Source organism: Protopterus annectens, chromosome 9.part0, assembly GCF_019279795.1.
Source record: "Protopterus annectens isolate FY-2018-M chromosome 9.part0, PAN1.0, whole genome shotgun sequence".
NCBI classification, from domain to species: domain Eukaryota; kingdom Metazoa; phylum Chordata; order Ceratodontiformes; family Protopteridae; genus Protopterus; species Protopterus annectens.
In genome coordinates this window covers 1854771723-1854915901 of record NC_056743.1, presented here as the reverse complement: position 1 = coordinate 1854915901, position 144179 = coordinate 1854771723, and positions in this window count along the sequence as shown.

Sequence of the window (144179 nt, the reverse complement as noted above, 5' to 3'; positions counted from 1 at the left end):
GGATGCCTTCTGTCCAGAGGTTGCATGTCCTCCCTGCATTCGTGTGAGTTTTCTCCGGGTACTCCAGTTTCCTCCCACATTACAAAGACATGCATCTGGACTGTTTCTCCCAGAGTGCCCACTGAAAATTGGCTTTGTTCCAAGTCAGACTTTCCCGGGAAACAAATATTAAATAAATATGATTGTAAGTGATGTTGGTCAGGATGGCAATGGCAATTTTTATTGCATTAACAGTTGCCAGTTAGTTGCAAATGAAGTCAAATAGAGTCAATGCTTGTGATCACTTTCTATGCACAATGCCCTACTCAGTAGGTCATGTGTGTAGTATTTAGCATGTGGCAAATGACTTCTTTACTCATGCACATGGCATGAGCACTCATGTAGCATAATGGTTCAGGTCTTCATTATCCAATACATGATTCATAGATGTGTCTATGCACACAGGATTAACATATTGCACCTGTAGTGGACTTACTGAATGGCCATGGCTGCTTCTGGGAATAAGGTTTGCCAGGGAGTGCAGAATTTTCCTATTCTTCCTGCAGAGGGATATTAAGCAGTACCTGCGGACCATTATGGTGACTATATGAAGAAGACTGACACATGGTATGAGCTGTTGTAGCTAGTAAGTGATGCTACTGAACTTGCTAATTCTATGGAACAGTGTCATCTTTATTATGGTGACCTGAGGTGGCAAGGAGCACCCTGACTGCTCTGTCAGGGTGAGACAGAAATTCAGTAAGCCAGAGATGTAGTAAGCATTTCCATTTGGTTACTACTACTGTTTTGCATTATGTTCACTGTTCTACATATACACTTAATAGAACGTGCTGTGTTTTACAGCTGTGGAGTACACTGCCTTAACATGGCTGTGTGCTGCATAAGGCAGAAGCAGCTCTCTCGCTTAGCAGCAGGGTCTGTGTGCATGTGAGTGTGTGTGTGTGTGTGTGTGTGTGTGTGTGTGTGTGTGTGTGTGTGTGTGTGTGTGTGTGTGTGTGTGTGTGTGTGTGTGTGTGTGTGTGTGTGCGTGTGTGTGCGTGTGTGTGTGTGTGTGTGTGTGTGTGTGTGTTTGTGTTCTTTATCAGTCCACTGTACACTTACAATTGTGTTTTTATCATGTCTGCTCATGTGTATGTGTCTGACAGATTTTTTTTTGCATTGTGTCATCCTTCTGCATATCCAGTTGTATAAGAGGAGGATGAGGAGGAGTGTTTACATTCATGCTGAGCTCCACTGTTCAATTCTGGATCTCCAGTGCCCACCAGATCTTTTTCACAAAGTGAGAGAGATGGCTTCTCTGTTGGAGTTGATCTGGAGGAATCAATGGCACCGTCTATGTCTGTCTCTCAGAATGGTGAGGCTCCTCTCATGAAGATGGAGTGGAGAATTCTCGGGTTTATATTAGAACATTGAATATTTAACAGTTCAAATTACTAAAGGTCGACCTTTAGTGATTAAACTGTTAAAAAATTGAATATTCAGAAAAAAAAAAAACAACAAAAAAACTAAATGGTGTAGGCAGGGGGGCAAGCCCTTACAGAGATTTCTGTTTACTTGTTCAATGTTCTGCAGTTTCGCTATTCTCGTGTCGACAATGTCAGATTCAAGAATTTAATATAGACCTAGAGTTCTCCAGTGATATTAAGGCATGATGCAGAGATGTTGGTTAGTGCTAAGGTGTGTTAGCAACTAGATGCTCCCTTGGGACCATGGAGTACCTTTTGCCAGGACTGGCAATATCATGCAAACAGAAGCCACCCATCATATTTCCAGGGTGAAAAAACAGCTCATAAGGTCAGCCACCCAGGAGAGTGATGACTAGTTTTGATTTCCTCTGCCCCAGCTTGGCAGCTAACCATGCCATATGCTGCCTTGTCCTCCCTTTGGATGTTCCCTCCAACATATGCCATTCTTCATATCGATTTCATTGTCTAACTCCCATCATCAACTGCCCATATTTGTCCATCCATTGCCTTCCTCATCTTTTGCTTGTATACCGAACCTAAATAACAGTCTCGGTTCCATGTTTTCTGTCTGACTCTCCTATCTGCCTTTCTCATCCTATTACACCCACAATCATCCCTTCATATGATCCCCATCTAATGTTCTGCTGTTCAAAAAACCTTCCCCCCATTAATACATTATGTGTTTACCTCAGCTTGATATTTTCCCTTTTCCTTCTTTCTTCTCTACCCAGTTTCTTGCTCATTTATATTATGAAGAGGGTTGCCACTCTTCTGTACAGGCTCAATTAGTCTGCTTGTTGGCCAGTGAGCTCTACTGGCCTTCTCATGGCTGCATGGTACTAACTGTAGCTATATGCTGCTGCATTGCATGCAGGGATACACACTGCCTCAGGTATGTTAGCACATCATAGTCCTGACATCATCATGTCACCCGCGCATGCTTTGGGAGTGCTGACCCTGCCGTATTCTACTGCTGTGCTACTCTTTATGTTATCACTGCAGGCCTGCTTTATTATGAGGCCCTTAGTTCATACAGGAGCTGTCAACAGTCTGTTGCATCTCTAAATTAGCTCCCTGGTACATCATGCAGGCAGCTCCTAGAACATTGATGTGCACAGGAATGCAACACTTGTCCAAGACTCCCAGCCATAGTGTGTATCCACAGCATAAATTTGTTAACTGGGTGGTATTCACACATTTCTTTCATGGGTTAATCAGAACCCATTCAGCTTAGACAAACAGAATGAACTGTCCTGAGTGTCAAATGTTTTCTGACTTTTGAGATTTGAAAACATCAGAGTTAGTTATAGTGGCTATAATAGTTAGGGATAAAGGTCATGCATGGGGTGGGCTTTGACCCCAGAGTCAAGCAAGTGTCAGTTTCAGTCAAAAGAGCTTAAATTAGTTTGTCTTTGTTGAGCTAGCAAGGACAGTTGGTTCTTAGAGCAACAGCATCATTTGCTACTCCCAAAATCTGAGGACAAAATGAAAAAAAAATGCTGTAAAAGTTGAGGACTTGAGATGAGCAAAAAGCATTTTGCATACATATAATAGCTGCTCTTTGATATATGCATAATCTGCACAGAGTGCATCTATTCTTTTATTAGGTAAACTCTTTGGCAAAGCCTTATTATAGAGCTACACTACAGTTCATGCTCTACAAAATCAAACCTAGAATTTTTCAGGCTAAAATGAGGAGATATCATTATGGAGAGTCATAATTTCTCTTTACTAAACTGTTTCAAGCAGCTTTATTAAATGGTTGCAAAGAGCTATACTAGCCGATTGCTATGGCTATTAACACACAAACACTGACTAACTGTTGTTTAAGCTGCTGCAATCATGCTTGTGGTTAAATGATTACCGATACTGATTGTTGGGACTGATCAGCACCATTCATCTTTCTTCTCATCACACACCCTAATAACTTGCAGTTAGGAATCCTACACCTTGTCCTTGTAACAGCTCTATGTCTGAGATACTGGCTGGATTTTAACAGTCAGATGCATATTAGGAACATCAAGGTCATGCTTTTGAACATGATTTTGCCTTACCTACACTGACAAAATAGTGCAGCTCCTTGAAAATGAAAGTAACATTACTGAGAGGGGATCCTAGGCCTTAAACACTCGCCCTATATGGAAGACTCCTTGAAAATGAAAACATTACTGAGAGGGGGATCCTAGGGCTTAACACTTGTTCTATATGGACAGACTAAAAAAACTCCAACTATTCTCTGTCTCATATCACCTACTTAGAGGCGATCTCTGCTTGACATACAAAGCCATGTCTGATCCAGCTCTGTTAGAAATGCTACATCTAATGAAATCCCAATCCCTCCACACTACATGCTCCAGTGACCTCAGCCTCATTACCACAATCAGCAGAACGTGCTGGAGGGACAGGTTCATAACCCAGAGACTGCCCTTGCTATGGAATAGACTTCCCCTACATGTCAAACAGAGCACCTCACTGGCCCTCTTCAAGAAAAACCTTGATGAGTGGATGGGAAATAGAAAATTCACCCCAGGGATCACTCCAGTTGATCTACTCGACAGAGGTACTGGGAACTAAGGTCAGGTGGCACAATGTCAGGGTAATCCTATGGGCTAAGTTTCTAAAGGCTCCAGGGCCATTTGCCTAATACACACCTATGAACCTATGAACCTATAAGAGCTGTGCCACAAGGCCCTAAAAAGTTTACTGAGAATTTTGTCAGTATTCATTAGACTGTTGTCGCTACATCTGTCTTTGATATTGCAGGAGTTCTGCCCCAAGGCTCTACATCTTTAGGTTTACTGAGAATTTTTTCAGTGTTTAATAGACTGTGGTCACTACATATGATTGTGATACTGCAGGAGCTCTGCCACATAGCCCTACACCTACAGTTTTACTGAGAATTTTGTCTGTGTTATTAGGCTGTGGGCACTACATCTGACCTCCACATTGCAGGAGTTCTGTCACAAGACCCTACACCTTGAAGTCTACTGAGCATTTTGACAGTGTGTAATAGCCTGCAGTCACTAGATCTGACTTCAGTATTGCAGGAGATCTGCCACAAGGCTCTACACCTACATGTTTCCTCAGAATTATTTCAGCATAAAAATAGTATGGTCACTACATCTCACACCGATATTGCAGGAGCTCTGCCACAAAGATCTACACCTACAAGTTTACTCAGAGATTCTTCAGTGTTTAATACCTGTGGTCACTACATCTGACCTTGATATTGCTGGAGCTCTGCCAAAAGGCTCCTCTCCTGCAAGTTTACTGAGAATTTTGTCAGTATTTAATAGATGGTGGACACTAGATCTGATCTTGATATTGCAGGAGTTCTGTCATCCCATCTATGGAACAGGCTCCCCATCCATGTGAAACAGAGTTCCTCCATAACCCAGTTCAAGTGCAACCTGAACAATTGGATAAGAAACTGGAGCTTCATTCTTGGTTTGGCACCTGTGTCTCTAATGGAAATAGGAAACCTGTAAATGATTCATCTCATAGGCCCATGCTTACACTTATCAATGGTATCCAAACTTGTCAGAGATTTGAGATGCATGGCTACACTTAAAAAGGACCTTGTGGTCATTAGCCTAGTAAACACCTATGAACCTATGAACCTATGAGAGCAATACTGCTTTCACAAAAATAAAAACAAAATGTTTAGCTGTATGTGACAAAGCCCACAACATCCCTACATGCACAGGGACATTTTTGGCTCTCCTCCAGCTAATATAATCAGCTTTGAGATCATTAGCCCTTGGAGTGGACTTACTGCTTAAAATGGTCTTTAGAAACTCACATAATTTAACAAGTACCACAGAATATTTGTTGAATTTCAGTCAGCAAAGCACATCACAATGAATAACAAGTTTCACTACTCAGCCTTAGATAACAGCAGACATGTAATCTGTAGTCTGGCAGATCACACCCATATTAGTAAGCATGACACTTGGTCATAAAATAAGCCCTTTCTATTAGTTCCTTTATGTGTTTGCAGGCATTGGATAAAACAAAGACCAACTTCATATTTTCCAAGAACAGGTTTTTCAATAATTATAAAATCTGTTAACCACACGTTGATACTGCATTTGTTTATGAGATGCACTGACTGTATTAACAGGTTTCTATCCAACTATGCATGTTTTACCAGTCTGGTAGAGTCTGCTCCTGGAGTACGGCTGTTGGCAACTACAAATGAGACAAAGTCTTGTGCAGAAGTTGTCACTGGGGTATGTAAGCAGTTTCAAAAGTGTAGCTTCTATGCTGTTCAGAAAACGCAGACATGCCAGACCACAGAGCAACACAGCCACCCCCTCATTTCTCTGAATAATGGTAAACATTAATGAAACCTTCCATAGCTGTGTTTATTAATATCAGAAAAGTACACTTTATGTACTAACTATAGGCTTGTAATTTTGGACATTCCCAGTTTCTTCTGAGCAATTTATGGATAGAAATTATATGCATTAATTTGGAAAACCATTTGAAGCTTATCACAAAATGAAGGTACCAATCTCTCTGATACAGACAATGTAGGTAAAAATACTTCTACAGGTGAAAGGGCTGGTGTTAGCTGGTGAATGGGAATTCAGCAATGTATGATTTGTATTCTTTAGGGTAAGTGTGTGCATTCTTGTGCTACTTGTTGATGTTTCAGTAGAGGCTGAGGAGTAATATTGTTGGGACCCCAAGAAATGTCTGTTTTGGATGCATGAAAGTAAGTTGTGATGCCATTCTGCATAAGTTCATAGGTTCATAGGCAATTACTAGGCTAATGGTGCAAAAGCCTTTACAAGAAAACTTCACCCTTGTGTCACCCCATCAGTAAATTGGACATCCCTAGCACCTGACCCGCTCTCCTCATCACCAAGGAGAAGTTCTTTAATTCCCGCTCAAAGGCAATACAGTCTGCATGGGACACAATAACATCCCTGGCTGTATCCTACATGAACTCAGGCATGAGCTATCAGCTCCATTAGGCACCCTATTCAAGCAAAGCCTGAGCAGCAGCTTTATCCCAGCTGTATGGAAGATAGCCACTGTCATCCTTCTACACAAAGGTGGACGTCCATTGACCCAGACAGTTATAGGCCCATCAGCCTAACCAGCCTGATCTGCAAGGCCATATAATGCATTATAATGGACCTTATAAACAAAGACATTGGCAACCTCCAAACACTTGACCACACACAGTTTGGTTTTGTCAAAGGGAGATGATGCCTGTTAAACTTGGTTGACTTCTTTGAAACAGTCACCAAAGTCATGGATGAGGGGAAGAAGGTGCACACCACCTACGCTGACCTAGCCAAAGCCTTTGACATTATACACCACTTAGGCATAATAGATAAACTCTCCCAGCTAGGCATCAACCAGTATGTTACCAGATGGGTAGCTAAATGGCTCACTTTTAGAACCCACTCAGTCAAACTAGTGGAAGCCACCTCTAGTAGTAGACCCATAATGAGCGGTGTACCCCAAGGATCAGTCTTGGGGCCTCTTCTGTTTGGGATATACTTTTCTGAGGTGCAAGCCAAAACCAGTGGTCTGTGGCTGACCAAGTTTCCAGATGACTGCAAGCTGGGCACCGTCTTAAATTCCTCTAGTGATGTGAACATCCTTTAAGAGACCCTTACCCAAACTAATGCCTGGTGCCAGAAGCATTGCCTCAAACTGAATGCCAAGAAATGCATTATTATCCCCTTTGGGGGAAAATGGCATCCCCACTAATTATCACATTAATAACAAAGTACTAAGCAGGCAATTAGTTGTGAGGGACTTGGGCACCCAGGTTGAAAGCAACCTGACTTTTGACCACCACGTTGTCTCCATTGTATGGAAGGTTTTCTACATGGCCCACCTCATAAAGAAGGGTATTTCATCAAGGAACAAGGAGGTCATAACAGCCCTGTACTCCTCCCTTATCAGACCCATTATCCATTACAATGCCCCCTTCAGCATGTATCTTACCAAGCACATGCAGCAGCTGGAGAGACCATAGTGGTTAATGACCAGGAAATTCCAGGGTCTCAAACACCTGTCCTATACTGATAGGCTAAAAGCCTTGTCCCTCTTCTCAGTCTCATACAGACTGCTTAGAGGTGACCTGTGTCTGGCATACAAGGCCATTTCAGACCCAGCCTTGATGAAGTTGCTGCATGTCCATAAGTCAAACTCCACTCCTGCAACCCACACACAAAGCCTTAACCTGGCCTGTGACATTAATAGAACTTACTGGCAGCATAGATTTGTGTCCCAAAGACAACTGAGTCTGTGGAATAGACTCCCTCTCCATGTCAAGCAGAGTACCTCTCTAACCCTCTATGATGTCCCTGCACCAGCCCAGTAATCAAGGAGCCTTAATCCTCACCACTAACAGCAGTGAGGGATGTTCACATTGGGAGGATAACAAGTACACTCACAATAAAGTAAAATTTCCCTTAAGAGCACACAGAGATCACAGTCAGTCTGGGGCTGGTTTCTTCCTCTCTCTCCAGATCCCCAGTAAGACTCCCCACTTGCACAGCTATAGCATTTAAGATCTCAGTCGAGTGGTGAAGCAAAAACCTACAGCACCCTTTCTGTCCCACCAGTGCTTCTTGTTCCTGCCCAAGTTGCTGACACATACACACACTTTGAGATTTGGTTTATATACAAACACACAGATACTCCTGGGGAAGGCTGGCACAGGTTTACTAGCTATGCTCCTTTCTGCCTAGACTAACAGTTAGTTATCACTGCCACTAACCAGCTCTTTATCAGCTATTATAAGTCCATTCAAAGGGTGACCAATTCTACTGTGTAATATTACTATTATCCAAATGGTAAGTGTAACCAACAGCTAGGTTATTTAAAAGTGGCCTGTACAGTGTCACCAAATACATATGCAAGTACTCTAAGAGCTTAAATATCTCTAACCAAACCAGCCATAATTAAAAGGTTTAAATATATTTAATAATGAATAATAAAAGCACAAGACAATACTCATTAACTCAACACAGTAACTACAGAGTTCAGATTCACATGAAATATTTTAAAACAACATTGCAGGACAATCTCAAATAAATACAGAAAACATCTAAACTAATCTTTACTGTATTCTGATCTATATCTAAGAGATACTACACCCTAAATGACTTACTTACAGAACCAGGCAAATACAGATGAGAAGTGCTGAAGATGGATGTGTTCAGATCCAGGACAAGATACCAAATGCACAGACTCACTCTCTGAGAAAGTTCTTAAATTACTAACAAACATTTCTGCTGGGTTATTTCAGATTACAGCATTCTTGTCACATCTGCTTTAGTTCCCAAGCTAACAGGAACTTAACATATAACACCTCTGTGTTAAAAATACTTATCTCTCAGAAGTTTTGCCTAGAACTGGAAGTCGTAAAACTGTTAAACACTTTTACCTTTGAAACCTGTAATTATTTCTGTTTCCAGACAATAGAAGGAATTTCTAGCTGCATTCATTTTGTCTCCTAGCTGAGATTAACACCATTGTAAACAATTCAACTTATTTTATTAGAGTTTTGCTCTTTTCCAGTAGGATGCACTGTGGTTAAATTTTTGAAGCTCAGCACATAACATAATTTTCTTACATTTGTAAGACAAGCCTATGGACCATATTAATATTTACAAATCACATAGGATTATTTAAAAAATTCTAGCTAGCTGGGCTGGATGTCTCACAGTCCCCCCACCACGAGAACTCAAGCAGGTTTTTCAAATGATCCTTGAGAAATGTTGCTTGAGAGGGTTAAGCCTATCTGGGAATACCTTACCCCATTTCCTGTCTTGCAAGCCCATCTGCGTTGGCATTGCTAACCCCACTGCAGTGCTGCACTGTCATATCATATGCTTGCAATCCTAAGCTCCACCTTAGTAACTTTGCATTTTGCTGGCTGGCTCTGTGTAGCCATGTTAAGGGATTGTGGTCTGTAGCTACAGTGAATTTCCTTCCATATAGATAAGGCTGAAGTTTCTGCAGTGCCCACACTATAGCAAGACATTCCTTTTCTACAGCTGCATAGCATTCCTCCCTAGGTTGGACCCAAGACTGAGATAAACCACTGGGTGCTGTTGTCCCTCTGAAGAAATCTGGCTAAGTACAGCCCCCACCCCATGGTTTGAAGAACCACCTGCACAACAAAGTCTTTGCTGTAATCTGGTCTGGCTAACACAGGGAGTCCTACCAAAGCTCTTTTAAATTTCTGGAATGCCTGCTCACATGCTTGGGTCCACACTACCTCATCTGGCTTGTTTTTCGTTTTCAGATCTGTGAGGGGAGTAGCTATGGTACTATAACTGGGGATGAACTTTCTTTTGTACCCTGCTGTCCCTAAAAATGCCTTTGCCTGCTTTTTGGTAACAGATGCAGGCCATGCCTGAATGGCTTCCACTTTGTCATGTTCTGGCCTGATCTTACCACTCCCCACTCTATGTCCTAGGTAGGAGACTTCTGCCAAACCCACCTGACATTTGCTGGGCTTAATGGTCAACCCTACCCTCTGTAGTCTGCCCAGCACCTCCCTGACATGCTGAAGGTGCTCTTGCCAGGAATGGCTGTAAATGGCAATATCATCTAGGTAAGCAAGGGAAAAATCTCCTGTTCCTCATAGGACATGATCTACCAGCCTCTGTAATGACACTGGGGCAGTTTTCATCCCAAACAGCATCTTTGTGAACTCATACAAGCCAAAAGGAGTCACAAATGCTAACCTCTCTCTAGCACTGGGAGTCAAGGAACCTGCCAGTAACTCTTGACAAGATCAATGGTGGCAAGATACTTAGCCCCACCCAGCTGCTCTAGGGCTTCATCTGTCCTAGGCATGGGGTAAGCATTTGACTCTGTGTGACTATTTAATTTCCTGTAGCCCACACAGAACCTAGTGCTGCCATTGTTCTTTGGTACCAGCACCACTGGGGAGGCCCAGGGAGTGCTGGACTCCTGAATTACCCCTAGTTCCAACATTTCCTGCATCTCCTCCCTCAGAGTCTGTTTGATACTCTCAGACACCCTATAACAGGTCTGCCTAATAGGCCTTTGCGGTCCTGTATTCACATGATGAAGCACCGGGTGGGTGCACCTTGGTTTCACACTGAACATGTACCCAAACTCCTGTAACACAGCTCAGATTTCTCAAACCTGGGTAGGAGATAGCGGCTGGGACATTGCTACTCCTTCAACTGAGGTATCACTCTGAGCCTCACTTAGAATATAAGTCACTATATCTCCCTCAGACACCTCCTGCAATCCACTGCAAATAATAAGCACAAGGGCCTCCCTATCACAGTAAGGTTTTATCATCTTAACATAGTACAGTTTTTGCCCCTGCCTCCTGTCTAGCAGTTCTACCATATAGTTAACATCACTGACCTTCCTTACCACCTTGTAGGGTCCCTACCACGCTGCCTGCAGCTTGTTGTGTCTGACAGGAATGAGGATCTTTACCTGCTGTCCTACAGCATACTCTCTTGCTTGAGAATTCCTGTCATACCAGACCTTTTTGTGCCATTGGGCAATTGCCAGGTTCCCCTGGGCTAAGCCCATGAGTTCCCTGACCCTTGTCCTAAGGTTTCGGACATATACCACAACAGACTCCTTGTGGGATTCACACTTACCCTCCCACTCATCTCAAATTAAATCCAGAGGTCCCCTCACCCTATGCCCATACAACTCAATGGGTGAAAAACCTGCGGATTCCTGGGGAACCTCTCTGTGAGTAAACAACAGATGGGGCAAATATTTGTCCCAGTTCCTCTTAAACTGATCTGCAAATGCCCATAGCATGGTCTTGAGTATAGAGCTTAACCTCTCAACAAGACCATTAGTCTGGGGATGGTAGGGGGTGGTCTTTAGGTATTTCATACCACAGTACTTATACAGACAAGCCAGCAGGTCTGACATGAAATTAGCACCTCTGTCAGTCAGTATTTCTTTTGGGAAACCTACCCTGGTGAAAATCTCTAACAAAGCATTTGCCACCTTTTCTGCCTGGATGGAGGACAGAGTCACTGCCTCAGGGTATCTGGTAGCATAATCTACTACCAGTAGGATATACTTTTTCCCTGTGGAACTTGGGGTACTCAGACACCCCACAATATCCATAGCTACCCTCTGAAATGGCTCGTCAATCACAGGCAAAGGTATCAAAGGAGCTTTTACCTACCTTTTGGCACTGCTCACAGGTCCTACAGCAGCCTGTTACATCTCTGGAAATCCCAGACCAATAGATCTTCTGCATAATACGTTTCTTCATACATTTTATGCCCATATGACCTGCAAAGGGAATATCATGGGCTATGGCTAGAAGTGCCAGATGGTAGGCTCTGGGCACTGCCAAATGTTATATTCTATCACCTTCTAGCCATCCCTCAGGGGTCCACTCTCATACAGTACCCTTTGTCCCAGTATACAGATTCCCCTTTCCCTTGAAAATCAGATGCCTCACTAGCTACCTCTCTCAGGCCTTGTAAAGTAGGGTCTGACAGCTGACCTTGTCTCAACTCTCTCTTTGTAACCCATCCCAGCTCCCCTTCCGCAAGAAGTCTGGTATTCTCTGACAGTGGCACCTCACTTTCAGCCCCGGTACTACTACTCACCTCTGCCCTTGCAGTCACTCTGTCCAAGGGACATCAGTACCCACAAGAAACTGTGACTCACCTTCAGTCTTACTGCTACAAGTTAGCTCCCTCCCTGAAGTAACCACCTTACCAGTCCTGGCTGCAAGTTTGCAGTCTTTCTGGGTCTCAACCAGGCTACCAGACCCACATGCTTGTCTTTAAGCCTGACTGCATGTAACTGCATGAACACATGGTACATCACTATCAAAATAATTCCCTATCAGGACATCTGCAGGGATATCCTCAAACACACCTACTTGCTGACCTTCTTTTCCACTCTCCAAGTCAAGGTGAACCCTAGCCAAAGGTATTTGGAATGGGGTCCCTCCTAAAGCTCTGACTGGAGTAAACTTCCCAGGGAAATAGACAATGGTTATGTCAGAGGCTGTTTCTGTCTTAGCAATGGTCTTTTTGCCATTCACAAGATAGGATATAACCTCTTGTGGTAGTTTGGTACCCTTGTTGTCTCGAGACAACTTACTGTGGGCATTTTGTCATTCCCAGTTACTGGCTCTCCCACCTTTTGTTTCCCACCTTGCATCTGTGGACATCTGTATGCTACATGGCCCTACTGGTTGCATTTAAAACATTTAACCCTAGATCCTGGATGTGTACCTGGACTAGTGGCTTCCCCTGCTACTGGCAGATTCTATTGTGGCAGTCTGTGCTGCCCACCATGGGTTCCCTTAGATCCATGACCAGTGCTGGATGTCCCTTTCCTGTGCAGAGATGCCCTGCTTACTAGGTATAGGTCTCCCTTCTTCCCCAACTTATCTACAGTAAGGCCTTGTCTATCAGCTAACCAGATTCTCATGTCCCCAGACAAAGTGCTAAGGGCTTATTCCCTTACCAAATGGTCTGCCAGCCCTTCAAAAGTGGTGACCTGACATCCACTCACCCATCTATGAAAATAAGTGCTTAGTTCAGCAACATATTCACACACACTTTCATCTGCCTTGTGTCTATGCTCACAAAACTTTTTCCTATAAACTTCAGGAGTTAACTTAAAAAATTCTAGTAAGCAGTTCTTTACAATATTATAATTTAAAAAGTCATGGTCAGACAGTTTGGAAAGAAAAATTACAGCTTTACCATGGAGTAAGGGGGTCAGGAACCATATCCAGAGTCCTTGTTCAACATCATACTGTTTACATATCCTGTCAAACATATGAATGAAACTATCAAAATGATTGCCCTCTGTAAATTGTAGATAAAAATACTGACCTTTATTGCTTCTGGGGTTCAGTTACTCCCTTCCCCATTACCTCCATGACTCTGGCGAAGAGTCAGCATCTCCTTTTCATGTTGCCTCTGCCTCTCCTTCTCCTCAGCATCCAGACATTTCATTTTCTCATTTTCTGCAGTCTCTAGATGCCTCAGTCCCTTTGCTGCTTCTATTTCCAAACACTTGGCATCCAACTCAAGTCTATTTAACTCCAGATGGATTTTTAAGTCCTCTGTGGAAAGGTTAAACTGTCCATTTCCTGAGAGCTGTACATCTCCACGGCCAGTCTAATTGTCCTCCTAGTTGCTATCCTCTGATGCAGCTGTGACTAAAGCTGCAATCATGTCTGTTTTAGTCAGGGTGGCATACACCAGTACTTTAGTCTGGCACATCTCTGCCAACTGGCTCCTTGTCACCTTGCCATACTCCTCTGCTCACATGCTTGCCTGCTCTCCCTGACTAACTAAGCTAACAAAGGAAATAAAACAATTGTGATATGAACTCTGAATGTTCACTATGTGGCTGATTAAGAGTACAAAAATACCTTCAGTGATCACTGTACACAAGCTACAGGAATTCAGTATCCACACCACTACAAGCCAATTAATATGTGATGTGGCTAATGCACCACTATCAACCAACTAATATTTGATGTGGATATTCCACCACTGCCAAACAATTAATATGTGATGAATCTGCACTGGCCCAATAATCAAGGAGCCTCAATCCTCACAACTAACACCAGTGAGGGATGTGCACATTGGGCGGATGACAAGTGCACACACAGTAAAGTACAATTTTCCTTAAAAGCACACAGAGATCACAGTCAGTCTGCGACTGGTTTCTCCCTCTCTCTCCAGCTCCCCAGTAAGACTCCCCACTGGCACAGTTATAGGGTTAAGATCTCAGCTGACTGGTCTAGCCCAAACCTCCAACACCCTCTCTGTCAAACCAGTGCTTCATGTCCCTGCTCAAGTAACTTACACACATACACTTTGAGATTTGATTTATATAAAAACACACAGACACTCCTGGGGAATGCTGGCACAGGTTTACTCGCTATGCCCCCTCCTGCCCAGACTAAAAGGGGGTTATCACTGCCACCAACCAGCTCTTTATCAGCTACTATAAGGCCCTTACAAAGGGTGACCAGTTCTACTGTGTAATGTTACTATTATCCAAATGGTAAGTGTGACCAACAGCAAGGCTATTTAAGAGTGGCCTGTACAATGTCACCAAATACATATGCAAGCACATTAAGAGCTTAAATATCTCTAACCAAACCAGCCACAATTAAGAGGTTTAAATATATTTAATAATAAATAATAAAAGCACAAGACAATACTCAATAACCCAACACAGTGACTACAGAGTTCAGAATAACAGGAAATATTTTAAAGCAACATTGCAGGACAGTCTCAAATAAATACAGACATCTAAACTAATCTTTACTGTATTCATATCTACATCTAAGAGATACTGTGCCCTAAATGACTTACTTACAGAGCCAGGCATGGATGTGTTCAGATCCAAGAAAAGATACAAAATGCACCGACTCACTCTCTGAGAAAGTTCTTAAATTACTAACAAACATTTCTGCTGGGTTATCTCACATTACATCATTCTTGTCACCTCTGCCTTTAGTTCCCAGGCTAGCAGGAACTTACACTGTAACACCTCTGTGTTCAAAATACTTATCTCTCAGAAGTTTTGCCTAGAACTGGAAGTCGTAAAACTTTTAAACACTTTTACCTTTGAAATGTGTGATTATTTCTCTTTCCAGACAATAGAAAGAATTTCTAGTTGCAGTCATTTTGTCTCCTAGCTGAGATAAACACCATCGTAAACAATTCAACTTATTTTAATAGAGTTTTGTTCTTTTCCAGTAGGGTGCACTGTGGTTACATTTTTGAAGCTCAGCACATAACATACAGTTTTATTACATTTGTAAGACAATTCTATGGATCATATCAATATTTACAAATGACATAGGAATATTTACAAAATTCTAGCTAGCTGGGCTGGCAGCCTCACACCTTCTTTATGAGGAACCTGGACAACTGGATTGGAAACAGAAAATACACCCCTGGAATCCCACCTGTATCCCTGCTGGACAAGGGAAACAGGTACTGACTTTGAGGGAACATGGGCCAAATTCTTGGCTAGGCTTATAAGGGCCTCTGGGCCAATAGTCTAGTATCATCCTATGAACCTAAGCATAGTCAATAATACCCAGGGTATGGGAATATTATATCTTAATACCCCAGATATGGGATCAGGAAGTATCAGGGTAGTGGGACTTTGGTGTTGGAGCCCTGAGTCATTTCAAACACTGCCTCTGCCCTTAAGGTACATGGCAGTACCCAGAAGTGAATTTACAGTTCCCCATCCATTTATCCAAATTCTTTTTGAAGAGAGTGAGGAACAAGCTTTGTTTTATGAAGATGGAAAGTTTATTCCATAGATGAAGCAGCACATAATACACACACTTACCCCGAAAAGAGTACAGATCATACATTGTTGAATTCCCATTCACCAGCTTACACCAGCCCTGGCACCTGGAGCAGTATTCAAACCTGCAATGTCAGTATCACAGAGAGTGGCACCTTCATTTTGTGATAAGCTTCAAAATGCCAGCCCAGCCTTTAGGAAACAAATCTGCCTCTCCAGCAAGTTCTGTTAGAGTCACAAATAATGTTCAGGTCCATGGAACGAGTAACTCTCATATAATTTTTCTTGTGAATATGTAACACTTTCATCAGGGCTGGATCAGAGAATGCCTTGTTGGTCAGGTATAAGTCCGCTCTTAATAAATAATATGAGATGGAGTAAAGGGATAAGACTTTTAGTTGATCTGCATAAGATATATATTTAGTGAGAAACTTTTGAGGCCACTCCATTTGGTGTAAGTGCCTGGTTAAGTATATGCATAAGGGAACATTACACTCAATTATGGGTCTGATGAGGGCCAAGTACAATGGCATTATGACTTCCTTTGATCTTAATGCCATGCTTTAACTTATACGTTGAGCCACCCAGAAGGATTTCCTTACTACTGTAGCTACCTGGTGGTCAAAGTTTAGGTTACTACCCATCTGTGTTCCTAGGTCTCTCACTACCAGGAATACTTTTAGGGGTGTGCTATCAGTATTATAATTTGTAGTGATATCTGATTTACCAAAGGGTATGATTATGTATTTTTTAGCATTTAGTCTCAGACCATGGCTTTGGCACCAGTCATTTTTAGGTCTGTTTGTAATATGTCAGCATTGTTTAGGGATTCAGTGACTGCTCCCAGATTACAGTTGTCAGTGAACTTGGTGACCCAGAGGGCCCCAACATTGGCCTTCACTTCAAACAAGTATATACTAAACAAGAGGGGTCCCAACATTGAGCCCTGTGGGACATTGCTAGTAACAAGTTTATTACTGGAAGTGAATTCACCTCTGTGGACAACGTGTCCTCTCAGGGAGCCAGTTGGTTATCCATCTGATGATGTAGAGGTTTATGCGTATCTCAGTAAGTTTATCTATGATCTCTAAGTGGGAGATTGTGTCAAAAGATTTTGCTAGGTCTTTATAAACAGTCTGTACCATTTTACCCTCATCCACAGCCCTAGTGACTTTCCCGAAGAACTCCACCAGCATGAACAGAGAAACCTCCCTACAACAAAGCCAAATTGGGTTTGATCCAGTATTTGGAGAGTTCCTATGTCATTATTGATCTGGCTCATGATAATTTTCTCCATGGCCTTGCCAATAAGACTGGTCAAGCTTATGGATCTGTAGTACCCTGGGTCAGTTGATGGGACCCCTTGTACAGGGGGATGACTGTTGCATCCCTTCATCCCTTTGGAACAAAGCCCATCCAGAGGCTGTGGTTAAAGAGCATTTGTACTGGCCCTGACAGATTCTATTTTAAGCTATTTAAGAACATTCTTCAATGTTGCAGCAACCTGTGGAGGCTGTGTTTTTGGCTTTATTGCATGAAATAAGGACCTATTCCTTCATATTGATCAACAAGAGCATGGTTTTAGGTATTTCTTTGGGTGTGGTAGGAGGTGATGGGGGAGGGATTTGAACTGAACTTGTTGGTAGGGAGGTTTGCTAAAGTTTCAGGCTGGGTGTTAAGTGTTGCCATTCATAATTAACTAGGCAAAGCTGCTGCAAGTGCAGAGGGGAAATACTAGGTAGGGCAGAATACAATGTCCCTGTTCCTGCACTGTGCTGTCCTTTTTAAGAGGATATAATGTTAGAATGCCTCAGATAATGTCGGGTAGTGGTGGGGGGGGGAGGTTGTGCAGCATCAAAGATGGGTCCAGACATTAAAGATAACACTAAAACTCAGCTTCCAACTACAAGTCTAACTCAAACCTTGATGTGTAAAAGCAACTGACTGGTGTGTCAAAGTACAGCGACAGAATTAAATTCTGGTTGAATTTGATTTTCACAGTAGATCTGTGAGTTAAGGATTACCTAAGTAAATCACTAGCAAATGAAGTATTCAACTAAGGTAAAGAACTGAGCATCCATCCATCTGTCTATCTACCTTTCTATATATGTGTTTGTGTGTGTGTGTGTGTGTGTGTGTGTGTGTGTGTGTGTGTGTGTGTGTGTGTGTGTGTGTGTGTGTGTGTGTGTGTGTGTGTGTGTGTGTGTGTGTGTGTGTGTGTGTGTGTGTGTTAGGAGTAAGGAACATAGGTGTATAATGAGCTAATATTCCCCAAGACAAAAATGCTTTCACGTCACAGGGCAACTGACTTCATCTTCGATCCATGGAACTGAATGAACAAGAAATAGTGCTTCTGAAATATTTACATTCATAATGATCAGATTTTTTCTAGTAGATGTTATTGGACTAAAACAGAAAATATTATCATAGGTATACATGCACCATGCAAGACATAACTGTAAAAATTAAATTTAAAGCAGGCGATATTTGTTTTATTGCTCAGTGCACGTTGACTATAAAGCCTCCTCCTAAACAGACATGGCACATTCTTTTCTTTACCTTTGGATTTCATCAGGTTTCAAGTTGACAGCTGTCCAGAGTGGGGCTATCAGTGAGGCAGCTGTGAGGGTGTTTTTGCCTTGGCTAAAATTCTGCATATAAGTGCATTTGTATTTACTTACCCTCAGTACTGCACAGTGGGATATGATCTGCACCACTGTAAAGGTTCACAGTACCTTTCCCGCGTGAATGCATGCAACTGCACACCCACATTTTGAAGACAATCACCTAGAAGTGATATGGTCAGCCCCAGACAATCCATTTTCATCTGCTCCCCTCATGGTTTATGCAGTATGCAGCCAGCTCTGTCACACTCTTCTTCCAGGATAGGTGTGTCCATCGTTCCCTGCCAGCTCTGTCAATTGCCTCAGCCGCTGCTTGATCATAGGTCACCTAGGCCATAGTCAAGTGAAGCAGCAACATTTTACTCAGCATAAGTGCACCAAACAGCCCAGCTTTAGATATAAATGATATTAAAAATGGAAAAAATGTGAGCCAGCAAAAGAAGACACGTGCACCCAGAGTGATGCTAAGCTTCTTATATTCAAACTAACCAGTCAAGGACTTCTGTTTCGGTCATATTAGTCAATGTATTGCATCATTAATTATGTAATGTAATGAAAGTAATACAAAACTATTAGGTGTAATTGTTGACAATAACCTTAAGTTTGACGCTCACATCGACAAAACCATTAAAACAGTCAACAAAAAGCTTGGATCTCTATATAGAATTAAGGCATTTCTAACCCCAACTGCTAGGACAGTTATTGCCCAAACATATTTACTTTCAACCCTTCTTTATGCCTCCCCAATCTATACAAATCTGAGTAAATCTAACCTCAATAAACTCAATAGCTGCTACAACACCATAGCCAGATTTGCCACAGGCTCATCATATAGAACCCACCACTGTATTAACCTACAATCTCTAGGCTGGCTAGAGTTTCCCTCTCAAATCCAGTATAATCAATTAATAATAGCCCACAAAGTCCTCCATCAGCCCGAAAGCACAGCCATACTCAAAAATATAATTACCCCTTACAGTAACCTAAAAACTCTCCGGTCTTCTGACAAAATACTGACACAAACTGTTAAATCTAAAAACTCAGCAGGTGACTCATTGTTTTGCAACTCTGTTGGAACAATCTGGAATTGGCTCCCTGCTGAACTTACAGCAAACCAGACTATTAACCAATTTAAAACATCTCTCAAAAAATTCCTAAAAAGTCACTGGCTGTGCCCCTGTACCAACCCTGACTAACCAGCTTACTACTCTCTTCACTACCTGGCTATCTGTAAAATAGTCAATGTTTCAGACTTAGTCTCATTCTCATATGTATTGTACTACTGAATGACATGCTACCTTTTTCAGCCTTGTACCACTAAAAATGTCTAAGTTCGAACAAGAAAACTACAATGTTAAGTTTAAGTATGTATGTATTCCAAGTATGCATATGATCCTATAATTCTGTACTGGTATCTATATGTGACTGTATAAAACTGCTGCTGTTTAACTCTTATGTAACTATCCACATGTGGAGTTTCTCTCCTCGGGCTCCGCTGAAAATGGACCTGTGTCCAATCGGACTACCCAGTTAACAAATGTAAAATAAATAATAAATAAATAAATAACTGTATTTAGAATGAGTATCATAGATACAAGAAGAATTATTTTAGGAGGAATGGGGTGGTAGCATCAAGAGATTTTCTGTACAAGGCAGAAATTTCTGGCAATTCATATGGAGTGTAGTTAAACAACAATGCGGTATCTTGTGAACAATTTCTAAAATCATGGTTACAACAGGGTATTTTATATAACCATGTTAAAAGCCTTTTCTGTTGTTTGGGAATGTAATACATTCTGAGCATAAGTTTAACTGTCATTGCAGTCTCAACTTTTATACTCTGTTATGGGATATTCATTTGTGCAGACTTGTAAATTATAGTCTGTGAAGTATTATGAGGCCTTGATATTGGCTCTAACCAAAGGCAGTTTTAATATAACTACTTTTATTGGCTTCTTTTTGGTATTCTAACTAGATATTGAGTCCAATGGCTAATAACACACCCCTGTTTAATATTTGTTTATTTTCCTATGGTAATGATTTGTGGGTAGCAACATTAACAGTATCTATAAACAGTTAAACAAACATATTGCAGGCACTTTTTTTAATACTTGTACATTTCATTTCCTGAGCCCACACAAAATGTTCAGTATATGATGCTACATACATCCACGTGTGGCCCAACCCCCATAAGTAGGAATCCATGTGAGTATTGCTATGGATCTGACTCATATCCTAGGCCATCAGCTGCTGTATATTATTTTCTATCCCCGTGTGCCTTCTAGCACCCAGTCCAGCCCTTGAACCCAACTTAGCTGTGCTGGAGGTAGACATGCTGTAATAAGACACTTTAACTCATAGTGCAGTGACCTCAGGGCTGTGTTCATGGGTCAGACACATTGAAGCCCAGTCACTAACTTGTTTCATTTATTTATTTAACATTTGCTTTCCAGGAAGGTCCAAATGGGTCAGAAAGAACCCATTTTTAGTGGAGGCCTATGGAAAAAATAGTCTGGCAACACAAAAAGGGAAAGAACCTGTAAGACATGGGATAATCTAGTAATGCATATCCTAGGATGTCTTACCTTTCTGACATGATATTTTACAGTGCTTTTTTCACATTTTTGTATACTTTATGATTTTCTTGCAGTTTCTCATCTGTTTTTTGTTTGAGGAAGAATAGCTGTAATGCCCATTAACTGATGTCACTTCAATGTATGACTAAATGGTTATAAAACCTACATTAATCAGAATAATGCTGTTAACTGTTTTTTCACAGATGGACTTGAAACAAAATGTTTGTTAATTACATGGATCTTGTCATGTGGAACACTATAAACCTAATGTTGTAGTTCTATTTTTTATTTGTTTTAATTGCTACATATTACATTGTAGATTATTGTAGGCATGATTCTAGGAATTCTCAAGTACAGTTGATGAATAACACACGGCGGATGTAGTGGTAATGCCCACTGCAAAAATAGGTCAGAAGAGATCTAATTCTGTACTTGCATGGAATTTCCAGTGTATAAATGTCACTGTCACATGTTGCTCCCATTGTGAAATCAAATCAAAGCTGCATTACCTTCATTTGCAAAGTCATATCATGAGGGCTGTGTGTGTGTGTGTGTGTGTGTGTGTGTGTGTGTGTGTGTGTGTGTGTGTGTGTGTGTGTGTGTGTAAGATCAATGGTGTACCCTTGCTCTATTGCTTGTTTCCTGTAGACTGAAAAAAAATGTTGTAGATAAGATAACAAAACAAACACCGACCCTTTGCTTACACACGCACAAAACTTCCTCTTCTTTACTTGATGAACTGCTCACAGGGACAAAATGATCAAATCAAGCAGATAAGTATGGTATTTAAAAAAAACAGATAGCATATATATTTCAGATATTTTATTGGTAAAGAAAGAAAGGTTGCACAAGTTCTTGTTGCTCAAAGTTTTCCTATCATGTACACAAAGACTATAAAACAATGCACTTTAGGCAATTGTCTGCCACCTCTTGCATTTCTCCTCTGGCTTTGCTAAGAATAGGATTGTAAGAGCTCAAATTCATCATCAGTAGTTAAGCATGCATGCAGAATTAACCATCACTAGTGTCATAGTCCCGACTATGGACTAGATGACCCGAGTACAATTAGCAGCTAAGACATCTGACGTGAGGAAAGAGCAGGTATATGGCCATCTAAAGAGGACTGTGGCTTGGAGATGGACACTGACAGCCACAATCTCTTACAGGTAAAGAGACAGTGATATAATAGGCATTCAGGAAGCAGGCTTATGGCTCAAGAAGCTAACACCTTTTGCCATCCCTTATTAGTGAGTACATGAGAGCATGCATCCCCAGTGGGGAGTGGTCACTGTGAGTGCCCCCAATGTTGTGAGTAGCCCATTCTCCTACTCAGGGTTGGGTTAAGGACTTACAGAAATGATTTCATTGCAAGGATGACAGAGCACAAACATACCACTGTTTCCTGGCATGATGTTTTGTATACTAAACTTTCCAAATAGTTGAAAATGTTAGCAACAAAACATATTTTATGGCAGTAGCTAGATTTTCCATTATTTCATTTAACAACCTTGAATTGTGAGCTGAGTAAAGTTGCATTTTGTTTACGTCAGTGTCCAGTGTCATGAAATAGCACATCTGGTACTGGCTGCAGACAGAAGCAGTGACATTCTGTGCCAACTATTTCTATCCTTGACTCACATTTCAAAAAGAATGTTTGACATTTTGATAATAACCTAAAATGGAGATAAGTATAAAGGTTTCTATCTGCACTGTGAAGTAACCAAAATGTGTAAAACCTGGACCCACATCACTGAAGACAATGATAAAGCAGGACAACAAGGTAAGGTTACTCATTGTAAATGCTTGGTACACCACCTAGGGTGCTGTTGATACTGACCCAAAATACATTTGAGCAAATGGAAAATGTATGTCACATGAGCAAACTGCACGCTGATGTCCACCAAAATGGGCATGCATAAATCACACATACACAGTAATGTGAAATCATGTAACATAAACAGGCATAGGTAAGCAAGCTAAGAATTTCAATCACATACACATATAATGTCAAGCCAATTTTGAACAACCATGTCATGCACCCTGCTCATTACTAAGTAAAAGGCACTCCTGTGAGCATCACTATAGCACATGAGCGATAAATCAATGAATGCTCACATGTCCAAGGTACAATGGGGTTTCAGTACAGCTCAAACTACATGCAAAGGCATGTACAATCTTCAGTTATTGTGTACAAATAATGCTGGAAAGTGTGAACTTATGTAAATAAGGAATGGATGTGGAAATGTGACATAAAGAAAACTATACTGTTACAGAATAAATTGTCCCTGTCATAGTGTATACATGAATGTCAAATTGTCATTTGTTGCAGTCAGGCAAAAAGGACTGTCTTTTTATTGCCCAACATGGCATCAGCATTGTCAGCACATTGCACACAATTTGACATCATGCCAGTAGGACAGCGTGACATCTGTCAACCGAACACATGGACAATGATATGTCCTTCTGTTGCACATACATGATATTGCAATGCACAAATCATAACCATCCCACTGTGGTAGTGCTGAGCTTTGGACAACATGCTTTGTTTGTTAGTTTCTCTCAGTAAAACACATGTTTACAGGGTAATTGTTGCAACAGTAGCTGCAGGTTAAATGTCACAATCCATGGACAGTTGAATGTGGAAGGAAAGTTTAATGTGTTAATGTGTGTCATGCACACATCGAAAAATCATTAAATGTATCACTATGATATCTGCATTGTATGTTTACACATGCAACACATAAACATGGCAGCTACCTGGAATACATGCACAACACTGCATGTACAGTCCAATCAATTATATGCCAAACAGCATGTTGGCAGCATAACACAACTGGAGCACATAGACAATACTTACAGAACTTAGGGACCACTCTGAAATGGATGAACAGAGCAAATGATCTTACAGCCTATCTCCTTAAATGAGTCATGCATACACTGTACCATGTTCTGGAAAAAAAAATTCCCATCATGTCCCTCATCTGTGTGTTCAAAACACATCAGTCAACAATTCCCAGATCTACTTCTGGTAATTGTTTCTCTGTTGTTCCTGGTGTCACCTCCTCAGGGTGCAGCAGAGATGATGGTTCATGCAAGTGCAGGCCCAGTTTCCTCATCATCATCATCCTCATTGTTATGGTCGTCATCATCTGAAGACTCTGGCAGTGGCCTGGCATGCACTCATTGTTTATGTCTGATTGATGATTGTCCATGTCCTTTGTCATGATGAGTCACAACACGACAGAAATTACATATACATACCTGATACTACCTGTCTAACATACCCACTGTTAGTCAATGAATAGGCAGAAAACAGTCCTCATGAAACTTTTAAATACTCCAGTGTATCACCATATGCGATGTATACCAGTAGTCAAAATTATAACAATGAAAAGCAAAGGTCTAGCTCACCACAGATTCACATGAATATCACAAGTTGACCTTAAAATGAAACTGGTGTGCACATCTGCATACAATAATTAACATCCCTTCCACATGTGAGTTCTGCATGTATAAATATGAGACCAAAGGTGTATTAGCAATACTGAAGTCCTTGTTTAAAACACAGTTCAGAGTTGAAATGGTGCAAACATTAAGAAGTAGCACAATTATAATTAACAGAATTGCTGCTAGCGAATGGCATCTACAAGGTGTCTTTATTCCTCCCACAGGGTGAAGGAGGGTATCAGAGAGAGATAGTCTTCTTGATCTGCTAGCTAAAGGTACTTTATCTGGACTAATCCTTTATACTCTGTTTGATCATTGGAAGATAAGGGGCATGTGCTACACAGGTTCCCCTTCAAAACATCTAAATCTCATAACATCGAATCTCAAAATACTGAGACCAAAACATCGAAAACCCAAAATATCTAAAACTCCTAACATCGAAAACTCAGAGCACTGAAACTTTGCATCAGAACATCGAAAACTATAATACACGTGTAAATAACATTCCCTCCATCTATAACAACACCAAACTAAAAAACACACGTTTTACTATGTTTCTGCAGGGGAGCAAGCCTGCCTGTAATCCTGATGGGGGGTATGCATCCCACAACTCCTGTAAATTAAATATACCAACTCCGAGATTGCACTACAGTGGGAAAAAGTTAATTTCCTAACCCCACTGTACTATGATCACCATAAAGAATGTACACATAATGTCTATATCACCTACCTGTATGGCCTAAAAAAACACAGACAGAGTGTCAAAATAAACACCATATAAATAGTATAAATTTCTACACTATATAAATAATAACTATATAAATAAAAAATACATCTTATAGTGATACCACATGATTAACAGATCAAACTATAACATTGACATGTTTGATGATACACTATTTGATGTTATACATTTTCAATGTTATAAAATTCAATGTTATGAGTTTTAGATGTTTTGAAGGGGAACCACTACACATGGTACTGGTTATTGATACCTACTGGGTACTTGCATGGAGCACCTTCCCATTATGCTGCACTATTGGTTAATGCACCAAATTTCGAGAACATATGCAGACATGCACAAATGTCATTCCAAAACCAGACATTTTAATGAACCTCATTAATTATGCATGGCACAAATGGCACTTAAAAGACTGATGCATATTAGCTGCTCTTACTTTCAGATATTCCTGAGTCATAGGTATCTGATAAGGTAAATTAGCACCTGCTAGTATATCTGTCTTGGGGAATATTAGCTCATTATACACATATGTTAATATTACTCATCCTCAAATGTATCTGTTTAGATTTATGCTTTTATGAAAACTGTGTACCTTATGACAAATGTTTGTAACTTACCCCAGCAGTGTGTGATTTACCTGTATGCATACAGGTGTTGACATCTGCATCAAGGACATGCAGTGATGTCCCATATTCAGTTGTACAGACAGATTTACATAACAAAAGTGAAGAGTAGATAATGACAGACTTACAGATCATCTGTATAGCTTGTGAGTGACTCCATACCCTCTATGGTGTATATAAGGAGACCTACAGATTCCAACAGTATTAGTATATACTATGTATTCCTTTTTCTGTTATTCATATTTATTCATTGATTGTTCTTAAAACAAGACTGGGTCATTACAAAAAGGATCCAAACTATCTATGGCCTGCTTAAGGATACTGAGGGTTTCTAACACTTTCCAGAAATTGTTCAATTGATAATTTACAGATACTCGTCGCTGAAGTGAATGGCATTCACTGTCAGTAATCGATGAGTTGATCTGAGGTCATCATGTATAACATGTCATATGACAGATTGTTTTGGAATACTTGTCTGTTTAAGCTGCAACTGCATTACAGTTACAGCAAAACATACTTGTATTGTACACATATTTCTAGTGTACACATATGTTTATATAGTATTTTAATGTGGAATGCATGCTGACTGTGACTTCTATGGCATGATGCCATGTGTTTGGCCCTAAATTTAATGGATATGTCCTGTAAGGGGTTATAATCCCACAGAAAGCCTCTATGCATATTACAAGTTATGTTATAGTTACAACTGTTATGTATGTAGGCATAGTTGTCACTTTTTATATGTCATATTACTATGTGTCATACTGAGTGTTTCATAGACTTTTGCATTGCACAGGAATGCATAGGGTTTACAGTCACATAACTGTCCACATAACCATCTCCATAACTGGATCTCCACATGAATATGAACATGCTTATATCACTGTTTTTCAGATGGTAAATAGACACAGGGATGACAATTTCTACACACAGGAAAATGAGATTATAATAGATGCTCTGCAAAAAACATGCATGAAGACGTCTTGGATGGGCAGGGAATACAGTATGAAGTGTGGGCCAACATCACCAACATGATTTATGTGGTTGGAGTCACAATAGATCCTATAAAGCCTATTGGCAATGCTGCTCTGACATGATCCTCCATTCAACCAACAGGTTAAAATGGCATGAGAGGTCAAGGGATGACACTTATGGTGGCCCACCATTGACCCCCTGATGAGATCACAATATTTCTGGCATCTCTGCATAAGCTGAGTGGGGAGAGATGCATACCCAAGGGTGGGATGGAAACATTAGTCCCAGGCCAAACTTGCATGGTTACTTTGCATGACATGGTTGACTATGGAGTAAATAAGCACATACCGATGTCGCATACATATTCATGTATTGTAATTTTTGATTTTCAGCAGCAGAACTGAATCACGCGCAGAGATCCACACAGGGTGATTATGATCAATGTAAGCATAAGTGCAATGACATGTAGCCATACAACTGCAGTACAAATATAATACTGCACCCAACGTGTAATACTGCCAGCATTAATGTTCACAGGTCCATGAACACCAGAAAATGGCAGGTGAGGGTCTCCATACAGTGTTACTGTGACCACCACCTGTTATTGCCTCAGCTTCATGTCATGGCACTGCTGTTTACTGTCATATTGATATTTCCCTAACACTATACACTACAGGTACATCCAGTAGGGGTACAAGTCATGCAGGTGCAGGTACAGACAGTCCAGGTATGTTACCATAACAGGTTCATAGGTTGCAGCAATGTGTAGCAGACATGTGATACATGACATTAATATCACTGTGTTTTCTACACAGAACAGAGACATCTGACCAACAGGTGCAAAATGCATCATGTGAGTATCCACAGCCCCTGTTACTGTTCATAGATTTCATCCTCTCAGTATTCCATTGCCTGCAGATATGACTGTGTTGTCTCGTTACTTTACCACTGCAGGATCCGCAATATGACACACAGAAACTCATGACAGTGTGAGTCTGTCAGTGTTATGCTATTACCTGCCTTACATACATGTCATTCCTGTTATTCCTGTTGCTGTCATCAATTACTATTTGCCCTCCTACACATTAATAGGACAGACTGCATCATCATGTCATCACCAAGTGAACAATTGATATGTCTATGTAACACCTACTATATGATTTAATGCTTTTGGAATGGTCCATGCTGGCAATGATGTGATTAATAATGCAAATTTTGTTTCCCCTAAACAGTTGAAGTTCATCACTCTTTAACCATGCCATCTTTCCATGAGGAGTAGTCAGGTGTGTGTTATGTTTGTATTCATCACATATGTCATGTATGCTGGAAATGTAACATAATTGTCAACTCCTTGTTGTGTAGATTCTGTGACGTATATACTGACAAGACTTAATGGTAAGTCAGTATTACCTGTAACATTATAATGTGATATATGTGTCATATGTCTTTAATGATATACAGCATGTAATATAAGTACATTGTCCTGATATGTGTCATCTGCCTCTTCTTTTAGCACATCAATTGCCTGTATCCTCCATTAGCAAATCCACTGATGCCGATGTGGGATCTGATGTGTCTCAGTATGGTAACATGGTGAGATGGAGGTCTGAATGGAGAGATGAGATCTGAATTGAGAGATGGTGGTCCAAATGGAGAGATAGGGTCCCAAAGGAGAGACGAAAAGGTGAGCCGTATTGCTGGAACTGAATTCACCCTTAAGTCTTGGTGAGTACCTTCATGGGATGGACCCTGATTTTTTACAAAATCTTACCAAGATGACAGTGATATATGCACTATATTATATACAGCAGATACCATGGACAGAAGTAGGTTAAAAAGATAAAAAGATAACTTGGTGCACAAAAAACATGATAAAAAAGTGCTCTTTCCTGGTAGGTGCACTGATGACAAGACTGGAAAAAAAGAGACTAACTATAGAATTCTCAAGACACAAACACTCCTACAATGGGACTACACTAGGTTCAGGGGAAGGATGACCCCCTGTTGTAGAAGGAAGTAGCAGTCCACAAAAATCACAAAAACTGATAGGTCAAAAAAGAGCCATAAAGATGATAGAGTGGACTATTGAGGGTAAGAAAGAAATTATGGATTGTTACTATTATGCAAGAAGCTCAGAATTTCCAGACAGAAAATATACAAAAAGATTATGAGAGAAATTAGAGGAAAGACAAAATACTTGAAAACTGTCAAAAGCTTCAGATAAAAAATTGTGTTCATTAATACAACGGATTTATTAAAAACATTTTATAGACCAAGAAACCTTGTGCCATTTGGAAAAACGAAGTGACTAAGGACAATGTGAAAATATAAAGAACACAATCTACAGATTCTTGAAAGGTAGAAAAAAGAAATATGGACATGGGAAAGAAAGAGAGATCTGATATTGTGTAATATTTATGCAAAAAAGCAGTCGCAAAGGTATTTGAAAAGAAGTGCAAGCAAAGGCATCCAGGTATGTGAAATTTCACAATACAAAAAATAAGATCACAATGACTGAATGCAGAACAGAAGATTAGTAAAGTAGAAGTTAAAAAAATAGAAGCTGAAGTAAAGTGAAGGATTTAGTGTAGAAAGTCTAACACAAAAAATTCTGAGCATATCAAAACAATCCTGTCTTGGTTTGTGATTTGTTGTGGAGTTGACTGGTAAGAGCAGTTTTATTTGAATTTATATTGCATTTGTTATCACTATTTTTAACTGTTTGTAGGTAGGAAGGGACTGCTTATTAACAAGCTTTACTTTGATTCATGTTTTGTTGTTTTACCTTTAGTTTCACTTTTGGTTGTGAGAAAGGAATAGGTTTTAGACAAGCAAGCTCTAGCCACCACAAGGGATCTAGACAGCTATAAATTTACACAGACTGCAGAGAGGAAAATTCTGAGCATATCTAAACAATCCTGTCTTGGTTTGTGATTTGTTGTGGAGTTGACTGGTAAGAGCAGTTTTATTTGAATTTATATTGCATTTGTTATCACTATTTTTAACTGTTTGTAGGTAGGAAGGGACTGCTTATTAACAAGCTTTACTTTGATTCATGTTTTGTTGTTTTACCTTTAGTTTCACTTTTGGTTGTGAGAAAGGGATAGGTTTTGGACAGGCAAGATCTAACCTCCTCAAGGGGTCTAGACAGCTATAAATTTACACAGACTGCAGAGAGGAAAATTCTGAGCATATCAAAACAATCCTGTCTTGGTTTGTGATTTGTTGGAGTTGACTGGTAAGAGCAGTTTTATTTGAATTTATATTGCATTTGTTATCACTATTTTTAACTGTTTGTAGGTAGGAAGGGACTGCTTATTAACAAGCTTTACTTTGATTCATGTTTTGTTGTTTTACCTTTAGTTTCACTTTTGGTTGTGAGAAAGGGATAGGTTTTGGACAGGCAAGACCTAGCCACCTCAAATGGTCTAGACAGCTATAAATTTACACAGACTGCAGAGAGGGAAAATTCTGAGCATATCAAAACAATCCTGTCTTGGTTTGTGATTTGTTGGAGTTGACTGGTAAGAGCAGTTTTATTTGAATTTATATCGCATTTGTTATCACTATTTTTAACTGTAGGTAGGAAAAGACTGCTTATTAACAAGCTTTACTTTGATTCATATTTTGTTGTTTTACCTTTAATAGGTTTTGGACAGGCAAGTTCTAACCACCACAACGGGCCTAGACAGCTATAACTTTTCACAGACTGCAGAGTGGAAAATTCTGAGCATATCAAAACAATCCTGTTTTGGTTTGTGATTTGTTGTGGAGTTGACTGGTAAGAGAAGTGATATTTATTTTTACTGTTAAAAGGAGGTGCGACTGTGAGCTATAGTGAGCATGCGACGTAGAGAAATTACAACGTCTGTATGGCTGGTAGAACTTGTATGGTCAGAACAACTTTATTGTATTTTATTATTTAGTTGGATATTGCTGGTATCATTTTTGTCATAGAAGTTGATTTAAGGTCCTTTGAATTCTTTGCTACTGACTTTATATAATTTTTATCCTTTTGCAATATTTTATTCAATTAAAGCTGAATATGGAGTCCTTAAATCAGTATACACTTAACAATTTGCTAATGCACAAGTATCTTGTACAGTATAATAAATGCTATGCATATTTAAAGGTAACAGCTGACAACACTGGTGATCTTTGTTCCTCGTGTCAAAATTTGGATGATTTGCTTACCATTGTTAGAAGCAAATCTCGACTTAATGATGATGATTGCACATATGCAATTGGCTTGGCTTGGAGAACTGTTGTATCATATATTAATGACTGGACTGATGAACTAAATAATGTTAGGGATAGAACAAATAGAACATATTTAGGAAATAATGCATCTATTTTCCACAAAGAACATTCAACTTCTATGAAACATGATGAAGCCTCTGAGAACTATGGAATTGTGGATGCAAGTACTCAGCAATCTGAGGATCCAGTTTGTTTAGAAGGAAACAAAAAAAGAAAGACAGGAAGAAGTTCACAACAAATAACAAGGAAGAAAAAGAAACTTGACTAATGACTGTAAAGGAAGGAGAATGCATAGTAAAAAGGATTCTGCTTTGTTATGTAACAGACTGGTGACAGGTAATGAAGATATCTGTCTATCAGAAAGCCCTCAGCCTACAGAAAAAGACATCACCTTTCCAATAGAAAAGGTCAAAAAAGAGGTAAGGAGCAGGTGAAAAGTAAGAAATCAAAACTGAACGTGGAAGGATTGAAGAATATTACTGTATGAAAAAAAGAAGAGAAAGACAGATGTTGACTACATGGCTCAAACAGTGGATTTACAATACTAGCTGGATGAGAATTTAATACACAATGAAAACAGTGGAATTAATAAGACTAATAGTGATGAAGATGTATCCTTTGTAACAATTGATAGAGCAGAAATGACTGTATTAGAAGCTGAAGATTCTTCAGAGATGGTCAGCAAAGATATTCTTGTAATTGGAGTGTCAGTTATTAGAGGAACTAATACTTATATCTGCAGAGATGATAATGAACATGGAGTAATGTTATGCTTGCCAGGAGCAAAAATAGAAGATGTGAAACAAGCCTTGGAATGCCTTAATGTAAGGAAGTATGGATCTGTTTTTATTCATGTTGGTACAGATGATGTCACCAACAAAGATTCTCTGATTGTTAGTCAGGAACTGACAGCCCTCCTAGATAGTATGGCTTGTACTGGTGTTAGGACATATTTTTCACAAATCACCTACAGAAATGATAGTCAGGTCAGTATCAATGAAAAGATTTTTTTGGGGTAAATACCTACATGGAAAAAATGTCCTGTTTTAAAAAATGGAAATGTGTAGAGCATCCAAGCCTTCTTTGGGGCACACATGTGTTCAGACAGGATCATGTGCATTTGTCTAGATCAAGGAAGAGAATTTTTGCAGCAGATATTTTGCAATATTTGACATACTCTAGCCAGGATTTTTGCCAGGTCAAAAATGTAACAGTTCACAGATAGCAACATTTGATGCATCTCTGATCATTGTTAATGCTAAGAGCATTAATAATAAAGGTTTTTTTTTTATTAGAAAATTTACTACGTTCCCACAAGATTGATGTTGTTATAGTTTGTGAAACATTAAAGAACAATGACTGGAAACCAGTTCTGTCAGGGTATAAATGTTTTTACTGTAACAAATATTCTAACAAAAATCAGGTGGAGGTGTTATGATAGGGATTAAAGATAGCTATGAGACTTGTGATTATTACATGTTCAATGATAACACCAATACTACATATTGTGTAACTGTGACAATAAAGACAACCCTGGAGCATATAACAATTGTTGGAGTGTACAGATCACCAAAATCAAGTGCAGATGACCTAGAGGAATTCACATATTTCTTACATGAAACACAGGAGGGAAGAATACTATTAGTTGGGGACTTTAATTTACAAGAAACAGACTGGAATAATATTGATTCAACAATGTTAGTAAAGAAATTATTCATAGAGTATATTGAGGAACAACAAATGCTTCAGATTGCAAAAAAACTACCAGGGGATGGAATATACTAGATATTGTTTGTGTTCCCAAAGAAATTACTGTAACTTCAAGTCAAGTTTTACCACCATTGATGTGCAGTGATCATGGGGTCATAAAGGTTAATTTGTTTCTAGATAATTCTGCCAAACTAAAATCTAAGCCAATTCACAGAAGGTTAATTACAGATTATAGGGAAGCAAAACAATTACTATATAAAACTAATTGGAGTGAGGTGTTCAGTGGAAAAACTGCAGATGGAATTTGAAAAGTTTTGAAAGAGAAATTGTTTGAGTACAAAAAGTAGAAAAAAAATGTTTAACATCAGGATCAAGGCATGCAACATCAGGGGGTATATTTCCATAAGAACAAAATACCTGATTAAGATGAGAGACAAAAAATATAAGACATGGAAGAGAGGTCGAACTACAACTTTGAAAACTGAAATAAATGAGCTAGACAAACAGATTAAGCATTGTGTTAGACAAGATCAAGAAAAAATTGAAGAAAATTTATATAAAGATATTGGGTATAATAGGAAACATTTTTATAGATACATAAGATGTAGAAGGAGTAACGATACACAAATTGATAAACTGTGTGCAAATTCAAAAATTTATTCTCAGACACAACAGATTATATATATATATTTACAAAATCTTATGCAAAACCGTTTGGCTCCACAAAAGGGGTGGTAAATTGTCCTAGTGACATCTAGGTAACCCCAGACACTGGAATCAAATTAGATTATATTGAAAAAGAACTGTGCAAACTGGATCCAAACAAAGCACAGGGAGGAGGCGGAATAAGTAACAATGACCTGAGAACACTTAAGCAAGAACTTACACTGCCATTACATCTATTATTCACTAGGTCATATAAATATGGGGAGATTTCTCAAGATTGGAGACATGTACATATTAAACCTGTCTTTAAGGGAAAGGGGTGTAGGACAAACCCACAATCATACAGACCCTTAAGTCTACTTTCATGTTGTAGAAAAATAACGGAGAAGGTAATACTGGATAAGTTATTGTCAGAACTGGATAGGTTAGGACTTGAAACCATATATCAGCATGCATATGTTGAAAATAGATCTATTGCCACCTGTAACATGATGTTCTATAACAATATAATAATAGCTATGAATGAAAAATTGTGCTGTGATGTGATTTATATAGCTTTAACTTCAGTATTTGACAGGGTCATGCACAAAACACTGATCAATAAATTAGTACAACAAGGTATTGATGTACTGTTGATAAAATAGATAGCTGCATGTCTTACAAACAGGACATGGCAAGTTTCACACACCAACTGGACAGGTGAAATCCTTGGTTACAGTCAAGGTGTCCCACAGGGCTCTGTACTAGGCCCTTACTTGTTTAGATTGTATCTTTCAGACCTTACTTTTTCATCTGAGGTGTTCTACAGTATATATGCTGACTACCTCAAATTGGGTAAACTGACTACAAGTGTAACAGATAAGGCATGTCTGCAAAATAATTTGACTAAATTAACCATTTGGGAACAGGAGAATAATATGTTGATAAATATGTCAAAAACTAAGCATATGAGATTTGGGAGACATAAACTGAAAGGTGAATATTTAATACAGCACACAGTGACTGAAACTGTAGACTCATTTAAGGACCTGGGTATATGGGTAGATTCAGCTATGAGTTTTTCTAATCATATCAACCAATTGGCTAATGATAGTTATAAAACTATCGGTTGTATAAAAAGATTTATAAAGTCTAGGAAATCAAACATAATAAAGTCATTGTTTGTTTGTTACATTAGACCCAAAATTGAGCATGGAATAACAATATGGAAACCCTATAGGAAAACAAGCATGAATAAACTGGAAAGAGTAAAGTGGAAATATACTAAGGGCATCCATGGATGTGGAAATCTAAGTTATTATGAAAGACTAAAATATCTGAACTTGAAAAGTGTCTTTTACAGATATTTAAGAGGAGATCATATTCAGGTATATAGGGCATTTAGGGACAACTACCTCTGGGAATGTTTGGGGTTATCAAAAAGTACTAGAGAATCATCAGATAACCTATGTAGATGATTCTATAAGAATAAGAAGTGTACTAATTGGTTCTCTGACAGAGTAGCTGATGCTTGGAATAGACTACCAAATTACATTAAAGCAAGTACTAGTTTAGATATTTTAAGAACAGCCTGGACATGTATTATGGGAACAAGTGTTTTGGCATATTGGCAAGCTAGAAGGGCTTTAATGCCCGTGCTTGAAACATTTGAATGTATGTATGTATGTAACACAGGATATATCACAGAACAATGGAAACAGACTGGAATAATATTGATTCAACAATGTTAGTAAAGAAATTATTCATAGAGTATATTGAAGAACAACAAATGCTTCAGATTGCAAAAAACCTACCAGGGGATGGAATATAAGGAGAAACAGGAGGAGCAGAAGACATCTAAAGAAGAAATATGGACATGAGAAAGAAAAAAAGATTTAATATGGTACAATATTTATGCAAAGGAGAAAGGAAAATTAATCAATAAAAAAGAGCAGCACCAGAGATATTTGAAGAGAAATACAGGCAAAGGCATCCAGATATGGAACCTTTTCCAACACAAAAAAATAAGTAAACAAAGAAAAGTAGAAAGGAGGATTAGTGATGGAGAAAAAGAAATAGAAAATGAAGTTATGGATTTCCTCTGAAGTGAAGGATTTAGTATAGAACAACGGACTTTGATAACATCACAATAGTCTAGAACAACTGATCTCCAAATTAATGAGAAACAAGTGGAGCGGGAAACATCTGATCAGTTGCCATATGAAGATACTTTGGACCCTTCCAAAGGAAACCAGTACAAAAGTTCAGTTGGAGTTGCACAGCAAGGGAAGGAACATGAAACTGTGGCAACTATTATGCAGTCAATACTGTGGAGTTATAGGCCAGTGAGTTCCTATGTGTAGGAGCAATGGATGACATAGGATGACACTGTAGAGAATGTGGCACAGGAAGATGCTGTGGAACTTTCTGTAAAATGGCCACAGGAAATGGAGAACAAAGAATGTGCACTCAGTTTAGAAGAAAATGATCTAAGAGAAGAGTTGCTTGATTTAATAGAGATGAATAGTTGTATCAAAATCAACGAAAGAAAAAGAATACATAAGGACAATGAAACCCAATAAGTTAGAAGTTTGATAAAATGAACACAGTAATTAGAACTGCTCATAGAGATTCATATGATATAACAGAAGTAAATAGGATATATTACTGTGCAGCTAAATTAATAGATAAAGTTTTACCACAAAAACACAAGGCAGTAAGGTAAAGGAAGGGGTGAAATCAAATGCCATCATGGAAGTAATGAATAAAGAAAACTATAAACCAATGAAGACAAGAAGTGTCACTGCTGGAACAGTATAGAAGAGGGAAAAGATCAACAAAAATACTCAAAGTTAGACGTGATAAAAGCAATGTACAATATCAGAACAGATCAGCAACTATCATGCACTATTACAAATAATAAACTAAAAATATCAGCACAGGCAGAAATACTTAGAAGATATGCAGATAAATATAAAGGAAAAGTTGGCGGCCCAAGATAGTGGGCTACTTACACGTTGGTTTAAAAAGTCCATCAAACATGTGGGAGAAACAGACAAACGTAGGTTTTGCAAAACAGAATTGGAAACAGTTGCACACCTCATTGCTGGTTGTGACGTACTAATGGCAAAAGGACTGTATACCAAAAGGCATAATAATGTGGCACGACTGCTGCACTGGGGATTGTGCAAACATTATGGTATTGAAGTGTCTGAAAAACACTGGAAACATGAGCCACAAAGCATCACAGAAAATGATGAAGTCTACATCATATGAGATCATCCATTACCAACAATTCAAAAGATAGATGCTAGACAACCAGATGTAGTGGTCCAAGAAAAGAAGACAAAAGTAACATTGATCATTGAAATTGCCATACCCAGTGACTACAGTGTCCTGCGCACAGACAGACAGACACAAAGTCATAAAATATCTGGATTTGCAAGCAGAAGCTAGAGCAATGTGGAAGAAAGATACCCAGATAGATAGTTCCAATAGTACTAGGAGCAATGGGTCTTATAAAAAAAGAGTCCACAATCATATTTAGATATGCTACCAATACATGTAACTCTGTACGAATTACATGAGTCATTACTGGGCACATTGCGGGTGCTGCGAAGAGCACTACTGGCTGATATCAAAGAGTGAAACAGTACTAATTTCATGACCTTTAATCATATTTTGACTTGGGAATGGGGTCCATTCCTGTCATGGTATTAGAAACTCAAAAGATTTGGAGAAATTAAAAAAGAGAGAAAAGTACAATTTATTGATGACCAAAAAAAAAAGTTTTATAGAGAACTGGAAAACAAGGCACAAGGAATTGGAACACCACCAAAACAGAAGAAATAGATACATTTTGGAGAAATATCTATGACGATCCTGTGGAACATAACAAAGATGCTGAATGGATAGAAGAAGTAACAGAAAGAATAAGAAGTTCAAATGTATAGAATATGAAATGGGATGAAGTAATGGCCAGAGAAATGGAAACAATTAAGAAAAGCTCCAAAATGGAAAATCCCAGGCCCAGATGTTGTACCTAACTTCTGGCTAAAAGTATTAACATCAGTACATGAAGAGTTAAACAGCCCTTTATGTGTCATCTATACCATTGTGTTACCTTGCTGTTTGGTGCAGGCAGATAAGGAGGACTGTACATAGGCAGCATATACCTGTATCTGATCTCACATGGTAGAAGTATTGGCTAATCTTGACAGAACAACAGATGATGATAGTGGAGCAATGTGACAACTGTCACCTAATACCATGTGGAATGATGTGTATTTATGCTGCACATACCTGATATGTCACAGCAGACATCCAAGGCATATACTGTTTGTGTTTGACTATGCACAACATATGCTGTCTGTCATTCATCCCCGAAAGTCATATGTTTACATGCTGCCTACTATAGCACTATCAACAGATTAACTGCTACACTGCATGGACAGTTGAATGTGTGTGGACACTGCAATGTGTTAATGTGTGTCATGCACATTGAAACACAACAAGAAATGGCTTGATGACAAAAACAATGCCAATAAAGACCTGCAGGGTGTGTTCATTGCATGCCTGCTCAAGTATCAGTCAAACTAGCCTAAAACACTATTTCTACAAACACACATAAGGTGCGTGACACAGGTACAATCTCAATGATGAACTGAAGACAATGCTGCACAATCTGTAAACAGCAATTCTTACACTGTCACCAGAGACACCTATTCACTCAATGAATAGACAAGCATTGCACAACAGATCAACCATCATAAAACACAGCCAAACAAGTATGCTAAATCATACATCATAAGCAATAGTAACAACACTTGCATTTGTATATAAAACATCCACCATCTGACCTGTGTGTCAGTATACACAAAACTTATGTCATTTGTGTTTTTCTGTTAAAAAATGTTTGCTGGCAAAAACGACCAAAAATATAAATTACATCAACAGTATACGTTTTATACATAGTTGCAATGACATCTAATGTTTGCTGATTTTACTTACCTTACTGATGCATGATGGGTACTCCTGTATCTAATTAATAAATGTGTAATACTTGAAAGCAGGCCTTAAAACAGTGGAATATGCATCTCAGTTCATAATATATGTGCAATATTCAACCTACCTCTTTCCTTACACTGCTGTTCAAGCCTGTGCTTCTGCTCAATGCACATTGCTCTGTTTCGATTGCATTTCTCATCATGTGAAAAAAAAATGATTATTCAAATAACAATGATAAACATTTCATAACACACTTTAGACTGTTATTCTGAAAACCTTATTTTAGCACCATATTCAGTTAGTTCATAGGTTCATAGGTAGGTACTAGGCTATCTGCCCGAAGGCATTTATAAGCCTAGCCAGAATGTGTTGGCTTTCACCCCTTAGATTAGTTCCTGTGCCTCTGTCCAGCAGAGCCACTGAAGTGATCCCTGGGGTAAAATTTTGTTTCCCATCCACTTGTCAAGGTTTCTCTTGAAGAGTGTTAGCGAGGAGTTCTGCCTAATGTAGATTGGAATCTTGTTCCAAAGCATGGGAAGTCTCCGTGACAGGAATCTATTCCTCCAGCATGTCCTATTTATTGTTGTGGTGAGGTTTAGATCCCTAGAGTGTGTGGCTCGAGGGGATAAGGTTTTCTTTAGGTGGAGCATGTCCATCAATTCTGGGTTGGACATGGCCTTGTATGTCAGGCAGAGATCACCTCTGAGTAGATGGTCTGCAACTGAGTACAGCTGGAGTTTCTTCAGTCGAGCTGCATAGGGCATCTGTTTGAGGCCAGTGATCCTCTTGGTGAGGTATTTATATGGTCTTACCAGCTGTTGCAGGTGTCTTGTAAGGTACATCCCAAATGGGGCGGTGTACTCTATGATGGGTCTGAAGAGTGATGAGTAGAGGGTCACAATGACCTCTTTTGATCTGGATGCAAACCCTTTTGTGATTAGGTGGGCCACATAGAAGGATTTTCTAACCACCTTGTCAATGTGATTATCAAAGGAGAGATTACTATCTACTTGAGTCCCCAGATCCCTTATTATGTTTTCCATATTTAGGGGACTACCACCTATGTGGTAGTTTGTGGGTACTTTGTTTTTTCCAAAGGGGATGACTATGCACTTTTTGGCATTTAGCTTGAGGCTGTGATTTTGACACCAGGTATCCATCTCAGTGAGACCCTTTTTGGAGGATGTCTGTGTCAGCCAGAGAGTCAATTATAGCCCCTAGTTTAAAGTCGTATGTGAACTTGGTCAGCCACAGTCCTGTGCTTGCCTGTACCTCTGAGAAGTATATGCAGAACAGGAGGGGTCCTAGGACTGAGCCCTGGGGAATGCCACTTGTAACTGGTTTAGAGTCAGATCTAGCTCCTGCAACTCTCACCATGTGGGTTCTGTCCATGAGCCAGTTGGCATCCATCTTGTGACATAGGGGTTTATGTTCAGGCTGGTGTGCTTGTCTATAATACCAGAATGGGGAATGGTGTCAAACAAGGTCTAGGTAGGCTGTGTGTACCACCTTTCCCTCATCTATAGCCTTGGTAACAGTCTCAAAGAAGTCCACCAGATTTAGGAGGCATGATCTGCCCTTAACAAAACCAAACTGGGTAAGGTCCAGTGTTTGGAGGTTCCCAATGTCTCTGTTAATGAGTTCCATGATGATGCACTCCATAGCTTTGTAGACCAAGCTAGTCAGGATTATAGGGCGATAATTCCTGGGGTCTGTTGTGGCTCCACCTTTGTGGAGTGGAATAACCATTGCTGTGCGCCACTCTATGGGTAATGTAGCCTGTGGAGAGGCTGAGTTTGAACAGTGCGTTTAGATGAGGGGTTAGTTCATCTTTCAGCTCATGTAGGACGCAGCCTGGGACACCATCCAGTCCCATTAATGCTGTGTTTTCAGCTTTGGAAAGGGCTGTTTTAACCTGAGTGTCTGTGATTTCAGAGGCACTAAATTCTTCTGGTATGGTTATGGGCCCTTTTGGTGGTGAGAAGGGGGTGAAGTTTGCACTGAACCTGTCTGCCAGGATGTTGGCAATATCAGTCGGTTCAGTGTATTTTGTGCCATTTTGCACTAACTCCAAGCAGATCTCAGCATTGCCACTTAGATTCTTGATATAGCTAAAGAACGTCTTGTGGTTATCTTTGGAGTCCTTGGCAATTTTCTTTAGAAGCTAGCCTTGGATGATTTTATGAGGGAACATAGTTTCTACTGATACTGATTAAGGATGTCTTCCCTTCTTGGGATTTTACTCTTTTCTGTATTAGTTTCCTCCTTCTATTGTATAGCTTGTTTATGCCAGGGGTCTCCCAGACTGGTTTCCTTTTCTTGGAGGAGTGAGTCTTGGTTTTGCTTGGGATAGCATGATCCATGCATTCTTGTAGGTGCCCGTAGAATGCATTAGTAAAGGATTTTGCAGCTTGGTCAGCATTATCCTTTAGGAGCTTTGAAACTTTCCACCTCAGTCTTAAGTAGCGTGAAGTTACTTTTGAAAAGTTTTTCACGGTGGTTTCCTTGTCCAGGGGTGGGGGTGGAATGTGGATATCCAAAGTGATTTGTTTATCATCAGATCTAACCAGTGAGGGGTTGACCTCCTGTGTGGAACACGGGTCGCACATGTTGGTGATGACCAGGTCCAATATGATGTCACCTCTGGTGGGAGAGTTGACCAGTTGATCCAGGGCATTTCAGTTTATAAATTCTAGGAAATGTTGGGCAAGGGAGTTAGTAGTTGAGTAGTTCTCCAAGTTAATGTTTGGGTAATTGAAATCACCCAATATTAGGGTGTTTGGTAGGACCTTTATGTTTCCCAGTGTTTCTAGAAACGTGGAATGGAGGTCCTGGGATATGGTGGGTGATCTGTACCACGCTACAGTTTGAATTGCAGTTTCCCCATTGGTAGTTGCACGTGGATGATCTCTGAAGCATTGTGCTGTGCCACTAACCTGGAGGTGTGGGTATCCTTGGTGAATATGGATACCCCGCCTTTTGTATTTCTTTCCAGGTTCTGTGGCCGTAATGTATGGTGTGAGTTGTAGTCTGGTAGTGCTGGGGTGGTCTCTGGAGCCTTAAACCAGGTTTCTGTTACTGCACATATATCGATTTTCTCCATACTGAGGAGTGCCTTGAGTGCGTGCATTTTGAGGTTTAGACTTGTGGCATTGAGTAGCGTTACCCTCATTTTTTGTTACTTGTGCTATTTACGGCAGTGGGTTTGTCTTTGAGCTTTGCCTAAAAGACACTATGGGAGTGGCAAGAGCATTGGCCAGTATTTGAAACTAAGGGTGACAGGTGCAAGCCATCTCTAGTGAAGCAGTGTGGGACAGACACTGGATCCCCTTTGAATGACACCAGAAACTTAGCCAATTGTTGAAATTGATAATTTTTTCTTTATACATTGGTGTCATTCCTGTTGAGGGCAGGATGCTACTCAGAGTCAGGGTCATACCGCCTGGGCTACGTGATCAGAGAGGTCTTCCATGTCTCTTTTCATGTAGTCCAGGGAGGTAGGGCTCAGGTCATTCACACCTACATGGACAATGACAGAGTCATATTTGTACTTGTTCTGGCATTGTAACATTCATTGGTTAACATCTTTGAGCACAGATTGGAGGACATGGGATTCAGACCTGCATATGCAACCTACATGGAAACTCTGACCTTGAAACCTACCTACCTACCTAAAACATCTTAACTGAAAAAAACACATTTTCTAGGCAGTGAGAAAAGTCCATGTTATGACATTATCATGAAGTGGGATGTTATACTATGAATGATCTTGACTTAGGGTTGCAGAAAAGAACATGTGCTGCTCATGTAGCTAAACGCTTTTCAAATTAAATACATGTCAGCAACGGTTCTAAGAAATTCATATTAACTGAGATAATCCAATCATCATACAGTGTGACAGTGTGTTGTAACATCCAGCTTATGCGAGCAAAACCATAACTATTACTGTGCATTATGGACACAGAAATGCATGTCTGAGGACCACTATTCCTTGAAAAATTGCACATAACTAGTTAAATACAGCTCATCTGGCCTTCAGTACAACTGTTAGTGTGCCCGTCTCTGTCCCTAACATAATAAATTTCTCAGACATATAACAGTATTACTGAAAACGTACTGACAATGCTGTGGACTAGCTGATGTTAAAGGAATGTTACGGATTACAAATATATCAGTATGAATTTGATGAATAACTGAGTTATTCGCCACAATGCTCAAAGTATACATTAATCTCAATACATGAACAATGCTTTGCAATATGAATGCACTGTTTATATGAAATTAGTATAACAGTTTAAGATATATGTGTCCCGCTTTAAAAAGTGAACCCACAGCACTAAAATATAGACATGCTTTTCCATGAGCTAACACTCAACACGTTATTCAAAAACAGACAGGTACTGTTCTCTAATCACCTTTGTTCAAGAACTGATGTTATCAGAGTGCTACAGATTATGGTGCATCCATGGAAAGGCTAGATCATTAAGTTGTTAACATGCACAACATAAGCAGTAATATAAAGTATAGAAAACTGTTTTTTTTTTAATTAAATGGGTGAAGTTAACCATTGTAGCATGTTTCCATATGTGGTTTAAAACCCACAACATGACAAAATATAAAAATCCTGGCAAGTTGTCTTACAGGTTAATTTAAATTGTGGTAGACCTTCTTGGCAGACAACAGTACTGCAGCAGTTTTTTTGAAATACTGTGATGAATGGCAGAATATGGAAAATGCATACAATTTTTACACTTCTAGTGAACACATAAGAGATATCAACACACGCATCTCAAAATATGTTTAACCAGTGTTATGGCCATTAATTTCTACAGTAATTAAAAGTGTCTGTGAACTTATATAGGATGAATGATGGTTCATAGGTTCATAGGTTCATAGGTTAGTACTAGGCTATCAGCCCTAGGGCCTATACAAGCCTAGCCATAACAATTCCCTGAATATTTCTTCCCACATTATTTACTTTCCTGGACCCTGTCTAGCAGGGCGACTGATGTGATCCTGGGGTGAATTTCCTTTCTCCCATCCAATCGCCAAGGTTCCTCTTGAAGAGGTCCAAAGAGGCACTCTGCTTGACATGTATGGGCAATCTATTCCAGAGTCTGGGAGTCTCTGGGTCAGGAACCTATCCCTCCAACATGTTTTGTTTATTGTGATGGTAAGTTTAGATCCCTGGAGCGTGTAGCTCTGAGGGATTGGGATTTCTTTAAGTGTAGCATGTCCAACAGCTCTGGGTTTGACATGGCCTTGTATGTTAAGCAGAGATCACCTCTGAGTAGACGATATGCGACAGAGTATAGCTGGAGTTTTTTAAGGCGGTCAGCATAGGGCAGCTGCTTTAGGCCTGTGATTCTTTTAGTGAGGTATTTCTGAGGCCTTTCCAGTTGTTGCAGATGTCTTGAGAGGTACATACCAAATGGGGCATTGTATTCTATAATGGGTCTAATGAGGGATGAGTACAGTGGGACAATGACCTCCTTTTTCTGGATGAAAAGCCCTTCGTGATGAGGTGTGCCACATAGAAGGATGTCCTGACTGTTGTGGCGATGTGGTTATCGAAGGTGAGACCACTGTCCACCTGTGTCCCTAAGTCTCTTATCACACTTTCTGTGTTTAGTGTACTGCCACCTATATGGTATTTCATGGATACATGTTTTTCCCAAAGGGGATAACAATACATTTCTTGGCATTGAGCTTGAGCCCATGGCTCTGGCACCAAGCATCTGTTTCTGTAAGGCCCTTTTGTAGAGTATCCACATCATTTGGGATTCAATAATGGCTCCCAGTTTGCAGTCATCTGCAAACTTTGTTAGCCACAGTCCCTTAGTGTTGACCTGTACTTCAGAGAAGTAGATGCCAAACAAGAGCGCCCCAGGACTGAACCCTGAGGTACTCCACTTGTCACTTGTCTGGAGCTGGATTTGGAGTCGGCTACTTTTACAGTGTGGGTTCTATCAGTAAGCCATTTAGCAACCCATTGGGTGACATAGGGATTAATGCCCAACTTAGTAAGTTTATCTATGATTCCAGAGTGGGGATGGTGTCAAAGGCCTTGGCAAGGTCTAGATAGGCTGTGTGGACCACCTTACCCTTGTCCATGGCTCTGGAGACTGATTCAAAGAAGTCAATCAGGTTCAGGAGACAAGATCGGCCCTTCACAAACCCAAACTGGGTGGGGTCCAGTGTTTGAAGGTTGCCAATGTCTTTGTTTATAAGTTCCATGATAATACGCTCCATGGCCTTGCAGATAAGGCTTGTCAGACTGATGGGACGGTAGTTTCGGGATCCAAGGTGGATCCCCCCTTGTGGATTGGGATAACTATAGCTCTGGAAAGAACTTATATATGTGTTTGTCTTCCATCTTGTAACAGTGCAGTATGTGATATAGTTTTGCTATATTGGAAAACTAAGGAATGCACAGTCATCTGATTCCTAGCTGCTATCGGCACCTGTGCTGCATGAGAACAGTGGCTATGTGTAATTATGTAGTTAGATGTTGCAAAACATATATGTACATATGCAAAGGACATAGTTACATTTATTACTTAATTTTTAAAGCTGGTTCACAGTCCACTTAATTATCCAGACGATAATAAGCAAAGCAGGGAAAACATGGTTATAAAATCATGTTGGTGATATATATTGTTAACATAGTGGTACTACAATGAATAACAGAAAACTAATGTGCAGTCATGCACAGCCTAGGTGCTATCACTATCTGTGAAGCACCTAAAAAAGTGGATATGTCAATACTTAACTTAGATGTTGTACAAATATTTATGCTTTCAAAGAACTTAGCTAATGTTAAAATGTAATTATTACATAATAACAACATGTGAATTGAACATATATTCAAGAATGCAGTAATTATCATGTCCATTGATTTATCACCATGAGCTAATTAATACAGGCTCTATAATATATATATATATATATATATATATATATATATATATATATATATATATATATATATATATATATATATATATATATATATATATATATATATATATATATATATATATATATATATATATATATATATATATATATATATATATATATATATATATATATATATATATATATATATATATATATATATATATATATATATATATATATATATATCTGAAAAATCTATAGCAATACTAAGGAATATGTAAAATATCATTATTTACTGTAGGTATCTACTGACAGTCTCCACACCTCATAGACCCTCTTTTGAAGCTTGGCTACATTCCTCTGATGCAGGTCATCATAGCAATGACGAACCTGCACTCCAGTGTGGTAGACCCCCATCCCCCATTGATGCTCCCTTGCAATCCGGTTCTACACATCAATCATAGCAAAGTTCCTCAGCCTAGCTCTCATTCTCTACTCTAATCCAGCAGATGCCATAAAGATCTGTGTCGTCTCCTCCTCATTCCAGTTCAGTGCTCTGACATGTCGCAGCCTCCTCAAAGTCACAATCATGAATTTAAATTCTGTAGAATGTGAAAAACAGTAAAACAGAGAAATGCTCACTAGGGTACCACTCAGTTTCCATTTAGCAATGGTCTGATCAGTAGATGTATCAAAATCAATAATTAAAAGTGGCACTGATGTCATGTTCCAAGATTATTGAAGATAATGGGCATGTGCCACACATGGTACCATTTATCAATATCTTTGGGTGTTTATGCAATATACCTGTTTATTTTGGCACACAATGTCATTGTACATGATATGCATGAATGGATTTCCAAAAACTTGAATTTTAATGGACCTCATGAATTATGGATGGCACAAATGGTACTTAAAGATATACACACAAATGCACACACACAAGATGCACTTTGATTGTGTGAGTCTGAGTGAGAGGTACATTGGCAACTGGTGGAATTTCTGTAGTGTTAATTAGTACATCTGTTACACTTAATCATTTCAAAAAGTACATGTTTATAGTCATATTTAAGCCAAATGTTACATTTACAGAAGTTTATGTAGCTCTGGGGTCTTGTGCACCATTACATCTAAAAAAATGGATTTTTCTGACCAGTCGTAAAACTAAGAAAGCTAGTGGTGCTATTTAAATAATATACAAATTAGTCAAGGGTTTCTGCTTTGTCCCCCCCCCCAAATAAGAAACAGGTCATCCACACGGCAGCCATAATAGAACAGACCCCTTAAACCCATTCAGATCAGAGAAGACATTTTGTCACTCCCATTCTGCCAAAACCATAATGGCATAGCTGTTGGCACATACCATGCCCATAGCCACGCCTATCTGTTGTAAATAATGCTCATCTTCAAATATGAACACATCGTGTTCCAGTATGAGTTCAAACAGATTGCAGATCAAGTACACTATCATTGTCAAATGCAGGATTACGACCCAAAAGTGTTCTAACATTGTTTGAGTGCTATGCTACTGATGCTAAGTGATGAATGCACCTACATCAGGATATATAGACAAGAGGTAACCAGGCTGATTGCCAAGATAAATAAGAGAGTTGATGCTGCTTTACTTATGGATGGTGTGATAGATAGGTGTTTGTATGAGTACTTTTTGCTTGAGAATGTGGTGATACCAAAATGTATGGGCTACCTAAGGTCCACAAGGACCAGTTACATCCACCCATGTGACCAGTAGTTTCTGGCAGGAGCTGGGCCACAGAGCCTATGTCTATATATATAGAAAATCAATTACCAGTGATTAATGCAATGGGGAATATTTCTAGAGACACCAGAGACTTTTGAATAAGTTGTTTGATTGGTCTGTAATGAACTATAGAGAAGAGGCCCTTTTGATTACTATGGATGTTACTTCTCTGTTTACTTGCATTCCTAATGATGCAGGCATTGATAATGTTAGAACTCTTCTGGGTTGGAATCCTGCATATGATAGTGATAAAGTGTACTTGATCTGCATTCTGTTGGAACTCATACTGGAACACAATGTGTTCATATTTAAAGATGAGCACTATTTACAACAGACAGGAGTGGCTATGGGCATGGTATGTGCCAACAGCTATGCCAATATGGTTTTGGCAGAAAGGGAGTTACAAAATATCTTTTCTGATCTGAATGGGTTTAAGGGGTCTGTTCTTTATTATGGCTGCTATGTGGATGAACTGTTTCAGATTTGGGTTACACAGCAGAAACCTTTGACCAATTTGTATATTTGAATAGCAACACTAGCTTTCTTTGTTTTACCTGTGACTGGTCATAAAAGTCCATTTCTTTTTTGGATGTAATGGTGCACAAGATCCCAGGAGGGCTATATACTTAACAATGTGTAAAATCCTGCAAAACCAACAATGCTGTACATTCCATAGAATGCATCCTAAGCATGTAAAACAGAATGTTCTAAAAGGACAGTTGTTCACAAATATAGTGATATGTATGACTTTTTTGAGACTCTCACCACCAACCTTTTGAACAGAGGATATGACAATTCAGCGATTGTAACTGCACAGAATGATTCAGTTATGCTGAGGGATAAAGGAAATAGAACAACGGACATTGATAACATCACAATAGTCTAGAACAACTGATCTCCAAATTAATGAGAAACAAGTGGAGCGGGAAACATCTGATCAGTTGCCATATGAAGATACTTTGGACCCTTCCAAAGGAAACCAGTACAAAAGTTCAGTTGGAGTTGCACAGCAAGGGAAGGAACATGAAACTGTGGCAACTATTATGCAGTCAATACTGTGGAGTTATAGGCCAGTGAGTTCCTATGTGTAGGAGCAATGGATGACATAGGATGACACTGTAGAGAATGTGGCACAGGAAGATGCTGTGGAACTTTCTGTAAAATGGCCACAGGAAATGGAGAACAAAGAATGTGCACTCAGTTTAGAAGAAAATGATCTAAGAGAAGAGTTGCTTGATTTAATAGAGATGAATAGTTGTATCAAAATCAACGAAAGAAAAAGAATACATAAGGACAATGAAACCCAAAAAGTTAGAAGTTTGATAAAATGAACACAGTAATTAGAACTGCTCATAGAGATTCATATGATATAACAGAAGTAAATAGGATATATTACTGTGCAGCTAAATTAATAGATAAAGTTTTACCACAAAAACACAAGGCAGTAAGGTAAAGGAAGGGGTGAAATCAAATGCCATCATGGAAGTAATGAATAAAGAAAACTATAAACCAATGAAGACAAGAAGTGTCACTGCTGGAACAGTATAGAAGAGGGAAAAGATCAACAAAAATACTCAAAGTTAGACGTGATAAAAGCAATGTACAATATCAGAACAGATCAGCAACTATCATGCACTATTACAAATAATAAACTAAAAATATCAGCACAGGCAGAAATACTTAGAAGATATGCAGATAAATATAAAGGAAAAGTTGGCGGCCCAAGATAGTGGGCTACTTACACGTTGGTTTAAAAAGTCCATCAAACATGTGGGAGAAACAGACAAACGTAGGTTTTGCAAAACAGAATTGGAAACAGTTGCACACCTCATTGCTGGTTGTGACGTACTAATGGCAAAAGGACTGTATACCAAAAGGCATAATAATGTGGCACGACTGCTGCACTGGGGATTGTGCAAACATTATGGTATTGAAGTGTCTGAAAACACTGGAAACATGAGCCACAAAGCATCACAGAAAATGATGAAGTCTACATCATATGAGATCATCCATTACCAACAATTCAAAGATAGATGCTAGACAACCAGATGTAGTGGTCCAAGAAAAGAAGACAAAAGTAACATTGATCATTGAAATTGCCATACCCAGTGACTACAGTGTCCTGCGCACAGACAGACAGACACAAAGTCATAAAATATCTGGATTTGCAAGCAGAAGCTAGAGCAATGTGGAAGAAAGATACCCAGATAGATAGTTCCAATAGTACTAGGAGCAATGGGTCTTATAAAAAGAGTCCACAATCATATTTAGATATGTTACCAATACATGTAACTCTGTACAATTACATGAGTCATTACTGGGACTATTACGGGTGCTGCGAAGAGCACTACTGGCTGATATCAAAGAGTGAAACAGTACTAATTTCATGACCTTTAATCATATTTTGACTTGGGAATGGGGTCCATTCCTGTCATGGTATTAGAAACTCAAAAGATTTGGAGAAATTAAAAAAGAGAGAAAAGTACAATTTATTGATGACCAAAAAAAAAAGTTTTATAGAGAACTGGAAAACAAGGCACAAGGAATTGGAACACCACCAAAACAGAAGAAATAGATACATTTTGGAGAAATATCTATGACGATCCTGTGGAACATAACAAAGATGCTGAATGGATAGAAGAAGTAACAGAAAGAATAAGAAGTTCAAATGTATAGAATATGAAATGGGATGAAGTAATGGCCAGAGAAATGGAAACAATTAAGAAAAGCTCCAAAATGGAAAATCCCAGGCCCAGATGTTGTACCTAACTACAGGCTAAAAGTATTAACATCAGTACATGAAGAGTTAAACAGCCCTTTATGTGTCATCTATACCATTGTGTTACCTTGCTGTTTGGTGCAGGCAGATAAGGAGGACTGTACATAGGCAGCATATACCTGTATCTGATCTCACATGGTAGAAGTATTGGCTAATCTTGACAGAACAACAGATGATGATAGTGGAGCAATGTGACAACTGTCACCTAATACCATGTGGAATGATGTGTATTTATGCTGCACATACCTGATATGTCACAGCAGACATCCAAGGCATATACTGTTTGTGTTTGACTATGCACAACATATGCTGTCTGTCATTCATCCCCGAAAGTCATATGTTTACATGCTGCCTACTATAGCACTATCAACAGATTAACTGCTACACTGCATGGACAGTTGAATGTGTGTGGACACTGCAATGTGTTAATGTGTGTCATGCACATTGAAACACAACAAGAAATGGCTTGATGACAAAAAAACAATGCCAATAAAGACCTGCAGGGTGTGTTCATTGCATGCCTGCTCAAGTATCAGTCAAACTAGCCTAAAACACTATTTCTACAAACACACATAAGGTGCGTGACACAGGTACAATCTCAATGATGAACTGAAGACAATGCTGCACAATCTGTAAACAGCAATTCTTACACTGTCACCAGAGACACCTATTCACTCAATGAATAGACAAGCATTGCACAACAGATCAACCATCATAAAACACAGCCAAACAAGTATGCTAAATCATACATCATAAGCAATAGTAACAACACTTGCATTTGTATATAAAACATCCACCATCTGACCTGTGTGTCAGTATACACAAAAAAACTTATGTCATTTGTGTTTTTTCTGTTAAAAAAATGTTTGCTGGCAAAAACGACCAAAAATATAAATTACATCAACAGTATACGTTTTATACATAGTTGCAATGACATCTAATGTTTGCTGATTTTACTTACCTTACTGATGCATGATGGGTACTCCTGTATCTAATTAATAAATGTGTAATACTTGAAAACGCAGGCCTTAAAACAGTGGAATATGCATCTCAGTTCATAATATATGTGCAATATTCAACCTACCTCTTTCCTTACACTGCTGTTCAAGCCTGTGCTTCTGCTCAATGCACATTGCTCTGTTTCGATTGCATTTCTCATCATGTGAAAAAAAAATGATTATTCAAATAACAATGATAAACATTTCATAACACACTTTAGACTGTTATTCTGAAAAACCTTATTTTAGCACCATATTCAGTTAGTTCATAGGTTCATAGGTAGGTACTAGGCTATCTGCCCGAAGGCATTTATAAGCCTAGCCAGAATGTGTTGGCTTTCACCCCCCCCTTAGATTAGTTCCCTGTGCCTCTGTCCAGCAGAGCCACTGAAGTGATCCCCGGGGTAAACTTTTTGTTTCCCATCCACTTGTCAAGGTTTCTCTTGAAGAGTGTTAGCGAGGAGCTCTGCCTAATGTAGATTGGAATCTTGTTCCAAAGCATGGGAAGTCTCCGTGACAGGAATCTATTCCTCCAGCATGTCCTATTTATTGTTGTGGTGAGGTTTAGATCCCTAGAGTGTGTGACTCGAGGGGATAAGGTTTTCTTTAGGTGGAGCATGTCCATCAATTCTGGGTTGGACATGGCCTTGTATGTCAGGCAGAGATCACCTCTGAGTAGATGGTCTGCAACTGAGTACAGCTGGAGTTTCTTCAGTCGAGCTGCATAGGGCATCTGTTTGAGGCCAGTGATCCTCTTGGTGAGGTATTTATATGGTCTTACCAGCTGTTGCAGGTGTCTTGTAAGGTACATCCCAAATGGGGCGGTGTACTCTATGATGGGTCTGAAGAGTGATGAGTAGAGGGTCACAATGACCTCTTTTGATCTGGATGCAAACCCTTTTGTGATTAGGTGGGCCACATAGAAGGATTTTCTAACCACCTTGTCAATGTGATTATCAAAGGAGAGATTACTATCTACTTGAGTCCCCAGATCCCTTATTATGTTTTCCATATTTAGGGGACTACCACCTATGTGGTAGTTTGTGGGTACTTTGTTTTTTCCAAAGGGGATGACTATGCACTTTTTGGCATTTAGCTTGAGGCTGTGATTTTGACACCAGGTATCCATCTCAGTGAGACCCTTTTTGGAGGATGTCTGTGTCAGCCAGAGAGTCAATTATAGCCCCTAGTTTAAAGTCGTATGTGAACTTGGTCAGCCACAGTCCTGTGCTTGCCTGTACCTCTGAGAAGTATATGCAGAACAGGAGGGGTCCTAGGACTGAGCCCTGGGGAATGCCACTTGTAACTGGTTTAGAGTCAGATCTAGCTCCTGCAACTCTCACCATGTGGGTTCTGTCCATGAGCCAGTTGGCATCCATCTTGTGACATAGGGGTTTATGTTCAGGCTGGTGAGCTTGTCTATAATACCAGAATGGGGAATGGTGTCAAACAAGGTCTAGGTAGGCTGTGTGTACCACCTTTCCCTCATCTATAGCCTTGGTAACAGTCTCAAAGAAGTCCACCAGATTTAGGAGGCATGATCTGCCCTTAACAAAACCAAACTGGGTAAGGTCCAGTGTTTGGAGGTTCCCAATGTCTCTGTTAATGAGTTCCATGATGATGCACTCCATAGCTTTGTAGACCAAGCTAGTCAGGATTATAGGGCGATAATTCCTGGGGTCTGTTGTGGCTCCACCTTTGTGGAGTGGAATAACCATTGCTGTGCGCCACTCTATGGGTACGTAGCCTGTGGAGAGGCTGAGTTTGAACAGTGCGTTTAGATGAGGGGTTAGTTCATCTTTCAGCTCATGTAGGACGCAGCCTGGGACACCATCCAGTCCCATTAATGCTGTGTTTTCAGCTTTGGAAAGGGCTGTTTTAACCTGAGTGTCTGTGATTTCAGAGGCACTAAATTCTTCTGGTATGGTTATGGGCCCTTTTGGTGGTGAGAAGGGGGTGAAGTTTGCACTGAACCTGTCTGCCAGGATGTTGGCAATATCAGTCGGTTCAGTGTATTTTGTGCCATTTTGCACTAACTCCAAGCAGATCTCAGCATTGCCACTTAGATTCTTGATATAGCTAAAGAACGTCTTGTGGTTATCTTTGGAGTCCTTGGCAATTTTTCTTTAGAAGCTAGCCTTGGATGATTTTATGAGGGAACATAGTTTCTTACTGATACTGATTAAGGATGTCTTCCCTTCTTGGGATTTTACTCTTTTCTGTATTAGTTTCCTCCTTCTATTGTATAGCTTGTTTATGCCAGGGGTCTCCCAGACTGGTTTCCTTTTCTTGGAGGAGTGAGTCTTGGTTTTGCTTGGGATAGCATGATCCATGCATTCTTGTAGGTGCCCGTAGAATGCATTAGTAAAGGATTTTGCAGCTTGGTCAGCATTATCCTTTAGGAGCTTTGAAACTTTCCACCTCAGTCTTAAGTAGCGTGAAGTTACTTTTGAAAAGTTTTTCACGGTGGTTTCCTTGTCCAGGGGTGGGGGTGGAATGTGGATATCCAAAGTGATTTGTTTATCATCAGATCTAACCAGTGAGGGGTTGACCTCCTGTGTGGAACACGGGTCGCACATGTTGGTGATGACCAGGTCCAATATGATGTCACCTCTGGTGGGAGAGTTGACCAGTTGATCCAGGGCATTTCAGTTTATAAATTCTAGGAAATGTTGGGCAAGGGAGTTAGTAGTTGAGTAGTTCTCCAAGTTAATGTTTGGGTAATTGAAATCACCCAATATTAGGGTGTTTGGTAGGACCTTTATGTTTCCCAGTGTTTCTAGAAACGTGGAATGGAGGTCCTGGGATATGGTGGGTGATCTGTACCAAGCTACAGTTTGAATTGCAGTTTTCCCCATTGGTAGTTGCACGTGGATGATCTCTGAAGCATTGTGCTGTGCCACTAACCTGGAGGTGTGGGTATCCTTGGTGAATATGGATACGCCCCCCGCCTTTTGTATTTCTTTCCAGGTTCTGTGGCCGTAATGTATGGTGTGAGTTGTAGTCTGGTAGTGCTGGGGTGGTCTCTGGAGCCTTAAACCAGGTTTCTGTTACTGCACATATATCGATTTTCTCCATACTGAGGAGTGCCTTGAGTGCGTGCATTTTGAGGTTTAGACTTGTGGCATTGAGTAGCGTTACCCTCATTTTTTTGTTACTTGTGCTATTTACGGCAGTGGGTTTGTCTTTTGAGCTTTGCCTAAAAAAGACACTATGGGAGTGGCAAGAGCATTGGCCAGTATTTGAAATCCAAGGGTGACAGGTGCAAGCCATCTCTAGTGAAGCAGTGTGGCTTGTCGAACATGTCATCCTATGCGGACAGACACTGGATCCCCTTTGAATGACACCAGAAACTTAGCCAATTGTTGAAATTGATAATTTTTTCTTTATACATTGGTGTCATTCCTGTTGAGGGCAGGATGCTACTCAGAGTCAGGGTCATACCGGCCTGGGCTACGTGATCAGAGAGGTCTTCCATGTCTCTTTTCATGTAGTCCAGGGAGGTAGGGCTCAGGTCATTCACACCTACATGGACAATGACAGAGTCATATTTGTACTTGTTCTGGCATTGTAACATTCATTGGTTAACATCTTTGAGCACAGATTGGAGGACATGGGATTCAGACCTGCATATGCAACCTACATGGAAACTCTGACCTTGAAACCTACCTACCTACCTAAAACATCTTAACTGAAAAAAACACATTTTCTAGGCAGTGAGAAAAGTCCATGTTATGACATTATCATGAAGTGGGATGTTATACTATGAATGATCTTGACTTAGGGTTGCAGAAAAAGAACATGTGCTGCTCATGTAGCTAAACGTTTTTCAAATTAAATACATGTCAGCAACGTGTTCTAAGAAATTCATATTAACTGAGATAATCCAATCATCATACAGTGTGACAGTGTGTTGTAACATCCAGCTTATGCGAGCAAAACCATAACTATTACTGTGCATTATGGACACAGAAATGCATGTCTGAGGACCACTATTCCTTGAAAAATTGCACATAACTAGTTAAATACAGCTCATCTGGCCTTCAGTACAACTGTTAGTGTGCCCGTCTCTGTCCCTAACATAATAAATTTCTCAGACATATAACAGTATTACTGAAAACGTACTGACAATGCTGTGGACTAGCTGATGTTAAAGGAATGTTACGGATTACAAATATATCAGTATGAATTTGATGAATAACTGAGTTATTCGCCACAATGCTCAAAGTATACATTAATCTCAATACATGAACAATGCTTTGCAATATGAATGCACTGTTTATATGAAATTAGTATAACAGTTTAAGATATATGTGTCCCGTTTTAAAAAGTGAACCCACAGCACTAAAATATAGACATGCTTTTCCATGAGCTAACACTCAACACGTTATTCAAAAACAGACAGGTACTGTTCTCTAATCACCTTTGTTCAAGAACTGATGTTATCAGAGTGCTACAGATTATGGTGCATCCATGGAAAGGCTAGATCATTAAGTTGTTAACATGCACAACATAAGCAGTAATATAAAGTATAGAAAACTGTTTTTTTTTTAATTAAATGGGTGAAGTTAACCATTGTAGCATGTTTCCATATGTGGTTTAAAACCCACAACATGACAAAATATAAAAATCCTGGCAAGTTGTCTTACAGGTTAATTTAAATTGTGGTAGACCTTCTTGGCAGACAACAGTACTGCAGCAGTTTTTTTGAAATACTGTGATGAATGGCAGAATATGGAAAATGCATACAATTTTTACACTTCTAGTGAACACATAAGAGATATCAACACACGCATCTCAAAATATGTTTAACCAGTGTTATGGCCATTAATTTCTACAGTAATTAAAAGTGTCTGTGAACTTATATAGGATGAATGATGGTTCATAGGTTCATAGGTTCATAGGTTAGTACTAGGCTATCAGCCCTAGGGCCTATACAAGCCTAGCCATAACAATTCCCTGAATATTTCTTCCCACATTATTTACTTTCCTGGACCCCTGTCTAGCAGGGCGACTGATGTGATCCCTGGGGTGAATTTCCTTTCTCCCATCCAATCGTCAAGGTTCCTCTTGAAGAGGTCCAAAGAGGCACTCTGCTTGACATGTATGGGCAATCTATTCCAGAGTCTGGGGAGTCTCTGGGTCAGGAACCTATCCCTCCAACATGTTTTGTTTATTGTGATGGTAAGGTTTAGATCCCTGGAGCGTGTAGCTCTGAGGGATTGGGATTTCTTTAAGTGTAGCATGTCCAACAGCTCTGGGTTTGACATGGCCTTGTATGTTAAGCAGAGATCACCTCTGAGTAGACGATATGCGACAGAGTATAGCTGGAGTTTTTTAAGGCGGTCAGCATAGGGCAGCTGCTTTAGGCCTGTGATTCTTTTAGTGAGGTATTTCTGAGGCCTTTCCAGTTGTTGCAGATGTCTTGAGAGGTACATACCAAATGGGGCATTGTATTCTATAATGGGTCTAATGAGGGATGAGTACAGTGGGACAATGACCTCCTTTTTTCTGGATGAAAAGCCCTTCGTGATGAGGTGTGCCACATAGAAGGATGTCCTGACTGTTGTGGCGATGTGGTTATCGAAGGTGAGACCACTGTCCACCTGTGTCCCTAAGTCTCTTATCACACTTTCTGTGTTTAGTGTACTGCCACCTATATGGTATTTCATGGATACATGTTTTTTCCCAAAGGGGATAACAATACATTTCTTGGCATTGAGCTTGAGCCCATGGCTCTGGCACCAAGCATCTGTTTCTGTAAGGCCCTTTGTAGAGTATCCACATCATTTGGGGATTCAATAATGGCTCCCAGTTTGCAGTCATCTGCAAACTTTGTTAGCCACAGTCCCTTAGTGTTGACCTGTACTTCAGAGAAGTAGATGCCAAACAAGAGCGGCCCCAGGACTGAACCCTGAGGTACTCACTTGTCACTTGTCTGGAGCTGGATTTGGAGTCGGCTACTTTTACAGTGTGGGTTCTATCAGTAAGCCATTTAGCAACCCATTGGGTGACATAGGGATTAATGCCCAACTTAGTAAGTTTATCTATGATTCCAGAGTGGGGGATGGTGTCAAAGGCCTTGGCAAGGTCTAGATAGGCTGTGTGGACCACCTTACCCTTGTCCATGGCTCTGGAGACTGATTCAAAGAAGTCAATCAGGTTCAGGAGACAAGATCGGCCCTTCACAAACCCAAACTGGGTGGGGTCCAGTGTTTGAAGGTTGCCAATGTCTTTGTTTATAAGTTCCATGATAATACGCTCCATGGCCTTGCAGATAAGGCTTGTCAGACTGATGGGACGGTAGTTTCCGGGATCCAAGGTGGATCCCCCCTTGTGGATTGGGATAACTATAGCTCTGGAAAGAACTTATATATGTGTTTGTCTTCCATCTTGTAACAGTGCAGTATGTGATATAGTTTTGCTATATTGGAAAACTAAGGAATGCACAGTCATCTGATTCCTAGCTGCTATCGGCACCTGTGCTGCATGAGAACAGTGGCTATGTGTAATTATGTAGTTAGATGTTGCAAAACATATATGTACATATGCAAAGGACATAGTTACATTTATTACTTAATTTTTAAAGCTGGTTCACAGTCCACTTAATTATCCAGACGATAATAAGCAAAGCAGGGAAAACATGGTTATAAAATCATGTTGGTGATATATATTGTTAACATAGTGGTACTACAATGAATAACAGAAAACTAATGTGCAGTCATGCACAGCCTAGGTGCTATCACTATCTGTGAAGCACGAAAAAAGTGGATATGTCAATACTTAACTTAGATGTTGTACAAATATTTGCGTTTTCAAAGAACTTAGCTAATGTTAAAATGTAATTATTACATAATAACAACATGTGAATTGAACATATATTCAAGAATGCAGTAATTATCATGTCCATTGATTTATCACCATGAGCTAATTAATACAGGCTCTATAATATACATATATATATATATATATATATATATATATATATATATATATATATATATATATATATATATATATCAAATATATATATATATATATATATATATATATATATATATATATATATATATGCATCAAATATATATATATATATATATATATATATATATATATATATATATATATATATATATATATATATATATATATATATATATATATATATATCTGAAAAATCTATAGCAATACTAAGGAATATGTAAAATATCATTATTTACTGTAGGTATCTACTGACAGTCTCCACACCTCATAGACCCTCTTTTGAAGCTTGGCTACATTCCTCTGATGCAGGTCATCATAGCAATGACGAACCTGCACTCCAGTGTGGTAGACCCCCATCCCCCATTGATGCTCCCTTGCAATCCGGTTCTACACATCAATCATAGCAAAGTTCCTCAGCCTAGCTCTCATTCTCTACTCTAATCCAGCAGATGCCATAAAGATCTGTGTCGTCTCCTCCTCATTCCAGTTCAGTGCTCTGACATGTCGCAGCCTCCTCAAAGTCACAATCATGAATTTAAATTCTGTAGAATGTGAAAAACAGTAAAACAGAGAAATGCTCACTAGGGTACCACTCAGTTTCCATTTAGCAATGGTCTGATCAGTAGATGTATCAAAATCAATAATTAAAAGTGGCACTGATGTCATGTTCCAAGATTATTGGAAGATAATGGGCATGTGCCACACATGGTACCATTTATCAATATCTTTGGGTGTTTATGCAATATACCTGTTTATTTTGGCACACAATGTCATTGTACATGATATGCATGAATGGATTTCCAAAAACTTGAATTTTAATGGACCTCATGAATTATGGATGGCACAAATGGTACTTAAAGATATACACACAAATGCACACACACAAGATGCACTTTGATTGTGTGAGTCTGAGTGAGAGGTACATTGGCAACTGGTGGAATTTCTGTAGTGTTAATTAGTACATCTGTTACACTTAATCATTTCAAAAAGTACATGTTTATAGTCATATTTAAGCCAAATGTTACATTTACAGAAGTTTATGTAGCTCTCCTGGGGTCTTGTGCACCATTACATCTAAAAAAGAAATGGATTTTTCTGACCAGTCGTAGGTAAAACGAAGAAAGCTAGTGGTGCTATTTAAATAATATACAAATTAGTCAAGGGTTTCTGCTTTGTCCCCCCCCCCAAATAAGAAACAGGTCATCCACACGGCAGCCATAATAAAGAACAGACCCCTTAAACCCATTCAGATCAGAGAAGACATTTTGTCACTCCCATTCTGCCAAAACCATAATGGCATAGCTGTTGGCACATACCATGCCCATAGCCACGCCTATCTGTTGTAAATAATGCTCATCTTCAAATATGAACACATCGTGTTCCAGTATGAGTTCAAACAGATTGCAGATCAAGTACACTATCATTGTCAAATGCAGGATTACGACCCAAAAGTGTTCTAACATTGTTTGAGTGCTATGCTACTGATGCTAAGTGATGAATGCACCTACATCAGGATATATAGACAAGAGGTAACCAGGCTGATTGCCAAGATAAATAAGAGAGTTGATGCTGCTTTACTTATGGATGGTGTGATAGATAGGTGTTTGTATGAGTACTTTTTGCTTGAGAATGTGGTGATACCAAAAATGTATGGGCTACCTAAGGTCCACAAGGACCAGTTACATCCACCCATGTGACCAGTAGTTTCTGGCAGGAGCTGGGCCACAGAGCCTATGTCTATATATATAGAAAATCAATTACGCCCAGTGATTAATGCAATGGGGAATATTTCTAGAGACACCAGAGACTTTTTGAATAAGTTGTTTGATTGGTCTGTAATGAACTATAGAGAAGAGGCCCTTTTGATTACTATGGATGTTACTTCTCTGTTTACTTGCATTCCTAATGATGCAGGCATTGATAATGTTAGAACTCTTCTGGGTTGGAATCCTGCATATGATAGTGATAAAGTGTACTTGATCTGCATTCTGTTGGAACTCATACTGGAACACAATGTGTTCATATTTAAAGATGAGCACTATTTACAACAGACAGGAGTGGCTATGGGCATGGTATGTGCCAACAGCTATGCCAATATGGTTTTGGCAGAAAGGGAGTTACAAAATATCTTTTCTGATCTGAATGGGTTTAAGGGGTCTGTTCTTTATTATGGCTGCTATGTGGATGAACTGTTTCGTATTTGGGTTACACAGCAGAAACCTTTGACCAATTTGTATATTTGAATAGCAACACTAGCTTTCTTTGTTTTACCTGTGACTGGTCATAAAAGTCCATTTCTTTTTTGGATGTAATGGTGCACAAGATCCCAGGAGGGCTATATACTTAACAATGTGTAAAATCCTGCAAAACCAACAATGCTGTACATTCCCGCAGAATGCATCCTAAGCATGTAAAACAGAATGTTCTAAAAGGACAGTTGTTCACAAATATAGTGATATGTATGACTTTTTTGAGACTCTCACCACCAACCTTTTGAACAGAGGATATGACAATTCAGCGATTGTAACTGCACAGAATGATTCAGTTATGCTGAGGGATACTCGAACGAGACCATACTTTAATGAACAGGCTGGACAGCCTACCTCTTTGGCTTTGAAGCCCACCCAGCTAACATGTGTGAGTCTTACATACTCTAAGGATTATGGCTCTATTTGTGGGATCATTAGGAAACATAGGATATTCAAATACAAACTTAAAAGCCACTTCAAACCACACTGTATATGTCCCTGTACCAACCACGACTAGTACCCCACACATCCCTCCACCTCGCTTTTAATAAATGCCCTTTCCCGTCCATCCCTCTTCATCTAACCAGGGATAACCTTCATGAAAGCTACTCAATGTATTGATTGTGTAAATAAATTATCTTAAATCCAAGGTAATATGTTATCAATACCAATTACTTGAATTTAAATGTAAGCCTCAGGCCTCATGGATGGTTGTATTACTATGTCTGTAATCTGCTTGTATGTCTGCAACCTCAATTATTGGACTATGTATTTTTGTAATGCCTATAACCTAAGTGCAATGTTCCTAGTATTTGTAATATGTATATGTAACTTGGAGCTTTTCTCCCTGGGACTCCGCTGAAAATGGACATGTATCCAGTTGGTCCATCCCGGTTAACAAATGTAAAATAAGATAAATAAAATTTAGTCTCAGATGAGAAATGTAAGGGACTATTAGGAGACTCCCCCTCCTTTTGTTTTAAGAATCGCCCCTAACTAAAAAAGATGTTATGCTACAAGCCTTTGACCAACAAAAGGAATAACATAGCAAGTGAAAGGATAGGCAACATATCCCTGCCATCACTGCAATGTGTGCAGATATATAGATACTGATGACAAATTCGTACACCCAGACACAGGATGTGTTTACGATATTAGACTTTATTCTGACTGCAGTAGTCAGAATGTTAAGTACTGTGCATACTGTGTGGTCTGCAAAGGTTTTTATGTTGGGAACACGAACCAGTGTTTAAGAGACCGAATAAGAGAGCATGTTTATAGTATTACTAAGGGTGATGAAAGGAGTGCACTATCTAAACATGCTAGAACAGCATGGATTAATCACTGGTTTAAGTTCTTGGTGTTGGAATTGCATACACCAAGACTTAGAGCAGGTGACATAAAAACACAAACAGTGTGTGGAAATTAAGTTTAAGCACTTACTTAGGGCAAATGAAGATAAGGAGTTAAATGATGTCATCCCCATTAAGCCAATACTAAGGTCACATGACCTTAGCCATTGAGTTAAAAAGTTCACTCTGGTGAAGAGATTTTTTTGTATTGGATCTGATGAAGTACCTGTTTGTATGAAAGCGCTTATCCTTTTTTAAAAATTTGTATATATATATATATATATATATATATATATATATATATATATATTATTAAAATTGTTTTGCTCATATCTCTCTGCCTAGCCAGCTTTTTCTTTCATTTTCAGTGTCTTGCCATTTGCTGGTTGCTGTTTTTACATCATATTGATGTTTAAATATCTAAATATAATAACTTGTAAGACATGCACAGACTTTCATCTATTTCCTGAGATATTTTACATAGTGAGGGGATTGTATTATAACTTTTTGGGATATGTGCCCATGCCTTTTTTACCCCTTTGAATACCAATGTAGCAGATAATTGTGTTTTTAATTGTACTGTGGTTGACATGCATTCTGTTTGCCCTTAAACATGGACTTCCAGTTTATGCTGGTGACCTGTATTCCTAGGAGGCATAGGAGTTGCAAGTTTTGCGGTTTGCTGCTGCACACTGAGTATGTGATAGGAAGAGGATCCGGTCAGTAGATGGCAGTAAAAGCTGTAAGTTGCAAGCTGATACAATGCAGTTCTATAAAATAAATAAAAAAATAAAACAAAGTGGATTGTAACCATAAATGAAGTAAACTAATAATATTGGCTTAAATTAACAGCTGCTGCTTATAAAATATATGAACTTCTGGAATGAAATGAGGGAGTGATGCAAAAATAAAAATCTTATAGCCTTAATTAAATCAGAGCCTCAGGAGTTGGGAGTTTGCAGAACTCTAATTACACTGAGCTGTCTTTAGGGTTACCATCTGTCCCACTTTGTGAGGGACAGTCCCTCTTAGGGCAGTTGTGTCCTACAAAAACACTGTAAAAATGGCAAATGTCCTGAGATATTAGGACAAAATTATTTCCTGTATTTTATGTAATAGTTGCATAAAACAGTTATTCTGTATCTGAAATACCTAAAAGTTATAAGAAACAGAAGAAGCAACTAAATTGCTACAAGAATAAGCTTTCATTTAGGCAAAAAAGTGAAGTTCTGTTCTTTGTACTGTCCGTGGGTATGGTTTGGCCTGCAAAATCTGATGTTTGTACCACGATTATCCCACTTTGGGGATTTGAAAAGGTGGCAACCGACGCTGTGTTTCTGCAAACCTGTAAACCCATTCCATCACCCTCCTTATGTTCAAAGGTTCTTATTGTTGACTCCTGACTCCACAAAATTGTCATTCGCACAGGGGTTGTGTTTGCCTGAATGACGTAAGTTGAAATGCATACATAACTGACCTTCTGACACACGCACCCCTGAAGCTTGACACTTAAAGCATGACATTTGCAATCACCAAAAAGCCATCCATTATATTTAGCTTTCTTAGAGTTCTTGTCCTAAGTCTCTGCTCCACCCATTTAAGCAATGCTGTTAATTTCCATAGGTGCACGTCTCACAGAGTTCTCACATGTTACGTCTTCTTTTAAAAAACATCTCATTCTCAAGTCATACTCATTCTATCCATGTTTTCCCCACACAGTCCACTTTTTTTCTAACCACAATCCAATGTATTAACAAGAAAGAGAGCCTTAACAGTGAATTCTCATTTGACTACTTAAAATTCAACAAACATGAAGATTTCCACAATCTCAAAAACATTCCATCAGGATTGTGGCTTAGTAACTTTAACTAGACAAACTTTTAAACAAACTGACTATCACAATCATACATGTTCACACTCTGGCAGCACTCTCAAAATGGCACTGAAGCTAGCAGATGCTTGCTATTTATATGCACACGCTGTCCTTGGAAATGCTTCTTAAAGATACAACACTCACACATATTCTACATCATCCCTCTTTGAGAAATGAGTCATTGTTGCTGATGATATCAATTGACATGCAATTGGTACAAAATAATTCTTTGGCATGCAATTACTAACTACATATAGACATTTATGTCCAGGGTGCTGTGTATTCCATACTAGGTCTGGAAATATGCCCAAATCGTGTGACATAGTAATTAGAATTAGGTCTAGCAACAGGAACATCTTCAGGAATAGAAGTGGGAGTTGACACATTCTGCAACAGGAACATTGTCTGGAGTGCTCTGCGATCTAGAGTCTGTATCACAGGAACAATGCTGTGATATTGGTTCTGATACAGGAAGATGTCTGTGATTCCTCCTGTACTCCACACCCTCAGATTCTACAAGGTAGGATTTCAGCTTGGCACAAATACCTGTTACTTGGTCAATCCAGTCGAAACCTTTCACCATTTGTATCCTTACTGTCTCTCCTTCTTTTAATGGATGAAGAAATCTTCTTGGCTTATCATAGTTGGACTTCTGGAAAGAACACTTTCTGAACAGTTGAATGGCTCTGCTGATTTTAGCTTTAGGCCTCAACAAACTGGAACTTATAGGTAAAGTCATTCTGGTTTGCCTAGATAAAAGTCTTTGAGCAGATGAGCCAAGTATATAATTACAGGGTATGTTTCTGAGATTGAGTAAATTCAAAAAGACATTGGTATTGTCACACTTTCACTTCTCTATTGCTTTGCACTCTGCACTGTGCATTCAGCTAGTCTGTTGGACTGTGGGCATTCAGGACTACTAGTAGCATGTACAAACTCCAATTCTTTTGTATATTTCTGAAACAACTGACTGGTAAATTGGGTACCATTGTCTAAGATAAGCATCTGTGGACTGCCATGGACTGAGAAATGATATTTCAGCTTGGTGATAAAAGCAATGGATGTTAGGTTAAGTAGTAAGTCTATCTCAAGCCAGTTTGAATAGGTGTCTGCCATTACTAAGTAATGCTGATTGTTCCACTTGAATATGTCAGTGGCTACTGTCGGTCAAGGTAGTTCAGGAACTTGACTTAGCTGAAGTGGTTCTTTCTGCAGATGCAATTTAGTACTATGGCATACTGAACAAGAAGAAAGTACTCTGTCAATGTCTTTTGCTAGAGAAGGCCAAAATACTAGTCCTCTCACCCTTTTGTTGGTCCATTCAGAACCTGGGTGACATGATGCAAAATCTGGATATATTCACATTTGAAAGTAGGAACAACAAGTTTAGGACCTTTGAAAATAATGCCATCTTCCATCAACATCTCATCTCTGTAAGGAAAATAAGGTTCCACTTCTGGCAGTACACTAGATTGCTTTGATGACCATCCAACATCGATGAAGTGGATGAGCTTTTGCAAAACAGGATCAGTCTTTGTATGATCTTTCAGCTCATCAAAGCTTAGGGTAGAAACATTATGCACTTCCATGATATCAAAGTCAAAATTCTCTGCATCAAGCTGTTCTGTTGTATTTCTGGGTGATCTGGATAATGTATCAGCCAGATAAAGAAATTTGCCTTTTGTATATACCATTTTAAAGTTGCACTTTTGCAATTTGAGCATCATTCTTTGTAATCTCACTGGATCTGAATGCATAGGCTTCTTTAAAATAATAACTTGAGGTTGATGATTAGTTTCAATCTGACTAGCTCAACTATAAATATAATAATGAAAGTTTGAACACGCAAACACAATTACCAAAAGTTCTTTCTCAATTTGAGCATACTTAGTTTGGGTAAGAGTTCTAGATGCATTGGCTACTCGTCTTCTCTCTTGAAGAATAACTGCACCAAGACCAAATTTTGGAGCATCACATGAAAGAGTAACTTGTCTGTTTACATCATAGTATCTTAGTGTAGGTGGGGTGGCAATTTTCTGCTTAAGGTCTTCAAATGCTCTATGCTGCTGTCCTAACCAAGACCATGCAACAATTTTGTGCATCAGCTCTCTCAAAGGCACTGTCAACTCATTGAAATCTGATATGAACTTGCCCAAATAGTTGACCATACCAAGACAACGTTGTAGAGCTTGAGCATTATCCGGTGCTGGCATCTCAAGAATGGCTGCTTGCTTGGATGGATCTGGTCGTAAGCCAGTGCTAGTAAATTAATGACCTATATATGTAACTTCTGGTAGTCTGAATTTATACTTCAGAGGATTGAGCTTCAAATTCACTTCACATACTCTATCTAGAACTTTCCCGAGGTTTCTGTTATCTTATGCTTCACCATTGCCTCCAAACAATAAATTATCTACTGTTATGGTACATGGATAACCTGAAAAAATTTGCTCCATTGCACCCTGAAAGACTTCACTTGTAGAATTTGTTCCAAAAGGCACCCCAAGGAATCTATATCTGCCAAATGGGGTACTGAATGTAGTCAGCAGTGAAGATCTGCAATCAAGCATCATTTGCCAAAATGAACTCTTTGCATCCAAGACAGAAAAAAACAGTGGCATTCTGTAATAGTGCTGCAACTTCCTTGTCTGTTTGCATAGGATGATGTCTTTTCAATGCTTTGTTAAAATCTCATGGGCCAATGCATTTTCTGATTTTATCTGAGCCTTTTTTTTGAGCTACTACCATGGACGGCATCCATTCAATAAGTTCTGTAACTGGACACATTATACCTTACTGCACCATTTTATCCAACTGAGCTTTGACTTTGTTTTGCATAGCTATTGGAACTCTTCTTGCTGGTCTGACTACTGGACTGACCTTTTGGTCTAACTTCATAGAATACACAACTGAAGTTTGCATAGTTTGTTATCGAAAACATCAGCATACTCTGAGAAAATAATATCAGTGAAGCTAGAACTGGGACGTGTACTTATATGATGGACTTCTTTGGTAAAAGAAAGCTGTTTCATTCTCAAATTGTATTTGAGACACAGTAATGACTGCACAGATCTTTGGATTACATAGAATATCAAACTGTAGCTGTACCCTGCAAAATAACATGAATTTTGGTTTGAATTTCTTCACCTCCATAAGCAACAAGCTTTGCACAACTAGCCACATTAAGATGCTCACCAGCTCTCACTTTAGCAAATGTTTCTGCCATCATAACATTACACTTTGAACCATTCTCTACTTTGAGCTCTATGGTTTACCATGGATCAGGAAAGTATGAAACACTTCATTTCTTGCCAATAAATATACAGCCTTAATCTTTTCACCAATCACTGACACACCATCCACATGGAAATTTTTGCTGAGGCTTTCTATATGATCAACTTGCTTTTTTGAATGACCCTTCTTTATAACTGAGTGAGGTTTACTTGATTTGCAAAACTTCTGAAAATGGTTCCATTTTTTTTTACACTTGTGGCATTGATGACCAATAAGCACTTCTGTCTTTTAGACTCATGGGTGGCACCACAATTGTGACAGTTAACAATAAAGCTTGACTTGATTTTGCTGACTCAGTCTTGTACTGCACTGAGCATGCTCCTTTAACTGAATTAATCTTAGAACTTGCTGGAAAATGTCAGGGTTTCCTTTTCATGCCTACAGGGCCTGCAGCTGCCATTTGCTTAGCCCTGTTTCTACTAGCCACATGCTGTATGGTACTGCACTGAGCATGCTCCTTTAACTGTATTAGTCTTAGAACTTGCAGGAAAACTGCAGGGTTTCCTTCCCACATCCACAGGGGCTGCAACTGCCATGTGCTTAGGCCTGTTTCTACTAGCCACATGCTGCATGCTGTCCACATTTGCTCTGGAGACTGCTGAAACCATGCCCTTATCACTTGTAAGCATACTTGTGTGTCTTTCTCTAACTTCATTGATCTGACAAATCTCTAAAGCTTTACTCAGCATTAAGTCATTGTCATGAAGCAAAATCTTTTTCACAGCAGCATTATTAATACCACACAGAAGCCTGTCCTTAAATCATCTTTTAAATCACCAAACCTGCATGTTTTAGCCTTGTTTCTCAAGTCAGTAATATAAGCTGCAAACATTTATCCTGGCTTTTGATCTCTTGTATAAAACAAATGCCTCTCTAATGTAATATTTGTCTGGGGTTGCACATTTCTCTGTATTTGCATTTCAAACACTCGGGTTCCTCCCTTGATTCAACCTGTACAAAAATATGATGGCTTCCCCCTCTTCCTCATATACTGCTGGTGCATATACAAATAAATGCTCTCTTTCAATCGCCTCTGACCCAGCTAGGTTTAGCAAAATGAATGCCCTGGTGCATGCATCTTTGTCAGAATAAGATGCTTGTATGAAAATATAGTATTCTTGCTCAAATATTCTCCAATTCTCTGCAATATTCTGTTCAAATACAAGTGAATCTGGTCTGCAAAATGCCTCTGCCATTTTAACATATACAAGTGAAACCTTTTGCAAGTATGCACTAGTGCACACACATATTCATATGCCAGATATCTATGCCAGTACTTGTAACTATGCCCAAAAGCACTATAAGTCTCAGAATAACTGAACTCTGTGAGATACTTTGCAAAATAAGTCTCCGTAGCACAAGAACACTGTTGAAATTATTGTACTCTGAGAAATCACCTCACATCAGTGTATGAAGTATTTCAAAATAACTGCACTGTGCAAATAAGCTGGGGAGAAGAAGCTCAGAGTAAGAAACATTTCAAAGTAACTGAACTTTGCACATAAACAGTACACAACAGACTGAAACACTTTCAAAATGGCTGTACTTTGCTAAATAGCTCTTTAAAGTGCAAGAAACACTCTGTAATGGTGGTTCTTTGTGAATAGACATACCCAACACAAGAAACTTTTCAAAATGGCTATATTTTGACTGCATTTCACGAACTAGTTGCACTTTGCACAAAATAAACTGTTTGGAATAAATGCACAGTAATAAGCAAACACTGTAAGCACTTTGACAGACTTTGAAATACTTCAAATAGCTCTAGTTATGCCATGAATAGCTTTAATCAATGCAAAATAGTAGTTTATACCAAAACACAATAATTTGCCAAAAAACATGCAGCCACCTTGCTTTATTTATGCTCGATGTGCCCCTTTTGCCCTTTATTACATTTGTTTTGCCCATTTAATCTCTTATCATGTTCTCTCTTTACTCTAAACATGCTTGTTTTACTTTAAACATGCTAGTTTTGCAATTCAAATGTAACTCTAAACCCCTTATGTACTTTTCTGATAATCGTTTTATCAAATATCTTAACATGGCACATTTCATTAACAATAAGCTTTTCACACTTTTCATTTCCTTAATAAACATTTCCATGCTATTTGTTTGCTTAATAATGTATCCTGTGCCCTTGTAATGCTCTGTTTTATCTTTTTAATAAAATAAATCATTCATGCAAGTTTTCATTACCTTTGGTTCTTTTCTGATCCTTTTTCTGCACTCAGTTCACTTAATTTACCTTCACTGTTAACTCTGCACCTCATAGCTCTGAAAAGCAGTCTATGGAGTCCCGGTTCTGACACCATGTGACTCGTCTGGTCAGGATGAAACAGATGAACATTCACGGGTTCTGTTCAAGCAGCTTTATTAGGTATAAACACATCAGGATTGAGGCTTAGTAACTTTAACTTAGATAAAGTTATAAGCAAACTGACTTCCTCACTCATATATGTTCACACTCGGACTGCACTCTCAAAATGGCACAGAAGATAGCATGTGCTTGCTATTTATATGCACATGCTGTCTTTGGAAATGCTTCTTAAAGGTACAGCACTTACACGTTCTACATCATTGTTTTTAACTCCTTCGTGAAGAGGAAGAATGAAGGCTTTCTTCCATAACTTGGGCACATAGGATTCTTGAATGTATCCATTGATTAAGATACTTATAGGGAAAACCATGGCTTCAGCTGCAATCTTTAGAAATCTAGGGTGAAATTTATTGTGGGCATTGCAGGGTTTTGAGGTTAATGAGTAATCTTTTGATAGCTGTGGTAGAAATGGGGTTGATGGTGAAATTAGGTGTGGCATGGAGGGATGTCTTTGGTGGAGGAGGGGAAGGTGGGGGTAATTCTTGGTGAATCAGTGTCATTTTTGTTGTTATTGGTATGAGAGAAGGCAGCAGAAATGTTGGCTATAGAATTTGTATAGAAGAAGTTAAAGATTGAGGCAGTTTCTTGTGCAAGTTTGTCAGGGTGAGGGCAAGGATTGTGTTTTGTTCCTGGGTTCAGAAGAGTAGAGATGGAGTTCCAGAATTTTGGGGGGGTTTGTTTAAGGTAGACTTCAATTTTATGTAGTGGGCTTTTTTGTCTTTATGAACCTTTTTGCCTGATTATGGAGCTATTTGAAGTGACTAAGGGTGTTCTGGTTTTTGTTGGCTTGGTAATGTTTCCAGACTTTATCTCTAATGTGCATCAGATTTTTAGTTGATTTGGTTAGCCAGGGAGCATAGTTAGTTTTGACCCATTTTATGTGGAGAGGAGCAAGGATATTTAGAATGTCAAGGAATGTAATGTTGAAATAATCTACTGCCTCATCTAGTGGAGAGGTTTTAATATGTGCTAGTTAATTTTATTTTGAGAATGTCAGTAAACTATAGAGGGTTAAAGCTAGTTAAGTTCCTTGTCTGCTTGTACAGGTGCATATTTTGGAGGGCTAAAGGAGTGCAGCAGATACAGGCTGGGAGGTCGTTGCTTAGTGTATTTGGAAGAGTGCCTGCTTCAGACATTTTATTGGTGTGGGAGATGAGATTCCAGTCTAGGGTGGGCCTGGAGTCGTCCTTGTTGAGTTTGGTAGGGGTGTTTATGAGTTGGCTAAAGTTGAATAGGTTAATATTAGTGTTATGGAAGTTAGAGGTGAGGTTGGTCCAGTTAATATTTACATTGCTAAGGATAATAGAATTGTTTTTAATGTTGGTAGAGATCCGGTTTAGAATTTTGTCTAATAGCGGGATATTGTTTCCAAGGCATAAGGAGAGAGCTATAATACAAAGATTTTTATGGCTATTAATCTTTGAGAGAGCACTGGTGATTTCTGCATTTGTGTAGGGTACTATGTTTAATGAGTTATGGAAGATTAGTGCTACCCCACCTTCTTTGTTGTTCTATCAGATCTGATTGTCTGAAAGCCTAGGGGAAGAAATTCAGAGTCGTTAATATATGATTTTAACTATGTTTCAGTGATGGCGATTATGTCATGTTGGTTGAGGGCTATGCAAGTGTGGAAATTGGTGATTTTGTTGGAATACTTTAAATATTTATGGCTATCATGTGAACAGATTTGTGTGAGTTAGTTCCAAGGGATGGTGATGACATATTGCAGGTAGTGGGTACCGGTACGGGATGAATGTCGCCTGACAGAGGTAGAGTAGTGAACCAGAACATAAAATAAAGGCTCTTGCTTTGTGTGAGATTTGGGGTTGAGTTGATGAATGTCTTGATGGTGAAGCTTGTTGGGGTTATGAGGATTCTAATTGTGAGGGGTACAATTTTTGGTTTATACTGCAAGAGGGGATTTATTAGGTAAAGGCTGGGAGATATACAGGAGTAGCTTGTAAAGAGTGTTGGAAGAGAGGTGGAGGTGGTGGAATAATTAGGTGACAAGAAGATGGGGTTTGTGACAATGAGATGTGCTAACGGACAGAGGTATAAGGAGAGAAGAGATAGAGTAAGAAGATGTGTATTTGGCGATTGCATTGTATGTTTGGGAGTGGCAGTGAGAAGAGGAGTTGACTAAATGTGGTAGTAGCTGGATGACAGTAATAGGAGGGTGTTATGATACAGAGTGTATAAAAGGTTAGTATAGACCAGTGGAAGTGGGGAGGTGATTAGAGAAATTTGAGCTAAAAGGAAGGGTGGGGATTGGTTGAATGAGAATATGGGTATGAGTCACTGTTATTTATGTCTAGGAGTAGTGCGGGTAGGTGGGAATTGTATGGTTATCCTTCTTCCACATTGCATTTGTTTCTGCCTGCAAATTCTGGTATTTTATGACTTTGTGCCTCTCTGTAATCTGTTTTTCTCGCATCTGTGTTTTGAACTCTTGGTAGCGGTTGATCCCATATGATATAAACATTATTTTCTATGATGTTTTGTGGCTCATATTTCCAGTACTTCTCAGCTACTTCAATATTATAATGTTTGCACAATCCCAGATGCAACAGCTTTGCGGCATTATTATGCATGTCAGTATATAGGCCTTCTGCCATTAGTGTATCATACCCAGCAATAAGATGTGTGATTGTTTCCAGTTCTGTTTTACAAAACCTGCATCTGTCTGTTTCTCCCACGTTTAATGGATTTTGTAAACCAACGTGTAAGTAGTCCACTATCCTGGACCACAAATATTAACCTTTTGAATTTTGGTTTAAATTCTCTACTTAACCATTCTGGCAGTAAATCCTGATTGACATGAGGTTGTTCCAGGAGTTTTCTATACTTGCAACTATATTTATGCATTTTCTACATTCTTGCCTTCTCATCAAATCCTTCATCTTATAGTCTTTCTTTTGTTTTTTGGCACATTCATCTGCTGCCTGATTTTTATTTACTTCTGGTTTGATTTCCATTCCGACTTGACATTGATATGTTTCTGCTAAACTTACCAGGGAAGTTATCTCACACTTGTCTTCCTCATGTTTTAAAATTTATGTTTAGATATTGTGAAGTCACAAATAAGAATGCAGTGCTATGATTGCAGCTCTATACATGTAAGCAGTTTACCTCCTTCAGAACAGGGAATATATAATCTTGGTATACACTGATTTTAATAAATCATTTGATAAGTATCAAGCACTTTTCTTGTTTTCCTGTCCAACTGATCCAATGCCTTTTGGGGCCAGTCAATAAACCCAAAACTGTCCCCAGGATTCAGCAAGCTCTGCACGGTGTGCAGGAATAGTGCAAGAGCTGCTGCATGCAATATGGCCAATGAGCGATCCAGGAATGAGCTCCCGAGATGTACACGAGTGCTCCTATAGTATTCATGCACAGACACCACTGCTATATGCTAATTACCCCATTTGCAGGTGAAAACCATGCAAATGAGGTGAATTACCGATCCAGGAAGCAGGCACGCATCTGTACAGGAATAGTGTAACCTGCAGAAATGTATTTGGTTACTAACCGAATACATTTCTGCAAATTACAAAATGGAGGCATGACAGCTCCAAAGAAAGCATGTATTCAATGGGGTAGGTATACCAATGGCTAAATATATGGCCATTGGCATGATAGATAGTTGCAAAATGATTTTGGCTGTTTAAGCGTAGGGCAGTGGTGCGCAAATGGGATCGGGCCAAAAATAAGAAAAAAGTTGGAAATAAGCTTTTAAACCCAAATCAGCATTTTGCCATGATAGTTAATGACATGCATAAGACAACAATACCAGGGAATAGTGGTTGATAAAGGGGAAGGCTCAGTGTGAGTGTGGTAACTATGAACTAGCATTCTGTTTTCTGCAAATGAGGGGAGTAATACTGAATCATTGAATTCCTCTCAGTGTTAGCTTGCACCCAACCGTTTAAGTGCAGCAACACCATTGTATAAGAGGTAAATTACTTCATAAGGGGGAGTGTCATGCATGATGTAAGCTTATTGCAGCTCTGTGGCTTGTGTTTGCCCTTAGCTAAGCACAGCTAAGGAAGGGAGTGTGTCAGATGTTCCTGAGCACTGTGTACTTAGCCTAAACAGGTGTGCGCACTGCACACTGGGTTTTAAACAAACAAATAAAAAACAGAAAATAGCAGCTTTGTTCACATCTGAGCACTGGGTATTAAGCCTTGGGGCTTAAACGGGAAGCCAATGGGAAGGGAAAACAGAAGTAGAAAGGCAATCAAGGAGAACTAGCATAGCTGGCAGGTGAAATGTATCAGAATGAGTCAATTACACATGGAACAGCCTAGCATACTACTATAAACTATGCAGACACCTTCCAGTCTGTTTTTTTCCTACAAATTCTACACCACCAGTGTACACAGATGGGGAAATTTTACCTGACAAAGCTAACAAAATGTTAGGGGATGCTGTCACTCTCATACATCAATATGTGCAAGAGGCTGAGGGTGGTGAGGATGTGAATGCTGATGACCAACCCACAGTGAGGAGAAGGAGAAGAGTGTACAGACCCAGGGTAACCTACCAGGGGCTATATGAGCTGGAGATAGTGGAGCACTATAGGGTGGACAGGGGCATTCTACAGCAAATTATTGTGCTGTGCTGGCCACATCTCACACACAAAACAAACACAGGGGAACCCATCCCAGTGGATACCAAGGTATGTGTAGGCTTAAGAATACTAGCCACAGGTACCTTCAAAAGGCCAACTGGGGATATCATGGGGATCTCACAGGCATCTGCATCCAGGGTACTCCACCAGTTCCTGGATGCCATGTCAGCACATGCCAGTGAGCACATATACGTCCTCAACACCCGTGAGGTGTTGACCAGCAATATACATCTCTTCCACTAAATAGCAGAATACCCTAAGGTAGTGGGTACTATAGACTGCACGCACATACACATCAAAGCACCACCTGGAGAGTGGGGTAGGGTCTACATAAACCGCAAGGGCTTCCTCTTCATCAACTGCTAGGTCATGTGTGATGCCCAGGGCATTGTCTTGAATGTGTGTGCTGGCAGCCCTGGAAGTTATCATGACTTCCACATTTGTCATATGACACAGCTGTACCAGTCATTTGCCAGCAGGGACATCCTATATGGCTACCTAGTGGGGGATGCTGGGTATGCACTAGAGCAGTGGCTGATGACACCCCTCAGAAATGCACACACACCCGAACAAGAACTTCATAATGAGGCACACGCACAAACCAGAATCATAATAGAGTGTGTGTTTGGGATGCTCAAGTCACGGTTCCGCTGACTGGACATATCTGGTGAAGCCTTGCAGTACTCCCCAGCTACATGTACACAGATGTTTATAGTATGTGCCATGCTACACAATATGATCCTGTGGAAATAGCTGCAGCAAGAACAGCACGGGGCAAGGCCACACAGCCCCCCACCATTGCCAAGGCCATCACAGGCACAGAGTGACTTGGAGGAGGAACTACCTGAGCCTGCCCATGTAGGCAGAAGGAGGTGTGCCCAGTATGCCCAAGCTTTGGCAAAGAGACAACGCAAAGCACATACACTGACACGGTAGGGACCCAGGGAATGACACCTCTCTCTGACTCGCACATACAGTAAAAGGGATGCCAAACATGACACTACCTGTGCTTTACCATGTATAGGGAGTGTACTATGTGCATCTGACTAGTCAGCCCTCCAGTACTGTCCTCAATACTGGCCCAGCCACAAGGTAAGTCACTCTTCCTATCAGTTACTGGATGGAGTAGTATGTTCTGATAGTTGTATCTATGTTATGGATGCAAGCATGCAAGGGAATTGGGTGGCTGAATGGGATGGCAGCAGATAGTGGACACCTATATGGGCAGCATGAAATCCATAACAAATACTGCTGTCAGCATACTAGGCAGTACTAGACAAGGTGACAAATCCCACTGCAGTACATCTGGTGGCCCAAATGTGTGTTCATGGGACACATACATGCTTGTCAGTGCGGCTCACATACCCACCATTAGCCTCAGCCAGCGGGACAGATGTAGATGACCATAAAGAAAGGCTGATCTAAGGCCTCCAATTGATGGCAATGGTTAACAGTCCCCCTCCAGACCTACACAGACAGACTACAACAGGTCTCGCAGTTGTATGTCAGTTCTGATGGGTAAGAAGTCTGAAACTGAAATGTAGGTCAATAAAACCTAAGATCTATACACTACTGATATGCCTGCAGTCTACACTGTAGGTCAGAATACAAAATGAAATGGAAGACAACAAAGTACCTGAAATACCATTACAGTCATAGCAAATGTTTAAAGTTGTTAGGTGTGCCCCCCACACAATCCCATGTAGAAATGCAGTAACATGTAAGTGTGAGGTGTAATAACAGTGGAGCACAGACAAGCCAAGCTGGCACAATCTACAGGATAGATTGTTGCATGTGTACAATATGCAGGGGTACATGTGTTAGGTTGTCGCATGTTCAATATTGTGTGGAAATGGTCAGCTTGTAGGAATGGAGGGTTGTGTCTTGGTGGCCTATGGGCAGTACTGTGGATGACAGGGTCATGTTCTGATGACTGCAATGCCAACCACAATGCTTCTCAGCAATACCCATATCAGCAGTTGTCCATACTCACTGTCCAGATGTCAATATCTGTCACTGTCTGAAAGATGGACATGCTATGAATTTGGGCCCATACATACACACAGTACACATGTGGAAGTACCCTAGAAAGAGTGCATAAAATGTAATTGTCAACTGCATATAACTTTGGAATTGTACAGACAGGTTAGCAGCACATTAGTTGTCTCTGTAGTACGGAATACTGATGTAGTCTGGACAATCACTGCAGACCACAAAAGGCACAGTTATGAAGTAATGAGAGACTGCCTATGTCCCTGCACAAGGCAGCATAAGGGGAATATCCCAGGTATATCTGTGAGTCAGCTGCAAGTAGCTTCCATATCACACATGCACTCAGCTCACCCTACCATCAGCCACAGGTTTATCACAGGTCATATCCTTGCTGTTGGGAATGAGTACAGTATAACCCCACTTTTGTATGGGAGTACCCACAGAATGCAGAATGCTGAAGAGGTGTCTTACGCAGGTGTGTCCCTAGCTGTAAGCAGCACCCTGCATGCATATGGACCAATGGGTCAATATGTACAGGAACTATTGCCATTAACACCTCAAACATTTATCCTGTCATGCCAGGGAAATCCACTGGCTCACAGCCTGGGAATGTAGGAGTGACAGAATGCACTTGCCTGCTGCAGATGGCCTGCATTACTACCAAATTGCCTACAGTCCTCTGTCAAAGGCCTGTGTCTCACCCGTAGTGCCAATTAATGTTTTCTCATGGGGTCCCAAATAAACTAACACAATCAACAGAACACAAATGCAAGGCCATATTGACAAATCCCAGTAGCATGCCCCTCATGTCCTACTGCATGAACTGTGGGCCAATCCATAAATTCTGCTGGGATGAAGGGCCAACTATAGGGATACTTCCCAGATATCGCTTGCCTAATGTTAGGACGAGGATAGAATAACAGATTGAGGGGTGTAGATGCATGGACGCCATGGAGTGTGTGAAGTCTGAAACTCTGTGTGTGTATACTATCCCTGCCTGCAAACCCAGTAATGGCTGGCTACAAACCTGCTCATAAACCACAATGTGAAGGGGAACTGACCAGATATATGAGCCTGGTCTCTGGGGTAACCGGTTGAATCTGTAAAGCTGAGAGGTATGGCCACAGCAGGATATGGCGATTCTGTTAAGCTGATATATGTACAACAAGGGGATCCTCAGCCACCATACTACTAAGGTGCTGGACCACTTACACAGACCAATTAGCAAGTGTCTGTTGCCACCCCTCCTGAATGGCAGGAGTGTGCAAGAATGTGTAGGCTGCGGACCACAATACTGGACTCAGCTTCATTAATCTTGTACTTCCCAGGAAATAACTGTGAGAAAATAATTATATCTGTCAGAAGTCAATGACATAATACATCACAGTGCAAAACAGTACATATGTCTTAATAGCTCTGCTAACACCAACCATGTAACACAAGCAGCACAGACTGCAAAAGTTACAGTATCCCCTATCTGTCGCCCATTGTGACTCCATATTGTCACCCTATCTACAGATATCCTGCAGAAACAGGTTGCTATCTCTAGGTTGAGAACACTAAACCCTGGACTGGAGTACAACCCTACCTGGAATGGATTCACACATTCAGTACAGAAGGTCATACTGGGCATGTTCCTAGAGTTGGAGAAATGAAGCCCATGTCTGACAACACAGTAGACTATACATATCTGTCATTTGCAGATGTCTGTGCACAAACACCAAATTGTACACCATTTATGATGTCAATCACTGTAGATGTTCCTTTTGGTAGCCCTCAGCCCTATAGTGTCTGTGGTGCTTGTGATAACTTTGTAACACAATAGTAAAAACCAGTATTCATGTAGCATTTGTATACTCAGTCCTGTCAAATGTAAAGTCTTGTGTGACTGAGTGTGCATGTGCATCCAGAAGAATGATTAATGGCCCATTCACATACGCTGCACTTCCCATTGCCCATATTACCACTCCTGCTGATGTCATCACCTTGAAATAACCCTTTGGCGAAATCTTAGTCCTGTAAGCTCTGTGGTGCTTGTGATAACTGCATAATACCATAGTGTAGCAAACTAGTTAGGTAAACGTTCTAATCCTGGTTCTGGCAACTGTGAAAATATGAGTGAGAGTGTGTGAGTCTTTGTTGACACGTGCTTTTGTGGTCATTCAAATTTACTGCACTTCCCTCACCCCTCCTTTAGCACTGCAGCTGATGTCACTCACCTTCAAAGATACCTTTGGACAGCTCTCCAACATATAACTGCCATGGCACTTGTGAGAACTGTGTAATACCATTTTATTTTATTTTTATTTATTTTACATCTGTTGACCGAGATAGTCAGACTGGATATATGTCCATTTTCAGCGGAGGCCCGAGGGGAAAAGCTCCAAGATAATAGGTTCATAGGTTCATACTAGGCTATCTGCCCTAGGGCATTTATAAGCCTAGCCATAGTGTGTTTGGCTTTCGCCACCCATTTTAAATTAATTTTGCTATGCCCTTTTTCAACGTTAGTATACTGTGCCTCTGTCTAACAGTGACACAGAAGTGATACCCAGGGTAAACCTACTATCTCCCATCCACTCATTAAGATTCCTCTTGAAGAGAGTCAATGAGGGACTCTGCCTAACCTGGACTGGGATTTTATTCCAGAGTGAAAGGAGCCTCTGGGTTATGAATCTGTCCCTCCAGCATGTCCTATTTATCTATTTCAATATACATTGAACATTTAGTAAATGCTAGTTTCAAGCAGATTACAGTCATAAACAATACCAGCATTTAACACATATAGTACTAACTTATTATAAAATGCTTTACAGTTATTTTCAAAATTATATATACATAACATTGCATTCAGGTTTAAGACACATTGAGCAGCAGTTATACAATTGAAACTTCCTGAAATGGTGTGGTAGAAAAAAGTTAGAAGTAGTTAAAGGTAAGGCACCTAAGTAATAGAGAGGTCACTAGTCGGGGTTAGTGCAGGGACATAACCAATGAGTTTTGAAGTATTTCTTGAGTTTGTTTTTGAATCGAGTTAGTGAGGGTTCTAGGGTCAAGTCAGCTGGGAGTCTGTTCCATGTTTTTCCAACAGAGTTGGCAAACAGAGTCCCCAGAGTAGTTGGATTTGTATGTTTGAACTAGGAGTCTAGTGGATGATCGCAGTGGCCAGGTGCTGGTGTAGGGGCTGATAATATTTTTTAATGCAGGTGTATTTTCTGGTTTGTAAAGGACTTTATGTGCCACTATTAGCTGGTTGAACTGTAGTAGGCTAGGCAGTTCAAGCCATTCTAGGTGATTTAGGTTGTGACAGTGGTGTATCCAGTAGACTGTGCCAGTAGCAAATCTGGCAATCTGGTTATAGCAGGATGATAAGTTTATTAAGATCTGTTTCATTTAAGTTGTAGAATAGAGGTGAAGCGAAGAGTTGATAGTAGATGGGAACGGACAATTGCAGTTCTAACAAGTGGGGTAAGGAAAGGTTTGATTCTGTAAACTGAGCCAAGTTTTTTATTAATGATTTTGATAGTTTAATTGATATGCGCATCAAACTTCAGGTTGTTATCAACTATGACACCCAGTAGTTTAGTTTGGGCTTCTGGGGAGATGATAGTGCCATTGTTAGCGGTTTTGTTAAAGGATGGCAGGGGTTCCTACATGTGGGAGAAAAGAGTAGCAGCTTGGTTTTGTTGGGGTTTAGGATTAGATGTTGATTGGAGAGCTATTTTTACACTGTACTGAAGGTATTTTGGGTTAATGTGAATAAAGTACCTGGTGAGGTGTCAGAACAAATCAAGGTGGAGTCATCCACATATTGAATGCAGGTAGCATCTGGAGTGACTGAATGAAGGTCATTGATAAAGATGGAGAAAAGAAGGGGTCTTAGTATCGAGCCCTGGGAGACTCCTAATGTGATGGTTAGGCAAGATGATAGCTCGTCCTGCCATAGGACTGCCTGTTGCCTGCCCTGCAGGTAGGATTGAAACCATTGGAGTGCATGGTTGTTTAAGGAGAACCCCTTCAAGGTATTTATAAGCATTTTGTGGTCAACCATGTCAAAAGCCTTGGATAGATCTAGAAAGAGTGCTGAGGATAGTTTATTACTGCAGTTGTGGTTAATGACATTAGAGAAAGAGAGGAGGGCAGAAGTAGTACTGTTGTGTGACTTAAAGCCATGCTGAAAGTTGGACAACAGCTTGTTCTGTGTGAGATAGTGCATGAGCTGTATGTGTACACACTTCTCTATATTTTTAGCTAGAGGTGACAGAATAGCTATGGGTCTAATATTTGACAGTTCAGTGGCACTGCCTTCTTTATGGAGAGGTATGCCATGGGATATTTTCCATATAGTGGGTACTGTAGCTTCAGATATAGCTCTGTTGATCAAGATTGAGATGGGGTATGCTATGGTGTCAGCAGCCTTTTGCGGATAGTCTGCTGTGAGGATGTTGGCAGCCAGGGTGGTGGGTCTTAGTTTCTCAAGTAGGGCATGAATATGTTGAGTAGGAACAGGTTGAAAGGTAAAGTATGTTTGGGTATTGGGTGTGGCTGCATTAGAATTGGCGCCATTGGGAGAGAGTTGGCTGGCTAAAGACTGGATAGTCCCTGTGAAGAAGCTGTTGAAGTTATTAACAATGTCTACTGGGGATTTTTGTTGGGAAGCTGAGGGGGGGTAGAGTGGCGATTTGTCCTGGGTGGAGTAGTTTGTTTATTCCTGCCCAGAACTTTTGAGGTTTGTTTTGGTGTTTTTGCAGTAGATGGTAGTAGTAGTTCTTTTTGTCTAAGGTTATGGATTTTTTGGTATCATTCCTTAGCTGTCTGAATCTTACTTGATCAAGTGGGCTTTTGTTTTTCGGTAGGTGGCCCATGCTTTGTTTCTGAGTGAAATTTTTGTTTTGCTATCTTTAAAAAGCCATGGTGCAATATTAACTTTGGTTCTAATAGAGCGTCTGGGAGCATGGGAGTTAAAAATAGCAAGGAATTTGTTGTTAAAGTATGCTACTGCTTCATTTAGGGGGAGACTTTAGTACTGACCAGTTGCATGCCTTAAGCTCATTTTGAAACATGATGAGAATAAAATTATTGTTGTTTCTTAATGTTCTATAGGTGGGTTGGTAGGAACTGTCTACTTTGAACTTGATTACATAGGCGAGACATCGGCCACTTAGGTCATCAGGCAAAGTGCCTGATTTATAGGATTAAAGATGGGTATTGATGAGTATCCAGTCTAGGGTACTTTCATTCTTATTGGGTTTTCCTTTCCTGGTGGGGGAGGTTATGATTTGAGTAAATCCATAGAGGTTTATGTGGGTTGTGGGGGTTTCACAAGAGCAAGTGTTCCAGTCAATGTTGAAATTCCCAAGAACAATTGTTTCTTGGGGGAAGTTATTGGATAACTAATATAAGAATTCTTCTAAAGTTTCTGTCTTCCTCCCTGGGGGAATGTAGACACAGACAATGTTTACATTTTTGTTTTTATTAATTTGTAGTTTTGAGATACGAATTTCAGCATTATTGAACTGGGGTGGTTGTTGGGTGTCTATGCTGACAGATAGGGTAGACTTATAAAGTATAGCTACACCACCACCCTTTCTGGTGGTACAGTCTAGTTGAATCATATTGTACCCTGGTAGCAGAATCTCATGGTCCTTGGTGGCAGGCTTTAGCCACATTTCTGTTAGGCATAATATATCTGGGAATGAACAGCTAAGAAGGCATGCAGGTGCTGAGTTTTGTTATTTATGCTGTTAATGTTTAGATGGCAGGCCAGCAGTGAGTTACGAGGTCTATTTGTTGGAGATATGGTGGTAGGGGATATAGTAGGTGGATTAGGGTCAACAGGTGGGATGGACCAGGGTTTGGGTGGATGTCACCATCCTTTGTGAGGTTGTAGTGTATCCTGACTATGAGTTTTAAAATTTTGAATAAAGTTTTGTAATAGTGTCTAGTTTTAGGACTAATATAGCTAGGTCTAGTAAGATTGTGGTATTTAGAGGTTAAGGAGGTAAGCATGAAGGATGTGAGTAAGGGTGCATTATTATCTGTTGTAGATGGGATGGATGTTTGGAATTTAGGGTAGTGGAAACCTGGGTGACCTTCACATTCGTAGGCGGTTAGGAGATATGGGATGAGTAACAGGGGTAGAAGTAGGGTTAATAAGACTATTTTGGGTGATAGCATACCTACTGACTGAGACCTGAAACTTAGGCAAAAGGAATAGTAGAGTTAGAGGACTAGTGGTATCAGGTTGAGGGTGGTGCTGTTGAGTGACAAATTGTTATTGATTAGTTTAAAAAAAGTGGGGTGTGGTCTAGTACCAATAAATGTAGCAGCACCAGGGCCAGGAGGAATTTGGGGGCAGGGAGGTGTGCGAAGCAAACATGAGCGAAGCGAGGGCAAGTGAAGCAGGGATGAACCAATGCCTGTACTAAGTTGTAGCAGTTTAACCTGTTTGAGGAAAGGGGGGAGAGAAGGCAGTAGAAGTGGTTAGTGGGATACTTTGATTGATTCAAGACACCACACCAGAAGTAAGTTAAATGTAAGGGCCTAAAATCTGCAGTCAGCATTTTAATATTACTTGCACTCAGCACTTTAATTTCAATTATGTTTAGCTGAAAAGAGGGGGGTGGGGGAAAGGGAGGGATTTGGAGGCAGGGCGGGGTGCGAAGCGAGCCCGAGCAAAGTAGGGGCAAGTGGAGCAGGGATGAACCAATGCCTGTACTAAGTTGTAGCAGTTTAACCTGTTTGAGAAAAGAGTGGAGGTGGGGGAAAAAAGAAGGCAGTAGGAGTGGTTAGAGGGATACCTTGATTGACTCAAGACACCACACCAGAAGTAAGTTGAATGCAAGGACCTAAAATGTGCACTCAGCACTTTAACGTTACTTGCACTTAGCACTTTCATTTTACTTATGTTTAGCATGAAAGAGGGAGGTGAGGAAAGGGAGGGATTTGGGATCTGGGTGGGGTACGAAGTGAGCCCAAGTGAAGAGAAAGCAAGTGGAGCAGGGATGAACCAATGCCTGTACTAAGTTGTAGCAGTTTAACCTGTTTGAGGAAGGAAGGGGGGTGGGGAAAAGAGAAGGCAGTAGGAGTGGTTAGAGGGATACCTTGATTGACTCAAGACACCACCCCAGAAGTAAGTTAAAGGTAAGGGCCTAAAATCTGCACTCAGCACTTTAATGTTACTTGCACTCAGCACTTTAATTTTACTTATGTTTAGCAGGAAAGAGGGGGGGGTAGGGTGGAAAGCGAGCCCGAGCGAAGCAAGCCCAAGCAAAGCAAGGGCAAGTGGAGCAGGGATGAACCAATGCCTGTACTAAGTTGTAGCAGTTTAACTTGTTTGAGGAAAGACGGGGGATGGGGAAAAGAGAAGGCAGTAGGCGTGATTACAGGAATACCTTAATTGACTCAAGACACCACCCCAGAAGTAAGTTAAAGGTAAGGGCCTAAAATCTGCACTCAGCACTTTAATGTTACTTGCACTCAGCACTTTAATTTTACTTATGTTTAGCAGGAAAGAGGGGGGGTAGGGTGCAAAGCGAGCCCGAGCGAAGCAAGCCCAAGCAAAGCAAGGGCAAGTGGAGCAGGGATGAACCAATGCCTGTACTAAGTTGTAGCAGTTCAACTTGTTTGAGGACAGAGGGGGGATGGGGAAAAGAGAAGGCAGTAGGAGTGATTACAGGAATACCTTGATTGACTCAAGACACCACCCCAGAAGTAAGTTGAATGTAAGAGCCTAAAATCTGCACTCAGCACTTTAATGTTACTTGCACTCAGCAGTTTCATTTTACTTATGTTTAGCAGAAAAGAGAGGGGCTGGGGGAAAGGGAGGGGTTTGGGGGCAGGGTGGGGTGTGAAGCGAGCCCGAGCCAAGTGAAGGCAAGTGGAGCAGGGATGAACCAATGCCTGTACTAAGTTGTAGCAGTTTAACCTGTTTGAGGAAGGAGGGGTGGGGAAAAGAGAAGGCAGTAGGAGTGGTTAGAGAGATACCATGATTGACTCAAGACACCACACCAGAAGTAAGTTGAATGTAAGAGCCTAAAATGTGCACTCAGCACTTTAATGTTACTTGCACTCAGCACTTAAAATTTACTTATGTTTAGCAGGAAAGACATGCCAACAGTATACAATTTTGAGGATTTTTACAAGGGTTTCTTGTTCAAATCTCAGACAAGTAAGTAAAATTTTCAACAGGAATCTATGTCTGAATGTTAGAAAGCCAGAAAGGTGCAAGGTTTACCTGTAATAATTAGGGTCAGAGAGACAAATGTAAGAGTCAGTGTACTTTAGTTACAGGGGAAGGAGGCAAACACTCAAAAAGAAAAGAACCCTATGCTGACAAAAATGGTGACTTGCTTAATTACACAGCAGTGCAAGGGAAAGCTTAACAAATGCTTTTTATATGTGTAACATACTCTGATTAATTACCAAATAAACTACTAATTACCATAGTGTAGCAAACTAGTTAGGTAGGAATTCTACCCCTGGTTCTGGCAACTCTGAAAATGTGTGTGTTTGTGTGAGTCTGTGTTGACACCTGCTTTTGTGGTCATTCACCCTTACTGCACTTCCTTCATCCCTCCTTTTGCACTGCAGTTGATCTCACTCACCTTCAAACATACCTTTGGAAAACTGTCTCCAGATATAACTGTCGTGGCACTTGTGATAACTGTGTAATACCATAGTGTGGCAAGATAGTTAGGTAGGAGTTCTAATCCTGGTCATGGCAGCTGTGAAAATGTGTGTGTGAATGTGTGAGTCTATGTGGAATCCTGCTTTTGTGGTCATTCACACTTACTGCACTTCCCTCACCCCTCCTTTAACACTGCAGCTGATGTCACTCACCTTCAAAGATACCTTTGGAAAGCTCTCCAACATATAACTGCCATGGTACTTGTAATAACTGCATAATACCACTGTGTAGCAAACTAGTTAGGTAGGAGTTCTAATCCTGGTCCTGGCAACTTTGAAAATGTGTGAGTCTTTGTTGACATCTCCTTTTTTGGTCATTCACACTTACTGCACTTCCCCCACCACTGCTTTAGCACTGCAGCTGATGTCACTCACCTTCAAAGATATCTTTGGACAGCTCTCCAACATATAACCCCGGTAGCACTTGCAATAACCGTGTAACACTATAATACCAATTCATAGCCAGCTAGGGGTTTGAAGCTTAGTACTGACAAGTTTGTGTGTGGGGGTCATCAGTATCCTGTCGGGAGTGGGTGTGATTGTGTAAATAACAGGATCCATTGCAAAGTGGGTTTTGATATATTTTCATACTGAGTACCCATATGTCCCAATGTCACATTACAAGGTCAACAGTTATCAAACACCATAGAGGTTGCTATAGACAATACACATCCATACATTTATATATAGGCAACCATTATAATTCACATAGACCTCTCTGTACTCACAGATCATGCACAAACACGCTTGGCTCTTTATCTCCTCTCTGTCTCTCTCTCTCACCCCCACTCTGGTAGATGTGAAAAAATATATCTGTTTTGCATAGGTAGCAGCTTGACTTTGGTAGGTAATGCTCATAATCAGCTGATGGCCTGTGCACGAATTGGAGTCCTCCACTTGCTAATTGCATGTGGAACACCTGTGATATCATTCCTATAGCCAATTGCATGGAAACACACCCCTATAAATAAGCAGTGCAAGTGGGTGTTGGCCCTTCTCCCTCACTGTGAGCAAGACTTCATGTCGGTGTGTGATGAATCTCATCACAGAGGGTAGTTGGGAATACCTATTACAACAAACACTGTGGAGACAGGCCCAAAAATTGGAGTGGGATGTTCCACACATGGGGACAGAATGTAAGTATTTCTATTCTACCTTTGAAGTAATGTTGGTTTAACAAGTTTTGTGTGGACATGGCTGTTCTGCATGATTTAAAGTCTGGCATGACAGTGTTACGTGGTTGAGAAAACTCTCACCTGTAGGGATATTTGCAAACTGGCCAGAGTTTGGAGTCTGAGATTTGGTATGTTACTCACACAATTTCTGTCTTCATAAATGCAGTAGCATACTCTGATTATTGTACTCAGGAAATGGTAACATCCATGTGTGTTACTGACTTCATCTCCCTCAGAAGAGATATGTCACAACAAACCGTGTTACACCAGCAATGTTCTCAGTTTATAATTGCAATATGTCAATATTGGCCCTGTGTCTGTGCCTCTGTTCCCCAAGTCTGTCACCCTTTGTTCAATTATCATGCAGTAAGAGGTGAATATGTACAGTATACCATTATTTAATGACATAATTCCTGATATCAAGCCAGTGATATATCAGACTGCCAGACATGTAATGTATAGGAGGCCTAATAGTTGAAGACAAAACCTGGACATTCTGTGGTAGTCTGTACAGTACTGAGGTCTGGGTACTTATGGTGATTGTTTACAGAGTGTCTGTATTATGTAGCAGTGTATTGTGATCATGTTATTTGGCCTGTGTACAGACTGGGATAGATGTCAGTGTTCTTGGTCCTGTTCTATCTGACAGTGCATGCTGTTCCAGTTTCTGATACCCTATCAGTCTATATGTTTGTAGGGCCAGACTAAGGCATGTCCCATACCACAGTCAGGCATCAGACTACACTGTGAATTTATATGTAGGGTTAGTGTGTGGGTGGCAAACATGATGATGACTTTTGTTCGCACAGGCCATAGACTGTACTATTACTTAGGCTTACCATTATGTGACTGTGACTGTGTTGAGATTGGTTGTGGGTATTCACTTTCACACTGGTGTCTGTTACTCCATGCTGTTATACTCCTGTAGTGCCTGCTATATTTGGAATTACATGGTTATTCCTCCACAGGTAAATTGGGTTAGAGTTGCGGCAGTCTGCCTGTAGTGTAGGCAGTGCTTGGTGACATGCCTAGCAGCACAATGTATTTATCCTAGTGTCATGTTATGTCTAGATATTTGTCAGATGTACTGTTGCCTGACCACCATACGTGTTGTGCATTTCTGACAAAGCAGTAGGCTGGTGTGAAGATGCATGTCACTAACTAGTGTGAAGTATATGGCTTAGGATCGCTGCTCCTCCAGTTAATATGTGTTAGGACAGACAGGAGGGTGTGAATGCATAAACTGTGTGAGCTTATCAAGTCCAGTATTTCTGATATATCTCAATTTTTATGGCTCTAAACATCCCCTTTGTCAGGCTTTTTCCATATTTCTTGCACTAAGGTGTTCTGTGTATACCTCCTAACTGACCAGATTGTTTCAGACTGTCCAAGTTTGTTGCTCATATTGCTTCCTTATTCCATAGGATCATTACTGTGATTTGTGTGGTACTTCACTATGATGATTTTATGATGTCCATCAGTAACTGATGGCGTACATGTCAGTTTAAGAAGAGCCTTCCTTCACAACATGTATGTTGACACAACCCCTGTCACTGTTCAACATTCTACTTTTATAACTGCAATACATACATTACGTTCCCTTGCACTAACAGGTTGAGAGTTATTAGCAGCAAAACTGTAAGGATACACCACGAGAATAGCTCCTAAAATCTTCTTTATTCAGATAAAACCAAATGACAAAATGGATAAGCGCTTTCGCATGCTGTGCGCATGCTTCATCAGATCAATTAAACTAGATATCCACTTCCTTTTTATACATTATATCTACCAATCGAATCTCGTGTTTGAAAATTATTAATTAAGTAAATTGTTTCATCAATTAACACAAAACTCTCACAGCTAACTTCATCAGAATGAGTCTTAGAGACGGCATGCGTTGTTTCTATCTTGTGTACATCACTCTGTTCAAACTAAACAATGATTATATCAAATGCTTATAATTTTTAACTGTTCTAAAACTATATTATTACAAGTCTGTTACAGTATTAACATTTCACACCTAATGGACATAAAAAGCACTCACATTTGTCTTATAAAACATATATAAAATCAGAATAAAAACAGAATGAAAACCTATACATAATTTCCTTTATAAATATAACATTCGGTTCTTCATAAATCATATCCTCAGCTTATTCTACATACAACTAGCCTTATAACTATAACAAAGGGAGATGACTTCATCTCTTCAAATATTGATGCACTATGTAAAAATATTCCGCAATTGTCACTTTAAATTCAGAAAACAATCAAGGTTGAGTGTAACAGAGTCTTATGGTATAACTCTCTCTTACACATTAACATAATTTTACAAGCAGTTTCGTCTAAAATAAATAAATATAGATTCTTTATCCCTGTCTATTATATTACACCATCTGCTAATTCAGTCGCTTCGTGATGCGATCATAATGTGTATCGCAAAAAAGATGCCATGTGCGTACAAAAGAATGTATCAAAGTAAACCATCTATATATATGTTGTATATTGTTCTTATTAAATTTCCATAGCTACATTTAATATTTATTCTATCATATATTATTAACAAATCTATTTTTACTTGTTCTGAAACATATTACATGTATGTATCTCCTAAAGTGATTTATTTTCTATATATGGATGAAATATATTTTGAGAAATGAATTCATAAGAGTATATATCAAAGTGTGTAATAATGTGAGCCTACCTTGTTACCAAAGGCTCATATATATACCCTATTATTAATTCCTTAATCTCTATAAAAATAAAACCTGTATACTGATATATATATATTTATCCGTTAATATACCTAATATATTCTATATACAAAATACATAAAGAGAATGTAAAAATATATCCATATTATTTAAAACTTTTTAACAAATAACCATCAGTAACTTATATATAATTTGTAACCTGTGCATGAAAATATATCATGGTTTACACAAAGCTAAAACTGATAACAGGAAAAAAGGAAGGAAAAGGGGGGGGGGGGGTGGTACGAAGGTAAAAATGAACTAGATCTGGCGCTATATATAATATGAGCTAAAGGTTGTAATTTACTCATTTGATTCAAGTAAAAAACTTTTTCTACTTGTTTAGTTCATCTTATTGTTGTGAGAACAAAGATAGCTTATCATACTTTACATGGCCACCACAATCCAATTAATGTTCAAATTTAAGATTAAATCTACTATATTAAGTTGTTATTCCATTTATTTTCTCTTTTCAAGTATGGGTTTCAGGGACACATAATTGTTTAAGCCTGGTTCTTTATGGGCGCCTGTTCTAAAAATCCAGTTTAGTTCTATTTCTAAAAGGCGATTAACATTGTCACCTAATCTGTTACTAATATTCACTATTTGCAGTACTCTAAATTTAAATTCATGTGTGGAGTTGCAAATAATGTGCTTTGCCAAAGCATTCAACTCATTTCTCTTACGTATGTCGTATATATGGTTATAAATACGCTCTTTTAGTTTTCTTTTTGTCTGCCCAATATAGAACGCTTCACAGGAGGTGCAATTTGCCATATAGATCAAATTACTGCTGTTGCAGTCAGCATGTCTTTTTGGTTTAAACTCAAAAAAACCTCGAGGATGTCTATAGTCTTGTATATGATTTATGTATTTGCACATATTGCATTTCTTGCAAGGGAAAGTCCCTGGTATGTCTTTTCTCTTGTCTATTTTAATATCCAAATTTCTTGCAAAAATTTCTTTTAGATTATCACATGTCTTAAATATAAAGGTTGGTTTACTCCCAACTACTTGTTTAATGTCTTCTGCTGTGGTCAAAATGCTCCAATTGTGCATAATAATATTTCTAATATGCCCATTGTCGTTAGTGTATTTCATTAAATAAACTACTTTGTCTTTATTTCTATATTCATTGGCATATTCTCTTATGTAATGCCTTCTTTTATTAACTATTTCTGTCTGTCCCATTCTTCTCTGCGTTTGGTCCAATTTACTTTGATTTAATATGGGAAGTATAATGTCATCCCTTATTTCATTTATCAGCCTAGGTTCATAACCTCTTTGTGCAAATATTTGGGTCATATTTCTAGCTTCTTCTTCTAGTATACCTGGATCCTTACATAATTTAGTCAACCTCATAAATTGTCCTTTCATTATTCCTACAAAAGTGTGTCTAGGATGCATGCTACTTTGTTCTAACATATTGTTTTTCCAGCATTTTTTTCTAAAAATTTTGGAAGTTAACTTTCCTTCTTCATTAAAATACAGATTCACATCTAGATAGTTAATATTATCTCTGGAGTATTCATATGTGAATCTCAGAAAGTCTGTCGTAGATTCCAGAAATTCTATAAATTGTCTTAGTTCTTTAGCAGTCCCCTTCCAAAACAATACTACATCGTCAACAAATCTTCTGTAGAAAATTATCTTTCCCATCCAATTGCTTTCAAATAAACATGTTTTTTCCCAGAAATATAAGACCAAATTCGCATAAGAATTAGCACATGGGGTGCCCATGGCGACACCCCATGTTTGAAGATAGTATTGGTTGTTAAAAATAAATGCATTATTATACAATACCAGATCAAGTAGTTGACCTATAAGCATCTGTCTGTCTTTTGAGAATGCACTTTCTTTCACCATGATTTCACGGACAGCTTGCAACCCATAGTCATTTGGTATACAAGTGAACAGATTGCATATGTCTAGTGTTACCAAATACATTTCATCCTCTATCATTTTATTTCCTGGTATCAAATCTATATCTAATAACAGATTCTGTGTGTCTCTGAGTATGGTAGGTACTTTATCGACTATGGGTCTGAGCATTTTCTCTAGAAAAATGGAAATGTTGTAAGTCGCCCAGTTCCTTCCAGAGACAATAGGTCTCATTGGTATAGGTTTCACTTCCTTGTGTATTTTGGGCAAACCTTTTAATCTAGGTATTACTGGCTCTTGAATGCATAAAAAATCATGCATTTCTCTACTTATCTGACGACACATCATTAAATCGTATAAATTATTCCTAACATCACTAATTATTTTATTAACTTTTTCAATAGTTAATTCACTATAACTGTTAGTTGATTTGAGAGAGGATTCAACAGTTTCAACATATTCTACTCTATTCAATATCACAACTCCCCCCCCCCCCTTATCAGCTGGGGTGATCAAAATATCTTTGTTATACTTCAGATCTAATAGTGATTTCTGTTCATCCCTATCTAAATTACAGTATCTATTCTTAATATACTTTGATGAATACATCTTGTAAAAGTCGTTCTCACAAGCTTTCACGAAGCATTCCACCATTGCTGGTAATGGAGGAGAAAAATTGCTTCTAGTCTTGAAACAATCAATGTTAATGCTACTAGAAACTTTAGTTACTCTTGTCTCATCATTAAATAATAGTTTCAGTGCAACTCTTCTAGCAAAAAGTCTCAGATCGGTGAATGTTTCACCTAAACTACTACGTTGTGCCGGTATAAACTTTAGCCCTTTATTTAGCAGAGACAAATCAGAACTAGATAAAACAATGTCAGAGTAATTAAACACAAGTCCAGTCAATTCAGCATTCTTTTTTGCTGCCCGTACCTTTCTTGCGAGTATTTCCGTTTTCTCGGTCCACGGCTTGATGATCTCCCCCTGTTGAACCGGCCTTGTTTTATCGGAAAAGGGCCATCAATGGATGGGTTCATGAAGGCTGTAGTGCGTTTAATCGTGCCTGTCCTCTCTGCTTCCTCTGCTTGCATCAGGGCCTGTTGGTTCGGCGGTGGAGTATTGTAGTTTGGTTCACCTGAGCGTTGTTGTCTCCTAACCTCATTCGGTTCCGTACTACATGACGCTGCACCTGACAAAGGCGCCAAATTAGAAGTTTGAGTCCTTCCTGTTTCCCGTTCAACAGGTTGTGAGCGGAAAGCATTGTTGGTAGAATTAGTAGCATTGACTCTTGGCCAGACAAAAATATTGCTAGTAGCAAAGTCTTGAACATCCCTAGCTAGTTTTCTTTCTTTAATTCTCTTGAGTTTTTCTCTATAAATATTAATCTGCGCAGACATGTTGTTAAATTTTCTAATGCATACCTCTGACTTAAAACAGTCCGTTATCTCTCTGTAGGCATGATCAGTATTCTTTTGTAGCTCAGTTTCAATTGGATCAAAGTGCTCCAACAGTAAGTCAATATATTTAAACCCAATTTCCAAATTTAATTCTTGCCATTTCTTAAGTAAACTAGGATACAGCTGTCCATAGGTGGGCATGCACAGAACACGCATCCCTCTAGGTATCACATTGAAATGTTTACATGCTTGTAAGTGTTTTCTTTGCCACGATAACCTCTGAAGTTTATAGAGGTTATTCTCAAGTTCTCTGGTTAACTCATAGAACTCAGACATATTTTCATCGCCCACATTAGTTGTAGTTGTAGTACTCACTTTTTCTGAAAAATTCAAGTTCAGCAACGGATTATTTTTGTGTGGCAAAAAGGCATCAATATTTAACACATTCAGTCTCCCTTCAGGATTGTAGTCCAGTTCGACTTCAGTATTCTCCATAGCGTGGAGTAAACGATACAAACCAGCACAGAAACCACAAAAATGTCAAAAAATATATATCGTTGACTCCCAAAGTATCCTTTCAGCAAACAGTCAAAGACAAATATTAGCAGCAAAACTGTAAGGATACACCACGAGAATAGCTCCTAAAATCTTCTTTATTCAGATGAAACCAAATGACAAAATGGATAAGCGCTTTCGCATGCTATGCGCATGCTTCATCAGATCAATTAAACTAGATATCCACTTCCTTTTTATACATTATATCTACCAATCGAATCTCGTGTTTGAAAATTATTAATTAAGTAAATTGTTTCATCAATTAACACAAAACTCTCACAGCTAACTTCATCAGATTGAGAGTTATGGTACTGAGGTATGACTCCAATATATGTCATGGGCCTATGTATATATAAATGCTCCTGTTGCACTTACCATTCTCTTCACTGTAGCGAGATCTCGGAGTTGATATATTTAAGTAGGGGGGTGTGGGGATGCAGGGGGGCTTGCCTCCCTGCAAACACTTTGTTTTATTTCATCTGTGGGTTTTTATATATATTTCATATGTATAAACATATATCTATATCCTATTATGTGTAAACGAGTGTTATGTATATCTTCTCAGATGTATTCCACCAAATTAATCTGATATGTGTATCTTTACATATAAGAACATGACTAACTCAACACCTTTTTCACTTACAAGTACTAAACAATTGTAGTAGTCAGAGCAGTTGTTCACTACTATTTAGCATGTGTACTGAATATTTGAAAAACAGCCAACATCTTTTTTAGCTCAGATGGCTTAGTGGTTAACTGCTGTGACTATAGTATACAGGGTTCTGGGTTCAAGACTTACAAGGGCGGTTTATTTTGTTGCTAGGCAGAACAAGGACTGTTGGATATGGAGTGCTTAAGGCAGTTTTGAGCAGCTTCAGGTCGGTTTACATGGGTTTGTGCAATGGTAAGCTATGCTATCATATGGTTAAATGAAAAGGTGCTTACACCGTTTAGGCTTCACTTTACAGTGCAGAAATCTGCTTAGCATTTACATTTAACTAATGCTTACACCTGCTAAGCATAGCTCAGCCCTGGTAGCCAGTGATCACATTCACGTCTGATAAAATAGCAGGGTAATGACATCTTTAATTAGTGTATTTAATTTCATGTACATAACATGCTTCTGTGTGCTGTCATTACAGTAGCAAGGGGTGTGAGTATACTGTATAGAACACAGTAACACAATCTTTTCTCTTTGTATGTGTTTCATACTTGGGTAGTATCCCAGGTTATATGCAGTCACACATGCATGTATTGTATCATTACATTACTACTTTTAACAGTGATTTTCCAGGTAAGAGTAGTTTGCATATTGTATTACGGAACCATAGACTCCTGCATGCAAAGCTGGACTCTGTGTACTGACTATCGTGTTCTTGGTATTTGATCTGTATATTTTTATGCATTGCCTATTGGATATTGATCTGATATGTTGATATTAACTGTAGACAATGTATGTTTTTAGGACATGTCATTGAGGACTGCTGTCATGTAGTAAAGGCATACTTATCAGTTTCAGATGTCTATCTGTCAGAATATTCACCCTAATGCATAATCTGTTGGCTAGCTACTTTCTGTCTTTCCTCTTTACAGATATGCAGATGTCAGGTATTCATCTTGGCTGCTTTCAGACAATCTCTGATTGACACTTACATGTTTGCCCAGATATCTTATGAATGCCACAGCTAGGAAACCCCATTCTGTATGCACCACATGCGATGAATACCTCAGACAGGCTACCACAGTTGACAAAACATGTTTGGGTACAGGTCCCTAACCCAGACACTGGCCATGTTATGCAATATGTATTTTATACATGTCAATTGGAGCACCTCACTGATCCTCTTCAAGAGAAGAACAGAGGAGTGAATGTTGAATTTAACTGTCACCCTGCAGATCACTCATGTGGCATCAGTTGATAGATGGCCTGGAGACAAATATCAGGTGGCATGGTACCAGTGTACTCATTTACCCTACTCTTCTCATCTCTCTATGGACATTAGCCTGGTACACACCGAGTAACAATTGCAACTATGGACCTCAGTACTGAAAAATTTGTGTGTGCATTATTGACTATAACTGTGTCTCTGTGTTTGTAACCTTGTAGTTAAAAATCCTCTTAGGGCCTTATCACCCACTACACCCCCACTGCTATACTTAGAAACAGCTGCTGCTGTAATTCACATCAAATGTACCTTGTTACACTCTTCACACTATGGGCCACCTGGAGCTTGCAGTACCAGCATAACACTGTTCTACAAATGGGAAGATAGGTGTGGGTTGCCCTCTGAGTCCTGTCAAATGTGTGTGTGTGTGTGTGTGTGTGTGTGTGTGTGTGTGTGTGTGTGTGTGTGTGTGTGTGTGTGTGTGTGTGTGTGTGTGTGCGTGCGCAATTGTGTGTGACTGTGCATATTCGTAGGAGACAGCATTCTGAGGCCACATTCTCCAAATACAGTAAACCTTGCCAAACATTATAAGGGATGGTGATGTTGCTGACATTACAAGAGACATGACCAGCCCTCACTCTACTATCCCTGTGGCATGTGCAATAAATGCATATCCCTGTAGTAGCACCAATTAGATAGACGAGGGTTTGTATTGTAGTCCTGGTCAATGTGTGAGTGTGGGTATGTCAGAGCAATATCATGAGTTTCAGTGAGTACAGTATCCAATGTGGGATGTGGGTGCTGGGTATACTGTCTTTGCACCATGGTACCCCCAGTACATGGCCCAAGGTCTACTGTATGAGGACCACTGTCACCATCTACCATACAGGTAACTGATTACACTATCCAGCCCAATGATGCATGTGCAGTGTGCAAAACTCCCTAAAAGTATGGACTCATTGACAAGGTAGTTAGCACTGCTAAACTCAGGTCTGCCAAATGTGTCTATGACTGTATGAACTTGTCAATGTGCATATTACAGTATGTCATACTATGTATTGTCCATTAACACCCAGTACATCTCCCATTACCATACTGTACAAGGCCTGGTGATGTTCTTCATTTAACAGGAAACTCAGGACACACCTCATCCTAAACGTTCTGTGGTGTGTGCAATTAAGACCAAACACATTAGTAGCAATAAGTACCTAAGTAGGGGTTCTACTCTGAGTCTCTCAGTGTTGCAACTAAGTATATGTGTATGTGAAAAGATCTACTTCAGTTTGTAGAAAACATATGTCCCAGGAGATCATTTGTCTGAGCACTAACTGGCAAAAGATAACATTTTAAAGGAATCATCTTGTGGAAATTCATTCCATCAAAACTAGTAGTGGATATGTAAATGCCCTCTTCCCCACTGCAAAATTAAGTACATCAATGTGTACAGTATTCTGTTTGTATTGCATCAACACCAAAGCCTGTGTGTGTGTGTGTGTGTGTGTGTGTGTGTGTGTGTGTGTGTGTGTGTGTGTGTGTGTGTGTGTGTGTGTGTGTGTGTGTGTGTGTGTGTTATTCACAAACATTTGATGTATGCCACACAATACACTTACCATTGTCCACTGTAGAAGAGCTGCTGGCATCAGCTACCATGCACTCACCTGTGTACACCCCTCAGACATTTCAGCCATGTGGCACATGCAGGAACTGCTATACAGACCTGTTACTTGTGTTCAATTGTACCCAGGATATGACACATTCAATGTGTCACCACAGTGCCATAACCCTTGTAGGAAAGGACAGCAGACCAACATCCTGCTGACACATAGACACCTACAACACAAACAGAATACATTATGGAGAAAACAATGTCAGTGTTAATAATAGTTATAATGCATCATGGCTGGACAGCTACACACACTGACATGTAAGCATTAAACATTCCAGCTGAAAACACGTTAAACAGCATTACATTGCTAAATCTTAGTAGATTCACCCTGTGCATCAGAACCATATTAGCATGTCCCTGCATCAATGGAATGGATGACAGGGATGTGGCACAGGTATCATCATATGCATAGGGTGTGTGGTGGGTTTGCCAGAGGCCTAGGCTTAGCCATTTGGTTGACATCATGTGTGTGAGTTAGGGCATTCTTTTTCAATTGGGGTGTGCAGATGTGGTGTGTGTAGGTATGGAGGTGCAGTAGCTATGTTGGTGATGTGTGCGTGTGTATGTATGCACACAGTCCTGCCATGTGGTTGCCCTATACAGGGGTTTGTTGGACAGCTGCAGACCATACATGGTAGGGTGCACAGTTCACTGTCTCTGGCCATGGACACGGGAACTGTGCCTGCCAGGGGTTCCACTGGCACTACCAGGTAGAAGCCCAGATATTGTACTCTCCCCCAATGATGACAACTGTCCACTGGATCCATGTCCCTATTGGGACCAGTTAGGACCATGTGCACATGGCCTGCTGCTTTGTGGTGTGAATACCACCCCTCTGCAGTGCTGGTGCTGGTACTGTCACTACAGGAGCAGCTGTGAGTTGTTGCACATCCATGTAGATCTCCACCTGTTGGTGTTGCTGACTTACGTCCACGTGGCTGATGCACTACTCCTACCACATGCTCTAACACAGACACAACATGGTCGAGGATTCCCACCATCTCATCCAACCATCTATCCAGGACTTCTGCAAAATAACGGTGGGCACCTACAAGATCAGGGATGTTGTCAAGTACAGCGGAATGAGTAGCCATCTGGAGCCTCAGATCTGTCTGGTATAATGTCCCATACATGCCCATGCCTCTATGACAGCCCAAAACATGCATCTGCTGACACCTGCTGTGGCACTTCTGCCAGGGGCATGATGGCCAGCAGCCCTCCTATGAGCACCACTGTATATCTGCCTGTGTGGCACCTTGCTGATCATCTGGCTATGGCTGCTGTGTACAGACACACTTGCCATAGTCCCCAAACTGTACTGTCTCATGCCAACACCTGTCAGTTGTCCCTCATCTGTGGCCACTGGTGATGGGGTATGTATGGCCATTATGACTGTGTGTGGGGATGGGGTGGATAAAAGTGGGATGTCAACCGATGGCACACCTTCAGCCCCTGAAAACCCTGCCTGTGCCCCACCATACCTATCATCAGGTGAGTCTGTATGGACACTAACATCAGTTTGCCTGCAGGAGGGACCCTGACCTACCTCGCCACCTGTGAGGGGAAATCACAAAATGTAATTTAAGACCTGTACGTTATTGCTTACATTCACACACATTTACTCACACACACACACACACACACACACACACACACACACACACACACACACACACACACACACACACACACACACACACACTTACTTACAGGTGAAGTGGAGCAAAGATATTACACAGACCTCTCATTACCCAACAGTCAACATGCAAGCCCCATGGCCTGTGGAAAATATGGCCCAGACCGCAGAATCCTTTACAAATACATTCTATGATCACCTTCAGGAATGCGTGGATCATGCAATCCCAAATAAAACCAAGACCCAATCCTCCAAAGGCAGACATCCTGTCTGGTGGACCCCAGCCATAAACAAACTATACAATAGAAGGAGGAAGCTACAAGAGCAAAATCCCAAAAAGGGAAGGCATCGCTGATCAGTATTAGCAAAAAACTACGGGCACTCATAAAATCGTCTAAGGCCAGCTTCGAGAGAAAAATTGCACAGGACACTAAGGATAATCACAAGGCTTTCTTTAGTTATGTTAGGAACCTGGGTGGGAATTCCCAGATATGCTCAGAATTAGTCCAAAATGACAAAAAATACACTGAACCCACAGACATTGCCAACATCCTAGCTAACAGGTTCAGCGCAAACTTCTCCCCTCCCCCACCAAAAGGGCAAATATCTATCTCAGCAGAGTGCTGCCCCCCTGACATCTCAGATGCTCAAGTAAGAGCTGCCCTTACCAAAGCAAAAAACACAGCATCAATGGGACCAGACAGTGTCCCGGGCTGCGTCCTACATGAACTCCAAGAAGAGCTAAACCCAAACCTAAAACTACTGTTCAATCTCAGCCTTACTACAGGATATGTACCCAAAGAGTGGCGTACAGCAACAGTGGTCCCTCTACACAAAGGTGGTGCCTCAACGGATCCTGGAAACTATCGCCCCATAAGCCTGATTAGCTTGGTCTGCAAAGCTATGGAAAGGATCATCATGGACCTCATAAATAAAGATATTGGGGACCTACAGACACTGGATCCTACCCAGTTTGGCTTTGTTAAGGGCAGATCCTGCCTCTTAAACCTGGTCAATTTCTTTGAAACGGTCACCAAGGCCATTGACGAGGGGAAGGTGGTCCACACAGCCTACCTGGACCTCGCAAAAGCCTTTGATACAATACCCCACTCGGGCATTATAGATAAGGTCACCAGCTTAAATATAAACCCCTATGTCACTAGATGGGTTGCAAACTGGCTCAAGGACAGAACCCACATGGTTAGAATTGCTGGGGCCATGTCAGACTCCAAACCAGTTACAAGTGGCATCCCACAGAGCTCAGTCCTGGGACCACTCTTGTTCGGTATATATTTCTTGGAGGTACAGGCCAACATGGAAGGACTGTGGCTGACCAAGTTCATAGATGACTGCAAACTGGGCGCTATAATCGACTCTCCAGCCGACACAAGCATCCTCCAAAAGGGCCTCATAGAAACAGACAACTGGTGCCAGAGCCATGGCCTCAAGCTAAACGCCAAAAAGTGTATAGTCATCCCCTTTGGCAAAAACAAAGTGCCCACAAATTACCACATAGGTGGTAATCCATTAAGTACAGAAGAAGTAATTAGGGACCCGGGGACCCAGGTTGATAGCAATCTCTTATTTGACAACCACGTGGCCAAAGTGGTTAGAAGAACATTTTATATAGCCCACCTAATCATGAAGGGATTCACATCTAGATCAGGGGAGGTCATCGTGCCTCTTTATCCATCCCTCATCAGGCCCGTAATTGAGTACAATGCCCCTTTTGGGACGTACCTTACCAGACACCTGCAGCAACTGGAAAGACCCCAAAAGTACCTCACCAAGAGGATCAAAGGGCTCAAACAGATGCCATATGCTGCCCGGTTAAAGAAACTCCAGCTCTACTCAGTGGCATACCACCTACTCAGAGGCGATCTGTGCCTGACGTATAAAGCCATGTCCAACCTGGAATTAATGGACATGCTGCACCTCAGAAAATCCAAATCCCATCGAGCTACGTGCTCGAGAGACTTGAACCTCAGCACTGAAATAAATAGGACATGCTGGAGGGACATATTCATAACCCAGAGACTCCCTTCACTCTGGAATAAAATCCCAGTCGAGGTTAGGCAGAGTCCCTCACTGACTCTCTTCAAGAGGAATCTTGATGAGTGGATGGGAGATCATAGGTTTACCCTGGGTATCTCTTCTGTGTCACTGTTAGACAGAGGCATAGTATACTAACATCAAAAAAGGGCATAGCAAAATTAATTTAAAATGGGTGGCGAAAACCAAACACACTCTGGCTAGGTTTATAAATGCCCTAGGGCAGATAGCCTAGTATGAACCTATGAACCTATGACATATGGCACTCAACAGCATGCACTGTGGCTATACTCAATCCTTGTTACCAACATTATACATCTCTGTGATGCATGAGTTGTGTTAGTAGGTGATGCCCCTTCCCCTGGAACACACTGCACCCATGTACACAGTATTGCTGTGCACCTGTACAGTACTCTGGCATGTACTGTGCACCATACCTCATGACTGTACACACCATTGCTGAATGTGTGTATGTGTGGCAGTTATGTTTGCTCTGTTGCTCAAAGCCCCTATGTGTTTGTCTGACACATACCTGGGATAATATGTAGACTGATGTCAATAGTTAATGCCTGACCTCTGATTTGCAGATCTCATCATCAGCAGTGCATGCATGAGCAATCAAATCCAATTACACTGATAACCTTCATAGCTTAATGTGGATATGAGAAGTTTGCACACCTTTGTTGACATGCCAGCCACTTCCATGATATACAATTTGGCCACAATACTGCATATGTTAACATTACACACACCTGCTATGTGACATATGATCTGTGCAATCAAATTCAGTATCAAACAAATGTGTTAGTGGTGCAGATGCTGAATGAGATGCATACAATATGTGGGTTTCATAAGTGTGCACACCCTGAGCCCAATGGTTTCTTATAGCACCTGTTAAGTGAACTACAGCAGTCACTATTCCTAGAAGGGGTATACTGGCATGCCCCATCTTCACTTGCCATTCTTTGGTCACTCCGCCCTACAAATGTCCCCGAACTCTGCCAGATTGCAAGGTCAGCTCATGTGCATAGCTGTTGGAGGTCACACAGTGCCTTTACTATTGCTGTGGAGTCAGGGTTATGTCCGGCACAATTCATAACCTTGACTGGGTTCAGATACAGCCATTCTTAATGAGCTTTGGATGTATGCTTCAGTTCACTGTTGTGTTTCAGGATGACACCCCTCCCCATCTTCAGCCTTATTGTAGATGCTTGACAACTATGGGCCACACATGCGTGTTATTTTGCAGTATTCCAAATTCAGAACATCATGTCTGCCATCTTAGTTCCTGCTAATGAACAGCAAACTTAAGATGTACACTGGCACCAGCAAGGTAAAAATTGGAATGGTGCGCCTGAGGTGGAGTGAGGTGTTGCTTGTGCACGACATGTATCTTTATTAATACTGTCTGTAGGTTTCAGCCTTGGTCTCAGTACACCATTACACATTGCAACACATGCCTTTGAGATACTTGATGTTATGCATATGCTACCTGTAGAGAGCCTTGGATGATGTTTCCTGTGGAACAACTCTTCCATCTGATTATCCTAACCCATAGGCCACACTTATGCAGATTTCAGGCAATTGTCAACACAGGTACTGCACAGGCAGTACTTGCTAGACATTCCTGCAAGTTCCTCAGTGTTGCTGCATGTTTCTGGGCAGCCTCCATGATGAGTTTTCAACATGTGTTGTCATCTGTCTTGGATGGGCATCTGTTTATTTTCTACATTAATGTTGTCCCATACTTCATACACACATACATGACTGCACTGTTTGCCACGGTATATGCAAAGGTGAGGTAAGGCTACTTCTTCCACTCCTGAGTGCTACCTTTTGGATATGGGATCCATTCCATGGTTTGTAAGATGTGTGCAAGCCATGGCTGACTCTGTTGCAGCTGAGTGGGCAAATGTCATGGACATACTTCTTGGACAGCAGATTATTACTTGGTGTGACATTGAGACCCTGTACTTGATGGAAGGTGTGTACTCAAGAAGAGTGAATACTTTCAGTACCTCACAAGCTGCTTCCACAATATGCTATTTGGAGTGTGTGCACACATATGCTTCCAGTGTTTGTTAAGGTATGTATTCCCATATTTGTTGTCCTAACATAAGATACCATATTACACATTCATTGCTCATGTTAGGATCACATTACAGGTTGTAAAAGGTGTGGAATGTGGTATTGTGATTTGCTATTGTTTAGATCAGGAACAGTTGCCATTGTAATAGTGGTGTATACACTGTTGTAGCCACTGTATAAAAGTAATGGTTCAGACATGTCCCTACTGTAGGCAGTTTGTCCCACCATTATGTTCATCTCTGTCCACACATCTTGCACTGACAGGTTGTCAGGTATACTGCAGGACTCTTACATACCCTTCAGATAAGCCACCATAGTGACCACTGTGATGCAGTGCAGTTAACAGCAACAATAAGTGAACATGTACAGCATGCATTAGGGGTAGGTGTGTTAAATGTGTGCATGGCAAATACCATGGCCATAACATGGCCTGTGTATTGGCAAATCTGAACAAGACAACTCCATACTCACCAACTACAGGCTGCTGCCCCAGTTGTATACCAGAGGGACCTACATAGCTGTGTGAGAGACATAATGTCAGTAGCCATACCTATGTCATTGGTACAGGGTGGGAGCAGCATTTTAATACATCAACAGTACAAACCCCCAATACTAGAGATTATGCACATTTGTTCATTACTACACTGCAGCAACAGACTATCATATCTGACATAGGCATGTAGATACTTTACAGATAAAGATGGATAAGCAACAGTGGTCTACTAATGTGCCACGGGACCTTACCTGGAAGCTCCTCATCCATTGTGTGGGTGACACCCGCCTCCACAATGCTATCTTCAAGTTGCTGGCATGGCTGGTGGGCTGGTGCCCCAAGGCTGACAAGGAGCTCTTCAGCATGTGTCAGTGGGGGGGGGGGTTGGATGGCATGAACCCCATCTGAGGTTAGCTGGACCCTCCTAATGGCAGTAGCATGCTGACAGGCATGGAGGATCAGATCTGTACACCAATGCTGCACCTGCTCATAACTGCAGTTATGCAGGCCGACATCATTTACCCTGTGGATGACCTCATTTGACAGGGCAGTCCTCTCCTGCCCAGATAGGATGCCATGATGTAGTATGATGAAATGTATGATGACATCATTTTCTTGGGTGTATATGCAGGGAGCCATTCCTGTGACATTGTACCTGGAAGACATAAACAGGAAAAAAGGTCAGAGGACCTCGTACTGCAAGGATATATATAGGTTCATAGGTTCATAGGTTCATACTAGGCTATCTGCCCTAGGGAATTTATAAGCCTAGTCAGAGTGTGTTTGGCTTTCGCCACCCATTTTAAATTAATTTTACTATGTCCTTTTTCGAGGTTAGTATACTGTGCCTCTGTCTAACAGTGACACAGAAGTGATACCCGGGGTAAACTTACGATCTCTCATCCACTCATCAAGATTCCTCTTGAAGAGAGTCAATGAGGGACTCTGCCTAACCTGGATTGGGATTTTATTCCAGAGTGAAGGGAGCCTCTGGGTTATGAATCTGTCCCTCCAGCATGTCCTATTTATTTCAGTGCTGAGGTTCAAGTCTCTTCAGCATGTAGCTCGATGGGATTTGGATTTTCTGAGGTGCAGCATATCTATTAATTTCGGGTTGGACATAGCTTTATACGTCAGGCACAGATCGCCTCTGAGCAGGCGGTATGCCACTGAGTAGAGCTGGAGTTTCTTTAACCGGGCAGCATATGGCATCTGTTTGAGCCCTATGATCCTCTTGTTGAGGTACTTTTGGGGTCTTTCCAGTTGCTGCAGGTGTCTTGTAAGGTACATCCCAAAAGGGGCATTGTACTCAATTATGGGCCTGATGAGGGATGAGTAAAGAGACACGATGACCTCCCCTGATCTAGATGTGAATCCCTTCATGATTAGGTGGGCTATATAAAATGTTTTTCTAACCACTTTGGCCACATGGTTGTCAAATGAGAGATTGCTATCAACTTGGGTCCCCAGGTCCCTAATTACTTCTTCTGTACTTAATGGATTACCACCTATGTGGTAATTTGTGGCACTTTGTTTTTGCCAAAGGGATGACTATACACTTTTGGCGTTTAGCTTGAGGCCATGGCTCTGGCACCAGTTGTCTGTTTCTATGAGGCCCTTTTGGAGGATGCTTGTGTCAGCTGGAGAGTTGATTATAGCGCCCAGTTTGCAGTCATCTGTGAACTTAGTCAGCCACAGTCCTTCCGTGTTGGCCTGTACCTCCGAGAAATATATACCGAACAAGAGAGGTCCCAGGACTGAGCCTTGTGGGACGCCACTTGTAACTGGTTTGGAGTCTGACATGGCTCCAGCTATTCTAACCATGTGGTTTCTGTCCTTGAGCCAGTTTGCAACCCATCAAGTGACATAGGGGTTTATATTTAAGCTGGTGAGCTTATCTATAATGCCCGAGTGGGGTATTGTATCGAAGGCTTTTGCGAGGTCCAGGTAGGCTGTGTGGGCCACTTTCCCCTCGTCAATGGCCTTGGTGACTGTTTCAAAGAAATCAACCAGGTTTAAGAGGCAGGATCTGCCCATAACAAAGCCGAACTGAGTAGGATCCAGTGTCTGTAGGTCCCCAATATCTTTATTTATGAGGTCCATGATGATCCTTTCCATAGCTTTGCAGACTAAGCTAGTCAGGCTTATGGGGCAATAGTTTCCAGGATCTGTTGAGGCACCATCTTTGTGGAGAGGGACCACTGTTGCTGTACGCCACTCTTTGGGTACATATCCTGTAGTAAGGCTAAGATTGAACAGTAGTTTTATGTTTGGGTTTAGCTCTTCTTGGAGTTCATATAGGACGCAGCCCGGGACACCATCTGGTCCCATTGATGCTGTGTTTTTGCTTTGGAGAGGGCAGCTCTTACCTGAGCATCTGAGATGTCAGGGGGGCAGCAATCTGCTGTGATAAATATTTGCCCTTTTGGTGGGGAGGGGGGGCAGTTTGCACTGAACCTGTCAGCTAGGATGTTGGCAATGTCTGTGGGTTCAGTGTATTTGTTTGTCATTTTGGACTAATTCTGAGCATATCTGGGAATTTCCACCCAGGTTTCTAACATAACTAAAGAAAGCCTTGTGATTATCCTTAGTGTCCTGTGCAATTTTTCTCTCGAAGCTGGCCTTAGACGATTTTATGAGTGCCCGTAGTTTTTTGCTAATACTGATCAGAGATGCCTTCCCTTTTTGGGATTTTGCTCTATCATGTAGTAGCTTCCTCCTTCTATTGTATAGTTTGTTTATGGCTGAGGTCCACCAGACAGGATGTCTGCCTTTGGAGGATTGGGTCTTGATTTTATTTGGGATTGCATGATCCATGCATTCCTGAAGGTGTTCATAGAATGCATTTATAAAGGATTCTACGGTCTGGGCTGTATTTTCCACAGGCCCGGGGGCTTTGAAGGATTCCACCTCGGTTTTGAGGAGTGTGAAATTTGCTTTAGAGAAGTTTTTCACTGTGGTTTTCAGGGCAAGCAGTGGAGTCAGGATGTGAATATCCAGTGAGATTAGTTTATGGTCTGATCTTACCAGTGAGGGATACACTTCTGGTCTGGAGCATAGAGTCCCCATGTTGGTGATGATCAGGTCCAGTATGTTTTCCCCTCTTGTGGGAGTGGTAACAAGTTGTTCCATAGCATTTGAGTTTATAAATTCTAGGAACCTTTGGGCTAGGGTGTTGGAGCTAGAGTAATGCTCCCAGTCTATGTTTGGGAAGTTGAAGTTGCCCAATATAATGGTGTTTGGAGAGACCTTCATATTTTCCAGTGGTCTCAGGAAGGCTGAGTGGGGTTCCTGGGTTTGGGAGGGTGGTCTGTAGCAGGCTATAAACTGGAAGGCAGTTTTACCCACTGTTAGTTGCACATGGATAGTCTCTGATGCTTTGTGCTGTGCCACCAACCTGGAGGTGTGGGTATCTTTGACGAATATTGATTACCCCCCCCTCCTTTTGTAGTACGGTCCCAGTTTTGGGGCCGAAAAGCATGGTATGAGGTTTAACCTGGTAGTGCTGGGGTGCTCTCTGGAGCCTTGAACCAGGTTTCTGTTACTGCACAGATATTGATTTTCTCCGTGCTAAGGAGAGTTTCGAGTGCATGCATGGATATATATATATATATATATATATATATATATGTTGTTAATTGACATCCCCCCACCATATCTGCAACAATAATCTAAACGCACAAATCAGTGGGTATGTTTACACCAAACCTACTGTTGGGACATATGTCTTATAGTTCAACAGATATTGAAATGTATTTCTGTAAATGTTCCATGTTGAAACACTATCATTGGTGGCTTGTTGCTATCAATGTAACCTGCATGCCATTGTAATGGCCACTGTGGTTCCATATATATGCTGTGTTCTTTTTGCTATGCAACTGTTCCAAATCTGGTGTTTTGGCTTAATGGGAATGTCTATGCATGCTGTTATAACTAATCCTGGATTGTGTTGACAATTACTAACCCACATATATTCTAAAACTGTAACACCATAGCACATTTGGGAAAGCCTGTCCCAGTGGACCCACCTTTCCTACCTCATCTGGCCATGGCACCAGGCTCCATCATATCTGGGACCCACCCTGGGCTTTAGTCATCCACTGGTCCTGCACCAACTTTGGGTGGAACCACCTCAGGGGATGGGGCTTGTCCCACCCCTGGGAGCAGGCACAGACAGGATACTGTCACCCGAATCCAGTAACGGGGATGGGAGTGTAGTAAGCTCCGAAAGGAGTTTGGTGATCTGCTACACCAGCTTGAGGGCCACGTGGTGCAATTAGAGGGTCAGCCTGATCCTTCTGCTCAGCCCCCAGCACAGCCACCTTCAGGGCCATGAAGGTGCAGTGGTGACTGCCCATGGGTGGGGACCTCCGTCCCACTGTTTCCATTTGAAGCTCATGGGCTTCTGATTTCCAAACACTCCTCCTTGTCCAAGGTGTTTACCTCCCACATATGTCATATACCGCCCATGTAGGCTGTATTGTCTGTCTTCCGACTCAACCTACCTCCCTAAAAATACCTACTATCCTTCCCCAACATCCCACTCTTACCTGTGGCAGGTTCAGCATTGCTTACCAATGGGCAAATCCACTTAGCTGGGTTACTCATTGCTTAGCAGTCATATTTACAATATACTTAAACCTGGTTAGCAGAGCTGTGCAATGCTTACCATTGCTTATTTTTTATTTTATAGACTATCTGCTGTATGGGATTGATTCATCATTCATTACATATTATAAATCTTTTACTGTCCCTGACATCCCCCAATGTGCTTTCATTACATTTATTCATGTGTGACTATACTGTATGGGGCACGTGTTTATATGGGGGTTTCACAACTTTATTACACTGACACTTCACATCTGGACCTACTACAGTACTCTGGTTAACAGGGTCTATATCAGAACATTGAAGTATTAAAACTTCAAATGTTCTGATATCGAACACTATTCAGCGAACGCTAAGAATAGATGCAGAACAACAAATTCTTTCCTTGGGAAAGAATTTGGTTGACCGTTTCTGTGTCTTCGCTATGCTTAGCGCTGTGATGGAAAGTTACGGGTTGGGTTCAGGTAAGTGTGCGATTGTTTGTACGTAGGGTTAGGGGCGGGTTAAATGACTTAGGATTAGGGCATGGGTTAGGCATGTGTGCGATAGCGACAGACATTAGGGTTAGGGGTGGTTTAAGTGAGTTAGGATTAGGGCGTGGGTTAGGTGAGTGTGCAATACTGACGGACCTTAGGGTTAGGGTTTGGGTTAAGGTAAGTGGGTAGATAGTAATATATGTTTAGTTTAGTGTAGCGTTAGATGTAGGAATTTACGTGTATGTGTGTGATTGCTGTTTGTTTGATGTGCTTGTGTTGTGTGTATGTGTTTCGGAGCAGCAAATTTTTTCCATGGGAAAAATTTGCTGTTCTGAATGTTTGATATTTTCATGTTTAGGTGTTTTGGGGCCGATGAAATAGCGTTTGCTATTTTCATCTTTCGATAACGTGATATAAACGCGGTTAACAAATATGTTATTTTGTAGCTAATTATGAAAAATAAATGTTTATGTACTGCTTTCACATGTAAAATGCTAGCTATTTAACTTCTTGTGCTGTTTAATCTGGACTAAGCATAGCTAAGCAACGGGCACACCCATGCAGCTACACTTAAACTTTATCGCATTCATAAAAAAATATTTGTTGTGTTTTTTATTTGTACCCTTCAGAGTATCCTTGTTAATGCACAGGAACAGCCCTGTCATGCTGCTTGCTAAATTCTGGGGTGTAAGTTAGAATAGGAATAGCAAATTAGTTTATAGCTTGGACTTGTTATTAGATATCAGGTTTGTTTTCAGTATTAGTTTTTGTCTTTTAAAATTTCCTTACTAAATTTTATTTGCATTTGCCCATGTGTTATTGTTGAGCCTTCATCATTTCCCAAATATTTATACACTCCCTCTTACTCATGTTCTTTTATATCACATCCCTGTCCCAGGCTGATTTTTTCTTGGTGCAGCTTTCCTATTTTAAAGGTTGCTTTTGCACATTTATCAAGACCAAGTGACATTCTTATGTCACCTGAGAAAGTTTTGACCACTTGCAGTTATACTTTCAGTTCCTCATCTGATGAACTATACCGTTTTACATCATCCACAAAAAGAATATGTGAAGTCTTTACACTTTGTTGTTTTTTGGGAACCAAATTGTAGCCATGACCCAATCTATTATGTAGACAGCTTAGTGAGTTAAGGGTAAGACAAAAGAGCAGTGGTGACAAACAGTCACCCTGGAATATCCCCCTTTGAATTTTTATCCCCGGGATAATATTTTGTCCTTTATCATGGCTTAGCTATAAAATGATATGGCACTGTTTCATGGACACTGTAATATAAACAGTCAATGTAGGGTGCATCTTATACATTTGTAAGCACTCCTTTATCCGTGAATGCGGGATGCTGTCAAATGCTTTTCTTCAGTTCCTCCATGACATGCTTAACATTCTTCTCCTTGTTACTGTTCTCCATTATGACTTCATTTAACAACAAATGATCATTTGTTCTGTATGGCTTTCTTTTGTTATCCTTGTCTTCTGTTGACATGATTGAGTTTTCTTCTAAAGGACTACAAATTCTGTCAGCATCAGTTCCAGGTTTATACATCATTGGAAGGCAAACTATTGGTCTATAGTTTTTAAGATATCTTGCAGGTTGACTCTTAAGGAGGAGTATCATTTTCTCCTGTTAACTAATCTGGCATCTGTTTGGGTTGTGCATATACTGTATATAGTTCTTACTCATGACTAAATCTTCATGTAGAAATATTAATAATTTTAGCCAAATGCCAGGAACTGCATCTGAGGTAGGGGTTTTCCAGTTAGGAGTTTTTCTTAATTTTGTTTCAATTTCTCTGGCAGTTACTTCATCCCATTTCATATCATGTACATTTTAACTTATTATTCTTTCTTTTACATCTTCTAGCTATTCAGCATCTTTGTTGTTTTCCACTGGAATTTCATAAATATTTCCCAAAATCTGTCTATTGTTTCTTTTTCTTTGGTAGTACTTCTATTCCTTTTGCCTTGTTTCCTAATTCTCTATAAAACTTTTTTGGGTCATCCATAAATTGTTTATTTTGTACTTTTCCTTTATATTTATCTAGATGCCTTCTAAGCTTTTTGCCTGTGTTGTTTACTTTGTTTATTATTTGCAATAGTGTATGATAGATGCTGGTCTCTTCTGATATTGCACCATTGCTATCATATTAATTGAAAACAACTGGAATGAAAGTCTGTATCTGTTAATTACTTTATCTGTTAATTACTTTATCTGTTAATTACTAATCCTTTACTGGCCAAGTCTTTTGCACTTTCACAAAACATAAGCTGCAAACTTGGTAGTTCTGTTAATAATGCTTTATTAGATGTTAGCAATATCTGAATGCTGTTGTTAATAACAGTGCTGATCTGGAATGCTGGATAACAGTAACAGTGCGGATAAATACATCCAAAGTTTCTGCATGTATATTCTGATAATATCAAATGAAACAGTCTTTTCCTCCTGAATAGTATGAATATTTGACCTGATTTCTGTCCTCAGGCTTGAATGTCTGTACTGCAAAAGACCTTTTTTGGATTATCAGTCTAAAAGCTAATTCATAGTCTGGAATGCTGGATATTTAATCTTTCCTGCATGTCAGTCTGAAATAACTTGCTTACTTCACTGACTGTATCCACAGCCGGCCTTAGGCATAGACGAACTAGGCAACCGCCTAGGGCACCGTACAGGCTGTCCGTTTAAAGGGCGCAACTTGCAGGTATTTATTTTTCTAATTATGCAAACAGCAGAACCACAGGGCAAAGGGGAGGGGCGAGCACACTCCCAGTTTTGTAGCTGCAGCCTGCAGGTTGGCCAGGAGGCTTCAACAATTAAATGACGAGTCTTCTACTTTAAGGAAGAACATGCATCTCATACACGTACACCAATGTAGATGTAAAGGTGTTCTGCAGTCGCGCGGAATTTAAACTAGTGGTAAAGTTAAAAGAGGGCTTAAGTCGACATGTGCGCGTGCGGCCGTTCATTTTAAAAAAAAGGTAAGTGTGTGTGTGTGTGTGTGTGTGTGTGTGTGTGTGTGTGTGTGTGTGTGTGTGTGTGTGTGTGTGTGTGATTTAAACTGGGCTTCTGTATGTAAGGGAAAGTGTATGCATATGTGTATGAGTGTATGTGTATGTATGTTATTTAAATTAAGTCTTTCTGTTTGTATGAGAGGTAAAGTGATGTGCTACTGTTTGGGAGAGTAGGGGTGTGTGTATGAGAAAAACAAGTGCATGTCTGTGTGTTGTATTTGATGGTAGGAGTGTGTGGAATTTAAATTAGTCGGAAACGGGTACTATGGGGCTGACTGAAAGGTATAATGGGCAGTAAGTATTGATAATCTCCCAAATTATTGTAATATAATGCCTTGCCTGGTTGGGAAGATTTAATCTCTTTGTTTAAGATAGGTATGTTGGACCATACGGGCCCATTTTCAGCCAGGACCCATTTATAAAATAGAAAAACAGTTCAGATAAGCCTGCATCCATTTTCTAAACCACATCCTACTAAAGGTAATGGTGGTAGTGCACTATTCATGGCAGACCAGGCATTCCTTTCCAGTCAGTACTCCCTAGTTCATCCTATGGAATTCCTAGCTGTCATCAGGGATTGTAAAAAATTTAGACTGTGATTCATAGACTGACACTGAGAACTTGCACAGTGCTAATATTCAGAAGTTCTCTGCATGCAGTGGCTTACAGCTAAAAATGTCAATGTTTTTTTCTTGGATGCAAATTGGCATTACACTATTTGTCTATAAGTCCCTGCTATAAGCAATCCAAAATAGTTTGTTTGCCCTGCAGCCTCTTCCTAGTGGGGCAGCTTGGTATACATCCTGTATGGATGTGCCTAGGGGGCCATCCTTACTAGGCACCCAAACCCATTAGCTGCCACATGTCCTACAGATGTAGCACTGTCTGTACTTAGAATGAGGAGCTCAGTGATCTCAGTCATGGGTACTGACCCCAAATGCCTTGTGAAAGAACCTCATTTCTGCCATTTGCTTTTACAGTGTCATTTGTTTGATCACTACATGAGAGGCTTTTACACCAGGATGTGGATGAGGAAATAGCATGGTGAACTAGTGTCCAGAACATGGCTCTTGCTTCACCATTCTAGTAGAGTCTGGTACAATGGCCAAAGCTCTGTCACAGCTGTAGTCATCAGTTTGTTCCCTTCAGTCTTGCCTATGAACAAAACACCAAGTTAGTTAAATGTCTCCTCCTATGCATAGCTGTTTGCCTTTCACCTGCCAAGAACAGTCACCTTTTCTTCCAGAAAAAAAATTATCTGCTTTGAAAGAGCTGATATTCATTTTAGCTGCTTCATACTCTGTAGAACACTTTCCAGTGTTTGCTGGCAATCCTGTTAATGTGAGGTCATAAAGACAACATAATTTACAAGCAGGAAAATTCATGTCCCAAGACTGGATATTCTTCAAACCTTAACTCTATCTTGCAATCCTGTCCTAGAAAACAGTGAACAGGAGGGGAATTGAGACCATATCTATGGTTGAATCATCTATCGATCTGAACATGTTTGACTTGATGTTGTGTGTGTACACAACTACGCCTCCTTAAGTACAGGGACCAAATAGTATGTAACTGAATTCCTAGGACCCCACACCCCACACCTTAGAGAAGGCATTCAGAGTTTATACATTTATATGGATTCTCCAGATCTACTATGCAGTACATACTGGTGAATTCCTATTTGTGCAAGGATGAAGATGTTGCTGTGATGGACTCAACGATGCTTCTTCCTGAGATTCATATATCAAAAGAACTCTCTCTCTGGCTATCCCAGCTGTGAAGCAGTAACTCTCTCTAGTTAGAACACACACTTCTGTCCCTTTTTCTGAAGGTAGGAATCACAATTGTTAATGGTTAGTCTAGAGGTTCTGAATCCTATTCCTTTCACACAACATGGGCAAAAAAAAGTGTACAAACAATGACATCCAAACTGTACCCTGCTTTTTTAGCATTTTCAGATGGATTCTATTAATTTGTGTAAACTCAACAGTGGAATAATTGCAAGGTCCTCCTCTACAAAAATGGATCCAATCCCACCAGCTGCTTCTAACTGTGCATCCACAAAGAAAGGCTAGCATGTTCAGGACATCCTTAAATTGTTTCCTTAACCTTTTAACAGTGTCATCAGTCATGGTCTGAGTGCTTTGCACCCTTGCTGGGAGCAGTATAGGCAGTGTCCACCACCAATCACCTAATGGTTTGCCAGAAATTCTGTGAGGCTACTCAAAGTCATTCTCCATGGTCTTGAAAAGCTTTCCTCATACTTTGGCTTTCACTTTTGTGGTTGTCACAGCTGCTGCTTTGCTGGATTGTTGGAACCGTCTGACCCCTTCTAGATATACACAGCAAACCTTGGTTAATTTTTACACATATCCTGTTCTAGCAACTTTCAAAGTTAAAAAGTGCAATATTTAAAATCTATCCCTATTTTTTCAGCCATTGCATCCACATTGTTAGGCTTTGTCCAGATTTTTTGCACTAAGAGATTGACAGTTATGCATACCCCTCAACTGTCCAGATTTTTGCTTCATATTTTTGGCCCATTCCTCATAAAAGTTGTGGTTTTCTGGCAAATCACTGAGGATTTAAATAACTAAATGTCATACATTTGAGTTTCACCCTTCATTTCCTTCAGAAAATGCATGCTAACACATGTTATTGTAGCAACTTTCTAGGTCTATAGGAGCAATATTTGTAATCTGCCCCTGTTTGGGGGCCTTTGTCTCCTCCATAATTTTTGCCTTTGTTCAGATTGCTTGTGCCAAGAGATTGAGAGGTATGGAAGTATGGTATGCAGTGCCCTAGTTGCTAATTATCTGGTGCATTTTAAGGGGGGATAGGGGTTCTGCATTCCAAAGTGTGCCCTCCTTTGTTTAAGATACCTAGTAACTATGAACTTTTTGGTTTCTCAGTCATCCTCTATTTCAATATTACCAGCTTACCAATTTTTTCTCTAGTGCAATGTAGGCAATTAATTATTCAAGGGCAGCAGGCACTGAATTTGTAGATGAAATGCAGAAATGTAAAGTTGTTTGCCAGTAACAGACTTTTCATTAGTTACACATTTCTTTAATGTAGAATTATTCGGATGAATTTTACTTCTGCAGGTATTGTCCTTATTGACTGATAGTGGTGGGTTGTAATGACAGATGTTTGAGAGGCCTTTTATGGTTAAAATATTCTGAAATGGGTAGTTTTGTCATTATTAGTTCATGCATTTTGTTTCATTGCTTACTGGAAAAATGTTCAAAACTACAAATTTAAAACACACTCCAAATGTAAATGTTTCTATGTGCAACTAGCTGTTTTTGTTTATCAAATGGGACACTGTGTTGTAAAATCTGAAAGCATGTTAATAGCATAATTGCCTTTGGTGTAGAAGGCTGTGGATTATACTCCCACACCATGTAGATACAGTGCTGGTATTGCAGTGCCCATATGATTGTTGATTATTTGGTGCATTATAAGGGGGATAGGGGTACTACACTCCTGAATATGTCCTTTGTATGAGACCCCTAGTGACTATGAACTTGCTGGTTTGTTAGTCATTTCCTATTGCAATATTACCAACTTACCAATTTTTAATGTAATATAGGCAATTAATTCTTCAAAGGTAGCAGGCACTGAATTTGTAGATGAAACATTGATATGTGAAGTCGTTTTTCCCATAGCAACTTCTTCATTAGTTACAGATTTCTTTAACGTGGAAGTCAGATGATTTTACTTCTGCAGAGATTGTGTATATGGAGTAATATTGGTGGATTATAATGACAGAAGTCTTGAGTGGTCTTATATGGTTGACATTTTCTGAAAAGGGTAGTTATTGGTTCGTACATTTTGTTTGATTGCTTATTAAAATATGTTTAAAACTACAAATTTAAAACACTTTCTAACAAGTGGTGCTGTACTATACAAGGAATATAATTCAGGGCAATTAGGAAGGTGAGTCAAAGAACAAATACACGTATGCATGGCCCTAAAAATGTGTGCAAGGAGTCTGTTTTGAAAACAGCCCAAAGGTAAACTTAATTCTTCACTGGCCAGAGGCATTTTCTATGAATGTGGGTTTTCATGCCATTTCAATGAATGAGTTCTTCCATTTCAATGAATGTGAGTTTCAAGGGCAGAGAAGTTTACTGCTTATGCTATGTCTGTTTTCATTGCGAGACTGTATTGTTTAGCAAATGGCTACCTGTGTTTGTGCTATTTTATTTTAATATCTGTAATCACTGTAGAAGCAAATAACAGTATACTATGCATGGTAAGTGGTGAGAAATAACCAAATAATGGAACACTGGAATGGCTGAGGAGGGGGCTGCTGCTGGGGGGAGGGGGTTGCTGTAGGAGGGGCTGCTCTGGGGGGGCAGGCTATTACCCTGCCTAGGGCCCTACTTGACCGTGATCCGTCTCTGGTATTTAAAGTAGAAAATACTATGCAGAGGTAGTTCTAGTTAAAGATACCTTGCATGTAGTTATTCTTATGCATTTAAATAATTGAAGGAAATGACAGGAGTGGCTTTCTTGGGGAGTGACCCTGTGGGTGTGGCTCAAGTAGGGGTATTTCATGACTATGGTGTGGGTGGGGCTTAAGGGGCACCAGCGTACTATGTTGCCTAGGGCGCCATTTCGGCTAAGGCCGGCCCTGACTGTATCTGAAGTACTTCTTAATAATACTAACACACTTTTCTACATGCCTCCTTAGCCTTGGTTTCTCAAGCCTTGTGGCATACAAACAAGATGTGTTTGTACTCAAATGTACAGCACATTCTGTTCTTACTGGTATTCTTGACTGAAACTTATTTTCTCTGATTTATTGTAACTTTATATAAGCTGTGAAACCTGCTTTAGTATGCCTGCATTTCTAGATTTATGCAAAGAAAATATTGTATTTTTAATGACACCTAACTTAACAACTCCTCCTGAAGATTCCTGAACACACACACAGGTATCTTAATTATGTAGTTACTTTAGAATATGAAATACAAAATGAAGCCACAGAGCTAACCTTACATTTTTAGGCCTATGCAAGCTTGATTTTACTAACTGTACTTGGCTAGGATTTATTCTGTAACAAATTTTCTGAAATTACTGAAATGAGATTTACTTCTGTAATTAGTTTATAAATGTATTAATATACTCTGTGAAAGCTACTATAACCAATATAAAATATTTTTAATCTGGCAAATAAACTTGCAGTTTCAGTTTTGACCACTAAGTGTATCTTGAAAATGTATGTTTTGTTCGGATTGAAGTCTGTTAACTTCATGATTTAACTATAATTACCATATACTGCATTAACTTGTGTCTGTAAATCTTTAGTTTGATTTATTACAAATAATCATATTTACCTTTTTAATTTTAATATATGTTTGTCTTTTAAATTGAGGTCTTAAATATCCTGTAAATATGTATGTACTGTAACAGTAGGAGTAACTTTACTAAAACCTATGCTTTCTCCATTTCAGATCTATACCTTTGCATACTCTGTCAGTGTCTTTTTAACTTTCTGTCTAACGTAAAATGATATAAAGTGCAGTGTAATCTGTAAACTAATTATCAAATTAAGCCTACCCTTTTATCCCTTGAGTATACTAAATAACTATTACTACTTATTCTTTAGATAATGTATCTTAATAAGCTTGTTATAAATAATTCTGTTACTTTACTCTTAACTAACGACTGAATAATGTGAATGATGATGTAGTAATGTAGTAATGCTGTTAAGCCTGTTAAAATGATTCTGTCATTTTTACCCTTAAAACTAACTGCATAATGTAAAGTAGACATGTATAACGAAATATTAATGTTATATTTTGAAATTTGACTGAAATGTACTATACAGAACACCTAACTGAGTGTGATTGTCATATTCTGAATCTTGACTGAAGTTTACATTCTAATCTGGAGATTAACTAAAGTAATAGGATCATAGAATCAAAAGAGGTTACTAGGCTAATGGCCCAGGGGCCCTTAGAAGCCTAGCTAAGAGTATATCCCCCAAAAGAAACCTGAGTCAGCACCTGTTGCCCTATCAGTGAGGGACACAGGCAGAAACTCTGAGACAAATTTGTGGTTTCCCATCCACTCATCAAAGCTGCGCATGAAGAGGATCAGTGATGTGCTCTGTTTGACATATATGAGAAGTCTATTCCAGATATGGGGCAGCCTCTGGGAGACCAACATGACTCTCCAACAGGTTTTGTTGATGTCACATATCAGATTCAGGCCTTTCAAGTGGGTAATGCATGAGGAGTTACACTTATGGATGTGGAACATCTCTAGTAGGGCAGGGTCTGCGATTGCCTTGTAGGCGAGACAAAGATCACCTCTGAGCAATCTGTATGATACCGAATAGAGTGATAGTGATTTGATCCTGTCTTCATAGGACAGGTGTTGAAGGCCATGGATTCTCTTTGTGAGGTATTTCAGTGGCCTTTCCAGTTGCTGCAGATGTTTGGAGAGGTACATATCAAACAGGGTGTTATACTCAATTATTGGTCTATGAGGGAGGAGTATAGAGAGATCATAACCTCTTTTTTTTTTCCTGAATGTGATCCCTTTACTTATGAAATGAACCAAGTAAAAGGCTTTTCTGACCACTGCCACTACACGATGGTTGAATGTGAGGTTATCAACCTGAGTGCCTAGGTCTCTCACTATAAGTTGTGTGCTTAGGTGTCCCAGGACAGATCTTTGGGGAACTCCACTAGTGACAGGTCTGCTATCAGAGATGGAGGCACCTATTTTGACTTTGAGGGTCCTGTTGGTGAGCCAGTTGGCCACCCACCTTATGAGATAGGGATTTACGCCAAGTTATGTTAGCTTTTCGATGATGCCCGAATGGGAGATTGTGTCAAAGGCCTTGTCAGAATCAAGGTAAGCTGTATGCACTGACTTTCTCTTATCCAGGGCCTTGGTGACAGTCTCAAAGAAGTCAACCAGGATAAACAGGCAAGATCTACCCTTGATGAATACTAGAAGAATACAGTTTCATTTTAAAAAGAAGGTAAGTGTATGTGTGTGTGTGTGTGTGTGTGTGTGTGTGTGTGTGTGTGTGTGTGTGTGTGTGTGTGTGTGTGTGTGTGTGTGTCTGTGTGTGTGTGTGTGTGTGTGTGTGTGTGTGTGTGTGTGTGTGTGTGTGTGTGTGTGTGTGTGTGTGTGTGTGTGTCATTTAAACTGGGCTTCTGTATGTGAGGGAAAGTGTATGTGTATGTGTGTATGTGTATGTATGGAATTTAAATTAAGTCTTTCTGTTTGTATGAGAGATAAAGTGATGTGCTACTGTTTGAGAGAGTAGGGGTGTGTGTATGAGAAAAAAAGGGGCATGTCTGTGTGTTGTATGAGACGGTAGGAGTGTGTGGAATTTAAATTAGTCGGAAACGGGTACTATAGGGCTGACTGAAAGGTATAATGGGCAGTAAGTATTGATAATCTCCCAAATTATTGTAATATAAGGTCTTTCCTGGTTGGGAAGATTTAATCTCTTTGTTTAAGATAAGTATGTTGGACCATACGGGCCCATTTTCAGCCAGGACCCATTTATAAAATAGAAAAACAGTTCAGATAAGCCTGCATCCATTTTCTAAACCACATCCTACTAAAGGTAATGGTGGTAGTGCTCTATTCATGGCAGACCAGGCATTCCTTTCCAGTCAGTACTCCCTAGTTCATCCTATGGAACTCCTAGCTGTCGTCAGGGACTGTAAAAAATTTAGACTGTGATTCATAGACTGACACTGAGAACTTGCACGGTGCTAATATTCAGAAGTTCTCTGCATGCAGTGACTTACAGCTAAAAAGACATGCATTATGCATCATTACTGAATTTCAATGCTTTTTTTCATGGAAGCAAATTGGCATTACACTATTTGTCTATTAGTCCCTGCTATAAGCAATCCAAAATACTTTGTTTGCCCTGCAGCCTCTTCCTAGTGGGGTAGCTTGGTATACATCCTGTATGGATGTGCCTAGGGGGCCATCCTTACTAGGCACCCAAACCCATCAGCTGCCATATTTCCTACAGATGTAGCACCGTCTATACTTATAATGAGGAGCTCAGTGATCTCAATCATGGTTACTGATCCCAAATGCCTTGTGAAAGAACCTCATTTCCGCCATTTGCTTTTATAGTCTCATTTGTTTGATCACTACATGAGAGGCTTTTACACCAGGATGTGGATGAGGAAATAGCATGGTGAACTATTAGTTTTGTCCAGAACATGGCTCTTGCTTCACCATTCTAGTAGAGTCTGGTACAATGGCCAAAGCTCTGTCACAGCTGTAGTCATCAGTTTGTTCCCTTCACTCTTGCCTATGAACAAAACACCAAGTTAGTTAAATGTCTCCTCCTATGCATAGCTGTTTGCCTTTCACCTGCCAAGAACAGTCACCTTTTCTTCCAGAAAAAAATTATCTGCTTTGAAAGAGCTGATATTCATTTTAGCTGCTTCATACTCTGTAGAACACTTTCCAGTGTTTGCTGGCAATCCTGTTAATGTGACGTCATAAAGACAACATAATTTACAAGCAGGAAAATGTATGTTCCAAGACCAGATATTCTTCAAACCTTAACTCTATCTTGCAATCCTGTCCTAGAAAACAGTGAACAGGAGGGAGAATTGAGACCATATCTATGGTTGAATCATCTATCGATCTGAACATGTTTGACTTGATGTTGTGTGTGTACACAACTATGCCTCCTTAAGTACAGGGACCAAATAGTATGTAACTGAATTCCTAGGACCCCACACCCCGCACCTTAGAAAAGGCGTTCAGAGTTTATACATTTTTATGGCTTCTCCAGATCTACTATGCAGTACATACTGGTGAATTCCTATTTGTGCAAGGATGAAGATGTTGCTGTGATGGATTCAACGATGCTTCTTACTGAGATTCAAATATCAAAAGAACTCTCTCTCTCTGGCTGTCCCAGCTGTGAAGCAGTAACTCTGTCTAGTTAGAACACACCCTTCTGTCCCTTTTTCTGAAAGTAGGAATCACAATTGTTAATGGTTAGTCAAGAGGTTCTGAATCCTATTCCTTTCAGACAACATGGGCAAAAAAAAGTGTACAAACAATGACATCCAAACTGTACCCTGCTTTTTTAGCATTTTCAGATGGATTCTATTAATTTGTGTAAACTCAACAGTGGAATAATTGCAAGGTCCTCCTCTACAAAAATGGATCCAATCCCACCAGCTGCTTCTAACTGTGCATCCACAAAGAACGACTAGCATGTTCAGGATGTCCTTAAATTGTTTCCTTAACCTTTTAACAGTGTCATCAGTCATGGTCTGAGTGCTTTGCACCCTTGCTGGGAGCAGTATAGGCAGTGTCCACCACCAATCATCTAATGGGTTGCCAGAAATTCCGTGAGGCTACTCAAAGTTATTCTCCATGGTCTTGAAAAGCTTTCCTCATACTTTGGCTTTCACTTTTGTGGTTGTCACAGCTGCTGCTTTGCTGGATTGTTGGAACCCTCTGACCCCTGCTAGATATACACAACAAACCTTGGTTAATTTTCACACATATCCCTTTCTAGCAACTTTCAAAGTTAAAAAGTGCAATATTTAAAATCTATCCCTATTTTTTCAGCCATTGCATCCACATTGTTAGGCTTTGTCCAGATTTTTTGCACTAAGAGATTGACAGTTATGCATACCCCTCAACTGTCCAGATTTTTGCCTCATACTTTTGGCCCATTCCTCATAAAAGTTGTGGTTTTCTGGCAAATCACTGAGGATTTAAATAACTAAATGTCATACATTTGAGTTTCACCCTTCATTTCCTTCAGAAAATGCATGCTAACACATGCTGTTATTGTAGCAACTTTCAAGGTCTATGGGAGCAATATTTGTAATCTGCCCCTGTTTGGGGGCCTTTGTCTCCTCCATAATTTTTGCCTTTGTTCAGATTGCTTGTGCCAAGAGATTGAGAGGTATGGAAGTATGGTATGCAGTGCCCTAGTTGCTAATTATCTGGTGCATTTTAAGGGGGGATAGGGGTTCTGCATTCCAAAGTGTGCCCTCCTTTGTTTAAGATACCTATTAACTATGAACTTGTTGGTTTCTCAGTCATCCTCTATTTCAATATTACCAGCTTACCAATTTTTTCTTTAGTGCAATGTAGGCAATTAATTATTCAAGGGCAGCAGGCATTGAATTTGTAGATGAAATGCTGAAATGTAAAGTTGTTTGCCAGTAACAGACTCTTCATTAGTTGCACATTTCTTTAATGTAGAATTATTCGGATGAATTTTACTTCTGCAGGTATTGTCCTTATTGACTGACAGTGGTGGGTTGTAATGACAGATGTTTGAGAGGCCTTTTATGGTTAAAATATTCTGAAATGGGTAGTTTTGTCATTATTAGTTCATGCATTTTGTTTCACTGCTTACTGGAAAAATGTTCAAAACTACAAATTTAAAACACACTCTAAATGTAAATGTTTCTATGTGCAACTAGCTGTTTTTGTTTATCAAATGGGACACTGTGTTGTAAAATCTGAAAGCATGTTAATAGCATAATAGCATTTGGTGTAGAAATGTGGCTTCTACTCCCACACCATGTAGATACAGTGCTGGTTTTGCAGTGCCCATATGATTGTTGATTATTTGGTGCATTATAAGGGGGATAGGGGTACTACACTCCTGAATATGTCCTTTGTATGAGACCCCTAGTGACTATGAACTTGTTGGTTTGTTAGTCATTTCCTATTGCAATATTACCAACTTACCAATTTTTAATGTAATATAGGCAATTAATTCTTCAAAGGTAGCAGGCACTGAATTTGTAGATGAAACATTGATATGTGAAGTCGTTTTTCCCATAGCAACTTCTTCATTAGTTAAAAGATTTCTTTAACGTGGAAGTCAGATGATTTTACTTCTGCAGAGATTGTGTGTATGGAGTAATATTGGTGGATTATAATGACAGAAGTCTTGAGTGGTCTTATATGGTTGACATTTTCTGAAAAGGGTAGTTATTGGTTCGTACATTTTGTTTGATTGCTTATTAAAATATGTTTAAAACTACAAATTTAAAACACTTTCTAACAAGTGGTGCTGTACTATACAAGGAATATAATTCAGGGCAATTAGGAAGGTGAGTCAAAGAACAAATACACGTATGCATGGCCCTAAAAATGTGTGCAAGGAGTCTGTTTTGAAAACAGCCCAAAGGTAAACTTAATTCTTTACTGGCCAGATGCATTTTCTATGAATGTGGGTTTTCATGCCATTTCAATGAATGAGTTCTTCCATTTCAAGGAATGTGCTGCTTATGCTAAGTCTGTTTCCATTGCGAGACTGTATTGTTTAGCAAATGGCTACCTGTGTTTGTGCTATTTTATTTTAATATCTGTAATCACTGTAGAAGCAAATAAGAGTATACTATGCATGGTAAGTGGTGAGAAATAACCAAATAATGGAACACTGGAATGGCTGAGGGGGGGGGCTGCTGCTAGGGGGAGGGGGTTGCTGTAGGAGAGGCTGCTCTGGGGTGGCAGTCTATTACCCTGCCTAGGGCCCTACTTGACCATGATCCGGTTCTGGTATTTAAAGTAGAAAATACTATGCAGAGGTAGTTGTAGTTAAAGATCATGCATTCTGGAGCATTTCTCCCCGGGCCTCCGCTGAAAACAGGCTCTGTGGAACCTAGTCGGACATTCCCGGTCAACAAATGTTAAATAAATAAATAAATAAATAAAGATACCTTGTATGTAGTTATTCTTACGCATTTAAATAATTGAAGGAAATGACTGGAATGGCTTTCTTGGGGAGTGACCCTGTGGTTGTGGCTCAAATAGGAGTGTTTCATGACTATGGCGTGGGTGGGGCTAAAGGGGCGCCAGCATACTACTTTGCCTAGGACGCCATTTCAGCTAAGGCCAGCCTGACTGTATTTGAAGTATTTCTTGATAATACTAACACCCTGTTCTACTTGCCTCATTAGCCTTGGTTTCTCAAGCCTTGTGGCATACAAACAAGATGTGTTTGTACTCAAATGTACAGCACATTCTGTTCTTACTGGTATTCTTGACTGAAACTTATTTTCTCTGATTTATTGTAACTTTATATAAGCTGTGAAGCCTGCTTTAGTATGCCAGCATTTCTAGACTTATGCAAAGAAAATATTGTATTTTAAATGACACCTAATTTAACAACTCCTCCTGAAGATTACTGAGCACACACACAGGTATCTTAATTATGTAGTTACTTTAGAATATGAAATACAAAATGAAGCCACAGAGCTAACCTTACATTTTTAGGCCTATGCAAGCTTGATTTTACTAACTGTACTTGGCTAGGACTTATTCTGTAACATTTTTTCTGAAATTACTGAAATGGGATTTACTTCTGTAATTAGTTTATAAATTTATTAATATACTCTGTGAAAGCTACTATAACCAATATAAAATATTTTTAATCTGGCAAATAAGCTTGCAGTTTCAGTCAAGAATACCAGTAAGAACAGAATCATATTTACCTTTTTAATTTTAATAGATGTTTGTCTTTTAAATTGAGGTCTTAAATATCCTGTAAATATGTATGTACTGTAACAGTAGGAGTACCTTTACTAAAACCTATGCTTTCTCCATTTCAGATCTATACCTTTGCATACTCTGTCAGTGTGTTTTTAACTTTCTGTCTAATGGAAAATGATATAAAGTGCAGTGTAATCTGTAAACTAATTATCAAATTAAGCCTACCCTTTTATCCCTTGAGTATACTAAATAACTATTACTACTTATTCTTTAGATAATGTATCTTAATAAGCCTGTTATAAATAATTCTGTTACTTTAGTCTTAACTAATAACTGAATAATGTGAATGATGATGTAGTAATGTAGTAATGCTGTTAAGTCTGTTAAAATGATTCTGTCATTTTTACCCTTAAAACTAACTGCATAATATGAAGTAGACATGTATAACAAAATATTAATGTTATATTTTCAAATTTGACTGAAATGTACTATACAGAACACCTGAGTGTGACTGACATATTCTGAATCTTGACTGAAGTTTACATTCTAATCTGGAAATTAACTAAAGTAATAGGATCATAGGATCAAAAGAGGTTACTAGGCTAATGGCCCTGGGGCTCTTAGAAGCCTAGCTAAGAGTATATCCCCCAAAAGAAACCTGAGTCAGCACCTGTTGCCCTATCAGTGAGGGACACAGGTGGAAACTCTGGGACAAATTTGTGGTTTCCCATCCACTAATCAAAGCTGCGCATGAAGAGGATCAGTGATGTGCTCTGTTTGACATGTATGAGAAGTCTATTCCAGATATGGGGCAGCCTCTGGGAGACAAACATGTCTCTCCAGCAGGTTTTGTTGATGTCACATATCAGATTCAGGCCTTTCAAGTGGGTAATGCGTGAGGAGTTACACTTATGGATGTGGAACATCTCTAGTAGGGAAGGGTCTGCGATTGCCTTGTAGGCGAGACAAAGATCACCTCTGAGCAATCTGTATGATACCGAATAGAATGATAATGATTTGATCCTGTCTTCATAGGACAGGTGTTGAAGGCCATGGATTCTCTTTGTGAGGTATTTCAGTGGCCTTTCCAGTTGCTGCAGATGTTTGGAGAGGTAGATATCAAACAGGGTGTTATACTCAATTATTGGTCTATGAGGGAGGAGTATAGAGAGGTAATAACCTCCTTTTTTTATGAATGTGATCCCTTTACTTATGAAATGAACCAAGTAAAATGCTTTTCTGACCACTGCCACTACATGATGATTGAATGTGAGATTATCAACCTGAGTGCCTAGGTCCCTCACTATAAGTTGTGTGCTTAGGTGTCCCAGGACAGATCCTCGGGGAACTCCACTAGTGACAGGTCTGCTATCAGAGATGGAGGCACCTGTTTTGACTTTGAGGGTCCTGTTGGTGAGCCAGTTGGCCACCCACCTTATGAGATAGGGATTTACACCAAGTTATGTTAGCTTTTTGATGATGCCCGAGTGGGAGATTGTGTCAAAGGGCTTGGCAGAATCAAGGTAAGCTGTATGCACTGACTTTCTCTTATCCAGGGCCTTGGTGACAGTCTCAAAGAAGTCAACCAGGATCAACAGGCAAGATCTACCCTTGATGAATCCTAGAAGAATACAGTTTTTGCCAGTGTTAGCTGATGCAGATAAAAAATAAACTGAAATCTGGTAATGTTATATTCTGGAGACTAAACTATTAATACCTTTTTGTCAGTATTGTCTAAACATAGATAAAAACATAAACAGAAAACTAGTACCATTGTACAATTGTTTGAAAACATGAGAACATTTATATACTTATTTTAACTCTAATTTCCATAAATTCTTTTTACTTATGCACCACAGCTCTTGCCAAGTTTAGGCCTTGCTCTGCATTGTGCCAGTGACTACTGAGGTATTAGAGGCTGTTTTTAATGTCCATTTGTCCTTCGTATGCCTTCCAAATTTCCCCTTTACCATCTCATGTGCAAGGCTGGTTTAAAATTAATCATGGAAATTATTTCTTAAAAAAAAAAAACAGTATCAGGTCCTTAAAATAATATTTGCATATTTAACAATTATAAACTGATAGCATTGCTTGTTATCCTAACTTTCTTTACATTTTTTTCTGCATGAAATAAACATATGCTGCTAATAAATTCTTGTATGTCTCTAAGCAAACAGATAATTTACTATAGTGAACTAAACCAATGTTTACATTTTTTCTGCGTGAAATAAACACAAATTCTTGTAAATCTGTAACTCAACTGATAATGTACTACAATAAAATGGAAAGGCTTAACTTTATAAACAGAAACCTCAGATTTCCTGTCATAACTTCAAATGAAACTGAAATAGTAATCTGACACTGTGCATTTTTGTACCTATATAAATTAATCTTAACTGCTGAACTTTTTACATTTACTCTTGAGACCCTCTGGTCCTAACATACTGTTCTGTGAGTGAAACTCTGCCCACTGTCTTATCATAACCATTTGTTTAGCTGACATCATTTAACTTTTCAGTACTATTAAATGCTGCAATAATTTATTACTGCCTACAATTTTCGTAGATAAATAGTAAGAACTGTAGCTGCATAATTTATCACTAAGGATATTAAATTGATTTTTTCCATACTGCTTTATGGCATACAGTACTGCCATTAAATTAGCTTGCTGAGCTTGGCTGTAACCTGATCTGGTGTCCTTGGTAAACTGCAATTTCTGTATGAAATACATACAACCTTAAAATTATTACATAGGTATATTTATTACTAGATTTGAATTGATCTAATTCTGGAACTTTACTTATCTGTCCTGTATAACATAGTAGTTGAATCTGTGGCTTTACTGACACAATATTTATGATGCACTCTTTTCATGCATGGGATCTGAACTCTTGACTGTACTGTCACTTTTACAATGTAGCATTGACTTTAAATTTTGCATTCTGTAAACTAGTAAAACATACAAAGCTCTTAATGATGACTGCTAAACCAAACAATAACACAACTGTTTTATTTGCCAAATCTATAACTGTAAACCCTTTATTCTGTGAATTAACTTGACTGTTATTTCTGGTATACCCTACACAACATAAATGCGTATGGTTACCTTTTTTTGCTAACTGGCTATAACCAATATGCCTTTCTATGTACTTTGGCTGTGTCAGATGAACTGGAATTTATTTTATCTTTAACACATAAATCTGCATGTTCCTGTCATAACTATTTCTTCAAATTATCTGCATTTGCACAAACTACTACATGCAAATTCTTACAAGTGGCATCTGTGTGTACTGCTGTACACTCTGTAGCATTTTGACTTTTCCATGAAATCTTGTTACTGAAGTCTAAAACACATAACTCTAATGGCATGTCCGTACCTAGTATGGAGCTGTTACACTTCAAAATGTTAGCTGCTGTAATATTTGACCCGTTAAATCCTGACAAAACTGCATTTGTGTCCTCTAATAAAGGTCTATTTGTAACTGAATTTGATTTATCTGTATTAATTAGTACATTATTCCATATTTTCTCTGTTAACAGTGAAATATTGTAATTTCTTTAACCTTGAAAATTGACATATAAATTTTGGTTTGGTGCTGGAATGCCACAACCATTATAGATAGCTATGGAATGCATTTTTCTTTATTTTTTTCTGAAATGGTAGTTATTTTACTTTGCACTGAAGTCTATATATACTTTATGCTGAAATTTACTTTATCAAAATTTGTACTCTGAGCCTTCTTATCCCCCTCAGTGCAATATTTGCACTGGTTACATTCTGAACATTTGTTACATGAACTTGAGACATTGCCTGCATGTTATGTATGTTGACTATGTTGATGTCTATATGTACAATACTACAACTTGTCTGAATTTTGAATTACATGTAAATAGAATTTATTACATTCTGAACATTTGTATTTCAAATTGTACTGTGACTTAACTCTGTATTTTGAACTTCATTACTGATAGAAGCTGACTGATTTTGCAAATAATGAGACAATATGTCTGTTGCAGTCTGCTTCTGTGATTTAACCCTTTCAAATCTAGAAATATTTAACATTTCTGGACTAATAACCTTTATATTTAAAAGAACATTGCTTGAAAACAGTTTTTAGGCAGCTTTACCCAATCTTTAACTTTAAACCAAATATTTACAGGTGTCTTAACTGTAGAAGTATTACTTGACATGTTTATACAAGAGGTATGCAAATGACTTTTATCAATGTACTTAAACTTTTATGAGCTGTTTGCTAAAATGTGCATATAAAGTCTTACATGACTTTATGATTTTGGACGAATCTGTGCTGTTGGCTGCAGCTTTTTAACCTTTTCCTTGCTTCTTGGCGTATGACGTTACACTGAAAACTTGAAAGTTTATAGAGATGATTAAGTAAGTTGCTGTTAACTGGATAATGTATTTTTATGTTCTGAAGGAATACTGCTTAAGGTTGTAGATTTTCTGAAGTAGTGCTGTTCTGTTGAAGTTCTTTGGGGCTTTTTCTGAAGTAAATGCTGGTGCTCTGCAATTTGTCTGACAGCTGTAGCTACTGTATGTAGAGGAATTCATTAGTAATGTCTTACCAAATGGTCTGCTCTGTAAGGGGTAGCTGTAGTGCTGTTGGCTGTGGCTTTATTATGTACAGAGTTTACAGTGTCCTGCCTGGAATAATACTGGTATGCTGCTTAAAGGTTTGTTATGAAACTTTTGCTGTAGTTACTGATACAGTGCAAAAAAGTGTAAGCTGGCTGCTGCAATAGAAACTGTACTTGAAAGGGTTACTAACTACAGTTGTATTTGTTGAAGTTTGAAGAAGTGCTCTGGATGAACACTGCTACATGTAGTCAGATTGTGGATAAGGTTGTTTTGAACAAAACATTGTTTTTCTGTAGATTGCTCTGTAGAACACATATAATCTGACTGCTGATGCAAGGTTGCTATCGGGTTTTGGGACTTATATTTACTGCTTTTTTTCCACATTCTCAGTGGCTTGTCATTGAAAGAATTGATGACTGTCATATTAACTGAAAACAGCTGGAATGAAAGTCTTTATCTATTAATTAACCAAACTTTTGCTGAACAGGTGCCAGTCTCTGCTTTATGGACTATGTCTTTTGTACTTTAACAAAAAATATGCTGCAAACACAGTAGTTCAGTTAATAATGCTTTTTAAGATGTTACCAATATCCAAATACTGTCTTTAATAACAGTGCTCATCTGGAATGCTGGATAACAGTAACAGTGCTGATAAATACATCCAAAGTTTCTGCAAGTATATTCTAATAACATCGTCTGAAACAGTTTTTTTTCCCTAAATGGTATGAATATTTGACCTGATGTCTGCACTCATGCTTAAGTCTCTGTACTTCAAAAGACTCTTTTTGCATATCAGTCCAAAAGCCAGTTCATGGTCTGGAAAGCTGGATAGTTAATATTTCTATGTCAGTCTGAAGTAAGTTACTTACTTCACTGACTGTATCTGAATAATACCAAGACCAAGTTCTACATGCCTCCTTAGCCTTGTTTTCCCTAGCTTGTAGCATACAAACATGATGTCTTTGTACTCAGCTGTACATCATATTCTGTTCTTATCAGTATTCCTGACTGACATTTATTTTCATTGATTTATTGTAACTTTATAAACTATGAAAAATGCGTTAATATGGCTGCATTTCTAGACTTATACAAAAAGAATACTGTTTAAATGACACCTAACCTAATAATTAATTAATTTTACTTTCTCCTTGGAAAACTGTTGCACCATATCAGAACTTTGTTTCTTTCCCATGTTCATATTTATTCTTTATACCTTTAAAATCTCTATATTTTGCTCTTTATATTTTTTGCACTTCCTCATTAACTTCCTTTCCCAAACAGCCAAAAATGTCTTGGTCTATATAATATTTTTCATAAATCTGTTGTATTAATGAACACAAATTTACATTTGAAGCTTCTGACAGTTTTTCTTCAAGTATTTTTCTTTTCTGTAATTTCTCTCAATGTTTTTGTATATATTCTGTATGGAAATTTTGGACTTTTTGCATAATAATAACTGTGACACTTGTGCACTGGCACAGCATTCAAGGAGCTTCAATCCTCACCACTAACACCAGTGAGGGGTATCCATATAGGGAAAAGATCACACACAGTAAAGTATAATTTCTCTTAAGAGCACACAGAGATCACAGGCAGTCTGGGGCTGGTTTCTCCCTTTCTCTCCAGGTCCCCAATAAGACTCCCCACTGGCACAGCTATAGGGTCCAGATCATAGCCTAGTGGGCAAGCTAAAACCTCCAGCACCCTCTCTGTCCAACCACTGCTTTGTGTCCCTGCCTACGTAGCTGACACATGCACACTTTGAGATAAGTTATATACAACCACAAAGACACTCCTGGGGAAGGCTGGCACAAGTTCTCCAGCTGTGCCTCTTTTCTTCCCAGTTTAAAAGGTAGTACCAGCTGCCACCACCCACTAATATCAGCTACTCAAAGGCCTTTCTGAAAGTGTGTCCAATTATTACCGTGCAATATTATTATCCAAATGGTAAGTGTGATTGAACAGTCAAGGCTTATTAGAGTGACTTAGTACAGTATCACTATACACATGCAATGTACTCTAGAGCTTAAATTAACTCTACATAAAATAGCCACAGTGAAAGGTTTAAAAATATTTAATAATAAATAATAAAAACATAAGACAATACTTCTTACTACAAGTGCTAGTCAAGAGTTCAGAGATCACAGAGAAATCCTTAAAATAATACAGTCGAAAAGTTCTGACATCACAGAAAACAAACTAGTCTAATATTATTTCCTAGATATATCTAAGAGAAAGCACAGTTCTAAATCCTACTTATATCTAGAGGAAGACAGTGCTGGTGATGTTGGATGTTCTCAAGACAGATGCTCAAAGCTCTCTGATTCTCTCTTTAAATTGATAACACAGAGCTGCTTCACATGACATCATCCTTCACACTTCTCTGGTGTTCCCAGGCTAACAGAAACTAAATTTACATTTTTTACACCTGGTCAGAAACCAGAGCAATAAAGGAAATTTATACATGCAAATTCTAGCCATTAACTCTGATCTTAAAACAATAGGCAGGATGCCTCCCTCTAGACATATCGGCTCCGAATTTTGACATCAAAGACAGTCATAAAATGCTTGACTTAGCTTTCTTACAGCAGAGTGCACTGTTGTTACATTTTTGCAGTTCAATATCCAATGCAGTCTTTTCACATTTCAGAGAACAAGCCTGTGGCTTACATTAATATTTATAAATGACAGAATTATCTACAAAATTCTATCTGGCTAGGCTGGCAGCCTTCACCTATCTTCACACATGTCCCCTCCCTGGAGAACTCAAGGCAGTTTTTCAAGTGACCCTTGAGAAATGTTGCTTGAGAGGGTTAGGTTTATCTGAGTATACCTTACCCCATTCCCTGTTCTAAAAGCCCATCAGCATTGGCATTGTTAATCCCACTGTGGTGCTGCACTGATATATGATATGCTTGCAACCCTAGGCTCAATCTTACCAACTTGGCATTTTGCTGGCTGGCTTTGTTTAACCATGTAAGGAGATTGTGATGTGTCACTACCGTGAATTTTCTTCCATACAGGTAAGGCTGATGTTTCTGCAGTGGCCACACTATGGCTAGACATTCCTTTTCTACAGCTGCATAGCATTCCTTCCTGGGTTGGAGCCTATGACTGAGATAAACCACTGGGTGCTCTTCTTCCTCTGAAGAAATCTGGCCCCACCCCATGGTTTGAAGCATCCACCTGCACAACAAACTCTTTGCCGTAATCTTGACTGGCTAACACAGGGGGTCCTACCAAAGCTTCTTTAAGCTTCTGGAATGCCTGCTCACATACTGTGGTCCACACTACCTTATCTGGCTTGTTCTTCTTTGTCAGGTCTGGGAGGGGAGAAGCTATGATACTTTAACTGGGGACGAACTTTCTGTAGTACCCTGCTGTCCCTAAGAATGCCCTCATCTGCTATTTGGTAACAGGTGCAGGCCATGCCTGAATGGCTTCAACTTTGGCAAGTTCTGGCCTGATCTTACCACTTCCCACTCTAAGTCACAGGTAGGAGACCTCTGCCATACCCACCTGACATTTGCTGGGCTTAATGGTCAACCCTGCCCTCTGAAGTCTGCCCAGCACTTCCCTGACATGTTGAAGGCAGTCTTGCCAGGAATGGCTGTAGATGGCAATATCATCTAGGTAAGCAAGGGCAAACCTTCCTCCTCCTGCTACGATATGATCTACCAGCCTCTGGAAAGTCACTGGGGCATTTTTCATAGAAGGTCGCTGGGTCATTTTTGATCCCAAAGGGCATCTTTGTGAACTCATACAAGCCAGAAGGAGTCACAAAGGCTGACATCTCTTTAGCACTGGGAGTCAAGGGCACATGCCAGTAACCCTTGGTAAGATCAATGGTTGTAAGATACTTAGCCCCACCCAACTGCTCTATGGCCTCATCTCTCCTAGGCATAGGGTAAGCATCTGACTCTGTGTGACTATTTAATTTCCTGTAGTCCATGCAGGACCTGGTGCTGCCATATTTCATTGTCACCAGCACCACTGGGGAGGCCCACGGACTGTTGGACTCTTGAATCACCCCTAGTTCCAACATCTCCTGTATCTCCTCCCTCAGTGTCTTTTTGACTCTCTCAGGCACCCTATAACAGGCCTTTGGGGTTGTGTATCCATCTGGTGCTGCACTAGGTGGGTGCACCCTGGTTTCCCAGTGAACACATCCCCAAACACATGTAACATTGCTCGGATTTCTCAAACTTGGGTAGCAGATAGCTGCTGGGACATTGCTAGTCCTTCCACTGAGGTGTCAGTCTGAGCTACACTGAGGAGATCAGTTACCAGATCTCCCTCAGACTCCTCCTAAAATCCACTGCAAATGCTCAACACAAGGGCTTCCTTATCATGGTAAGGTTTCATCATGTTAACATGGTACAATTTGAGCCCCTGCCTCCTGCCTAGCAGTTCCACCATGTAGTTAAAATCACTTACCTTTCTTACCACCTTGTAGGGTCCCACCCAAGCTGCTTGCAGTTATTGTGTCTGACAGGAATGAGAACCATTACCTGTTGCACCACAGCATACTGTCTAGCTTGAGCATCCCTGTCATACCACACCTTTTTGTTTTGTTGGGCTTCTGCCAGGTTATCCTGGTCCAAGCCCATGAGTTCCCTGAGCCTTGTCTTGAGGTTCAGGACATATGCCACAACAGACTCCTTGTGAGATTCACACTCACCTTCCCACTCATCTCAAATTAAACCCAGAGGGTCCCTCACCCTATGGCCATACAGCAACTCAAAGGATGAAAAGTCTGTGGATTCCCGGGGAACCGCTCTGTAAGCAAATAACAGATGGGGCAAATATTTGTCCCACTCCCTCTGAAACTGGTCTGCAAATGACTTCAGCATGGACTTGATTGTAGAGTTTAACTTCTCAACCAGACCATTAGTCTGGGGATGGTAGGGGTTGGTCTTCATGTGCTTCATCCCACAGTACTGCCACAGACAAGCCAGCAGGTCTGACATGAAATTGGCACCTCTGTCAGTCAGTATTTCTTTTGGGAAACCTACCCTGCTGAAAAGCTCTAACAAAGCATTTGCCACCTTTTCTGCCTCAATGGAGGACAGAGCAACTCCCTCAGGGTATCTTGTAGCATATTCTACTACCAAAAGGACATACTTTTTCCCTGTGGAACTTGGGGTACTCAGAGGCCCCACAATATCCATAGCTATCCTTTGAAATGGCTCCTCAATCACAGGCAAAGGCATCAAAGGAGCTCTCACCTTGTCTACTGCCTTGCCTACCTTTTGGCACTGCTCATGGTTCCTGCAGTACCCTGTTACATCTCCAGAAATTCCAGGCCAATAGATGTTCTGCATAATACATATCTTTGTACATTTTATGCCCATATGACCTGCAAAGGGAATATCATGGCTTATAGCTAAAAGCACCAGATGGTAGGCTGTAGGCACTACCAACTGCTGTACCCTCTACTCTTCTAGCACTCCCTCAGGGGTCCACTCTCTATATAGTAGCCCTTTGTCCCAGTATACATATTCCCCCTTCCCTTGAGAATCAGGTACCTCCCAAGCTACCTGCCTCAGGCCTTGCAATCTAGCCTGAGAGCTGAGCCTGTTTCAGCTCTCTCTTTGTAACCCTTCCCAGCTCCCCTTTCACAGGAAGTCTAGCATCCTCTGACAGTGGTGCCTTACTGTCAGAATGGGTACTACTACTCACTTCCATCTTTGCAGTCACTCTGTCCAAGGGAACATCAGTACCCACAAGCAGCTGTGGCTCACATTCAGTCTCACTGCTACAGAGTACCCCCCCCCTCCCTGAAGTAACCACCTTACCAGTCCTGGCTGCTAATATGCAGTCTGTCTGTGTCCCCCAAGCCTACCTGACCAGCATGCTTGTCTCCTAGCCTGACTGTGTGTAACTGCATAAACAACTGGTACTGCCTCATCCAAATCCTTCCCTATGAGGACATCTGCAGGATGGTAGTTTGGTACCCCTGTTGTCTCAAGACAACCTACTATTGGCAATTTGTCTTTCCCACTTACTGGCTCTCTCACCTTTTGTTCCCCACCTTGCCCCCATGGACATCTGTATGTCACATGGCCCTATTGGCTGCATACAAAACATTTAAACCTAGGTCCTGCATGTATACCTGGACTAGTGGCTTCCCCTGCTACTGGCAGATTCTGTTGGGGCAGTTTGTGCTTCTTACCATGGGTTCCTTTAGATCCATGAATAGTACTGGGGGTCCCTTTCCTGTGCAGGGATGCCCTGCTTGCTAGATTTATGTCTTCCTTCTTCCCCAACCCATCTGAAGTAGCACGTTGTATAGCAGCTAACCAGATCCTCATGTCCTCAGGGAAAGTGCTAAAGGCTTGTTCCCTCACCAAAAGGTCTGCCAGTCCTTCAAAAGTGGTGACCTGACATCCACTCACCCACCTATGAAAATAAGTGCTCAGTTCAGCAACATATTCACACACTCTTTCATCTGCCTTGCATCTATGCTCACGAAACTTTTTCCTGTAAGTTTCAGGCGTTAGCTTAAAACATTTTAACAAACAATGCTTAACAACAGTGTAATTAAAACAGTCAATGTCAGACATTTTAGACAACACAGATACAGCTTTACCATTGAGTAAGGGGTTAGGAACCATACCCAGAACCTTTGGTCAACATCATACTATTTACATACCCTCTCAAACATATGAATTAAACTATCAAAAATTCCCCCCCCTTTCCCCTTTAACCTGTGGAAGAAATTTACTGACCGTTTGTGCTTCTGAGGTCCAGTTACTCCCTTCCCCATTACCTCCATGACTCTGGTGAAGTCAGCATCTCCCTCTCATGCTGCCTCTGCCTCTCCTTTTCTTCAGCTTCCAGGCATAGCAGTTTCTCATTCTCCTCAGCCTGCAGACATCTCAGTCGCTCAGCTGCTTCTATTTCCAAATGCCTGGCCTCCAACTCAAGTATCTTTAGCTCCAGATGGATTTTTAAGTTCTCTCCAGAAAGGTTGAACTGTCCATTCTCTGAAGGTGGTACATCTCCACTGCCAGTCTGATCATCCTCCTGGTTGCTGTTTTCTGATGCAGCTGTGACCAAAACTGCAATCATGTCTCCCTTAGTCAGGTTTCCATGCACCAGTCTCCTAGCCTGGCACATCTCAGCCAGCTGGCTCCTTGTCAGCTTTCCATACTCCTCTGCTGACATGCTGCCTGCTCTCCCTGACTAACTAAGCTAACAAAAGAAATAAAACAATTGTGATCTGAATTCTGAGTATTTACTGTGTGGCTGATTTAGAGTAAAAAACACCTTCAGTGATCACTATACACAAGCTACAGGAATTCACTCTTCCCACACCATTACAAGACAATTAGTATTTGACAACCAATTAATATGTGGTGTGGATATCTCACCACTGCCAAACAATTAATATGTGATACCTGTGCACTGGCCCAGCAATCAAGGAGCCCCAACCCTCACCACTAACATCAGTGAGGGGCGTCCATATAGGAAAAGGATAATAAATACACAAACACAGTAAAGTACAATACCATTAAGAGCACACAGAGATCACAGTCAGTCTGGGGCTGATTTCTCCCTTTTTCTCCAGGTCCCCAATAAGACTCTCCACTGGCACAGCTATAGGGTCCATATTTCAGCCTAGTGGGCAAGCTAAAACCTCCAGCACCCTCTCTGTCCAACCAGTGCTTTGTGTCCCTGCCCACGAGCTGACACACGCACACACTTTTTAGATAAGAGTTATATACAACCACACAGGCACTCTTGGGGAAGGCTGGCACAGGTTTTCCAGCTGTGCCCCCTTTCTGCCCAGTCTAAATGGTTGTACCAACTGCCACCACCCACTAATATCAGCTACTCAAAGGCCCTTATGAAAGGGTGTCCAATTATTACTGTGCAATATTATTATCCAAATGGTAAGTGTGACTGAACACTCAAGGCTTATTAGAGTGACTTGGTACAGTATCACTATACACATGCAATGTACTCTAGAGCTTAAGTCAACTCTACATAAAACAGCCACAGTTGAAAGGTTTAAAGATATTTAATAAATAATAAAAACACAAGACAACACTTCTTACTACACAGTGCTAGTCAAGAGTTCAAAAATCACAGAAAAATAATTAAAATAATATCGTAGAAAAGTTCTGACATCACAGAAAACAAACTAGTCTAATATTATTTCCTAGCTATATCTAAGAGAAAACACAGTTTTAAATCTTACTTACATCTAGAACAAGACAGTGCTGGTGATGATGGATGTTCTCAAGACAAATTCCCTGAGCTCTCTGATTCTCTATCTTTAAATTGATAACACAGAGCTGCTTCACCTGACATCATTCTTCACACTTATCTGATGTTCTCAGGCCAATAGAAAATACATTTACATTCTTTACACCTGGTCAAAAACCAGAGCAATAAATGATATTTATACATGCAAATTCTAGAAAACATGTAAAAAGAAAGCCAGCACCTTGGAAGCATGAATATTTATTATAAGAAACAGACTGGTTTCAGCATATAGCTTTTTCATCAGTGGTACATCTCAAATAGCAGTTATAACCCTGCAATAAATACTTAATCTAGTTAGGTATCCATGACATAATTTCCTGTCCAAAACAAAATTTTTCTAATACCAAATAATAAGCACAAAAAGCAATGTAAAACAACATAAAAATCAATGTGGAATAACTGTTTTATCCCCTTTATGCTTTTCCTTGATATTTTAATATTCTGTTTTTAGTTATCTGTTTTAAGAGCTGTTGTACTCTTGATATCAACCACAGAGTATTAAATCATACCCAATGGTACCCAACTCATGATAGGAAGGGAAAGTGTTACAATTTATCATTTAATCCAGGTGGAAATAGACCACCCAATTTTACAATCCATTTCTTTTCCTTCATGTTTAATATATTATGCCATCCTATTTTGAAGGATCTATTGCCTGATATTTTGTCAATGACTGTAAAAGTAAATTTCGCAGTATGATCAATCAGTGAATGTCTATAAAGAGCATTGGTGGCTCTGGCATTCCTAATATCCCCTAGATGTTCTGACATTCTAAATCTAAATTGTCTAGAAGTTTGGCCCACATAGAAAGCTTGACGAGTGCAAGTGGCTAAATATATAACCCAATCTGTTCCACAAATGCCCATTTTCTTATAGGTGGGGAAAAACTTTAGGTTCCCATTTTTCTCACTACAAAAAAAAAATCATGCATCAGGATGCGATTTATCATCAAACAACACTAACGGGAGAAATTGGTTGGTTCTTACCCATGTGAACATTGCACTTTCTACAAACATGTTTTCAAAACTAAAACCTTTACCAGTAAAAACACTGGACAGGTGTACAACATTAACTGCTTCACCAACTGTAGATCCTGAGCATTGGGTTGGCTCTTGTAGCCATAAGATCACCATGATAATTTCCTGGGATGGTAAAAGGATGATAGTTATGGTGTGTACCGTCTGTGAAACATATGTACTTTACACTGCAAGTGCAGTCATTAGTATTTGTAACATTGCATTGAAAATTCTATGCCAATTTTGTTTTATATTCATCAGGTGTTGACACATTGTCCTCATTTGTGTCTTTGTGTGTAGTAGCATATCATCTGTCCTTATCATCTAGCAGCCCATCCAGCAACCATGATGTTGTTCATGATGTGTGTCAGTATTGCAGCACATCACTTGGCACAGAGGAAATTAGGTTTTATGTAGAGTCCCTTAGTGATGTTGACATAGATGTTGCATCTGATGTATCCTCAGATGTGGAGGGACAGTTAACAAATGACAATGCATTCAGACGATGATGACACAGGAGGTGTTTTACAGGTTGAGGCCACTGATCAACCAACAACAGTTAGGAGCACTGCTGCTGATAGATACACACAACAAATAGCCACACAGCATCACCATCTCCTGCTTTAGGCAAACTAACGTGCACAGATATAGCATCATTCAGATATCCATGCACTTGCCCATGCCACAGATCATGTGGCACATTTGCTATGTGTCATTATGGCTGTTAGCTGTGATACAGTCAGTGAAAAACATTGCCTGTGTAGTACTGCAGCAGTGTCATAGTACAAACAGGGTATCGTGATGCATGGTTATGCAGAGCAGATTGCAAAATGTGGGAGGCAGGCTGCCTGTTCACAGATCCCCCATTGGCCATCATGAATCCATGACCATAGTACAACCTGCAATGATGTCCACTGCTGGAACATCTGCTGAGTTCCTGCCAATCACAAGACCTTCAACTAGCAGTCATGTTCCTACATCTGAACATGGTGTCATACCCCCATCCATCTCCACTGTGGAGAAATCAGGCCAGGATGTGCCTGTATGTGATCATGGAAGGGTGAACTGTGCTGTGAGACATGAGTGAGGTTGAACAAGACAGTGTGTCTCTTATTATTTCAACACAAATATACTATGAGATTTGTTTCTGAAATAAAAATTGCCGAGTTGTGTGCGTGTTTTCTCTTTTTTTTGGTGTCATGATATCATACAGATATGTAAGTGTAACAATGATGTGAGTCCCTTTTTGTTTAACATATAGTGATAAAAACAACTGAAGGTGTATACATACCTGCATTGCTTGTGCCCTGAGTTGATGGTTTCATATTTGACACATTTCCAAATGTTCATGCTAGAATATGTTATGGGCATGAGTGTTGCTCAGTGTTTACATCTAGTGGGTAGTTGTCATTAGATAAAATATATGTTGCTGTTGTGGGACAACACCTGAACATCAATGTTCAATATAAATACTCATGTATGTGTGGCTTGTCATGACTTAAATGTCTGGGTGGGACAATGCCGTGTAACCAGAGCCTGCAGTTGTGGAAAAACCCTCTGTTGCCTTCGCCTATGAATTTTGTCCCCTATATTCCCCTGCTCCTCCTCTTTCAACTGGGAGATGTCCTCTTCAGACAGTTGTGGTTCTTGTGGTAGTTCACCCACACCTGCAGTTGGAAGACTGCCACATTCTCAGATTAGCATGTTGTGCAGCATGGCACACACCATCATCATCTGTGCTACCTTCTCAGGTTTGTATTGCAGTGCACACCTAGATATGCTCCGTGTCCGTAAGTATAACTCCTCATGCATTACCTGCTCAAAAGGCCTGATTCTAATATGTAACATCAACAAAACCTGCTGGAGAGACAGGTTTGGCTCCCAGAAGTTGCCCTGTCTCTGGAATAGACTTCCCGCACATGCTAAACAGAGCATCTAGATGACCCTCTTCAAGTGCAACCTTGATGAGTGGATGGGAAACAACAAATTTGTCCTAGGGGGTCCGCCTGTGTATCTCATTTACAGAGGTGACAGGTGCCGACTGAGGCTTCTTTTTGGGGATAAACTCTTGGCTAGGCTTGTAAGGGCCACAGGGCCATTAGCCTAGTAACCTCTTATTATCCTATGATTCTGTATGTCCAGACATCTAAACCTAGCTTTTCAGACAGCAAACACATGCTCTATGGTGTTTCTGTTTTTTATGTGCACTCTGTTTAGGCTTCCTGCACAGAGCTGGATGGTTCATTGTATGGGGTCATTAGCCATACCTCAAGAAAATAACCACAGTCACCTGTTGTGGAAAGTAAAAACACCTTTGTTCAGACTGAACATTGTTGACAGGGGATCTTTAAGTTAAATCATAGCTGTGCTCCTGTAATTACCCAGAAGCAATCCCTCAGGAATTTCACCTTGCTGGAATGCATCCCTGAGTCCACTTTCCCTAAAAATGGCAGTATCGTGGAAACTTCCAAGGTGTATTGCCATGATGGTTGTTATGCTGCCATCTGCTGCACGCACAACTTGACAGTTGATGTCTTGATAGGTATACGTGTGCAATCTATTGCAGTGAGTACATGGGGGAAATTTGTAATGTTGCAGAACTGGTGTAATATGCTTCTCCACTACATAGGTGTTGATGGAAAGTTTATGCAGTCATCCACCTTTTTACGCATTGCTTCCAGGAATTTGGCCAGGATACAACTGGCAGCTGTCTGTGATATTCCCACAGCATCCCCCATTTGTCACTGAAATGTTCCATATGCAAGTATACCCAGACTGAGTAACACTTTGGTTTCAAGGGGGGTGGTGTTTCCTTGCAGGGTCTGCACAGGGGTCTACTTCATAACACTGAAATTTCATAATGTTGAATTTCATAACATTGAGATGAAAACACTGAAAACCCAAAATATTGAAAACTCAGAACATTGAAAGTGTGCTTCATAACACTGAAAACTACAATGCATATGTAAATAATATCTTCTCCACCTATAACAACACCTAACTAACAAACACACTTTCTACTACATTTCTGCAGGGGGGGCAAGCCCCCCTGCACCCTCCCCCACACCCCCACAAATTAAATATACCAACTCCAAGATTGCACTAAAGCGGAAAAAAGTTAATTTCCTAACCTCACTGTATCACAATCACCATACACTGAGGTTAGGAAATCAACTTTTTGTCACTGTAGTGAGATCTTGGAGTTGGTATATTTAATTTATGGAGGATGCAGGGGGGCTTTCCCCCCTGCAGAAATGTAGTAGAAATTGTGTTTGTTTGTTAGGTGGTGGTGTAGGTAGAGGGGATAAATTGTGCAATGTAGTTTTCAATGTTATGAAGCACACTTTCAATGTTCTGAGTTTTCAATGTTTTGGGTTTTCACTGTTTTGGATTTTCGATAGTATGGCCTCAATGTTATGAAATTCAATCTTATGAAATTTCACTGTTATGAAGTAGACCCCTCCACACACATGTGGGGCACACATGTCAAAAACAGCATGCACCATTTGTCTGTCTACACTGTATGTGTGTCTATTATTTCCTTGTCTGATAAATGGTTTAGTTACAGCCTTGTTCTAGTTGTGGCTGGCCGCCTTCTAGAACGTACAGCCACAGCAGCATTTATGGCTTGCATCACTGCTGCTTGCTGCAGTACATTAAATGCTGGTTGCATTGTTATATGTCTTTTTTCCATTTTTTCAACAGATTTCACTGAAATCCATAGTATTCATGTGAATTCCTTAGAGTCTGAAATGTCTATATTGAGGATTTCAGATGTAGAGTCAGTTTAGCTGTTTGTCACATTTGAATTGCATTGTGTGCACACAATGTATTTTTGGAATCACACTGGCATGTGCAGATCCCTAATTATCCTACACTGAATACTTAAGTAGTCGATCTGTATTCAGCATGTCTTCTGGAATCGCATCCACAGCAGGTGCTCTGAAGTCTTCCTTTGGTGTGCTGCTTTGTCTCTATATACTTTCTACAAGCTTGATGGAATCCAGCCCAATGTGTTTTGGAATCTGACAAGCATGCACACAATCCATAATTATCCTTCCCTGAATAGGAGATTGCTTTCAGCTTGTCTTCTGAAAGTGTGTCTACAGCTGGTAGACTGAAGTCTTCCTTTGGTGTGCTTTGCTGTCCACAAATAGCTTTTGGAATCTGGTCCATTTTTTTTTCAAAAATAGACAAGTTATTTGCAAGTTGCTTCATTTGTGATGTAGTTTACGGCTACTGTTGTTGTATTTCACACATATGGAAAAGATCGAGTGTGGTCTTAATTCTTTTACTGACGTCCACTAGTGCAATCAAGCTTTTGATCTTTGACAGTCCTGCTACTACCCAAAAGTTTTTTTGACTTAGATTAAATCTAAGGCCATCTGGCTTTATATTTCTTATTGAACAATTAAAAAAATGACAGTTTAATTCATGACCTTTTTATATTGCAGACATATTCCAAAGACGTGTCAATTCCTTTGTTTTGCAAGTTGTCTCAAGGTCAAAAGAAACAAGCTATTTCAGAAAAACAATGTTATAACTATATCCCCACCTGCTGTGCTTTAGCTGACTTCTTCTTCTTCTTCTTTTGGCTGCTCCCGTTTGGGGTCACCACAGCAGATCAACTGTTTCCATTTCTTCCTGTCCTCTGCATCTTGCTCTGTCACACCAACCACCTGCATGTCCTCTCTCACCACATCCATAAACCTTATCTTAGGCCTTCCTCTTTTCCTGTTACCTGGCAGCTTCATCCTTAGCATCTTTTTCCCAATATACGCTGCATCCCTCCTCAGCACATATCCAGACCAATGTAATCTTGCCTCTCTGGCTTTGTCTCCATACCTTTCAACCTGGGCCGACCCTCTAATATACTTATTCCTAATCCTGTCCATCCTCTTCACACCTAGTGCAAATCTTAACATCTTCAACTCTGTCACTTCAAGCTCTGACTCCTTCCTTTTTGTCAGTGCCACTGTCTCCAACCCATATAACATAGCTGGTCTCACCACCCTCTTGTAGACCTTCCCTTTTACTCTTACTGGTATTCGTCTGTCACAAATCACTCTTGACACTCTTCTCCACCCACTTCATCCTGCCTGTACTGTCTTCTTCACCTCTCTTCCTCACTCACCATTACTCTGAAGTGTTCATCCCAAGTATTTAAACTCATCCACCTTCACCACCTCTACTCCCTGCATCCTCACCATTCCTCTATCCTCCCTCTCATTCACACACATATATTCTGTCTTAGTCCAGCTGACCTTCATTCCTCTTCTCTCTAGAGCATATCTTCACCTCTCCAGGGTCTCCTCCACCTGTTCCTTACTCTCACTACAAATCACAATGTAATCTGCAAGCATCATAGTCCACGGGTCTCCTGTCTGATCTCGTCTGTCAACCTGTCCATCACCATTGCAAATAAGAAAGGGCTCAGAGCTGATCCTTGATGTAAGCCCACCTCCACCTTAAACGCATCCGTCACTCCCACCGCAGACCTCACTGCTGTCACACTACCCTCGTACATATCCTGTACCACTCTTGCATACTTCTCCGACAATCCTGACTTCCTCATACAATACCACAACTCCTCTCTAGTGCCTTAGCTGACTAATAACAATAAATTAGCTTGTGCAACACTGGCCTTTCATAAGTTACAGTTTGCTATTTTGCTGAAGCGCATTTGTGATATGTAGGAACAGAAGTGACTCCATGATTGCAAAGTAGACAGGTGGTGTTAATTCGGCTGACTTTATCAATATAAGAAATGTAGCAATGAACTCAGGTGACACTCCCATGCTAGGAGACGGATTGTACATGTAAAACAATTTCATTTCAGAAGTGATGCACAATTAATTGTATTTGTTTTTCATAAACACCTACCTTCCCAATGGAAAGACAGTTTCAGTATACTTGTTAATATATACAAAGAGTTTGTATCAATAGAAGAGCAAAAGTTACAAGAGAAATAACTTCCCCATGTCAGACCTGATATATAAATTCTATTGAGGGGATTATAATTGTAAAACAGTACAACTTATACATTTCAGAGGTAGACACGCAGAGGTTGTTGATATGAAAAACTTCTTCCTGGGAATTCATTAAATGGCCTGCTTCCATGAAAGAGTAATTTGTTATTTAAAGACATGTTAGCCACAACAAGATAACACCCCATTATGAACTAATTTGCATGATTCTGACTCACACTTACTACTACAATGCTGATATGCATGTCACAGAACTTCAATGCTGTTAGTGTAGGAACTGGTTTCCCAGCCACTTACATTCTAACACTCTTAAGTATACAAAAGACAACCATGCACACAACAGTCCCCGTACCTCTCCCTGGCCTGTCTCCGCTTCCTTGGTTCCACCCTCACCCCTGATGCCAGTCCTGTTATGGCACTTCACTGGTGACTAGTCACTGTTGGAAAGTGTGTCTACCAATCTCCATACTGTTTTATGTATCAGCACGAGTCTTTAGAGGAATCCCTGGTGTCTATAGTTCCCCTTAAATCCTATCCCTATACTGCTGCCAGCGCCATTATGGCACTGAAGTTAACTGAATCCCTTGTGTAGTGTTTCCCCACCCATTGATCCATGTACTGATGCTCATACCATTAAATCATCAAAGTTAAATGTATCCTTCATGGCTAGTGTTTCCCACATCCTGATCCCCATAATGATGTCTTTTCTTATAAGGCATGGAAGTTAAATGTATTCCTGGTGTCCAGTGGTCCCTCCTACCACTGATCCCTACAGTGATGTCTGTGCCATAAAGGTACTGAAGTTAAGAGTATCCCTAGTGTTTAGTGTTCCCACCTCTATCCCCATATTTATGCCCATACTGTTAAGGCAGTGAAGTTAAATGTAAGCTAAATGTATCTCTGGTGGCTAGTGATTTCCCTATGTCTGATCGGGTCTACTTTCATACACCGAACGTACGAATCACCGACACACACATCCCCGACCCCAAACAACCGACAACACACCACACCGACACCGCAACATACCGAACAACAAAACACCGACACAAAATACGCCAAATACACAAGCACACAACAACACATCCACTAACCTTAACCTAAACCCTAACCCTAACGTCCGACACCATCGCACACTTCACCTACCTGCACCCTAACCCTAACTCACTTACCCACCCCTAACCCAAGCACCGACACCATCGCACACTTCACCTACCTGCACCCTAACCCTAACTCACTTACCCACCCCTAACCCAAGCACCACCATCGCACACTTCACCTACCTGCACCCTAACCCTAACTCACTTAACCCGTCCCAACACTACAGTCCCTCACTATCACACACTTTCCTAACCCGAACCCTACCTCCGACACAAACACACACTCACCTGTCCCACATCCTAACCCGACATCCCACAATTTCGCACACTTACCTGACCGCTCCTAACTCCGTAACTGTCGCACACTCATCATGTCACATTTCCTCGTCGGTCTTTCCGCTGTCGGTGAATCTCCCGGTCGGTAAACCTACCTGTCGGTCATTTCGTCTCCTCTTCCCGCGTGTCGGCGAATCGTCGTTTCGGTCTCCCGAAGTAGACCCGTCTGATCCCATATCATAGTCATGTTAGGCATTTGAACATGGCCATGTTCAATACCACAATGGAACACCTGTGCTGACCTGCACAGCCAAGGTGGTTTTGGTGGACAGACCACAAGGTTATTTAGCATATGCTTGTTTCCCTGAGTGCCTCATTAGCATTCAGCACAGCCACAGGACATGCCCTACATGGTGCTGCAAGTCTTCATTTCAGAGCAAAGCAAAGCACCTAGTTATAGCAGTTGCTGAATCCCCAAAAGGTACCGCAGCA